This window comes from Pelodiscus sinensis, chromosome 4 (genome assembly GCF_049634645.1).
Source record: "Pelodiscus sinensis isolate JC-2024 chromosome 4, ASM4963464v1, whole genome shotgun sequence".
Taxonomy (NCBI): Eukaryota; Metazoa; Chordata; order Testudines; family Trionychidae; genus Pelodiscus; species Pelodiscus sinensis.
This window is the reverse complement of record NC_134714.1, coordinates 47,364,941-47,509,119: the sequence shown is the minus strand read 5'-3', so window position 1 is coordinate 47,509,119 and position 144,179 is coordinate 47,364,941.

Sequence of the window (144,179 nt, the reverse complement as noted above, 5' to 3'; positions counted from 1 at the left end):
TTATCCATGAGCTTTTGGGTTTTGTTGGGTTAGGGCGCAGGAGGTTTGCACAAAAGTCCCAATGGTGATCTATTAATCAATTCACCGCACTGGAAAACTGATATAAATTCATTATTATAGAAAATGTAGAAGAAAACAAATGTTTAGGTATAAAAAAAATCATTCTTCCTGTGTGATAGAAACATCTGCAAAGAGCCAGGATGTGTAGGACTTATTTGCCTAGGAAAAGATGACACAAATACAAATCCCACCTGGGAGGGGTGTACCAACCCTGCACTGGGCCAGCAAAGGTTAATCCTGGATACCTGGCTGAGAAGGCCGCACCCCCACAGTCCTGCTGGGCATGCTCCAACTGGAGGTCAGATATAAAGTCTGGGTTGACTGTTGCTGAGGAAGGAGGTGCTGATGGAGTTCATGAGGTAGAGCTGCAGTTGGACTGAACCACAGAGGTTAGTCAGTGAGGAATGACTGGAAAACCCCTCAGTCCAGAGGAAAGGGGCAAAGACGACTGCAACAGTGAGTCTGCTAGGAAGTAGCTCTGAATGGGGCTACTTATCCTCCCTGGAAACTTGGTTTGTTTTGGGCAGATTACCCACGGAGCTAGTGGTGGATCACTTCACTACTGATGGGGCCCTTGACTGGGACCCAGTGAAGAGGGTGAGCCTGGGTCCTCTGACCCCATCCCCATTAACCCAAGAGGGGGCACTACAACTGTTGCCATTGACTCTGGCCACTAAGCCACACTGACCTACAGGAAGGGAGTGGTGTTGTTACTGACTGGGGCCACTGGGCCACACTGCCTCAGAGATAAGGTGAAGATTTTGGCCCTTGGCCATTGGAGCTGATATGCATGCTGGGTGGAGCACCCTTTGAGAAGCTTCTGAGGCCTACTGCCCTATCCCAAGGGGGACAGGCATGCCCACCCTACGACACCACCTTACAACAAATCCCTCCTGGATTTGTGTCCTGCAATGCCCAAGACTTCAGTTTGTCCTTTTGGAGACTTGTGTCCAGGGCTGGCCCTAATGCAGTGGTCCCCAACCTTTTAGGGCTGCTGGGTGCCCAGGGGCAGGGGCCGCACATGTGCTGGGGGCGGGGGCCACGTATGCGTCATGCAAGAATGGCTTGGGCCAGCCCTGGTCACTAGGGCTGCAAGAATGGCTTGGGCCAGCCCTGGTCACTAGGCGGGCACACATAAATGCCCCAGTGGGCGCCATGGCGCCTGCAGGCACCGCGTTGGGGACCCCTGCCCTAAAGGCTAGGTGTGAGGCCTCAGACAACTCTATTCCTGTCCCAGGAACGGAGCCCAGGGCAATTCCCATGCTCCAGGGCCCACCCGTACCCTGTCTTTTCCCATCCCTCTGCCCCACCCCACCTCTTTCCACCCCCTCCCCAAAACCCCTTTCTTTGAGAGATGCAAGCCATGCATTACCTGGGGGACCTGAGGCTGGCAGCAGGCCCCCTGGATGGTCCCATGGGCTAAGCTTCTTATTGGGGACCATCCTATCCATAGGATGGTTGAGGCAGCTGGCGTGGGGTTCTGTTGATGGGACAGCTCTGTCTGTATCATCCTGATGAGTGAAGGACAAGTTCTATCTGGAGATCTTTCTGGGATGGGGTTGTAATGTCATGGTTAACTTTGATACATTATTTTAAAATATTTGTTTAAATAAGTCTAACTTGAGGCTAATGCAGCATAGGTAGCTGCATTTGGAGATAAGTGCAACAATTCCAGGAAAATAAGGACCCATCCTACAATCATTTATTTGCATTGTGATATCACCTAAGAATCTTAAGCATGGACCAAGACCCCCCACTGTTCGAGGCAACATAAAAACACAGAACAAAGGCTAGTCCCTTTCCCAAACTGCTTACAGTCTAAGTGAGGTAACCATAGTGAGGTAGATAAATACCTTGACCTCACATATGAGGAAAATGATGCCTGAGGCATTTGTGGATTGTTGAAGGTTGCATTGGATGACTGTAAAATCAGGACTAGGACCCATAGATTAATGTTTAATAGAACAGATGAATCACATTGGTGAAGTGCTCAAATAACAGTGAGTGCCATTGAAAGTCTATAAATAAATGACCCAAGTCAATTAGTTTCTAGTTATTTGCATCAAACACGAGCCCATCCTTTCTTCAAATGTAAATGAATGCCTTAAATGACAAAATATAGAGTTCTAAAATGCATTCAACTTTAGTAATGGTAGGTGTTTAGTATCACAGGCAGTGTATTTTCTAGAAACAAGACTTATCTCGATAGTGTTCTCTTAAATCCAAGTGAATGTTTTATAATAAACACAGCTGAGTTCATCTGTGTATTGTCTTCATTTTAAAATACTGTGTTACATAACCCTTGCTTTCTTAAAGAACTGGTGGCAGCTTTTTTATTCTGATTAACTTTTTTTTTTAATAGCATGAAAAGTGGAATTCAAGGGAAGCAGAATAGTTTAACTATCTCCGATAGGCCTTATCTAAAAAGCAGTCTTACTAGCTGGTATTAAAAATCTCTGTTTCTAAGCTTCACTCTGTTCCAGATAAGCTCATTTCATTTAATTGTTCTCTCTGAATACCTTAGGCTACATCTAGACTACATCCCTCTGTTGACAGAGGGATGTACCGTAAATTAGTATATATAACCTGTGGGTTATACACACTTTTACAACCCCTGCCCCCATGGGGTATACTTGTCTGTGGGGTATGCAAGTTTATTTCTACTCATTAGAACTGGGTCGGGTCAGCTCCGCTCCGCTGCAGGGAGGGCCTGACGAGCTTCCAGTGTGCCTGCACTGTGCTCTTCAGTCCCCTGTCCGGAAGAGGGTGGGTTGCACCTGGCTGCAGCTGCGTGGGGCCTGGGTGTGAGTGCAGCTCCCCTCCCACAGGCCGGCCAGCTTGCCTGCTCTGTACTCTCCATTCCCCCCTGGTATGTGTAATTACCATGAATTAGCCTATAGAACGCGCAAGTTATACGTGTCCACAGGTAATCTAGGTTTTTTGGGGGTTTTTTTTACGCAGCAAAGAAAAACCGTGGGTTCTACAGGAGTGCGGGTTATATATGCTAACACATGGTAAATAAGACACTTTGAAAGCACAAATGAAGCAGGATTTAAATATCCCACACTTCATTTGCATAATCACGTCATGGCGCTCTTTTGAACAAGCACCATTTCGAAAGTAAAACCACAATATAGACACAATTCTTTTGAAAACGGCAGGCTTTTTTGAAAGATCCAGTACTCACTTTTTGAGGAGCACAGGATCTTTCAAAAAAGCCTGCCGTTTTCAAAAGAACTGTATCTAGACCTTGGTTTTACTTTCCAAATGGCACTTGTTCAAAAGAGCGCCATGATGCAATTATGCAAATGAAGTGTGGGATATTTAAATCCCCCGCTTCATTTGCACTTTCAAAGTGCCTCATTTACATCCCTCTGCATCCTGACAGAGGGGTGTAGTCTAGATGTAGCCTTATACACAACATTCTTGAGCGTCTTCTCAATTGAGAGATCTGGTAGAGAAGTTAAGATAATTCAAGTAATTTTGTTTGTCATCTGCAGATTGATGCATGATAGTATCCTGGATTCCTGATGGAACAACATACTTAGGATATGCATCTGCATACATACACAATGTAGGAAGGCTAATTGTCTTGGTTTAACAATACTAATTTTGTTAATGAGATTATTACTTAGCCCCTAGTTTGCCGCCTCGGTTTAATGAGACCTATATTCTGTTTTGTTCAACTTTCTTCGGATGCAAGATTTTCCTGTAGTTCAACATCATGACAATGGAGAAATATGTGGCTGTTTAGGAAAATCTGCTTCATGAACTTGCCAGTCAAAAATAGGAACTGGGAATATGGAGGTGGTGGTTAGAGCTATTAAGATAATGGGTTTTCAGTTCTTTGGCAAGTGTAGAAAAAGAAAATAATTTGGAGTCAAAATGAAAACAAAGTTTTTGGGAAAATTTGTTGGTAAATTGAAAAGTAAAAAACAAATAATTTCAGGTTGAACATAAACATTTTGGATAGGACAAAATGTTTGTTTGATCTGGAGCATTTTCAAAACATTTTGTATTGTTTTGAAAAGGAAAGCAACTGTGAATGGAAAAAAAACAAAACCTCTTTTTAAGTGTCAAAACAGCATGCTTTTTTTTAAGTAGTAGGAGGTTTATTTTGTTTGGCTTTGGGTGTGTTTTGGACAAACAATTTTGATGAAACAAAAATAAATTTGTGAAATATTTTAGTGTCTCTGAACCTGCATTTTTACCCCATAAGTGTTTTGTATGCAAAGCTTCTCCCACTGAAGCAATGATGTCTTAAAGAGAGTGTGAATGTGGAGAATATCTTTTATCCTTGTCCGTCGGGAGCCACCTCAGTAAGGGGTTTGGGTTTTTTTTTTCTTGTCACTTGTGTGCAGCCCTCAACTGATTTTTCTGTGGGTCACTGGCCCCAGACTCAAAAAACTGTTTCCCAACCCTGGCTTAAACTTTACTTGCAGGGACCATTTCCAGGGATAGATTACAGTTCAGTTCCATTTAATGTTTTACTCCATGTATCTCTGCTGAGATTACGAGCAGAAACAGAATAACTACTGCTTGGTATAGTGGTTTTTGTGATGTAGACAATTAGAAAAATTGAGACATCAATTTTATTTGCCATGGGATATCAAAAGCATCTCAGTGATGCCAATAGCTAACCTGCTAATCCTTCGGATGAAAAAAACCAAGAGCATTTTTTCATTCCTGTTTCATAATGTTGAGTTTCCAGATATGGAGATATCCTTGACCTAAAGCAGCGTTGCAAAATTGTCATAAATGTACATGTCCAGGCACAACATAGTTTACTGTGATAATAGCAAACTAATAAGATTTTAACTTACCTATCAAAAGAATTACTCATTGTGGGCGAATAGAACTTTTCAAGGTTGTTTACTATGTATGCTTTTGGCAGACGACTCAATATTACTGTGGTGTGGGTCATAATGAACGCATTTATGGATACGTTATCCCATATTCCAATAGTACCTCTTCTGCTTTAGTTATTGTTCACATTCTATTGTTCAATAGGTTTTTGTATTCCAGTATTAAATCACTGGGCTTTTGCTATAAAGATTTGAACAATGTATGCCAGATGTATGTGCTAATGCCTTCAGTCTGCAATGGATGCCATGAACATCCCCTACCTTTGCTTCAAATCCTTCTCTCAAATTAACTAAAGCAATGAAAACCCTGTGCCCTGGAGAGAGTACTTTTTCTCTTCATTGCTTTCTTCCCCAACTCAGTTTCCATGTTGGAGTGTTTGTTCTTAATGTTTTAGCTCAAAGTTTGGAATACAAAACATGGTGGAATCATGAGATTAAATTTTGCTTGGAAATATTGTCTCCTATTCATAGCAGATAAAAAGTGGCAATACATAAATAACTTTATTTAAAATTAAATATGAAATGACCATGTATGGTAAGTCCTCAACTAACTATGATCTATTTACTAATTTTTATGTAACTTAAATTATTTTAAGCACTACATGTTTGCTGACAAGGTTTAAAGAAAGTCAGACCACTAAATTGATACACGTCACTGGCTAAGAACCTGGAACCACATTCAACTGAAATGCAAAACCAGCTTTTAATCATTTTAGCCTTTCCTGTGGGTGCAGAAACAATATTTTCTTTTATTCACTTTAAGGATTTCAGTTCAGAGATTAGTATGGGAATTCAGAAAGCAAGAAAACTTGTTTTATCTTCCAATACCTGAATGAAAATTAGCTTTGAGAGGACGAGACCTAATAGTTCTAAAATTCGGAAGGAAATTTTTTAATAAAAATGTCTTCATTTGTAGCAAGGAGAATAGTTTTGTTTAAATAAGAAATGCGTCATTCACATTTTCTAACACAGTAAAAATAGAGAATATGAATAAATATAAGTTAAACTATATAACTGCTCCAATAAATGTGTATAGATACGAAGGGTTTTCCCAGATGGAAAAAAAGATACACTAAATTTAGTATAAATTGAGTTGCAAATCAACCTGTTTTGTGTTTGCACTTTTTAGTTATTTTTTTTTCTAAAGAAGGTTGATTCTCATTGGTTGATAAGTATTAAAGCAAGATTAAACTGTTTAAACCAAGGTTTCCTATTTGTTAATTTAAATCTTTATTAAATCATTTGTTTAAATCACTTTGATATAAGTTAATCCTCCTGCTGACTCAAAAATATTTGTAAACTTCCTTTTGTCAAAGATTAGGCAGTCACATTAGCCAAAATTTAAAAAATACGCCCCTTTTAACTGCACATTATTTCTTGCCCATAGCTGGAATAAATAAGCTACAGCTACTTTTATTAAATTAATAGTTTGGCATGTCACTAAGCATTTACTTCACGCAATCTGGCATACACTGTTTTGTAAAGATAAAATATTCTTAAACATTTTTTCTAGTGGAGATAAAAGAAATGCATGAAATAACACAGTGAAGACTAACTGGATGTTCTTGTTCTAGGAAATCCAGTTCTTAACGTAAACCCTAGGGCTGTGTCATCAGCTTGTGTAAATCAGTATAGTTCCATATCTGTGGATCGATGCCTCTGCACATCAGCTGAGGATTCGTCAAAGTGGCCATTAAGCTAAGATAAATAGACTAAGTGAACACTATTTGGTGAATACCTGGAGAATTTAATCAAGATTAGAACAATGATATTTTGAAATGAGAGAGGACTTTTTGAAATGACTATGAGGGCAATTTGACAGCTTTCACTCAGAGCAAAGAAAGTTTTCTAGTTGAGAAATTATTCTGTTGCAGGCCTGAGAAATAAGATTATTAGAAGCTGTGTAGTCTCCCTTTTTCAGTAGCATAGCATTTTGAGTGTTACAGCAGTATAGCAAAAGAAACCATAAGGAAGATCAGTATAAATGTGGGTTAGTCACGTTAGAAAGAGTTTTATGAAAGAGGATTTTATAATGTGGAAGATGTATTGTAGAATTATCATAATGTGAGTGTGAATGTAAGGACTGCGATTTTGGAAGATCAATAGCTAAATTCTTTACCCTGCTTTGTAAATCTCAACCAAAATTGAAAATATTACAGTTTGAAAATTTTTAACCAGCAAAATTTCTAACCTGTAAATTTACTTGATTGGAATATTTATATTCCAGATAACTGGATGAAATCCTGGATCCACTTAAATCAAAATAAGTTTTGCAATTGACTTAACTGGGGCCAGGACTTCACCTAGTGGGTTATACCTTACTTCTAGAAGGTGGAGACTGATTTTTAATACATAGCTTAGGTCAGGATACGACTTGTGTTTATGTGGAAGGCGGAACCGGCCGGCGGGAGGTAGAGCTGGCAGTGGGGGCCAGGGTTGGGTATAGCAGGGCTGGCCGGGGGAGATTGGGAGAAGAGGGAGAGAACCAACCGGCCGGCCGGGGGTGGGGTAGGTGAAGGGAGAGGAGCGTATCAGCTGGTGGGGAGCAGGACTGACCCAGGCAGTGCAGATCCCAGGGTACTCCCGCCCCCCACATGGTCCAGGTGAAGTGCGAGTCAGTCCGGCTGTGGCTCCACCACCCACTTGACCAGCATGCAAGAGCATGGACTGGGCTGCCCCTCCTCCTCACATGCAACCAGGGTTCCCAGCGCCGATCGCGCCCTGCCTCCCAGCCCCGTGCCCCGCCAGGCTTCTGGGCGTCCAGCCGGAAAACCAGAAAATATTGGACATTGCATATGTCCGGTATTTTCTGGATTTTTTACCAGACAAAGCCCCAAAAAAGGATACTGGACTGTCCCTGGGCTGCTTCCTTCCCTCCCTTACCTAATCCAGTCTTTCCCCGGCGTCCCGGCTGCTCGCCATGTCCCCGCATGGATCTACCTGTCATCTGGTTCCCCTTGCTGTTCCTCCCCTCTCGAGACGCTGTGGGTCCTTTTTTTAACCTCTGGCGCCGGGGTGTTGTATCACCTCCCCCCGGAGACGGCGGGATCCCCTTTTAAACTTTGGAGCTGGGGTGTTCCATCACACCTCATTGCCCTCCTTTGGCTCCTCTCCCTCCCCTTTGTATTGCCTCAGAGCATGCCGCGCAAGCCTTTTTGCGGCTGCTCGGGACCCCACCCTCGGCCCACGCCTGGAGGTAGGAGGAGTGCGTGCGCTGAGCTACGCTCCGGGCTGCCCGGGGCCGCATGGCGCCGGCTCCTACCCTGCCACCCTGTGCCCCATACAGGACCGTGGCGGGCAGCTGTTCAGTGTGGGGGCAGCCATGCCCCATCACACTCCTCCCCCCTTCGGTTCTCCCCTACCCAGCCTTGAAAAGAAGTCTGCATTGCCATGGTCCCTGCCGGCCCGATGTGCTATTTCAAACGAGTAGGGTTGTAGAGCCAAGTACCATCGCATAATCCGATTGTTCGTCTCCTTCATGGATTGCATCCATCTTAAGGGAGCGTGGTCTGTTACCACCTAGAGCCGGTTTCCTAGAAGATAATATTGCAGAGAGTCAAGGGCCCATTTTACGGCCAGGGCTTCCTTCTCTATAGTGGAATATCTCAGCTCCCTAGGGAACAACTTTCAGCTAACGTATACGATTGGGTGTTCCTCCCCCCCTTGTTCCTGTGACAACACCGCCCCAAGCCCCACTTCAGAGCCCGTTTGCAAGACCAAGGGCTTTGTGAAGTCCGGTTGGGCCAGGACTGGGGCCTGTGTCAAGCAGTCCTTTAGTTTCTGGACCGCCTGATCACAGCTCATGGTCCAGATTACTCTCTTGGGTAGGGCACTTTTAGTGAGGTCTGTTAGTGGTGCCACCAGCATTGCGAAATTGGGCACAAAGCATCTGTAATACCCTGAAAGGCCCAGAAATTGCTGCACTTGTTTTTTTGTTGTAGGTGGGGGAAAGTTCTTTAATGCCCCTATCTTGTCTACCAAGGGCTTCAACCGTCCTCTCCCCACCATGTACCCCAAGTACGTGACTTCGTGTTCCCCAAACCGGCACTTGCCTGGGTTGGCCATGAGGCCAGCTTCTCGTAGGGTTCATAGGACCGCTCTTACCCTCTGCAGTTGTTCTGGCCAGGAGACGCTATAGATCATAATATCGTCTATATAGGCGGTGGTGTATTGCCCATGGACTCGGAGTACTTTGTCCATCAGGCATTGAAAGGTGGCCGCTGCCCCATGGAGTCTGAAAGGCACTCTGTAAATTGGTATAAGCCAAACGGTATTGAAAACGCCGTCTTCTCTTTGGACATGGGGGTCAGCGGGATCTGCCAATAGCCTTTGGTCAGATTGAGTGTTGGTATATATTGGGCCTTCCCGAGCCGGTCCAAAAGCTCATCTACTCGGGGCATCGGGTATGCATCGAACTGGGATACGGTGTTGACCTTGCGGAAGTTAATGCAGAATCTTGTCGTTCCATCCGTCTTTGGGACTAGTACTATGGGGCTTCTCCAATCGCTGAACGACTCCTCCACCACTCCCCATTGCAACATTTGTTGTAGCTCCTCCCGCACTATGTCCCACATCTTTCAGGGTAAGGGCTGGATTGGAGCCTGCACGGCCTTCCCAGGTTCAGTTGCGATGTGGTGGTGCACCAGGGTGGTGTGTCCTGGGTGGTCATTCAGGACTTGCAGGAATTCTTGCAGCAAGTCATACAACTCAGCATGCTGGTCTGGTGTTAGTTCTGGCCCCACCGGTAGGTCAGAGGAGGTAGCCGTGCCTTTCCCCTCGGGCCGTAAGTCTACTTTGCAGGGTATGGGGTCTACCAGCAGCCCTTCTCTTCCCTTCCACGCCTTCAGGAGATTGTCATGGTAGACCTTCATCTCTCTTTGGCCCTCCTGTATCTGTACCTCATAATCTACCTCCCCCACCTGCTATACTATCTTGAATGGGCCTTGCCATTTGGCCAGCAGTTTCGACTCCTGCGTGGGTAATAACAAAAGTACCTTGTCTGCTGGTTAAAAGGTTTGTAACTTGGCTTGCCTGTCATAGTACTCTGCCTGCTTTTCTTGGGCTAACAGCAGATTGGCTCTAGCAAACTCTCCCAGGGCTTGTAACTTTTCCTGTAGGTTCAATATGTATTGTATGGTGCCTTGGACTCTTGTTCCTTGCTCCTCCCAGTCCTCTTTAATAATATCTAGTATCCCACGGGGTTGGCACCCATACAACAATTGAAAGGGCGAGAATCCTGTGGAAGCCTGTGGCACTTCCCGAACCACAAATAATAGGGCGGGCAGCAGCCTATCCCACTCCCGGCGGTCACTCTCTACGAACTTCCTCAACATGTTTTTTAATGTCCAGTTAAACCTCTCTACTAAGCCGTCCGTCTGGGGGTGGTAGACCGAGGTTCTCAGTGCCTTAACCCCCAATAGCCTACAAAGCTCCTTCATTAGGCGTGACGTGACGTTTGTGCCTTGATCAGTTAATATCTCACTCGGGTGAATATTTCTACCAGCTCTGCGACCAATGTTGGGGAGGGTGTATTCCTCAAAGGCACCGCCTCAGGGTACCTGGTTGCGTAATCTACCAGTACCATGATGTACTGGTAGCTGGTTCTTGTCTTCTCTAAGGGCCCTGCCAAGTCCAGGGCTACCCTTTCGAAGGGGACCCTATTTACCAGGAGGGGGACCAAAGGCGCCTGAGGGATGCCCTTAGTGTTGGTTTTCTGGCATTCTGGGCAGGATTCACAGTGATCCTTTGTCTTCCAATAGACCCTGGGCCAATAAAATCATTGTAATATCCTCCTCACTGTCTTCTCATACCCTAGGTGGCCCACCCAGGGGTTGGCATGTGCTAGATCTAGCACCTGATGGTGATACCTCTGAGGTACTGGCAACTGCCACACTGAGCCCTAGTCAGTAATCCCTTCTATGACCCGATAGAACCGGTCATGACGTACCTCAAATTAGGGTCCCATCTTCCGGTCCGCTCCCTCATCCTGTTGCCCAGACGTTTGCGCCACTTCCTCCCAAGCTCGCTGTAGCACGGAATCTTCTCTTTGTTCTCGTACAAAGTCGCTGTCCGTCAGTTCGCAGGGTGTTTCTGCTGTATGCCCCTCTCCATCATTGGCCCGTGGTTGTGGGTCCATGGCCTGAGGTCGGGGGATTGGGCTCACTGCCCTCCCTTGGTGGCCCTCTTCTTGTCCTAGCATTCCTTCACTAGGCTTTTGGTGGAGCTGTTCCTGCCATTCATCCATTACCCGTTGGAATCTCTCCCAATCACGTCCAAGTAGGGACGGGGTAGAGGAGCCTAGGGGCAACTATAATGTAACACCAACTCTCATGGGGTCCGTCCTCAATCTGGACCCAGGCTGTGGGGTAGGAGTGTGTGTCACCATGTATGCATTGAATGTGTACGGGGGGTCCCCGGGCCTCGTTGCCTTCTACCAACTCCGCCCGCACCATAGTCTGACCACAGACCGAGTCTACCAGGGCTACAACCGGCCGCCCTCCTACCTTCACTGTCTTCAGGATCCTCCTGGTCCCTTGTTCACTGCTGGTCCCCTCGCTCGTGAGAGCCCAGGCGTAGGTGCAGTCCATGTATGGGCAATCCTTCATGAAGTGCCCTTCTTGCCCGCATCGGAAACACACACCCCTTGGGCCCTGCTCGTTCTTGGCTCCTAGTCCCCTCCACAAGTGAGGGGGTTCTTCTCTCTTCCGGGTTCCCTGAGGGGTGTAGACCATGCTGGGGTGAGCCTCCATTCCCTCTGGCCCCCGTACCGCCCTCGGGTTCCTTTGGGGTTTTCCCTCAATCACCCGAGTCAGGGCATTACTCCCCTGAGTATGGGGCTTCCCCTTTCTCCCTTTCCTACCCCTTCGGCAGACTCCGTGGCGTCATAATGCTCCATCAGCCCGACTGCTTCATTCAAGATCGAGGGGTGGTGCTGCCGTACCCAGCGCTGTCTGCTGCTGGGTAGGATATTCAGGAACTGTTCTAGGACCACCGTTTTGGCTACTTGGGCCCCTGTATGCTGGTCGGGGTCCAGCCATCACCATCCTGTCTCCCTTAGTTTCTGTGCTATCACCCTTGGACTGGTCCTCAGCATATACCGTTCATGGCGGAACTGCTGCCTGTAGGTTTCGGGGGTTATCCCCATCTGGTCTAGGATGGCTTCTTTGACCTTGTAGTATCGTAGGGCGTCCCAGGTCTCCAGGCTCCGGTAGGCCAGCTCGGCCTGGCCGGTGAGGTAAGGGGCTAGCAGGATGGCCCAGTGCACCTCGGGCCACTGTGCTGCGGTGGCCACCCTCTCAAAGGAATGCCTCTGGGTCATCTGTTGGACTCATCTTGGTCAACTGGGCGGGTAAGTGGGAAATGCCTCCCTCTTCCTCCGCGTCATCCCCCACTGCCCCAGTATTCCCCCGACATGGCACCCCATATTGCTGTAGCCACTTTTCTTGTTGTACCTAGTGTTGATCGGTTAGTTCCTTTATCAGCTGCCGCTGTTGTTCCTGATGCTATGACATCAACTGCTGTATTAGCATGGTTTGTTGTTGGTGATGTTGTCGTTGAGTCTCTGCCATCCACTCCACCATCTTGGCCAGCTCCATTTTGGCTAATCCGGCAAACAAAGGAAACTCGGGGAGAGGTGATGACATACAAACGATCAATAGGGCAGGAGCCACCTACCCCCTCTCCCTTTCTGTCTGGGTTTTTTTTTTCTTTCTCTTTCTCTCTCTCTCTCCCACTGGGACTCACCCCTCACTCACCCTCCATATCCCGACACCCCTTCCCCACAGGGGTTGAGGTCGAACGCCCACACTCTCCACCATCTGTAATGTCTTATGCATGGCTTAACCAATTGACGTCTTTATTTACGTCTCCCTGCTGCCGTCCCTTTGCGGTTCCCCGTGTCCTGCCCGCTCTCAAGTCCCCCTTTTCCGCTATCGTTGCATCTGCAGGTGCCTCCCAGTAGCCCCAGGTATAGGAGGGAAGGGGGGTCCAGGGCCGCCCTCACTCACGGACCCCAGCCCAGGGCCCTAAGGACGCAGACCCACTCGGGTCTGGTCTGGCTGACGGGGCTTCCCGCTGTAACACACCAGCCCGCGAGCAGCTGAGAGCCCTTCCCTGGGCTGCTTCCTTCCCTCCCTTACCTAATCTGGTCTTTCCCCAGCTTCCCGGCCACTCGCCACGTCCCTGCATAGACCTGCCGGTCAGCTGGTTCTCCGCATCGTTCCTCCCCTGTCGAGACACTGTGGGGTCTTTCTTTAACCTTTGGCGCTGGGGTGTTGCGTCACCGCCCCCCTTCCCCCCCCGGAGACGCTGGGAGCCCTTTTTAAACTTTGGCGCCGGGGTGTTATGTCATATCCTGTTGCCCTGTTCTGGCTTCTCCCCCCTCCCCTCTGTATTGCCTTGGAGCACGCCGCGCAAACCCTTTTGTGGCCTCTCAGGACCCTGCTCTTGGCCGGCGCCGGGAGGTAGAAGGAGTGCGGGTGCTGAGCTATGCTCTGGGCTGCCCGGGGCCACGTGGCGCCGGCTCCTTCCCTGCTGCCCTGCGCCCTGTACAGGACCATGGCCAGGCGGCTGTTCAGTGCGGAGCAGCCGTGCCCCGTCACAGCATCTTTTCCCCATTTTGATTGCAGTGGTCATTTGGGGGAATGGAGTTACTTTTCTAAAAAGATTTGTTTTTGAAGTAACAAGCTGGTGATACATGTCATCAATTGCCAATCCTCCAGATCAGAGGATTCACACAGATCACCACAGCCTATAGGACTTTTGAGGCAGCTGCTGCGGGGCCCCTCATAGCATGGAGTCTGGGGCGAATGCCCCAAACCATCGAATGAATGGAATGGCTCTGGTTAAGGCTCCAGTCTGCTGTAGTACAAGATGTGGCCTGACAGCCATTGCCTGACAGCCACGATTGGTATTTCACCCTAGACAAAAGATCAGTGTCTGCAAATTGATATAGGGTAGTATTGGACCCTGATTCTGCAAGCAGATTAGTACATGTGGAGTCTTGCATGTGTATGGTGTCCTGTTTCAGTGGCGCTCTGCACGAGTTTCAGGGTCCAACTGCATGCGTAAGCATTGGTAAGAAAAAAATCATTATTTAAAAAAATCCTAAAAGGAGTTAAACTGCAGAGTAAAGCCACAAAATAATATATAAACATGTTTGTCAGAACTGGAATAAGTGGGATTAATTCAAAATTATTTGAAAGTTTGAATAATTTAATCCTTTGTTAGCTTCGTTTTAAAACACTGCTATATAAAAATAGTGGGAAGGTGTTTTTATGAAGGTGTTTTTATAAATGTATCTGCTTTCACACTGACTCTGACAATAACTTCTTTATACTTCCTTTCACACACAAGCCTGTCTCACTTCCACATGTACAAGGAAGGGTTAGAAATGTAAAGCAAGTACTTTAAGAATAAAAAGAGAAATGTGCCACTGAAACAACATATTGCTAGTGGAAAAGTGTGCAGAGAAAATGCTAGCATGCAAAAGGGTGAGACCTCTTTGTCTTGGAAGTGAAACTATATTTTCAATTTAATTATATATTCTATATTTCAATTTATTATGTATTCTGTTTAGCTAAAAATAACAATGCCAGACACTTGGCCTGAAGTGCCATCTGCTCATTTTTATTTATAGTTTTTCCTTTTTTCATTTGATAGTATTTTTTTTTGTTTGCTGTGATAAGGAATAAATAACACTGATCACGGGGAGCTCCATTCATCAGACATTTTAGTTCCATGGTTGCCAGTGACAGAATTTATAGACTCTGCGCCAGTAGAGCTTACATGTTATTCAGGAGTTTCACATTTTCTGGTACCAAACCAATGGAAGTAGGACATCCTGGACTTCTGCTTTGATTGCACTTCTTTGTGCAAAGAAACCAAACTGTTCCCATGTCCAGGAATAAGTTCTGTTCCTGTCTACCATAGTTTCAGTAGGAAGACCAAGGCAGCAACATGGACATCAATGGCACTATAGAAATAGAGATGTGAAACACATGTTTTCTTCTTTTCCCGGTCACAAATTGTCTGCCAACAAATTGTAAGTCCTTGCATTTGTAAATGTTTTAAATTATTTGCACAATGCCAATCATTTTTGTCCAGGACCATCTTTTTGTGAGATTTTTGGCATTCCAAGTTTGATTTGTTTTGCTGGGATGCACAGATTGCATATTCTCAGTGATGCTCATATGCTTGCTAAGGAATAAATGCAACATTTATAGTCAAGTTTCCAGAGAATATTCTCAATTTTTGTCATCCTGAATATTTTTTCAGTGAATATTTTTTCTGCTAGAATATTTGCAGAAAGCAAATGCTAATAATGAGACCAACATGAATTTTAGTGTCCAGCAAATATTTGTGTTTTTTTTCCAGAATTTGTCCACATTTAGAATAATATTTATAAACAGGAGGTGGAGTGTCTATCCACTGAAATTGCACTGGATAGAAAGGGTTATCAGAACAAAGCTCTCTGAATTTTGACTTGAATCCCACAAGAAATCTAGATACGGAACTTATGCCCAGGAAGACAGTGGGCAAAAAGGACTGGAGGTTTTATTTTGCAAAGTACTGTCAATTACCACTGGAGTTGAAGTAGTTAAGGATATTAGTTCAGCACTCCTCAAGATCAGGTGCCAAATAAAATTCATGATTATATTTTCTTCCACCTCCTCCCAAATTTTGTTGAATTTGTATTCCACAAAAATTAAGATTCAAAGCCATGACCCAACCTTTAGTTGGCAGCAGGAATAAATGTAGGTTTGAGAGCCATGCTAGTATATGTTGTCTCAAGGAAAAAATTTCTAATGCAATGCATAATAGCCTACCCAAATGGATTCTTGAATCACTGAATCTTGCTTAGACACACTTTAATGTGTAATGCATGGAAGCTACCACAGGCTGCTGTACAACCTATGTTTCTATTAAGAGACCCATCTGTAGCAGGATTAGAAAAGCAAAGGGATTATATGTGATAAAACTGAAAAAGTAGATAACAGAAGACCCAATTGGGATAAAGAATGAGTTCAAGTAAAAGAAATTAAAGGAAAACAAGATAAAAAGAAAAGTTGCTTTTTTAAAATAAAGAGAAGAGATCTTGTCACTGAAGGTCAAACAGTCTGTTCATCTAAAAATTTCTTACTACTGAAGTTGGTTGAAAATAGTCTACTACAGTAAGGGCTGAAATAAAGAGGACATTGATCAGTTGTTATCCAAACTATCTAAAGGCAGAACAAGAAGTAGATGACTTAATACACGGCAAGGGAGATCTAGGTTAGATGTTAGATATTACAAAAGACTTTTTAAATATAATGACAGCTCAGTATTGGAATAGGTTATTAATGGAAGGTGTGGAATCGCCAGTGCTAGATTTTTTTTTTAAGGACAGGTTGGACAAACTTGTGTCAGGTATGGTCTACATGGGTAGTGAGTATGGTAGACAGGGGAAGGTTCTGCCTTCCCAAACTGCGAGTCTGGCCCTGCCCATACTCCGCCCCAAGAATGCCTACTTTAGTGTTACTGCCTCTGGAGTATTACTGCCTCTGAGCGCCTGCCTTCCCGGTGTTCCGGGGCTGGGGCAACGTGCCACCCAAGAAGGCTTGGGCCATGCACTGCTTGCCCTCCTCATGCTCCGGGGCTGAGGAGGCTCGGACCATGTGCCTTAGAACCAAACTACGTATCCCATGCTGCACTGCAGTGACTTAACAAAGGCAGGTTGCCTATCATGGATGGGATTAATGAATAACATCATTATGCTATTTCTGTATTGGTGCTAGCACTCAGAAATAGTATGATGATACTATTGTACATCCACATTAGTTGCCCATTACAGCAGCACTGAGCTCTGGCAATGTGGTGGACAGAAATAGTACACTTGCCTACTGTGAAACTGGATCAAGAATTTGGCTTTATCTGAGCCCACTGCCACCCTATGTTGCCTTCATTAGTTCTGCTTTTAGAGCATAGACACACACTGAAACATCTAGTACATCACCCCTGGAGAACAAAGATCATCTCATGTGGCCCGGTCCACTTTCTCTGGTGTTGGGAACACAATCCTTGTAGGATTTGATAGGCATATAAAGGGTTAGCTTAGCTTAGTTTAATGAAGGAAAATATTTTGCAGCTGAAGTAAAATAAAGAGGTTTTAGCAGCCAAAGGAAGACTTGAGGAAAAAACATAACTGGCAAAATAAGTATTTAAAATGCTAAGTTAAAAATGTGGCTAAGAAAAAACATGTGGCTGACTGTTTTACTGAAACTCTTTTACTATGTGTCTGTAAAGTGCAGTGCATAATTGGGTCCCAATTTCAGTCAGTGCTATTTATATTACAATAGACATAAGAGGTCTAATTCTCCTGTGATTCTAGCACTAGTGTTGTTAGTTGACTGCCCTGAGTAAATCAGGGGAGTTGGCAGTAGCTGACCATTGTGTTACCTGACAGAGGTGTGATCACATTGACACTGATTTTATTCATGAAATCTGGTGGTGTGGTTCTACCATGATTTCAATTACTTCCTTGTTATGTTTTATAGCGTTATCAGTTGCTGCTCAGAGCATTTCATGGTATTCATATATAGATCGAACCTCTCTGGTCGGGCACCCTCAGGACCTGACCCGTGCCAAACCAGGGAATTTGCAAAAACACAGGAAATCAATATTGTCTGACAGCATTACCAACACTTCCACTACTTACTGTGCTCTTACAACACACTTAGGGGTAAATTAGAGCTAAATAACATCCCAGAATACTCAAGCTCAGTGATGGCAATGCAGCCCCTAGACTTTTTTACCTATTTTGTACACTTAATCTACTGAATTACATGTATCAAGTGAAACAAATTGGCTATTAATATGCAATATGCCTCTTGGCTATTTTGTTAGAGTTGAGGCAAAAATGTATGATCCTTAAATGAGTTATTAGGATATTTCCCCTGGTTTCTGTACCTCTTTCCATTGCTGGCTCTTTTTCAAGGACTGGCTTAAATACACGGGAAACCGTCTGTGGACCCAGTCAACCCCCATGTAATATTTAGTTCATGCTGCTCTGCTTACTACTAAAACTCTTGTGACAAGTAGGCATTGCCTGTAGCAGCTATGGAAAGCAAGGAAGCCATTGGGGGAAAAGCAGCAAGTGTAATAGACAGATGCCAATGGGAGTAGTATCAGTAGAGGGAGAATTGAAGGAAGCTGATCTCTCCTTCCTCCCTAAAAGAGCACTCTTACCCACACTGGAAAGGGCATATAAAGCATCGCCACCTGCAAAGGACTTTTGCTGAGAGTATCATCTCTTGCAGAAGATGAGGAAATCCACTCACGTGTAGATGACCAAGTGGATGTCTCTAATCACAGTTAGAAGGTTTGGGGTGTGGCTAGACAGGTATGTGAAGGGAGGTGGGAGCCAGGACCTGGAGAATTAATTTAGATGCCTCTATAAATCCCCATCTTGTGTCTCATAGAGGAACATAAATGTTTGATTAGGCCTGCAGGACTTTGTCTATCCAACGATCAGCAGGGCATTCTAAACGTGGTATGTAAAGTGGAGGGTAAATGAGAAGTTGAACTGAGGATCAAGTGAACCTAACATGCAGTTGAATCTAATTTATAAACATTTTCAAGAAGCTCAGGGCTTAATGAACTAATCCTAATAAACTAAAATTGTGAATTAAAAGCAGCTTAGTTAAACTGGATTAAGTCCACGTGGACACTCAGAATTAAAGTGGCTTTAATTTAGTTAAAATAAAATAAACTCAACTGAATTCAGGCCACTTGAATTCTGAAAGGTCTGATTTACAGGCCTATATGAGTGTGACTACTTTGCTTAGGGGTGTGAAAAATCCACACTGCTGAGAGATGTAGTTGTACTGACTTGACACCCCAGTAACACAACACTGTATTGGTGGAAGAGCTTCTCTTGCCAGTGTAATTACTGCCTCTTGGGGAGGTGGATTAACTATACTGATAGGAAAGCTCTTTCCTGTCAACATAGAGCATCTTTATTAAAGCACTACAGCAGTACAGCTTGCATCTGTGCAGCTATGCTGATGGATCATTTTAAGTGTAGACATGCCCTAAGACTGTCCACAGTTATGAGTTACCTATAACCCTAGACCTGCTTAAGCTTAATGAGTCATCTGTGAGTCGGTGTGATTAGTCATCAGAGGCAGTTACCCAAAGATCTTGTGATAGGCACCACAACATTTAACCAGGGTCCAGCCAATCCACAGATGAGGACCCAACCAAGAGAGCCCAAAGCAGGGATATAGATGCCTAAGGCTCTAGTCTGCTCAATATCACTACTGGGAATGCTCTCCTTGCCAGTAGTTTCAACAGATTCCTGCTGTTATATCTGTTTTGGCACTAGCCATCCCCTATCCAGCCTACAGTTGCTTCTGTCTCAGCCTTCCACCTGGCAATTCTGACACATGCAGTGTTTTAATTGAGTAATCAGTCCACTTTAAAGTCACATTTTTAGTTAATTCAGATTAACTTTCCTGGGTGTCTCTAGATGAGTCCACAGTCTGAGACATTCATGGAGATCAGAATGTTTGCTGTGCTTATTTTCCATTTCTTTAACACGTAAGGTCCAAATCATGGCTGTTTTCTGCCAGCAGTATTCAGTGAGGGACACTGTTCTCAATGCAATTTTGACTCCATTAAAAACAGGTCATTTTCATGAAGGCCAATTTTTAGACAAAACTTTAGAGAAATAAGTATATTTTTCAGCACTATACTAAAGTAAGCTAAAGATGACTTTGATTCTTTCCTCTGCCTTAGTGTTTTCCACCTGCCTTCCCATCTCTTTGGCTGGCAATAGACAGCTAAAACATCTGATTGCATTGCTCTGCTGCTTTTTGGAAAATCAGGTAGATTGCTTTTCCTTGTGCTGAGGAAACGGAGCACAAGTTTTCACACCACTACAACTCATTCTGTGAGTTATTCCATTTCTTGAGAGCATGCCAAAGCTCCCCAGTTAATTCACTACAATTGCTACTGCTAGCATTTTGCCTCTGCACGCTTTCTCTCCAATTGTAATCAGCAGTACTGTAATCACTTCTTTCAAAGTGAAATGGATTTTGCATTTATTTATTTTATTTTTTGTTACCATTTTGTCTTAATATTGACATTCCAAATCCTGCCAAAATGCTTGTAGGTACCATGAGTGAAGATGTTTTACCAGCCCCAGAGGATGAGAAAAGAGAATGTTAAGACTCAGAAAACATGGCACTTATTTTTTTAAATCATGCATATATATTTAGATACAATTGAGCAAAAATTAAAGCAAAAATCACTCTACTGCACAACTGGTCACATAAATATAATAATAAATTAAGCCTATTACAAAGCATAAGAAGAAATGAAATGCAGTGGGGAACAAACTGTTTAATGTATTCTGAGTGTTCAAGAAAGCCTCTTGGTTTAGAGGAAGTGACTCCAACGGAGGAAATGACACCTAAGTAATATTTTATTATATAACATATAAATGTTACACCAACATTCTTTGGGGAAAAAAAACCTAACAAGTCAGTGTGGCCCATTGTTTTTCAGTTTCATGAAATATGTCAGTTGTATACAAAATAAAAAAGGGACAAGATATGTGTCTCAATAATCCACCAATCTGTCCCTGTAGCAGTAATTTAGTTTCCTGCAATTAAAAACCACTACATATGTTATACTTAATTTTTTGATAATGCAAGAGACTTTCTTTATACAAGTAGAAGTTGATCAATGAAAACTTTCCTCAAGTGGGGAAATGATTTTGCTGTTTCTTTTGTCTACTCTCCTACTTTCACAGATGTGCATTTCTTATGGTACATTAGTAGAAGCAAGTTTCACCATCATTAGTTACAGCCACCAGGGTCTAGTTGTTAACTCTGTCATTCATAGATACCCATATTATTCAGTTTTAAAGATACCTAGCTTATGTCTGCTCTTCTGCTGTTAAATCTGTTCAACAAGAATTCTAACCTTCAACAGGAGCCTGATTAAAAGTCTATTGAAGTCAAGTGAAAGTGATAATTTTTTTTTTTAATTTGGTCATTCTTAGGTACCCTTCATGTATTTGTTCCAAAGTTTTCCTTCTCACAGTGGAAACTAAAATCTGTTTCCCCTTCAGGAACATTTCATCATTAGCTGTTTCTGTCTCCAGTATCTGTCTGTGACATTTGTATCATAGTCATATGCAGAACCCCCCCCCCAGTGATTGCTCCCAGTAGTATCATGGTGTAAGACACAGGAGCCCTCCACCACCTCCCCTCCATTGCCCCCCACCCACCCTTTTTCGGTTACAGTCCCCTTACGGACTTCCCTCCCCCCGTCTCCAAGGGACTTACCTCCATCAGCACAGCACCTACAGTAGATCTCCCCACACCAAACTGCTGTCCCACTGACCGGTAGCTATCAGGAGTGGCCAGCTTCCGGAGGGCAATAGCTACCCTCTTCTCCAGCGGGATGGCAGGGCGCAGGTGGGTGACCTGTCATTGCAGGGTGGGGGCAAGCCAGTTGCAAAGCTCCAGGAAGGTGGACTTCCGCATCCTGAAGTTTTGGAGCCAAGCCTGATCATCCCACTGCTCCGTTACGAGCCGGTCCCACCAGTCCGTACTTGTTTCCATCCTCCAACATCGCCTGTCTGGGAAAAAGTTCGGAGGCAGGAACAGTGCTGCTGCATCCTGAAGGAGGGGCTCCAGTATGGGCTCAGGTTCCGGACCAGGCATTAACAGCATGATAGCCTCATGCAGTTGCAGCAGCATTTGAAGCACCGTGGAGTGGGGCCAGCGCCTGGCCAGGGGAAGCTCTCGCTCCATGGTAAACAAAGGATAGGAAAAACCTTCACAAAAAAACCCCCCACACTGCTGTACTGTGCCAGGAAGCAGGGCACTCCAAACAGGCACTGCAGAACCTTTGCTATCCCTCTAGGCTGCTGCAGCAGCTGAGCAATGGCTAGTCGGAGGGGTTGCCCTTTTAGCATGCGTCTCTGCAAAGTGCAGGCAGCAGAACAAGGAAGTACATGCTGCCCCTGTGACCTGGCAAAGCAGTTCCGGGTACTTTCGTCTGTCGACAGAGCGCCCTGAAGTCTGGACGCTCTCTGTCGACAAAGCAAATAGTTTTGTCTATGGCTTGATGTAGTCTAGACGCGCTTTGTCGACAGAAGTTTTGTCGACAGAATCTGTCGACAACTTCTGTCGACAAAACCCTGTAGTTTAGACGTACCCTATCTGTGGGTAATATCCAATGATGTAGTGAGGTAGAGTGGCTTCCCATTGATCCAGAGAGGGAGGGAACACTGTAATCCACTATATAGATACATCGTTATTGCAGCTACCGCAGACCTATGTGCATATGAGACTCAATCACTCTCTTTCGTGTCACTATAATAATAATGCTCCCAGTCCTCAGTTTGAGGCATTTATAAAGAGTTTAATGTCTTTCAGTGGTTCAAAATAATTGCAGCATTGGACTTGATGTCAGAATGTGCTTTAAATCATTAAACTGTTTCATGCTCTGGCATCCATGTTCATATATAGATCTTGCAGAAGAGGTGTCATGGGTGAGGTGTACTCTTAGTATGAACTCACTGACCTAATTCAACATTTCTAGTAGCTTTTCAGTTTTCTAATTACCATCAGGTCTTGGCATGGTCAGTATTGCCTGAATTAATTATTTGGGCAAGACTCCCTTTGACGCCAGCCTCTTTTCCAGATATTTTATTTTATTTTCATTCTTTGAACTTAACAGTTGGCCTTATTCACTTTAAGATTATTAGCTCTTGCAATCTCCAGCACTTTCCTCAGTCACTCCTGATAATCAGTGGTAGCACTGTCCCAAATGATTACATCATCATTGTATACTTTCACTCCTAAGACTCTCTAGCATGTGATTCATCGTGTGGTGAGAAGCTTCTGGAGATGAGTATGTACTGAAAAGCAATCTTAAGAAGCAAATGGTGTGTTGAAAGAGTAGATTTCAGAGCTCTCAGAATCCAAGAGGATCTACCAAAAGCTTAGTGATGCATCTAATTTACTGAAGAATATGGATCATGTCAGACAATGATTCATTTTAAGTGTTCTCTTTTTATGTTTCTGTTCAACTCCTAAGGGTCCATATATAACCACAGTCCCCCTCCTTGTTTCACTAGTTAATAAGCAGTGCATTTAATCTGTTGGATTTTTCTGTTCTCCAAATGATGCCATTTGTTATGTTTTGCAGCTCATCTAGCCTCGTTATGGCTTGTGGCACTTCATATAGCATGTACCACAGATGGTCCATCCTTTCTTAAACTGTATCTTGTACATTCCTATCTAGCTCTGTGTTTTTCTGTTTCTAAGGCATATAGCCTCTTAATGAGACCAAGCACCTCACGTATATGTAGGCCCCAGACTAGTTGCTCATTTCTGAATACCCACAACATCATCTTTCCCGTTTTATGTACAAGTCAGCATGCACTCTTCCAACAACAGAATTGTTCTTCCATTATAGTCTTTCACACATTTGTGTTCCTTACAGCTCTGTTTCAATGTCTGTTGTGATATACGGTGGACAAGGGAATGTGATAAGTGCCATGTGTGCACAATTTAGTTAGCCAGTCTTTTGAGTTTTCAGCTTAATCATTATTGTGCTTAAGAGTAGTTCTTCTTCTTTACTTGAGGAATCCATTTGTGCACCTAATACATGTACTCCCTGCTTTCTCTGCACATTTTAGCGTAATGGTTGGGCTTATTCTAAATATTCACCTGAATGCTAGGCATTTTCTATATTCATGCTGGATGGCACATGGGTGGCATAGTTCCCTGCTTTCCAATTTTTTTTGTCCCGAACTACTTTAATTTCTGTGAAGTTTTCCCTTCCTGGTTTAGTTATACTTGTAGTCATATGCTCAGTACCTTTCTCTTGGCTTTTTATTTGTTTCTGTTTTTTCTGCTGCTTAGTATATACATATTGCCCTTTTGAGTGTCAGATCCATCTCCCTTAGTAACCATTCACACATTTGTTTATTGTGTCATCCAAGGACAATCTGGTATTTAATGAGAGAGTCTTGAATGTTCCATAATTGCAGGACTGACTTTTGTGTGTTAAGTCTATGGCAAACTCCTCTATTGTTTTCCCTTAATTTTGTATTCTCTTCCTGGCCACACAGCTTTCAAAATTATTTTTTCCCCTAAGAACACAATGAAAATGTTTGACGATCATTATTTCTGCTAACCTTTCCACTCTTTCCCTACCTCCTATGTGCAATGCATTGTGTACATCTAGGGTTTCTGTGACTGAAACTTAGAGCAAAACAATCTTTTGGTCACTCTTTAGTTTATTTGCCTCCTGTGGCTTTCATATAGCACTGAAATGAATTGCTGTTTGAACTGCTTCCAGGCATATTTCAGCATTTCCCTTTAGTCTCAGGGCTGGTGGGAGAGTGTTGTTCTTACACAGGTGCTGTGGAAGCAGTTACACTGTTACCTTTCATTGGCTCTTCCAGCACACTCTGCTCCTTACTCCTGGTATCCTGTAGTATCTTCCTGATCAGGATACTAGTCTTATGATAGACCCTTTCTTAGGATCACAAACTACATATAGCTATGAGATAAACTTCCTGTGGTTCTGTATTGCTGCAGCATTTCAGTATCATGTTCTGGGTTTCTCTGTTTCTGCCTCAGCAGGAAGTATGTCCTAGGAAACCAAAGACAGAATCTAGAATATACAGGAAGCTTGGTATCTCTACACTTCATGGTAGATTTATTTTATAACACATCCTTCTATTTCACAAGTGAAGTCTAATTTGACCCTGAAAAGGTCTAGGAGAGGCCAATGACTTGAAAAGTGAAGTAAGTTTAATGTTTATTTTGTGTAAAATTTCCCCCTCTCAGACAAAAAAGTGAGTCTCATAGTTTTCCATCTTTGCTGTGCTCATGAAGACTTGGATCAATTCCAGAAGATCTTTATCAAAGTAAGAAGTGTAGTAGATCTAACTATTTACAATGCCTTTTAGGGAAGCATTCTAGCCTCAACATGAAAAGCTACAAAATATGAAGGCTATGTACAGGGTTTGCTGGAATGGCACACATTTTAAGGGGCATTTTTTTCTTTCCTGTTTCCTCACATTTATTACATTTCTTTATTGAAATATTGTAATTAGCATATCATATTTTTCCTTCAGTCCTCCTCAGTCTGAGCTACTTTAAGTGTTCCATTTAGACTGGGAAAGACAGGAAAATCTCCAATGTTTTAAAACAAACTCTCCCTGATAAGACTAAGTTAAGAGTAGAGTCAATTAAAAATAGAAATACTGCAATTTCTTGTGGTCTCTAAGTTTCTTTTAATCTCCAATCAGGATGAAGATTCTAAATATTTAGACTTTTCATGAAACAACGTTCTGAAAAAATTGATTTTTGTAAATGTCAAAATATTATTCTGACATTTTTTTATAACATTTTGACATTCCCACTTGACATGTTTCATTCCAGCTTGGTTAGAGATTAATTTGTGTTCTCTCTTCATAGACTCATAGAGCTGGAAGAGACCTCAGGAGGTCATTAGATCCAGCCCCCTGCCCAATCCCAACTAAATCAACCCAGCCAGGGCTTTGTCACTTAAAAACTTCTAGGAATGGAGATTCCACCACCTCCCTAGGTAACCCATTCCCGTGCTTCACCACCCTCCTAGTGAAATAGTTTTTCCTAATATCCAACCTAGACCTCTCCCACTGTAACTTGAGACCATTGTGCCTTGTTCTGCTATCCGTCACTACTGTGAACAGACTTTCTTTATCCTCTTTGGAACCTCCCTTCAGGAAGTATCAAATCCCCCTGACTCTTCTCTTCTACAGACTAAACAAACCCAAATCCCTCAGTCTCTCCTCATAAGTCATGTGCTCCAGCCCCCTAATCATTTTGGTCGCCCTCCGCTGGACCCTCTCCAGTATGTCCACATCCTTTCTGTAGTGGGAGGGCCCAGAACTGGACACAATATTTCAGATGTGGCCTCACCAGAGCTGAATAAAGGGGAATAATCACTTATCTGGATCTGCTGGCAATGCTCCTCCTAATGCACCCTAATATGCCATTAGCCTTCTTGGCTACAAGGGCACACTGTTGACTCATATCCAGCGTCTCATCCATTGTAATCCCCATAATCCCCAGGTCCTTTTCTGCAGAACTGCTACTTAGCCATTCAGTCCACAGACCGTAACAATGCTTGGGATTCTTCTGTCCCAAGTGCAGGACTCTACACTTGTCCTTGTTGAACTTCATCAGATTTCTTTTGGCCCAATCCTCTAATCTGTCCTGGTCACTCTGAATCCTATCCCTGCCCTCCAGCATATCTACCTCTCCCCCTAGCTTATTGACATCTGCAAACTTGCTGAGGGTACAATCCATCCCCTCATCCAGGTCATTAATAAAGACCTCCTTGTCACAAGGAGGAAGGAGAAAATTTGTTCCTCTTGGTTTCTGAGGACAGGACAAGGAGTAATGGGCTTAAAGTGCAGCAGGGGAGGTTTAGATTGGACATTAGGAAAAAATTCCTAACTGTCAGGGTGGTCAAATATTGGAATAAATTGCCAAGGGAGGTGGTGGAATCTCCCTCTCTGGAGATATTTAAGAACAGGTTAGATAGACATCTGTCAGGGATGGTGTAGACGGAGCTTGATCCTGCCTTGAGGGCGGGGGGCTGGACTCGATGACCTCTCGAGGTCCCTTCCAGTCCTATTATTCTATGATTCTATGTTGAACAAAGCCGGTCCAAGAACCTATCCTTGGAGCACTCCACTGCAAACCGACCGCCAATCTGACATCAAGCCGTTGATCACTACCTGACAGTCTAGCTAGCTTTCTATCCATCTTACAGTCCATTTAGCCAATCCATACTCCCTTAACTTGCTGGCAAGAATATTGTGGGAGACCATATCAAAAGCTTTGCTAAAGTCAAGGTATCTCACATCCACTGACTTTCCCATATCCACAGAGCCAGTTACCTCATCATAGAAACTAATCAGATTGGTCAGGCATGACTTGCCCTTTGTGAATCCACCCTTCTTCCCACCCACCCCTACTTCAGTATTGCTTCATGCTTCCATTTTCCTATTTGGGCTGGGGGCCTTTACTGTCTTTTATCTCCATGATGCAGCATGGTCATTGAACTTCCTTAATGTAACTTGGTGATTCAACCAGTGTGGAGACTGTGTTGCATCATGGGAGATATAGTCTAGTTAAGGAGCCCTGCTGATAGAGAAGAATGGGGGATGAAGCACCTGAACTACAATTCTCATAAGGGGCTTAGGGAAGCACAGATTAACTGAAGGTTACAAAAGGGTTCAGTTCAGTTTGAGAAGTCAAATTATTTTGATTGGATCCAAATATGAACATTTTCCCAACAGAAAGTTGAAAACATCATTTCAGATCCCACAGCTCTAACTGGTATGTGCTTCAGTATATAAGCTCAATAGAAAAAGCTAAGCACAGAGTTTGAAATCTAGCTTTGAATCTCAACTTTTTAAGATTGATCTAAAGACCTTTAGAACTAGATCCACCAAGGAATTTGGGTGCCTAATTGCTGCACTAGGTTCCTACATGTAAAAATTGTATCCTCAAAACTGCTCCTCAGCTGCCTAAAAGTATAGGTTCTCAAATTTCAGGTGGTGGGCTTGTGCAATGTCACTGAGTCCTGATGCCACTGAGCTACTCAAAGTCTAAGCACTGGTGCAATCCTCAAACTAGGTTTTCTCCTTCCTATCTCATCTATGGGGCTGAGCTGCAACCTAGCGGTTAGTCCACTCACCTTGGAGACCCAAATTCCAAATCCTGCTTCAATGGCTATTTTAGGGTTTCATTGAAAATAAAAATATATATATCCACAGGAGAGGTTGAAAGAGCTCACCCCAGAATATCCCATAACTCAGTGGTTGGCACATTCAGTGGGGGACCTAGGTTCAAGTCACTGCTCCATATCCAGCAGAGTGGGGAGTTGAACATAGGTCCACAGGTACCAGCAGTGCTTTAACCACTGGGCTGTTGGGAATAAGGGCACTACTACCTCCTCCATCTCTGTTTTTAATGAAAAAGGATTTATCTGATTTAGGTGCCTCACTCGAAGAAAGAGGACTCATGGCTGTGAATTCCAAGAGAGAGATGTTTCCACAGCATTTTCTACTGGGTAGTGTAGGAATCTCCCCACCTCACTGGCTGACTTCTGAGAATCCCACTCCTAGCCACCAAATTCTCTCCATACACTATATGGAGTAGCCTGGATGCCTAAATTGGGGTTAGGGATTCCATTGGTTCTCAGGGGCACCAGCAATGCTGAATGTTAGTTCCTTTTGTGGATCTAGAAGTCTTTCTGTAAGTTATGGCTCAAGCATTTTATGACTTAAAGATAGAATACTAAGCCTTTTGGATTTGCATTTCTTTTTTGATGTGCACCCTCTTCCCCTCCACCACCTCCTGGAAAAAGAGCAAGCATGTATACATGAATAGTCTGGCTAATCTCAGGTGAAATTCAAAGTTATAATCATTTGATTTAGTAAATGTGATCTTTATCTTCAACTTCTGCTTTAAACTTTAAAGCTTAATTTGTTTTGATTGAGTTTCTAATGTTAATTAGTAAGGCTGACACAATTAAAGACATCAAGAACATATAATTATGTTCCTTATAATTATGACATAATTGTTTTAGTATGTTAAATGACTTGACTAATAGATTTTTCCTGTTTCAACAGCAGCATTACAACCAGCTCTACAACCATCTCTGTTTTATGAGATAACTGGCAGTATATTCAGTATGTGCTTTTAAGCATTTTAAGTAAAGTTTGGATGGCTATTCATCTGCTAATGAAATACTCATACATTATACTTTTATTTATTACAAAGGACTTCCCTGAAGAGATTAATGCTTGGTTTGTTTAGATATAACATTCAGTCAAATTAATGACAACCCTGCAGTACCATTGTACTAGATGTATCAAATTCACTTAATAAATATTGACTCTCTGATGTTAAACAACATTTCAAGCCTGGTACACAGATATCAAAACATATTGTGGCCATTTGTTAATTATAAAATTACAAATTTCATCTAATAAACAATTAAGATGATCTAGCAGGTACGCATATACTTTATTCTTCAAAATGTACTTTATGTGTATTGTTCAATACATTACTATATTCACACTTTCTATTTAAAATAATTTTGGTGGGTATATATGAGCAGTAAAGCTTGAAACCATTGTTTACTGATAATTTATTATATTTCCTTTCCAGTAGTATTATGAGGCAATAAAATAAAATAAACTCAAACCCAAGATCCCCACTCTGTGCTCCAGTGGCACTTGGACAATTAATTAATATACGTGTATTAATTGACTAATACAGAAACTGTTAATAAATAATTAAGAGAGTAATACAATTAATGCCAATCAGCAAAGAGAGCCTGTCAAACTTACAATATCCTTTTTTAAACGAGATTACAAGTTTGGTTGATAAAGGTAACATCGTTGATAAAACGGACTTCTGTAAGGCATTTGACTTGGTACTGCGTAGCATCTTAATTACAAAACTAGAATGATATAAAATTAACATGGCACACATTAAATAGATTAAAAGCTAGATAACTGGGCCTCAAAATGTAATTATAAATAGGGAATAAACTTCAAACAGGTGGGTTTTAGAGGGATCCCATTAGTGAATCCCTCTGGTATTTATCATTTTTATTAATGAACTTGAAGAATTACTAAAATAATCACTAATAAAATCTACAGATGACAAATTGGGGGAGGAGTAATAACGAAGAGGACTAGACACTAAAACTGAGTGAACTGGATAACTTGGTAAGCTGGGTGCAAGCAAACAATGTGGCTACGTCTACACTGGCCCCTTTTCCGGAAGGGGCATGTAAATTTCACGAGTCGTCGTAGGGAAATCCGCGGGGGATTTAAATATCCCCCGCGGCATTTAAATAAAAATGTCCGCCGCTTTTTTCCGGCTTTTAAAAAAGCCGGAAAAGAGCGTCTAGACTGGCCCCGATCCTCCGGAAAAAGTGCCCTTTTCAGGAGGCTCTTATTCTTACTTCAAAGTAAGAATAAGACCCTCCGGAAAAGGGCACTTTTTCCGGAGGATCGGGGCCAGTCTAGACGCTCTTTTCCGGCTTTTTTAAAAGCCGGAAAAAAGCGGCGGACATTTTTATTTAAATGCCGCGGGGGATATTTAAATCCCCCGCGGATTTCCCTACGACGACTCGTGAAATTTACATGCCCCTTCCAGAAAAGGGGCCAGTGTAGACGTAGCCTGTATGTTTAATACAGCTAAATGTAAGAGTATACATCTAAGAGCAAAGAATATAGACCCTACTTACAGGAGGAAGGACTCTTTCCTGTGAAGTGGTGACTTGGAAACTGCTTTGGATAGTCAGCTGATAATTGGGAGCACCTGAATTGCTGTTGTGGCCAAAATGGGCTGTTGCAAGCCTTCAATACATAAACAGGGGGATCCCAAATGGCAGAGAGATTACTTTGCTGTGTATTTGGCACTGCTAGAATACTGTGTCCAGTTCTGGTGTCCATAATTCAAGAAAGTGTTTATAAATTGGAGATAGTTCAGAGAAGAGCCATGAGACTGATTAAAGGATAAGAAAAGATGCTTTATAGTGATGAACTCAAGGAGTTAACTAAATTAAATCTATTTAGTTTAACAAGTTTTTAAAAAGTTTAAGGGGTGCCTTGCTTAGTCTGTAAGTACCTACACAGGGAACAAATATTTAACAATGGACTCTTCAGTCTAGCAGAGAAAGCTATAGCAAAATCCAATGGGTAGAAGTTGATGACAAACAAATTTCAAACCAGAAATAAGGCTTATATTTTTAACAGTGAAAGCAATTATCTGCTGGAACAATTTATCAAATGATGTAGTGGATCCTCTAACACTTTCCATTTCAAAATCAAGGTTGGATATTTTTCTAAAAGTCTGTTCTAGGAATTTTTCAGGACAGTTTTATGGCCTGTGTTTTATAGGAGGTATAATAAGATGATCACAGAAGTCCCTTCTACCCTTGGAATCTAGGAATTAAATGAGGATGAAATGCATCTGGAAGATTAGAAATTAAAAATAGATTTAAATTTAGATTGATACCCTGCTCTCATCTGTGGTAATGATTTATTTCGCAAGTAGAATCATAGTACTGGAAGGGAATTGTAGGACTGGAAGAGACTTAGAGATTATTAAGTCCAGTCCCCATGGCAGGGCTAAGCATTATCTAAACTACCTCAACAGGTGTTTATTGGAGATTTTTAAGAGCAGGATAAATAATGTCGATTCCACAACCTTTCTTGGCAATTTATTTCAGTGCTCAACCACCCTGACAGGAAGTTTTTCCTACTGTCCAACGTAAACCTCCATTGCTGCAACTTAAGCCCATTGTAGTAGGGCTGTTAGAACACATGGAGGTATTTATAGAGTAACAATATACTCAGTATGAGTAATAGCAACAGAAAACTGGTCATATCTCTGGAATTATAGCTAACGTTAATTCTTGGTGACTTAAATAGTGCATGATCATATTTATTGGCATGGTATCTGAACATTTTTCTATATATCTTTGTTTAGGCAATTGTGCCAGCTCAGAAGCTATAGATTTAATAGAGATCTGGAGAAAGGACATTCTTTTTTTGCTCAAGGACGTAATGGGCACATGTAAACAGTACTGTGGGATTTATTTCCGTTCCTATTAAAAAAAAAAAGTGGGTATGGTATGTGGATGTTCCACATTTACATGTCACACATGTTATAACAAAAATATTTGTTCAAAGGCAAAAAATAAACTCTTCTGAGCAAAATATGAATGAGTTTGTGGGAAATTCCAGACATCTTTAGAAAAAGTCAATAGGCACATGAAAAGTCTTTTGCCATTCTGAAAGATGATCAAACTATAACAACGTGTCAGATAGCACCTTGTTTCTTAATATGGGCCTGATTCTGTCACTTTGACATGTGTTTTGTAGTCCCATGTAAAGCAATTGTTTTATTGTACAATTATACACAAGTCCTGTATTACAAAATGCTGGGACTTATTTCCACCTGGCAGTTAGGCTAAATCTATACTGCACTCTTCTTGCGCAAAAGTCTATGCAAATGAAGCATGGATTAGCATATTGCTGCACTTCATTTGCATAAATTATGGATTAGCATATTGCTGCACTTTTTTGCGCAAAAGGCTTTTGTGCAAAATGGCTCCTAATTATGCAAATAAAACATGGAAATATGCTAATCCACACCTCATTTGCATAGGATTTTGCACAAGAATTGTGCAGTATAGAGGTAGCCTAAGTCTTCTCTCTCTGTTAACTTTCCAAATTATTTTTTGGGTTTTTGACAATTAATTTTGGAAGAGCAAAATAAAAGCAATCTTATGACCATTTAAAAAAGCATGAATTGTTAAACAGTGAATATAGCAATAATCTTTTTTTAAAGGTTTTCTCTTTAAAATGTAACCCCTTTAAAAGCTTGCATTAAATACTGGTATGTGTGTGTATTTAAAGAAGGTACAATATATGTGAGAAATACCATATGTCCTTGGCTGCTGGGTTTCTGTGGTAAGCATTCTTATCATTGAATACTACAGTAGTCCCATGAAATCCTGTGTAAGTGGTCAGAACACAAGTAAGAGCTGCCTGTGGGTAGTCCTATCCTATTCATGAGCTCTTTTGAACAATTTTCCTACTTTTTTTTAAATACTGTTTTTGGCAAACACTTGATACTTGAAATACAAAATGCATGAGTCACCTACTGGGATGGGCACAGTATGTGGTTTATTGAATTTAGCTAAATTGTGAGTCATCCATCAATAGTCCTCATAGTGAACATACTTGTAATAATTTCACACATTACAAACGAAAGTAGGTATGATTTTCAAGATTTTTGAAGCATTTTGCCCTTGGGGATTTTACTCTTTATTGTGTTTCATTTTATACTACAGGAAATTGTTAACCTAGCATTCAGTGACAAAGACTACAAGGAAAGAGAATTATTTTGGTCAGTTAACCAATTCCATACAGTGTTGTTACAACCTTCCTAATAAGCATGCTGTCAGATAAAACTAAAATGCTGAATACACAGTTAGGTTAAAAGTAGCCCACTGTTATATAGTCAGAGGGGTAAAACTTGAACAACGAATAGTCCTGCAGCACCTTACAGACTAAGAAGAAATGTAGATGGTATCGTGAGCTTTTCTGGTCACAGGGATCTATTCCTCCAGCTGCATAAAATTTCTTCTGGGACAGATAGTTTCAAGTTTCAGAGGTAGCAGTTTTGAAGGTGAGAGCTGTAAAATTACCACAGCTCCTGAACTGTCAAAATGGTTCTGTGTTTGTAAGAATGAATAGGAGAAAAGGAGGTGAGAAACTGGGATGTATACATGACCCAGCCTAATGGTCCTTTATTAAATACAGGAAATAGATGATGTCTCAAGAGACATCTCAGTTTTTATTACAGAAAGGTTTAACTACGCTAAACAAAGGGATCAAGCTGTAAACATTTTGGAGATGATATCCCTGTCCCTTAATGATGGGAATCCAACTCTTTTCCCTGGGGATGACTGCCAAATCTGCACTGAAACTTCCTAATGTTAGGACCTTCTTGCACTGGAACCTTTCCCAGCATGCATTTCTGTTAAAGGACCCTTCACATTTGTCAGAAACAAATGCTGGAGCCCTAAAGTGGTTATTTTACTATCTCCCTTTCTTCCAGCTGATAGATATCTTAACTCCTATTAACTCCCCTGATTTTCCTTTTTTCTTACTGCTGAAAAGGTTCTATTTTCCTGACACCCATAAAATAATTTTTAGAGGCTACGACTTCTACCAAGGTCCTACTTTCAGGATACGATCATCAGCCAATATGAACTTGCTTTGATGGTCGAGTGATTGCAGCTGGTGTCCTTACTGTACAAATTTTGTGAAAACTTTTTGATGAAACTTCACAGAACTGGTATTCTCTCTCTCTCTCTCTCTCTCTCTCTCTCCAGCTCCAATTAAGAGCCCTTGAATTTCTTTTTTTGTAATATAATCAATTATCTATTTCACTTCCAGACTATGAAATATTACTTTACACAAAACAAAATATTCTGCTACTCTTTTTTTCAGTGAATAGCTGAAGTTATTTCAGTAAAAGCATACTAGGGGATTCTGATCTCTCACCAGTTACTCCTGTTGTAGCAGAGCTCAGAATTTTGCCTATCATGTGGCCTCCATGCTGCAATGCCCTTGGGAAGCAACTAGTTGTGGCACGGTCACAGGGTAAACACCAAAAAGCTAAAGTACATCCATGGAATGTAAGGGTTTTTTTTTTCCTGAAAACATTTCTATAGCTTTGGAAACTCCAGAGGCTCAATTCCAGAGAGACTATCACTAATGGAAAAGTGACAAATATATATCTTTAAAGTATTTATAGTGTTCTGTTTTGTGCGTGAAATGCAATTTATATATTCAAGACAGAAGAGGTGAACCATCCCATTGGGTCCCTGTTTAACACAATTTCAACTCTTTGAACAATTTGAAGCAGTACAAATATCAACTCTTACAGTCCCGCATTTTACAAAAGGAAGACATGCACTAGGTTAATTAACTGTAGGGCATAAAAAGGCTGGAATAACTGGAATGCATTTGTTTCAGGGGCATAGCCGTGTTAGTCTGTAACTGGAAAAACTTAAACAATGAATAGTCTTGCAGCACCTTAGAGACTAACAAGAAATGTAGATGGTATCATGAGCTTTCGTGAGCACAGCCCACTTCTTCAGATTAATGGAGTTTTAGGGGGTCCAGTGTTGAAATAATATCATGGGGGGTGGGGGGCAGGAGGAAAAAGAAGGAAAAAAGGGGAAATAAGTTCTCCATGCATTTGATCACACAGAAGAGCATGCATATAAATAGTGCTGTTGTTTTGGAATGCTTGCCTATGTGTGTTCTTCCTTTTAGGCCAGCAGATGGCACACTTGCATAATTGACACTGCTTCTTATCTTATTGCTGTTGAGAACCATGGTCAAACTCCAGAAAATAACAGCAGCTTCTTGTTAGAACAAATTGCAGTATTTTCCAGGCATTTGCAACTAAAGTTATAGTGTTTTGTGAGCTGGAATCTTTAGTAACATTTGATCTAGAAAGAAGACTATTTGCAGAGGCACCATTTCTTTTACCTAGATTAATATACTAACAGCAGTACTAAATCTCAAACTTTACATGTTCACTTTTTAAACATTTCATTGATAACATACCATTTATCAGGTTTTTTTTGAAAAGGCTAAAAATAGAACCCAATCTGTTGTACTGTAGAGCATGGGTGTTGACCAAGATGACCGTTACAGAAGTTTAACAAAAGTTTTGTTTTAAAATCATAATTTTAATTTCTTTTAGTAGCATTCCAATTTTCTCATTGCAAAATGGGTATATGTTGATATGATAGGAAAAGATGCAAATTCAAAATGGAGAGGTGAGGCTAATGATATGAATGAGCCAATGAACACTGATTTAAGAATAGAAAAGTTACTACAAAGGAGAAGGTAGAAGTTAAATTACATGCAGGGTAGTTACAAACTCTGTGCTCAGTATTGGTATAGAACAGTGTTTCCTAATTTTATTTGGCTATAGAACCCTTTTAAACTTGAAAGAATTTTGCGGAACCCCTATAAACAGTCTAATATATGGACATCATCGTCCCCACTCTCTGGCTAAGCTGGCATTATACAGGAACACTTATCATGGCAAACACATGAAAATTGTTTTCAATAAAATTCATAAATACTTAAAAGTTAATTTTTAGTTTTTTAAATCATAAAATGTTATTGTAATGGAATTTTCTCATTGAACCCTTATTTTCACTTCGCAGAACTCCGGAGTTCCGTGGAACTCCATTTGGGAAACACAGGTATAGAAAATAGATGATCTGACCTTCCCTCCCCCCAGTCATATTTTCAATAGAATGTGCCTGCAATAATAATTTTCAGTAGCTTTTCTAACATGTATATACATGTCAGGGCTGCTGATGGGGACATGAGGAGGAGGAAGAAAAGGGGCAGCTGCCCCCAGGGTTGGATTAAAACCTTTAGAAGTCCTAGGCACTGAAAAGATTATGATGTCCTCCCTCCCCCGGTAATTCAAAATAAAACCAATATTATACCGTAAAATCTCTCTTTTTGCCCCCTGCTTTGCTGGTGCCCTAAGCACGTGCTTAGTCTGCCTATTGGGTAATCCAGCCCTGGCTGCCCCCGAGGCCTGGCAATTCAAAAGGAGCCATGGGGCTCTAAACCACCACTGCTGCTCTGGAGCCCCAGGCTGTTTAAAATCAATGCTTCAGCCCCAAGTGGTACAGACAGTTTGGGCAGCGTGGAGAGAAACAGTAGCCTGCACCTTCCACCTGAGGCCCTACCCCTTCTGAGAATTCAGAGCCAAGCTCCCTCCACCTTGCCCAGGGCCTGGCAAAGTGTGTTGCCAGCTCTGACACATGCATACTACTTTTCCTCTAACATTAGACATACATAGCTTTTTTTCCTCCATTGGTTTTAATTTAAAAAAATATTTTGCTTTACAATTACACAAAGTCCCGTACACCCTAGTATGTTTTTCCTATAGGTAATCCTACTGCAAAGATTCAAGGGATTTTTATTAAGTTGCTATATTTTCAAGGTGTCCTGAAGAAACAGTAGAGGGTTGTAATATGTGCTAGATAAATGAATATTCTTATGAGTGGAAGAACATTGGCTCAGTAATGTTAAGATACTGGTAGTTAGTATGGCTAAGGAGTGAAGTTTTAAAGGAGTTTTGGGTTTTTTTTGGCTTTTTTCAGTTTAACAACGATGTAGAAAAAGTCAGACAAACCTGCTACTCCTTGTTCCATTTATATTGGCACAGGAATGAGTGTGAACTTACCGAAGAAAAGCAACATAAAATGGATGCTGCACTATTCTATCATTTTTATTTTCATATTTTTCTTGAATCTCACTAACCTCTCTCTCTCTCATCCTAATTACAACTTACAAGCCTTTATACAGCACTTTATTAGTTTTTTGTAAAGTGGTGCTGCAAGAACATAAAGTAGTATTTATTTATCGTTTGATCTCTTAAGATATGCATGTCACTATACAAATACATAGGAGAAGAACCAGTCACTGCATCAAGGAGCTACAGTCTCATTCATTCACATAGGTGCAATCAGGAACTAGTACCAGATCAACAAGATTTAGGAATCCAAAAGGTCATTTTTTGTAGTTTGAAGGAGATATGAGTCTCTTGTAATGTGATCTAAATTTTGAATTCCCTTTGTATGTTTCTTATTTTGTGATGTTTAGAAATGCAATTAAATGCTAGTACATGAAAAGCAGTCAATTTAGAATTTGTATTTGTTCTATTACCTATGTGTTTATTTACCTTCTATGCTGGTATCTTCCTAGTTTCAATGTTCTTGGTATTTTTGAACACTAAAATTAGTGCTTCTCCTGGCATTTAAACCTCCAGGATGTATTCATATCAGTGCTTGAAGGGACACTGTTGACTTGCAAAATGAGTGGGCTTTGCTCATTACTCTGCTATGAAACCAACTTCATTTTAGGTTAAGATATAGAGATAGATAAAGGTGTGATTCTGCCAGCTCATACCTTTAGGTCTCAAGTGAACAGAGCTGGGACAGTCTAGCTCACCTGTGTGTGTGTGAGTAGATATTAATAGGTATTAGAATTGTAAGAATGTGTTCACTGTTTAGACTTAATGAAATGCTTGTCAATTGCTGCATGCATTAATCTCACTTATTCTCTATTAAAGGGTTCCTAAGCAAACTCTTAAGTATTACCTTTATAAAAGTGTATAAATCACCAAATAGGAGAAAGACATTAACTCATGTGAAAAGCTGGCTTCCAGCAGGTATTAGTTCCTGCCCAACAGAGAAGGTCCATCAGTGCAAGATGAACTATTGTAGAACACTAAAGAGGATAAATTACTTTCTTGATTGCTTTCCTCCCTCACCCCTCCTCCTGCTAGCTGAGCCGGTGGTTCAGAGAAGGGGAAAAGGAAACAAAAATCCCCAACAAGGAAAATCTGCATCTTTATGCAACTTGGATTCTCTAAGGTATGGTTTTCTAGGCATAAGCAAGAGATCCCCAGTTTTTTGTTTAAGGGACATATAAACTTGCATCTTATAGAAGCTTCTATTACTTCTTGAAACCTATGACTGTAACTTGTGTATTTATCTACTTTAATCTTGTAGGTAATTCATATATCCTTTTTCTAGTTTAATATTTCTTTAGATTATTACAGGATTGGCTACAAGCATTGTCTTTCTGAGATATAGGGTGGAATTGACCTGTGGTAAGTGATTGGTCTTTCAGGACTGGTAATAACCTGAATATTTCTGTGGTAGTGGTATTTGGTGTAAAGGATCATCTATCACAAAGACAAACTTGCCTTGATGACAAGATAGATCAAAGTACCTAAAGGGACTGTCTGTGACTCAATGCTTAGGCTGTTATAGTGCCTGAGGTGTTAACACTTGATACTTAGTTGGTGAAATCTATATAAGTACAGAACTCTCGGCCAAGTTGGGGTTTTTGCTCTGCTGCTTAACAGTCTGCCATGAGGTTGATACTTGCAATTTTGAGCCATCACAGGGTAGTTTGAGAGAAGGCTGTTTGTATGTTGCAAAGAAAAGTTCTTTGGTTGTAGCCATCTAACCAGCATAACTCAAGATTGTATTCCCTACAATCACAGGTTGGCTGTGTACCAAACTAGTCTCTAGATACAAGTTGGAACAGCCTTAAGGGTGCTGTAATTCACACCTGCTATCACCAATGATTGGGGAGACTGATACATGCCTTTATCCTCAGCTCCCTTTGCTGGCTGCAAGATTGTGGAGTGGGTTAAGAGAGGTTGCACTGGTTTTATGAAAGTGAACCTCTTGTTGCCAATTAAGCCAGCTCTAGCACCACTTCCCATTATGCAAAGCAGCCTAAGTGCCATCCTCTCTCTGATTATCAATGAATTATGTATTTCTAGTTTATGAATATTATGTACCATCATGACCACAGATAGGATTGTCTACTTCTACAGGAAAATTCATGGGACACTGTAGAAGAAGTCTCTGTGAGGATCTTCTGTCATGGTTCTCTACAATCATCCTGTTGGTGGGTGCAGGATTTGATCCCTGTGGAATGGAACAAAAAAACCACAAGTTTCCAAATGTGGCACATCCCCAAGAAACAAAGGCCATCCACATAGAGACCATGTACTACTTCAAGCACTAGAGTCCCTATCCCCACATCTCATGGTAGATGGGGAATGTGTATTCCCAGCAGCCTTCCCTTTCTCCTTGCACTTCACAGATGGGTTTTTAGAGTCTAGAGGACATGGATGCAACTGGTTCTCCACCCAAACCAGGCAGGACAAGAAGAGGTGGATGCAACTGGTTCTCCACCCAAACCAGGCAGGACAAGAAGAGATGGATGCAACTGGTTCTCCACCCAAACCAGGCAGGACAAGAAGAGGTAGAGGAGTGTGTGGTTTAAGGGGTAGTTTGTCAATAGAGACTAGCTCTGTATTCCCTAATTTTAAAATTACTGTTTCTGGGAAACAAAAGTTAAACCACTCTTGACCATTGATGTTTATAAAGTTCTATATAAAAATAGAAGAGTCTCAATTTTCTGACCTTTGCTTATCTGGCGTTCCGTTTTATCTGACGTGCCACCTGCCAATGTGACGAATTGATAAATAAAAACGCAGCATGTACAACAGCCAATCACAATCAGTGCTGTGCATCCACAGCATGCACACAAGTGCAGTCGTGCTTTTGTTTGATGTTTATCTTTTCATTAGAATTAGTAATAAATTGAGTTTATACATATTTATACCCATGTTTTTTATTAGTATTCTATATTATCCGACATTTCCGCTATCTGGCCATTCTCCGGTCCCATTTAGGTCAGATAATCAAGATTCTACTGTACCCACGTTCACATATTCTGGAGCTGGTTGAGTCAACATAGTTATAACTGTGTTACAGTTCTTAATTTGACCAGAATTTTAAACACTTTGTAAAAATTGCATAAAAAGTCAAAACCTCAATCACAATGTCAATAATGAGCACTATTTTCTGAAGGCAATGGCTAGATAATTTATAAGGAGAAATAATAGCTTAATCCAGCCTTTCCAAGTTGTAACCACCACCAAAACATTAGCAAATATATTCCAAGCAGCCTTTTGAAAGTCATTTAGCAACATTCTTTAGCATCTAGAGCTTTAAGCAGGAAACTGTAGAGCCTGTAATCAAAAACTTAATTGACAACATTTAATTTTACATTGCAAAGGACATGGACAGACCTGAAAACATTTAAAGAACTCATGGCAGTAAATAGTGTATATCTTCTATATAGGAAAGGATATTGTGAAATTATTACTATGGGAAAGAAGCTTAGGAAAAGATAACAGGGGTGCAGGATGCAGACAGTGTTTGAAGATCAGACCTTGGGAAAAAGAACCACAGTTGCTTTAGGAGAAGCCCTGAGCAAAATGAAATATGCTTTACCTAAAGTTCACCAGTTTTATTCAAATCATGAGCTGTAAATGGTGCATCTTTATTGTGTTATGAAACATATATATAAGTAGCTACATCAGCAATTAGAAAAATAAAGATGTACTTTGTTACTAAACCAACCAGCCAAAATACAGAGGCCATAAAGAGGATGTGGGGGCAGGGGAAAATATCCAGGAAACTTATGGAATACAGACAGGAGTTCTGTCCTTGGGGAATATACTAGTTTTAAGGAAGACCTCTACACGCATAACTTTATTTGATACTCCCCTTCATATCCCAGTTAAGAAAAGAGTGACATGAGACACTCTTTCACCAAAACTCTCCACAACTTTCCTTGAAATGGTAGCGGTTGAAACTCCCTAAACCAGGACTCTCTGGTTCAGCAACATCCATGGTCCGAAATGGATGTTGCAGGACCAGAGAGTCCCAGTGGAGGTCCAGAAGTAGGTAGCTTGCAGGGCTGGCAGGGCAGTAGATTGCCTGCAATGAGTTGCCAGTGGGGCTGGGAGACCCGGTGTCCTGGTGGGGCCTGGACCACTGGTGAGTGGCTGCCCAGGAGAGCCAAAAGCTCCTTTGTGTGGCTGTGGGAGAGGTCCAAAGTGGCAGTGCATTGCTGCTGGGGGAGGGGAGGATGTTGAGAGCCTTGAGGTGCTCGGGGGTGGGGGGAAGGTCTTGGCACATGGCACAGTCGCTTCCTATTCTGTATGTGTAAAACTGATTGATCTTTCCTAAATGAATTACTTTGCATTTGTCCTTATTAAACGTCATCCTATTTACATCAGACCATTTCTCCAGTTTGTCCAGATCAGTTTGAATTGTGACGCTATCCTCCAAATCACTTGCAACACCTCCGCGCTTGGTATTCTCTGCAAACTTAATAAGCAAACTCTCTATGCCAATATCTAAATCACTGATGAAGATATGAACAGAACTGGTCCCAAAACAGACCCTTGTGGAACCCCACTAGTTATGCCCTTTCAGCATGACTGGAAACCATTAATAATTACTCTCTGAGAATGGTTATCCAGCCAGTTATGCACCCACGTTATAGTAGCCCCATCTAGGTTGTATTTCCTTAGTTTATTGATAAGAAGATTATGTGAGACCATATTAAATGCTTTATTGAAGTCTGGGTATACCATGTGCACTGCTTCTCCCTTATCCAGACTCATTATCCTATCAAAGAAAGCTGGTTGTTACCTACCACTTTATTATTTTCCAGATGTTTGCAGATGAATTCCTTAAATATTTGCTCCATTATCTTCCCTGGCACACAAGTTAAACTGACTATTCTGTAGTTTCCTGGGTTGTTCTTATTTCCCTTTTTATAGATGGGCACTATATTTGCCCTTTTACAGTCTTCTGGAATCTCTCACGCCTTCCATGACTTTTTCAAAGATGTCTAAAGGTTCAGATACCCCCTCTATCAGCTCCTTGAGTATTCTAGGATGCATTTCATCAGGCCCTGATGACTTGAAGCCATATAACTTGTCTTAGTGATTTTTTTAAACTTTTTTTTTATTTTAACTTCTAAACCTACCCCATTTCCATTAGCATTCACTGTTAGGCATCCTGTCACCATCAATTTGCTTGACAAAAACTGAAACACAGAAATAATTAAGCACCTCTGCCATTTCCAAGTTTCCAGTTATTGTTTTTCTCTCTTCACTGAGCAATGGTTTACCCTGTCCTTGGTCGTCTCTTTACTTCTAATGTATTTGTAGAATGTCTTCTTGTTACCCTTAATGTATCTAGCTAGTTTGAGTTTGTTTGTGCCTTTACCTTTCTAATCTTGACCCTGCATACCTGTATTAACTTAAAAAAACAACACCAAATAGTCTGGTATCACTTTAAGGACTAACAAAACATGTAGATGGTATCATAAGCTTTTGTGGGCACAGCCCATTTCTTCAGATGACCAGAGTGTTGGATGTCCAGGACCAAAATAAATATGAGAGAATGGAGGGGGGGGGGGGGGGGGTAAAAGAAAGAAAAAATGGGGGGGGGGCGGACAAGAAGAGGCAGTGGGTAAAAAATATCAAGGGGAAAGCCGAGCTGGAATGTAACAGGAAAAAACAAATAGTTTCTAAGTACCTAAAGTCTGGGTAGTCAAAAGAGGCAGATAAGAACCATTAATTAGCAAACAACAAATGGTCAGGTAGCACTTAAAGACTGACAAAACACGTAGATGTATTGTTTGCTTATATCTTTTGTAATTTGACATAGTTTCCACTTTTTATATGACTCCTTTTTTATTTTTAGATCAAGTAATATCTCCTAGTTAAGCCAAGGTGGTCTCTTTTTTTGCCATACTTTCTATCCTTCCTGTGCAGTGGAATAGTTTGTGTTTGGGCCTTTAATAATGTCCCTTTGAAAAACTGCCAACTCTCGTCAGTTGTTTTTCTTCTTAGTCTTGCTTTCCATGGATATTACCTACCAGCTCTTTGAGTTTACTGAAATCTGCCTTCCTGAAATCCATTGTCTCTGTTTTGCTGTTCTTCCTTCTACCATTCTTTAGGATCATGAACTCTGTGATTTCATGATCACTTTCACCCCCAAGCTGCCTTTGACTTTCACATTTTCAACCAGTTCCTCCTTGTTTGTTAAAATCAAATCTAGAACAGCTTCCCTCCAGTAGCATTCTCAACTTTCTGAAATAAAAAATTGTCTCCAATGCGGTCCAAGCACTTATTGGATAATCTGTGCCCTGCTGTATTAACTATCCAGACACATGTTGGGAAACTAAGTCCTCAATCACCACCAAATCCTGTGCTTTGGTTGTTTTTGTTAGTTGTTTAAAAAAAGCCTCATCAACCTCTTCTGCCTGGGTAGGTGGTCTGTAGTAGACCCCTACCATGACATGTTTTTTTACCCCTTTTAACCTAGCCCAGAGTTTGTCTCCTATATCCATCTTATCCTCAGTCCCAGTATATACACTTTTAATATATGACAACAACTCCTCCCTTTCCCCCCATCTATCCTTCCTGAGCAAATTGTACTATTCTGTACCAATATTCCAACTGTGTGTATTATTCCACCATCTGTGATGACTTGACTCCAGCTGAGTCCATCAAGAGTCCGAGGCATAGCTTACAGGAGAAATCGGCATCATGTCTGTAGACATGCTCAGCAGGGAAGCAGTGGCTGGCACAGGCACCTCGTGCATAGATGCCACATCATTCTATACCCCTCCCCATTAGAGAACATATATTCTTTATCACCTTTGCTGATATACTCGTTTTCACAAATGCTGGGTAAGGTTCTGTTTCCCCTGTCTTTGGAAAGTGACCCTAGGGAGGGCTCCAGAGGCCCCCAATTGTCTAGGAATCACAGTTAAGGTACCTCTGGAGGACAGTGGAGGAGGCTTCTGTTCCCAATATTTTTGTATCCTGAATTAAAGAGGGAGGGGACTTCATTCCATCCTAGACCTGAAAAGATGTCTAATGACAAACAGTCTAAGGCAGAGTCCTACCTGACTCTCTGTGGCTGCACCATTACACAGGAGCACAAGGAGACCTAGGGGGCATGCATGGCTCTGATGGACCCTGCTATTCCAAAGACTCTGACTTTTCATACATGCAGGACCGCCAATGTATGGGGGGGTGGGAACGGCAGTGTTGGAGGGGACAACTGCCCTGGAGCCTGGCAATTCAAAAGGGCCCAAGGTTCTGGCCACCACTGCTGCAACTGCAAGACTTTTGCATTGCTGCTTGAGTCCTGGGTGTTGCTCTCTGGTTGGTACTAATAGCTTGGCTGGAGGACTCGGCATGGTCCTGGCAGCACTGAGGGCTGGCGGCCCCATTCCTGCCCCTTCCAGAGTCATGTTGCTGGCCTCCCGCTCACCTTGCTCAGGGGCCCAGCAAGTGTGTCAGCCACCCTGCGTCCATAAACACCAGCCATTACGCACACAGTGACAGCAAAACTTTGAAGAGCCACTGTTGCTATAGGGGAAGTAACTGCTCTTTCTAAGTATTATACTTTTTTATGCACACCTTCTTTAATTTTTAATCAACATCTAAGAATTAAAAAAAGAAGGGATAAGGAAATGGAAGACATGAATCAAATGCTTTTGTGTCAGCAGAGAGACTGGTATATATTGCCACAAATGGCCCGAAACCACAGACAATACAAAGGAAGCCATAGAAAACTTTGAAAGAAGAAAATAAGCTTAAATAAGCTACAGGCTGCAAAACCACAAGAATAAGAAAACATCAGTTCTTGACACTGGATTCCAATCTGAATAAAAACAGAGTTCAAGGCTTACTACAAAGGATCAAAGAGATCAGATGACTAACTAGCAGGAATAAAAATGAGGATTAGAAGTGGCAGATGAGAACCTGAACTGGAAAGTAAACTGAAACTTTCTGCAACTGAAGAGGCTCGGTGCAAAGGATCAAACCATCATGGAAAATGAAAGCTTCTGGCACAATGAAGATGAAGTAATGCTTGCAAAATTTCAGATCATACTAAAGGAGGCTGAAAGACCTCTAAAACAATATCTAGAATGTCTTGCTTCAGCCATTTGACTCTCCTACAAATACTTTTGCAGGAATTAAATTGTATTTCACTACCCAGTGCTGAAATGTGAACATGAACTCTGATATGTTTTCTGTAAATCTAAGGATGTGAAATTTTAAATTGGGAATGTACTGGGAGCAGCCCCATTTACAGTGTGGGTACATCACCCTCTAGACTTATGCTTTGCTAAGCTAAATAGAAACTGGGCAGGAAGAGTTAAGTGGCTCTAACATAGAGCTTTATGAAAAGCACATATTTTCTCCTCCCTGTATACATGCCTTGTTTTACAGTGGCTATTATCTTGGAAGTGTATATGAATACAATTATATTATGACCAGGTACTTCAATTCCTCATTAACAGGCTGAAGTTGTTGACTCATGTGAAGTTCACCCTTCACCAGAGAAGCTCCTAACATGAATCCTATAATATCCCAATATATAAAGTGTAATGGAGAAACTCCCCTAGTTTTAGGTATCATTGCCAATTACAAATGGTTTTGTTTTGTACAGCTGGTCTAAGATGTGGGATTTCTTCACTTTTGAACCCACCTTCCCTCTATAATACATAGATATCCCTTTCTCCCAGTTACTAGTTAAAGGTTGCTATGCAGTGACTTGGGAAAATACTCTCTGATCTGTGATGATCTTTTTGGCTATATTGGCCCCTTCCTGGATCTCTTGGGGTATGTCTACACTACCACCCTAGTTCGAACTAGGGTGGTAATGTAGGCAACCGGACTTGCAAATGAAGCGGACTTGCAATTTCATGAGGAGTAACGGTAGTTCGGACTAGGAAGCCTAGTCCGAACTACCTAGTCCGTGCCGCGTGTAGCCGCGCGGCACGGAGTCCGCACTAGCGGACATTTAAAAATGGCGGCGCCTGGCTTTATGCAAATGAAGCCCGGGAAATTCAAATCCCGGGCTTCATTTGCAACTCCGGTTGCCTACATTACCACCCTAGTTCGAACTAGGGTGGTAGTGTAGACATACCCTTGAAGAGCAAAGTGGCTGCTTCCTCATTTTGAATCTTTCCAGGATCTCCTAGAGAGCAGCTTCTACTTCTGGCATAGAGGTCAGAGATGCACAGAAATTTATGCCATCACCAGAAGATACCAAAGGGGTGTGCTCAAAGCACTCGTTTGTTCTGATGATCCTCAGATGTTGGAACAGCTTTGTGGATACTACTTCAGATTAACACAATTCAGAGCTTCCCTGATGCTTCTCTAATTTTACTTGGACTCAAGTGGCCTCCAGCCTGCTGAAGAGGGTGGCCAGGAGGGGAGAGACTCTAAGTGTATGTCAACACAGCATTGTTATTTTGGAATAACTGACGTTATTCTGAAATAACAAGGTCCATGTCTATACTACAAGCAGTTTATTTTAATGTCAAAATAATGTTGATCTGGAGGACTTGTTACTCTGACTCCTGTAACCCTCATTTTATGAGCAGTAAGGGAAGTTTACTTAAGCTATGCAATTGACGTAGCTCAAGTTGTGTAGCTTATTTCAGCATTAGCCCTGCTGTGTAGACGTGCCCTCGGAAGGCATAAAGGTACCTTTTCCCCCTAGGTTATTTCTGAGGTTTGTCCCTGAATGCAGCACATCTGGACCCAAAGATTGAGCTCGATAAGTGGAGTTGCAGGACATCACAGTGTACTCCTGCAAAAAAGATTTCTAAGGATGACCTCTTAGAAAGTGGGAAGAGGAGGGATGGAAGAAGTAAGGGGAAGGGAGAAAAGAGTGGTGACTCGCAGAGATTTTTCTCAAGTTTTAAGTTTGTGTGAACACACAATTGCAGGGCTGAACCATTTGACAACCTTGGAGTCAAGCTCAGCAGATTTTAGTTTGTGCAAACATAAACCTATGAGAATTATTCACAAAGGCTTACTGCAAATAATATTCAGACTGGGTGGAATCATTATGCTCATTTCAGACTTTGAGCCTCAAGTAGGGCTGACTGAAAATTTTCCACTGAAAGACAGCCTTTCAATGGAAAGTTGCAGAAAATGTCTTTTTTGGGTCAAAACCACTCCCTTTCCCCGAGAATTGCGAGGGTATCTCATGTGAAAGGTAATTCAGATGCCTTGTTTCCCACTATGGACTACATTCCCATAATGCACTGCAATCAAGGACATTCATGATTCACCATAGTATTTCAGCAAGAGGGGATACCATGACACACCATGTAGTTTGGCATGGGAGTATGATCTTTAGAATTTACTTCTCTACAAAATGGGAATAATAATATTAACCTTCTCTATGAAGTGCTTTGAGAACTATGGATGAAAAGCTATTATTATTTTATTATTGAGAATAAAGGGCACCTAAACTTTAATTCCCTTGGGAGCACTAGGACAGCCATTCTGAAAATAACATTTTAGTTATTAAGTTTTTTGCTGCAAAGTAACATTTTTTGTGTGGAAAATATTAGTGACATTGTGCTTGTTTTCATATAACTTTTCCATGGGAGAAAGGAAAAAACAAGCCAAAATATTTTCCAGCTTGTCTGAGTTCTTTATTCGTAGCTTGTATAGGTCCTATATTTTTCCTCAAGGAAGGCAGTCATCCCCATAGGTTTATACAGCATTCAGATTTTTTTATTATTTGTGTTATTTAACTGTTAAAAGGCACAGAAACAAATCAAAATACTGCCAAGTGGTTTTGGTTTCCTTCCTTTTGAACGCCTCCAGTTTCTGCAGCTGTGTGTTGGTTACCTAGGTAACCACAGTAGGGTGAAGTCTGGATGAGCAATCACAATAGCCGTTATGGGTGGAACTGGGTATTGCAGGTCAGTAAAACTGGCTGACAGTATGTATTCAGAGTGTCATATAGTGCTAACTGATAACACAATTTAAAATTATATGTATCCATACAGAAATAATCCCCTAATTTATGGGATTTATTTATATATAGTAATATTTGTAATAACCAGATCATTAATGGCTACTGTAAGGTACTTGAATCTCCATCTTGTCCTTACTATATGTCCCTCAAAGATGTCTGAGGTTGGCTGAGTTGTTTCTGCTTTTAGACCTGAGTTATTGCCAGGTATAGGCCAGGAGTAGTGTGTCTGAGTGGTTCAGGGATTTTTTTTCTAGTCAGTTCTTTCACACTTTTTGTCTTTCTTCAAATGTCAGTATGAGGTTTTACACTTCAAATAGGTGATATCTATGACTAGCTTGTTTTCAATTTTAAAAAATATCTGTCTTATTCAACGCAATAGTCAATTCCTTTTGTATTCATCACTCAGGTTTTACTTTACATTTACTTTGATCTGAGGTTTTATAGCATTTGAAATACATCTGGAAATACTGTAGTAAGTGCTATAAAAATTAACAAGTAAAAATAAAATGTAAACAAAGTATTAATGTAGTTGAAACTTTTTTGATTTAGATTGGTTGCCTTCTTTATATATTAAGAATCATTGTCCTCAAAGCAGCTGAATTGTTCTTGAGATATAACTCAGCTGATTGTAGAAAGGTTACATGTGCAAAAGGAAAAAAAGAAGGAAGAGAATGTGGGGCCAGGTAGACTTGAAAGTTTCATAGTTTAGGGGTTAGGTGGTATGGTTCAAGAGCTACAGCACCAGACTGAGATTTGAGAGTTCTAGATTCTAGTCCTAGCTTGCCCATTGACTTTGGGCAAATCACTTCCTTTCTGTTCCGTTTTCATCCCCACTTTCAAACTGCCTTTTCTACTTAAATTGCAGAGACTCTTTCTTCCTAAATGTGTGCAATGAACTTGGTTGGGGTTTTCAAGCACTGCAGTAATACAAATAGTAATAATTCATTTGGCAGCAGAGCATACATAAAATTGCCCATATTTCAGTTAAATAGATTAGCCAAATACTGTATGGGAATTTTCTAATTTGTCAGTGATTCCTACATAGACAGTTTCTGGTGAGTTACCAGCAAGGAAAACGATCTTTGTCTTTTTTGCCTGCTTAAATCTCTACCTTTCTCTAAAATAGAGATGTAATGACATTTTACAGATGCCAAAATTCACTGATTTTATTTAATTGCTTTTGGCATAATTTAACTAGCTTGTTTATATATAAGTGAATTTAATTTTTAAATGAGCTCAGTGAAAGTCTAGTTAAATTCAGCACTTGCTATTGTTAAAATGGGTGGAATATGCATATACAAGATCTCAAGCTGAAGTTAATCCTGAAGACCAACCTGGGCATGGAAATTATATGTTGATGTTTGCTATTGCCCTGCAGTTGCTGGAAGCTTGGGAGAGGAAAGAAGTAGGCTTACAAGGTGAGAAGAAATAACATGTGCTTTGCAGATATTCGATTTTTTACTAAATGGTAAAAATATACAGAGTAGAGTCTGATGGCAGAGGCGGTTATTAAGGGGCGATGTGACAATGCACAATGGAGTTACCTCCTCTCTCTAGTAGCCTGAATTTTACATAACCATTATTAGTGCTTACATCCAGGGTTCAAATTATGGGGCCAGATTTGCTGTCTCTGCTACTGAAAACACACTCCAGAAGAAAGACTGTTGTGTAGCCTGGTAAGTGGTCAAGGCAATCTAATAGAATTAGCTTGGACAAGGGTACCCATTAGAAACTATGATTTCAATGGTCAGGGTTTAAAGCTGCCTTTTTCTGGTGGATAGCAGCAATAGTACTAATGTCTTTCCTCTAGGGCTGAAGCCCTGTTTAGATGTAGGGAGTAAAAATTGCACATCAGTGCAGTTCTCAGAAGTGAAACAAGCCCTTGATGTTATCATACAATGAGACATTGTAAGTGCACTTACAAGAAGAAAATATACACTTAATGTTCCACATTCTGGTTGATCTTTGAACTGAAGCAAGTGTAGCTGTTGCTACCACTATCTAGTGATGTAAATGTAGAACTGAAAATTATTCTTGTTAATTTGTACCAAATAATCCTTTATAGCTGCTATTATGCCACATAAAGCTATGGTGGAAGTAGATGTATGATTATTGTTCTGTTATTTGAGTTAGCTATTACAAGCTAAGATATTTGTAAAAGAGTTGTTGTGTGTTTGAATTTTGTCATGCATGGATTCCAAGGCCAGAAGGGACCATTGTGATTATCTAGACTGTTGATCATGATCAGCTGGTAGATCCTGGAGTTTTTGCCAGTCAATGTGATCGTCTTGTGGAAGTAGTCTGCAGTGCAGAACATGGAGACCTCCTTCTTTTTTCCCCCCCTCAGGGCCACACACACAGAGGCTACGTCTAGACTACGTTTTATTTTCCTGTGGAATTTGCATATCTTCTGATTGCTTTTTCAAAAGCGGGTCTTTTGAAAGTGAAAGTAGTCTGGATGCAGCTTTTTTGGAAAAAAAAAACCCTTTTCAAAAAAACACTCTTTCTTTAAAAAGGAGGTCTACGTAGTTTTTCAAAAAAGGTTTTTTTTTCCCCAAAAAATTGCCTCCAGACTACTTTTACTTTCGAAAAACCCACTTTCAAAAAAGTGATCGGAAGAAGATATGCAAATAAAATGTAGTCTGGATATGCCCTAGAGTGCCTGCATTCAGCCAGCCAGTCAGCCATTTCTAGGAGCAGTGTAAGGCCAGGTAGAGAGCTTGCCTGAACACCACTGAACTGCTGACTGGGGGCCACCTCCTGCCCACAGACTGCCCCCCTAACTCTACCAGCACTGAACTGGCACCCAAACTCCCTGCCAGGCCCTACACCCCTCCCCCTGCCCTGCACCCAACACACTGTCCCAGCCTGGACCCAGAGTGTTGGGATGGAGCAGGGAGTGAGGGGGTGTGAGCTCTGAACAAGTTTTGGTGCAGGAGGGGACTCCAGATGAGTGAGGATGGAGGAGAGCAAGCAAGGGAGGTAGAGTGAGGAGGAGTGGGTGAGGCTTTGTGAAAAGGTGGGTTTGTGAGGAAGGAGCATTGCCCTTAAATTCAAATGGTGATTTTTGCTGCAAAAAGATTGGAGACCACTGATCTAGTCTGACCTCCTGTATAACTAAGGCCACAAAAGTTTCCCAGAACTATTCCTTTTCAGATCGAGCATATCTTTTCTGAAAAAAAAAATCCAATCCTGATGATTACATTGTCACTGATGGAGAATCCACCACAGCTTTAGTATATTATTCTAATAGTTAATTATCATCACTGTTAAAAATGTATGCCTTATTTCTAGTCTGATTTTATCTAGCTTCAACTTCTAGCCACTGAATCTTGTTATGCTTTTGTCTGCCAGACTGAAGAGCTTTCTCACAAAGGTACTTACAGACTGTGATCAAATTGCCGTTTAACCATCCTTCCGGTAAGCTTGTTGAGTCTATCACTACAAGACACATTTTCTAATCCTTCAGTCATTCTTGTGGCTCTTCTTGGAACCCTCTCCAATTTATCAACACCCGTCTTGCATTAAATATATATCATAGACCCTAGTACAAAAGATGAAATGGGGCTGGATGTCCCATACTGACACCTTTCCACACTTTTCCCCTCCGAAAGTAGGCCAACAAAATGTTCAAAGTGAAATTGCTAAGGTGCAGGTTGGGGAGACACAGAAGTGCTTTGGTGAAGGTGAGAGAAATTGATTGTGAAGTGGGAAGAAGTGACACCCCCTCTTCCCTATTCTGTCACTCCATCCCTTTTCAGATGTTTAACTATCAAAATAAAATTCATATTGTTGCAATATAAATGTGGATTTTTTTATATTATCCAAAGGAGCTGGTCACTGCAACTGAGGGATTTTCACAATCCACTTTTATAATCTGATGTTATGTTGGATACATATTCAGAAGGACATTTTTCTTTTTCTCCTAATTTGTCTTTTGTATTTCCTTCCCATACTAATGGTAAAGTGTCTTTGTTCTATAGGTCAGTATATCATTGATCTCAATTTATTATCATATACATGAATGTTTTTGTGTCAGCCTTTTGTCTCTCATGTTATTTTTGTCCTGCCTGGTTATTCAGTCTGGTCTTAACCAGTTATTTCAGGTTTTTCTAAGTAATGATGTGCTTGCTAAATTTGGGAGTATTCTTGGGAGTATTCTATGCCATTGAAGGGTATGTCTACATTGCGGGCTAAAGTCAAGTTGAGATATGCAGCTTCAGCTATGTTAATTGAGTAGCTGAAGTTGAAGTACCTTGACTTTTGGCACTGTCTACATAGCAGGAAGCCGAAGGATGAACGCTCTTTCTTTGACTTCCTTTACTCCATCTGAAATGAGGGTTACAGAAGTTGGAGTAAGGAGCCCATTATTTCGAAATAATGGGATTACTTGTATAGACACTTGCTCTTTTATTTCAAAATAAGATTGCAGTGAAGACTTAGATGAAGGTTGCTTTATCTAGGTATGTGTCTGCTAGTTTTGTCTTAGCACAACATGCAGGATTTAGCCTGTAAGGGTATGTCTACACTACCCCCCAGTTCGAACTAGGGGGGTAATGTAGTCATTCGGAGTTGCAAATGAAGCCCGGGATTTGAATTTCCCGGGCTTCATTTGCATGATGCCGGCTGGCGCCATTTTTAAATGCCGGCTAGTTCGGACCCCGTGCCGCGCGGCTACACGCGGCACGGACTAGCTAGTTTGGATTAGGCTTCCTAATTAAAGTATTCTTGCGCAAGAGGGCCAGTGTAGACAGCCAAGTTAATTTCTTGCTCAAGAAAGCCTGATGGCTAAAATGGCCATCGGAGCTTTCTTGCGCAGGAGAGCGTCTACACTGCCATTGATGCTTTTGCGCAAAAGCAAATCTTTTGCACAAAGGCACATGCCAGTATAGACGCTCTCTTGCGCAAATACTGTAATGGAAAAACTTTTCCGTTAAAATTATTTGCGCAAAATCATGCCAGTCTAGACACATCCTCTGTGTTTAGTTTTGACACAGTGCCAGCATTTGACTGAACTGCTTCCTTTAATGTTTGTATTATTGCTGTTTCCCTTGTTTTACAAATCAAATTTATCTATCAGTTCAATGAGGTCAATTAGAAGTGCCTCATTCATCGTACATATTAGCTGTACAGAGCTGTACTTATAAGGTTCATGGTGATCAGCTTTCATCTACCTCAATATCAGCTGCTACCTCTTCTGATGAACATCTGCAAGGAAGAGCCACATTCTGGGGCAAATTCATAGTTTCTCAAATTGTCTTTGGTCTCCTTTTCCTAATCTTGAGTGACAAATTCAGCTGAGCATCTATAAATTGGTCCACCACCAGTTTACCCTTAGTACTATCTAGAAATGCCATTACTATAAGCCTCCACAGCTCCTCTGTCTGTTCAGATGGGGTTTCTCCTTTCCCTCTTTTTCTAGCTTTTAACCATGCCATGTCCAGCTCATATTGATGGATAGTTCTAAACTGCATGTCAGGAGCTTGTGCAAGGTCTGAATTAGGGATGTAAAATTCCATGTAATTGGTTAACTGGTTAAATGTGATGTTTAATCAGTTAACCGATTAAAGGGGAAGGGTGGGGGCTGCTCAAGCCCAGCTGGTCTGGTCTGGCGTGCCCCCCCCCCCCCGCCCCCAGCAACACAGAAGGGGCCGTTTCAGTCTAGGAGGGCAAGGCAGAGGGGATCTGCTGGCTAACCATTATTGGGTAACTGGTTAACCTGTTACCTGTTCACATTCCTAGTCTGAATTATTCAGTTTTGTTTATGGGGGCAAATTCTGCAGCACTATCATAGCTGGGATACCTAGAGCTGCTAAAAAACCCTTTCTGTCCCTCTTCTCAGCCATTCATCATTGAATTGAGACAATTAATCCTTTAAAGACGTATTTGGCATTATTTGAGTTGGGACAGTCCTACCACTTCCCACTGGGCCTCTGTGAGTTACAAATGTGGTAGAAAACTGTTGCAAATGTTTGGTCTTCCCCAAGTACCCTAGCTGCTCAAATCCTAATTTGGGTGGCTGCCTTTTATTGTGGTCTGTAATCCTTTGATTTCCTTTTGTAGATAATTTTTCAGCTCTGCAAGTCCTTGTTGCAGCTCATCATGGTTGGCAAATTCCAGATTGGCTAAAGCTTGCACAGTCTGCACTATTTCATGGAAGAACTTCTGATCTATGGCAGACAGATTGCTGGCCACCTTGACAATCTATTTTACCACTGCAGCCTGAGAGTCCTGCAGTTAGGCTTCCCAATCTTCCTGGACATTTTGTAGCTGTTGCTTGAAAAGAGATTTTGCTACTGTTTGCAAGTCCCGTTTGAGACTTTTCTGGCAAACCTCCAGATGCTGCTATATATAATTTTGTTATATTTAGCTATAAATCCTTCTAGCAACTTTTTATTTCTGCAGCACCTCCATTATGTGCTCCTCCCTACTTCAATGGGATTGCCAGGAAGATTGGTCCTTGGAAATTGGATCCCACCTAGGGCACCAGTGTTGTCTGAGCAGCAAGTCGAATTTCAGAGCGCTGAGTGTGTTCATGTTGGAAGTAGAAACTGAAGGACTCTGATATTTCTTTGATGCAGTTTTGTTTATTTACAAAGAATGCACAAAGTCCTATGTCTCTGAATGCAAAAGGATCCAAGAACAAAAGGAACAGTTTTTAAGCTTATAGTCTCCAAACATCTCGCCAACAGACCCCAAAGCTTTCTTTCTCTAGTTTTTACCAAGGTTAAATTGTACTCAAAGGCTACTAGGCTTTTTTATATTTTTTTTCCTGCCATTCTCTGTCCTTTTTTCTGTGACTACAGTGTCTGCATGGTCTCTTGATATGTCTACATTGCAATAAAATACACACGATTAGTGCACAAGATCTCACTCGGGCTCATGGGGCTTGAGCTGCAGAGGGTATAAAATTGCAGTGTAGATGTTCTGGTTCAGCCTTGCAGAATGAGCCCAGTCAATCTGGGTTCTCCACCAGGATGAGAAGAATAGCTGGAGTTGACAGGATAGCAGCTTTACCGTGTGGAAGACACCATGATAAGTATGTTGACTTCAGCTACAAATAACGTAGCTGAAGTTGCATAAGGTAGATCGATGTGAGGTAGAAGAGGGGGTTAGATTACACAAGGCCATACACATCTTGTTTTAGGTCAAGCTTATGTTTACAGTTATGCTCACTGTGAATTAACCCTATTAACCTCTATGGATTTTTATTTTAACTCAGCTATAACAAGATTTCATGCAGTCCATGACACATTTTTAAAAATGTATTTAAGCAACACATTTTAAAATGACAGGTCAATATTTATTTACTAGTAATAAGGCTTATGCACTTAGCTGGGTGTTGGGGATGGAGGGACTTGAATGAAGCAGCAACGGAAAATTTGGAGTTTTGTTGGGGGCAATTTGCAGGCTTAATTGCTGGGTTTAGTTTAATTTTTTAAGTTTTATTTCAAGGGTGTAGTAAGTGTTAGCTAGGTACTATTTAATATTTATTTTTAGAAACCCCAATATATCAATAAACAAAACAAATAATGAGAATTACAATCACTGTGTTCAAAGAAAAAGACAATAACAAATCATTTAAAATGTAAAGGACCCCTAATATTGAAACTTACTAGTGTCACTGAAATAAAATTGTTATTTTTATAATTTATGAAATTCAAACTCCAAATAGGATTGTATCAACTTGCATCAAAATGGTCATATTTATTAATATTTAAATTAGACTATGAGCACATTATGTTGTAGTTGACAAGACTGCATGGAAAAGAATGAAGGAAAAATTACATGAAGATGAAACTCTTCAGTGGATTTTACTATGATGTAATTGATATTCAGTATATTAAGTGGAAGTTATTAACTGGCGTAATATAAATTCACTAGCTAAAAGCCTGTTTATTTCCCATTATGATTGCTTGCTCCCTTTCAAAAGTACCTTACCCAGTAAGTAGACTCATTGAAATCAGTAAGAACATCTGTTGAGTAAGGTTGTACTCAGTGTAAGGCTATCACAATCTGAACCTAAACTCGTAATATTTATTCTTCCGATGAAAAAAAGCCAAAGATAGAATCACAGACTGTTTTCAGAGCTGTTTAAAGAGCAAGACCACTAATATTTATTCCAGAAAATAATTTCTGAGAATTGTATGCATATTTGTGTTTTACTTTTAGAAAAAGAATTAATAGTTTGTAGAAAAAGAGCATCTTAGTCTAATAATTACATATGCCTTAATTGAAGTAGCAGGAAACATACACTTATTTCTTAATAAATTAAGATGCCAAAATGTATTATAACTAGTGCTTGAAGTGACTGAGATTATCCATTCTCAGAATGAACAGACTACTCAGTATGATTGAAAATTCAATAATAACATTCTAAAAAAATAAGTATTTGCTCAATGAACACTGTATAAATGACATATAGTCTATACACAGTAAAGCTCATGGGTGAAATTGTGGCCCCCTTGAAGACCATGGAAAAACTGTTACTGACTCAAAAAGGCCAGCATGATTTTATGCTATATGATTTTACGAAATGAAGATTAGATTTCAGTACATACCCACAGAGCAGAGAACTACAGTACAGGACGCTCTTCTCTATGAAATTGTAGGCTTTTGTTCTATACTTCGACTTTCATCTGTTTTAACTGCCTCACCACCTCTTATGAATGCCAACTGCTTGGGTAATATGCATTGACCAAGTCTGTGTCTGTGAGATCTTAAGTGGAATCACAATTTGCATATCTAAGAATCCTGAGGACAGAATATAGTTTTCTCTGGGCTGGACCCAGAGAGAGATTTTAAATGGGATAATTTTACATGTCCCTGTTATAATTTTTAATTTAAAAAAACTTAAAGAAGTGTTATGTTATTTAAAATGAGGACTGTCAATGTTTGGGACAGTGTGTAATTTACCTGTTGTAACACTCCCCTTCTCTTTCTCTCAAAAAGGTTTTGAAAAACATCTTCAGTTAAAAGGGAATGGTCACTATAAAAATGGTAACTCACTAGAACAGAGACTCAGAAATATTCACGGTTGTTATTTATGCTTGATTTCTACCACTAATAAGAGAAACCTCTCAGCACTTAAAAACACATGAAAGTAACACAACATCAGTTGGAGTTGCTATTTTATATCACTTTTGTGACTGTTAAAATTGTCATTCAGATTAAATTAAAATAGAATATAAAGTATCACATGCTGAAAAAAATTTACGCAATTATATACACACAAACACTCAGATGAGACTGAATATTTTTTCAAATGGCCTGTGATAGATTCTAAATATATCAACCCTAAATCTTTCTCAAATCTGCAAGGATGCAGGGCCTTCCTGTAGATGACAAAACTATAAACTAATTTACATTTAGCTGTTGAATATGATTTTGTATTTACATCCAATCAGACTAGTTCAATTCATACATTGAAAAAGCAGTGATACTAAACGTGAAAATATTTAATTTTGTTTGTAAAATCTTCAACGTAAACTATAATAAACTCAAACTGGAAGATAAGTTGGTGCTATGGCAAGAAACACTGGTACATCGTAACGTAATGAACTCTAGCTCTGGCTTATGCGGGAGCTAAAATTCAAATTTTGTGATTTTAAAAAAATTGAATTTGAATATTAAAGCAATTTCTGTAACTGTTACTGCTGAGCTTTAGACCAACACCATTATCCACAATCAATGGTTTTTCACTGTATGTAGTTCAATAAATGATGTGAAAATAAAATTCACGTTCCTTAATATGTCTATTTCAGTTAAATTTCACATGATTACTCTAGGAATAGCAATATTTTTAGTAGAATTTTAACTTATATTTTTTTTATTGTTCAGGAATCAATTACTGTAGTTCTAACAGTTAAAATAATTCAGAATGTCCTACTGGAATAATAATTATTATTTATTTGTAGATCTAGTTAAATAAAATGAAACTGAGGAGAATTCCACATGATGTAAAAAGATAATCTTTAAAACCAGCTTTTAAACTCCTAATGTGAATAATTTATACAAAATTATGAAGTATGGATGAATAATGTTAATAGACTGCAAGTCCCAATGACGAAATCCTTTGTTTTCTCTGTCTTTCTATAAAAACAGCTTCTTCCAGTACACTGATTCAGTGTTGAGGGAGCATTCATTTCCTAATATTCCTCACGTTCAGGGGATAAAATCTATTTGTCTTGTCAAGTAACTGGGCTTAGTGGTCAATATACAAAATCTCTCAAGTCCTGCTGCTTTTCCCCCTCTGTTTTGTCTCCCTTTCCTCACAAATTGCTCATAAAGACCAGTGTGATATGGCAAAGATATCTTTTTATTGTCTAAAATTTATACTTTGAGAGAGTTTAAACATTCAAAAATGAATTTTTACTTTGATAATTAAAAATAATGGTTGGAATTTTACATTGTGAATATATTAGATTTATACTGACAAAACATGCATGAAGTGCAATTACTGCTAGTGTTGCTATATTAGTATGAATGTTAATAGCATGTTTGTTTTTGAAATGGTTATGCATTCTGATAAATGTCTGCTTTAATCTAGTCATCTGTGTGTCACTTGTCTAAGTACTCTAATTTAAGATGCCATATCCCTTCTTGTAGCAATAAAGGGGTAAAGCAACATTAATATTAAATAATTAGAAAAACAAAAGAGGAATGATTAAACATATTTACATAATTGAAATAACACTGAGTCGCTGTGGGAAATCGGGACAATGTTGTCTCCTTTCAAAGTAATTCATAATTCAGATTTTTAATTATGGCATATTCATTCATTTAAAGATGATTCTGGATGAGAGGGCCACTAATGAAATACAATCATTAGCATCTAAACAAAGTAATTTAGAAAGTCTCCTTTAGGGGAAAAATTCCTAGAACATCATCAATCACACAAGATATGCAAAAACAAGCAATTAAACCACACACAAGAACTACAACAACCTTATATATTAGTAATGTACACATGAAAACATAACTGATTACAATGATTAGAGTAGGATAGTGTGGTTAATTTGTATGTTATGTAGCTATTCCATGAGAGAATGTACCAGGACAGACGTATCTTCCAGTAAATGAACTTCATGGTATTGATATATGCTTTCAATAAAATACCATATTTTTGATCAATGCCAAGGGGTCAATATAAAAAGCCTGTGATGAAAAACTTGAGTCATGTTCAAGCAGCATAGCGCCCATATCTTAGATCACCCCCCCCCCCAGTACCATTGTGTTTGATTTGGACACACTGTCAAAATGTGGGATTAGCAAATTATTTCATGAGAGAAGCAGGTGCTGCATTAGTTTCTCATTAGTTACTCAAATCCTGCTTTGGGCTTAGAGCAACAAAGTGCTTACAGACCTAATGGGTCAGTGATTTACAGGGGCTCCTTCCACGTACACAATTACAGTTCATTACACATCAGCAGTGCTGAATGGACAGTGTAATTCTGCATGACTTTTAATGCCTGTGTACAGTGTCTTGATAAATGGACACACAAAAGGAATGGTTTTAAACACTTCCCCTTCAGGCTGAATTGTAAGCTTGCTGAACACCTACACCACTTCTTCCTGCTGATTTTTTTAAAAAGAAGGGTTGAAATAGTAGTAGAAAAAAATAAAATAAAAACAAATCACCTTGTTCTGTATGGCTGGAACCTTAGGTGTAGTCTATGCTGGATTTGATAACTACCAGGCTCAGAAGCCAAAATATGTTCTATTGAGTACTCAAAGGATAAAAATACTGGTTAATTTTCAACAGTGCTCCTTCATTTGACTTTACAATTTATAGCAGTGAACATTAATGCAAGAATAGCTTGGTCGAGGAGGAGTTTAAAATTAGAGCACCTCTTCTCATTAGCCCCAGCAGCCTGACCTAGGGTGAACTGAGAAGTAATTTGCTGCCAGATCCTCATTTTGCTTCTGTTATCACTCCTTATAAATGGAGCGCGGCAATTTATTGTAGCACCTCGAGGAGTCAAGAACATAATGTGTAAAACACATACAAAAAAAATCTTTCTTCACTTTCATTAACACCCAGCACATAGAGACTGTTCATTTTTCACTCTAATGAAGGGGTGGGGTGGGGGAAGGGGGATCTTGAATCTAAAGCTTTCCATCATGTGAAGAAGTCCTCCTCAGGCCATTAGACAGAAGCTGAGTTGGACTGAAGAAAGGTCATTGACAAGAAACACAGAATAGCAATATGAGGAAAAATAGAAAATGGATAAAGGAAGAGACTTTAGAAACCTCAGAGGAAGGAAAGTACATTTTCTGCATCAGTGATCAACCCTTCTTGTCTCTATGTGCATTTTCTATTGTCGATGAAGAAAAGAATATCTGTTTTTTTATTTTAGCTGGGAATTGCCATAGTGTTTGGTCAATTCTCATTTCTTCACCTTTGATCTGACCTTACAAGATGTATTAAAAGGCTTACTTTTAAGGGATCATTGTCTGTTGTCGAGCTCTCCATTTTTCTTTTTTAAGCAAAAAAATGCACAGTACTACATTTTAATGTAATTATATAACTGACAATTTCCACTTAGGGAAATCTTTTGTTTCTCTCTGATTAACAGGTTGTTTTTGTAGCTCTCTACCACTGCATCTGAGGAAGTACCTACATACAAATCAATTCAGTAAATTAAAATTATTCATAGAATAATAGAAAAACTCCCCAAAAGAGTTAGGTTTATAGTTTAATTTAAACACGTGCCAAATGAAAAAATAAAACCAGTTTTTATTTTTCAAAGCAAAATCGTACATAGCACATACTTATGTATGCCAGGAGCCTATACTAACAGGGTATGTTAATCTCAGAAAATCATTTATAGTTTTATTTTTACTTCAGTGTGTTATGATGGGAATTACACATTCTACTCAGAAAAATGGAACCTTGAAGTACTCTAATTTGCAATAACCCTATGTGTGATCACCACTAAGGAATCTGTCCTTTTCTCCCTAGGGCCTTATAATTTCTATTAATAATGACGATGGTTGTGTATGTGAGGAAAAAAGGGAAAAAATCTTTGTAATAATGAGCAAGAATAAGATACCTACCTGAATTTTTCTTGAATGTATATTGTGGCTGCTTTCCAGATACCATTGCTGAGTTTTCCCTCTGTGTAAACTAAGAGCTGATGAGTGAAGCAATTTCCATATCTACTACATATTTAAGAAAGTTTGTGTGTCTGTCTGTCCATCCATCTGTGAGTCTGTTCAAAAACTCCTCCTAAACAGTAAGAGCTGGGACCACCCAGTTTTGGTATGCAGCTTCCTCGGATCATAATTTAAAGCAAGATCAGGGTTTGGTTGTTCCAGAACAATGGGATGTGCATGGATGAAATTTTTTCTTATCAAACGGAAAGGGAGGGGTGTGCTAGCAGGGACAGTTATATTCACAAATAACCCCTGGGGGCAGCAAGCATGGGGGGACAGTTATACTGCTGAATGACCACAAGTGGGTAGCAAGGCCCCTGCTATGCTAGCCTGTCCTGGGGAGCAGCCGCTGGCCAGTCACACAGCCTCTGCAGCTCCCACCTCCTGCTCTGAGCCCCCCCTCCAACTCCTGCCTTGATTCCTACACTCCAGCCCCTTGCCCTGAGCCCCATCTTATCCCCAACCCAAAGCCCCATCTCACCATCCAACCCTGTCTCCTGCCCCCACACACCTCCAGCCCCCTGCCCTGAGCCCCTCCTTACCTCTAAACATGACTGCTGCACCCCATACCCTCAGCCTCCTTCCCTGAGCCCCCCAGGCCCCAAAGACCCTGCCTTGACTCCTGTACCCCCACACCTTCATCCTCCTGCCCTGAAGGATCTGAACAATACCAGGTAAGTCTCCTAGTTTTTCTCTAAATGCCTTCCAGCTTAGGTGAGCAATATCGTGAAACAAATGTTCTATTCCTTTCGAGTTTCTTTACTGGGCAATTTACATACAGTGGAAATCAGAATTCAAGGTATACAACAGATATAATATTGAAAAATAAACACTTGATATCAATACAACCTATGTTTAATTTTGTGAAATATAGTCTGATGAATAAGTCTCTTTCTGGAAGCCAAAATGCAGATGCTTATGTTAAACATCAGCAAAGCCAAGAATCATACAAAATGAATGGCTGCAGTGTGGAATTGAAGGTAAAGAGTGGGCTTATGTCTCCAGAAGTGTTTTCTTTTACTCTTCTTTAACAGGCACCATTATTATTTTTGTGCACTTTAAAAAACAAAGGAGACTTTAAAAATAATTTGACCATAAGTACCATAAGGGAGTCCGCTTTATGTAAAACATAGTGATTTAGCAAATGCCAATCTGAGTAAAGATTGTGATAACTTGTGTTATTTAAAACTCTCTGATTGTATTGCATATAAATTTCAGTTTTGATCATTTATATTAATTGGGCTACTTGTTTGAGCAAAATTATGCATGTGCTTTACTGTTTCTGAGGATGGGGACCATTTAGGATATAACATACATTTGTGACATCTTTTTCATTTTTGTCTGTATTGTCTAAAATAATGTGGGAATTATGTTTTCTCACTGAAATCCTAGTACCATCCTTTAAATTAATTCAGATACTATCTCTGGAACTTGAATAAACACAGACAACTTCCAGGCCATAAATCAATAGCCTACCTGGATTATATAAGAAAATGCCTCTTATTATCAGCACATCCACCCAAAAGCAGATGGAATAATTACAGCTCATATGTGGAATTAATATGATCAGCATTGATGAGCAGCTCAAATGATGACATTGTAGGATTATGCCACACTTTATACTAAACCAAACCAAAAGTGAGCAAAAACATTCACAGAATTGGCATCAGGCCAAGACCACAAAGCACTAATCTACTAGTAATATGGATTAAATATGATACAGTAAATCACAAGGTGCCGTGTTGTATTTGTAGCTGGGATGTTTTATGAATCATAGGGCAATCGGTTCTATTAACTATGAGACATACATGCATACATACAGTGCAGTAGGTCCTCTCCCACAGAATGCCTTCACCCTTTGTCTGAGAAAGTCAGGGATTTCCTTCAAGACTTCCCTCCTGTTCATGCAGTAGGTGATTGGGTATAGGAGAGTGAAGTGGTGCCAAGGCATGATACTGGTCTTTTAAGAGGGAAGGAGCCAGTGCACATATGACTTGCGTGCTGCTTCCCAGCTGCGATCAAAAAAGGGCACCAGGCCTATGTTAAGGGAGAGCTCTTCTTTCCCCTCTTCCCCTTTCAAGGAAGTCAGGAAAAGCAGGTGAGAGCTGTGTGAGGAGGCAAAAAAAAAAACCAACCAAAAAAACAGGCTCAGGGAGAAATATGAGCAACAGCAAAGAAGTGTTGGAAGGCAGAGGCAATAGGAAAAGCTAAAGGTAATAGGAAATGCCTGCCATGTTAAAGGCAAGCCTGAACAGAGGATAGGGTTGCCAACCCTCCAGGATTGTCCTAGAGTCTCCAGGAATCAAAAATTAATCTTCAATTAATGATAACGTCATGTGATGGAAATCTCCAGGATTTCATTCAATCAGTGCTGGCAACCATAAGAGGCTCTTAGAAGATGTGGAAGAACTAGCCTTGTGAGGAGAATCTGAACCCAAAACATCTATCATTGTGGATCTTAACAAGCATGGAGATCTGGAGGAGTGCAACCTTGTAGGAAACCTCTTTGTAGCAGCCTGAGTAGAAGGCAGCAAGAAGATGAATCAAGGATCAAGGGTTTGCTCCTGGAGGAAGTTTCCTCTGAGATGGGGTAGGCCTCACCTGGAGGATGCTTGGTTAAATGAATTAATGTAGGGAGCCCTATCATGGGAGATGTGACATGGCTATAGGAAAAAACTTGCTGGAGAGAAGTGGGTCTTGGAACTCTCAAGTGGAAGAGTAGAGTCCTGGAAGAGTGGAGAAAGGAACTGTGACCAAATAATGATTCCAAGAGCCAGAGAGACATTTGAATGTGATTGAAGCGCTACTGTGTTTTAACTTTGTTTTATTTGGGAGATTTGAGAGAAATCTCAATGGTTCCTTTCACAAACAAATATTATGTGACAAACAATGGCCCCAAACCTCTTTAACTTAATCATACAAGTACTCTCACCAAAGCCAATGGAATTCTTAATCTGAGTAAATTGAGCAGGATTTGTACAAATGAGGGATGGGTGATAAGGGGAGGGGGAGGAGAGGAAGAGAATGACATCAAAATCCTCTCTTTGAACCTTCACCCCAAGAAATGAACCAAACCAAACTTTTATTGAGGTTCTTAAAAGAGTTCGGCTTAATTTTTGTGATGCTTCTTATTCTCCCCATAAAGAATAGGAAATACAGCATGAGCTAATATGAGTCTTATCAACCACTTTTGTAAACTCAAAAGGATTGCAAAAAGTTTAGACAGTAATTGACTAGGTTGAATTGTGAACAGGAATATCTGCTCTTGATGATTAAGTGTTTGCTTATATTATATCTTAGAAATCAAGTTGGTTGAAAAAGGAGTAGCAAAAGGAGGGAATTTAATGAACCTGGAAACTTTGAATTGTTTTGTTTCTGAAAGGAAGGATTTTTCATTCACTTAACATTTTTCAAAATAGTTTATTATTACAATATTGGTTTTAAAAATTTCTTTTAAAAATTGTTAATTTTTTTCTTTCCCCTTTTTATTCCTTTCTTCTTCCTCGCTCTTATTCCATTCTGCCAACAAAAAAGGAAGTTGAGTGAAGAGGAAAAGAAAGGGGTAAGGCAAAACACCAAACTGAAAAAATCAGAATCCCCAAATGACTAAATTTTTCACTTTCCATAAGGATGGCCATCCTGGATCAGACCAATGGTCCATCTAGCCCAATATTCTAAAGTGAAGAAATACCACCACATTGACCACAAGGCTTGTTACCCTGTCAAAGAAAGCTATTAGTTGATTTTGACATGATTTGTTCTTGACCAATCCATGCTGTCCATTACTTATCACATCATTTTCTAGAAGTTTGCAATTTGAGGATTGCTTGATTATTTGCTCCATTATCTTTTTGGGTACTAAGTTAGGGTGACTGATCTGTAATTCCCCAAGTTGTCTTTATTTCCCTATTATAGATGGTCACTATATTTGCGCTCTTATGTTTTCCAATGTGAATTACTTTGCATTTATCTACACTGAATTTCATTTGCCGTTTTGTTGCCCAGTCACTCAGTTTTGTGAGATCCATTTTTTAACTCTTCACCTCAGCTTTGGATTTAACTATCATAAGTAATTTTGCATCAGCTGCAAACTTTGCCATCTTCCTGCTTATCCCAGTCCCCAAATCATCTATGAATGTGTCAAAGAGCACTTGTCCCAGGAAGGGGACATCACAATTCACTTTCTTCACTATGAAAGCTGATCATTAATTTCTACCCTTTGTTTCCTGTTTTTAGCCCATTATTGATCCATAAAAGGACCTTCCCTTTTACACCAAGACTGCCTATTTTGTTTAAGAGCCTTTTGTGTGGGACCTTGTGAAAGGCTTTCTGAAAGTCCAGATACTACACTATCTTCACTGGCTCACCCTTGTCCTCATGCATTTGATGCTCTCAGAGATTTCTGATAGATTGTTGAGGCTTGGTTTCTCTTTTTACAAAAGCTGCGTTGACTTTTATTCATCCTATTATATGAATCTTTATTTCTGAAAATTCTGTTCTTTGTATAATTTCAATCATTTAGCCTTGGACTGAAGTTAGGCTTAATGGCCTGTAATCACAAGGATCATGTCAGGGGCCCTTTTTTTTTTTTTTTTTTTTTTTTTTATTTAAAGCAGCATTATATTAGCTATCCCACAGTTATCTGGTTCAGAGACAGTTAATAGTTCTGCAATTTCATATCTGAGTTCCTTCAGGACTCTTTGGTGAGTGCCATCTGGGTTCTACCTTACTACTTTTTAATTTATCAGTTGCTCCAAAATCACCTCTACTTTCCACTTTTGTCAAAAAGAGAGAAAATTAAAAATAACCAATAGTTTTTACAAAAATATTGTTTCTTTTTAAGGCCCATTTTGAACACACATTTTTACTTGAAAAATGGTAACTACTTTTTCTTATCTGAAGAGGAGGCCAGGCTATTGTTGTATTTGACTCAGAACTCTTTTTTTGTTATTTAAAAACAGTTTTTGTAATTATCAGATAATTTTCTTTGTGCTGAGATCTTTTATCTTTAAAATCTATTATTTTGACTACATATATTCTGCCCCCATGTATATTTTGCTTTTGTTTTAATCTATATTCCTTTTTGCTCCATGGACTCTATTCAGACCTCTCTCGCTTTGTGGATACCTTTCTCTTTCTCCCTCTCTTTCTTGGTTTTGTTCTGTTAATTAATCTTATGAACTAAAAACAATAAAGTATTTCTCACTTTGTAGTGAGGGAACTTTCAAGCTGACTGTTACCCTGTATAGAACTTGCATGTCTATAAGGAAGTGAGTACTTGATGAGGTAGCCAATCAAACCATAGCAGACTATGGAACTAGTCCAACCACTGCCAGCAGTAATTCAGACTATTTTAGACACTAACATTCTGACAGCTTGTTCTTATGATAAAGATGTTAAATTAATGCCATTTTCTTTTCTTGTTAATCTATTCTTATGGGTCATACTGAAATAAGACTATGATGATACAAAATTATAATAATAAATACTGTAGTAATTTCACAATTCTTCATAGGTGCTATTCACAGTACTTTCACATGCTAATGTATTATCTTTTGCTTCGTGACAATGATTTTTTTAGATGCCATCCAGTCTTTTAGTTTGGAATATCTTATACTTGATCCCTCTAATTCTTTTATTTTGCAAGAACATACCTTCCCATTTTAGTATCTCAGTATGTTTCTACTTTTACAGCTTTCTCTTTGCCTTGTAAGAAACTTCTTTTTTTTTTTTTTTTTTTTTTTTTTTTGCATCCTCTGCATTCCAGAAAGTAAATGATGTTTTCAAATGGGTTCTCAGGACAATAGAAACTAGAGATGATCAAACAGTGTAACAAAACAACTCTGATTGAAAAAATATTTTCGTAAATAAAAGTGGAAAATTCAGTTTGCTATCATTTTGTGGAGTAAGAAATTATTCATGAAAATCTGAAAGTTTCTGAACATGAGTTCACAAATTCTGAAAGTTTCACAAATTGTAGGACAAATAATTTTGCCTGAAGACTCATAGTTAAAATTATTTATTTGTTATTCCCTATTTGCTATTTTCTGTTTAAAAAAATGTCATCCAACCAAGGAACAGAAATATTCCAAGTGATATAGGCAATCCGATCTCATAACATTACATACAAATTGCGAATAGCAAACTGATCAACTCGGAAAACCCATACTCTGGAAAGTATTTGTGCAAATAATTTGAGGAATACGTATGAATTACAAAATCCTTAGATGACAAATAGGATCAATTCACAATTACCGTAATTACTCGAGTAAAAAAGGGGGATAGACTAACAAATGAAATTTGTAAAAACTAGTTTAACCATCTCTAATAGAAAAGTTCTAATGAAAAGTGAATATGCTTTGAAAAATCAGGATTGTACCACCCAAGCATCACTTTTTTGGTCTGCATCAGGTTATCCCTAAGTGAGTTATGTTATTACTTATTGCTAAATTAGGTTCAGAGTTGAAGGTTTTCTGCTGACAGAAGCCACTTGAGTTCCCCCTTCAATCCAGTAGCAATATTCCCTTGCAAGCATGGATACCTGTATTCTAACTCCAGCAGCAACTCTCTCTAGATGTATTTTATTGGGTTCACATTTCTTGTAATGTGTTAGATATAGTGAGGGGACCACATCCTCTGGATTCAATTTAATAGCCTCAATTACAGGTGGAAGCCATACAGTATGTAAATCAGTACACATGAGATGTGACATAATTACGAGGTCATTGTGGACAATGTTTTGCTGAAGTGCTACTTAACGTGAGTAATTTCAGTGCTGAAAGTGTATTTTTTCATATTTGAGAGCTAATGTATTGAATTGTTCTTTCAGAAACATAGTTCCAATTGCACTGTAATGTTAGCAGAAAAGTATTAACATCCATATTTCCACAACCCAAGTGCTCAGCATTAAATCAGCAGATAAACACACATACAGCCAGGCATAATTTGGTAGGGATTCTCAAAGGTAATGTTAAGTGTCAGAATGTTATGAAAATTAGGCTATGGAGTTAGTGTACATGCAAGGACACTGAAGGGTTGCCTGGTCTGAGGCTGAGCAAATGGGAAATAGTACATGTGCACTTGACTGGGATATTCAGAAAGGTTTGTGGAAGTACTCTGTAGCCTATGAGTGTAAGAGAAGTTGGGGGGCAGGAGATCACCGATTAGGGTGACCAAGTTTCCCTAAACTGAAAATGGGACACTGGGTAAGCAGCAATGCCAGACATCTCAGGCCAGGCCCACCTGTGGCATAGCCTACTCAGTAGGGCTTGGGGAGCAGTAATGGTGAGTGGCAATTAGCCCAAGCTGGCCCGCACAACAGAAGTTCTGCTACAGAGTTGTCAGCCTGGGCCTGCCACACTGGGGCTGACAGAATAAGCCCTGTCAGGCAGGACTGATGGCCTTAGCTCTGCTTTGTGTGGGAGGCTGACAGCCTGAGCTGGATCTGACAGGCTACGCCCCACTGAATGGGGCTGGCTTGAGCTATCTGGCATTGCCACTTGCCTGAGCAGAAATCGGATATTGTGACTTTTTTTGGCAAACTGGTCATTTGCCCTGTTTGCTTTGGCCAAATGTTCCCCCACGCTCCTTCTAGGGCAACAGCAAATAGGACAAATATCCAGTTTTACAAAAAAAAGTGATGACAGTTGGGACAGAACTTAAAAAGGAGACTGTCCCAGCTAAATTGAGATGTACTGACTCATTGTTTTCAATGTAATTGTCCTTATAGACACTGAAGAAATAAAGTCCTCCTGCAGACAACACCTGTTTTGTTGCAACTCTTGGCATGGGGCCACGTATAAATGTTAATAAATTGCATTTGCTGCTTCAACAGAATGGCAATGGAGAGTTTTTGCTTTAAGGTCAATGAAGCCAGGCTTTTGCCCGGTATCAGACAGTCTTCAGAAGTCTTACCCCAAACAGTGTTTTACAAAGCTTACAAGAGGGCTGCAGAAAGAAGGAAGACCTAGTGATTAAGGGAAACTATCCTAGGACTTGGGAGATGTGTGTACAATTTGCTGCTCTGTCACATACTTCCAGTGTGGCTTTGGGCCAATTATTTAGCCTCTCTCTGCCTCAGTTCTTCATCTGTAAATTGGGGGATGATAGAGAAGTACAACCTTACAAGGGAGTAAATACATTGAAGACTGTGAGGTGTTCAGGAAACATATAAGGACCTAAAGTAGAGGTCTCCAGATCTCCCCTTCAACATCAATCACTATTGTACAATGGTGAAATACCAGTTTATTCCTATATAAATTGGACATACTAATATGTCAACTATAATTAATCAGTACTTACTTAATTCTTCCTTAGTAGAGCATGTTTCATTAAACTGACTCTTACACAATAATTCCCAGTGAGTGCCCTGATCAGTCTTCTTATTTAATTTCACATTGAGTTTCACGTTCTGTTTCTAGTTTCTTCCGTTTGTCCTTTCATCTTTTTTCTATGCTGATTTTCATTTCACTTACCCTGTGACCAACCAGAAAGGCAAAATATATGGCATTTTGAGAAGCTGTATCAAACCTTTCTCTGTTAGATGGCTGTCAAGTTTATGAGTGTGTATTCCAGATAGCACCATTTCTCTCTTTCAACTTTATTAAATGTTGTCACTTCTGGCACATAAGTATCTTTCAGTCCTGTTAAGAAGCTGTGGGCCCAACTATCTTCTGGCATAACTGCACAGGCATCAGTGGAGTTATGTCACCAGATAATTTAGGCTTTTAAAACTGAAATTTCATATTTAATAGAACAATAAAAAACAAACTGCAGAGAATGAGGTACTGGGTGTTTGTGTGCTACTGCCCGCTTTAGGCTGAGCAGGTAGAAATATGCCCTTTGGTTTGCTCGGTATAGATCCACATTAATGAAATGCTAAGGGTTATTCTCTTTAGGTATCTGCATGCATGCAGTTGTCTGACTGTGTCATTTGTATGTATGCAGCCTTAGATCACATCATGTTTCTCTCCCTCGACAGCATTACTGCTTCCACTTCTCTACAAGGTTGGGAAGTACAGTGTATTTAACTGCACTGTGTGCAGCTCCCAGTAGTTTGAGTGTTTACTACTTTCAAAAGACAGAAGATGAGACTTAAGTCAAAGTTCATCTGATTATTTAGTTGAATTTGGTACTCTATAAATCAAGCACACCAGTCAGATGTAAGTGAGTACAGCAGTGCACAGATCCTCACAAAGATTGCTGAGCCTTCCTTTGTAAAACACTTTTCCAACTAACATGGCATATATTCGTACTTATGTGGAATGTAGTTATATTTTGAAAGAATCATTAAAACCTCTAGAAAACAAAATCAAGGACATAAAAGTTAGCTGAATATTCTAATATGGGAACTGAGCTTTTGTCTTGCACAACCAACTTCATGTCCTTTATTAATCACCCCAAAGAGTGCTAGATACTTGATAGGAAAACACAGAAATAGATGGATCCTGCCCCAAAGTATTTATATACTACATTTTTTATTTGAGTGGTGCACTGTGGTGTCCTCCTTACATTCGCCCTGAAAGGGTTAAGGCAAGCCAGAGGGTTCAATTCCCAGATTGCCACCTAATTGGCTAGTGATTAAGACTGCAAGAAAAGCCTTAATTAGAAGAAGCTCAGCTGTGCTGTAACAGGTGGGGTCTATATAAGCCAGGAGGCTGGCAGCAGAAGGGACAGCTGGGAAAGTCTGCAGTTACTTCCTAGAAAAAGGAAGGAGTGGTGGGAGACTGCCAAAACATGTAGCCTCCAGTTGCTCCCTGGAAAGAGGAAGTGGTGAAACTGGCAGACTCAGAGAAGGAAGGAAGAGCCATATGGTTAGGAGAGGGCTCATGGACATGCATCAAGTTAGAGGGTGGAACAGACCTTGTCTGTTGACTATAGAGTCCTGGAGCTAGAACCAAGAGTTGATAATGGGCTTGGGTTCCCCAACCAATCATTAGGGCAGTGACACCAGCAGGGTGGTGCCTAGGAAGCATACCTGAGCCCATTTAGGATGAAAGGTAAGGGAGCCTGGGGTTCCCTGAGCCCTTTCATAGTCCAGCCCTGGCTCTGGAAGGTAGGGTGGGTTGGAGAGAGCTGTTAGGGGCACAGGGCTGGGTTGGTAGAGGGATGCAGTGAGGGAAGATAGGGGTGCAGTCCTATTTCCAGCACTAGGAGATTGGGCTATACATGATGGCTACGTCTACACTGGCCCCTTTTCCGAAAGGGGCATGCTAATTTTACAGGTCGTAATAGGGAAATCCGCGGGGGATTTAAATATCCCCCGCGGCATTTAAATAAAAATGTCCGCCGCTTTTTTCCGGCTTTTAGAAAAGCCGGAAAAGAGCATCTACACTGGCCCCGATCCTCCGGAAAAAAGCCCTTTTCCGGAGGATCTCTTATTCCTACGGAAAGAGCGTCTACACTGGCCCCGATCCTCCGGAAAAAAGCCCTTTTCCGGAGGATCTCTTATTCCTACTTGAAAGGAATAAGAGATCCTCCGGAAAAGGGCTTTTTTCCGGAGGATCGGGGCCAGTGTAGACGCTCTTTTCCGGCTTTTCTAAAAGCCAGAAAAAAGCGGCGGACATTTTTATTTAAATGCCGCGGGGGATATTTAAATCCCCCGCGGATTTCCCTATTACGACCTGTAAAATTAGCATGCCCCTTTCGGAAAAGGGGCCAGTGTAGACGTAGCCATTGTGACAGCATCAGACTTGAAAAGTAATGGAGGGGAGATAGATAAGCCTCAGACTGAGGAGATCTTTGTTCCAAGAATAACAGGGAGGGGCTGGTCTAGAACTAGCAGGTGCAATTGGGGCAGTAGAACACCTGGGGATAATTGACCAGGTCTGCAGAGTCAGGCCAGCATGGGCAGATTATGGCACCTGGGGTTAACTAAGGAAAACCAGTTGAGACTGGCTATAAAAGGATCTTGCTGACAGTTGGTGGTGAGCATGTGTCGCTGAGAGGACAAAGCACTGCTAGGACCAGGAAACATCAAGTGGATGCTAGGAGGACAAACTGGAGAGAAGAAAGGTGCTGGGGGAGATGTGGGAAAGTAGCCCAGGGGTCTTGGAGCTGTCTTATAGCAAGTGTTGTGGGCTCACACAGGCAGCTACTATTACAGGGCCTTGGGCTGGAACCCGGAGTAGAGGGTGGGTCCAGGTTCCCCCCAACACCCTGTCACGTTATTGGATTGGGAAGGGAGCAGTCGGGTCACTGCTGCACGCATGGGGGGGAGGGGGTGTTTGCTCCGAAAGTGGTACAAAGGGGGCGAAGTGAGGGGTAAAACAAAAGCTTACTTTCTTCTGATTCTGTATCTGCTCTTCATATAGCTGTATAATGTCTGTGTGTGGAGTTAGGAATCTGTACTCTGTATGGAGACTGGAAGTCTCTCTGAATGTGCTTGAGTAATGGGCTAGGAATGTTTGTCTGTGGACATGCTAATGAGCGAAGCTCCAGGGAACAATGGGCCTCTGAAGACCAAAGACACACCTGGCCACTGGCCATGTGACTCCCTCCAGCTTGGAAGATGCCAGGAGGGGGTATAAGTAGGCCATGTGGCTGACTCCATGTGGGACTCAGATCCGCTTTTGACCCCAGATGCGGCCTCGCAGGGAATCATGAGCCCGGAAGAACTGTGGACCCATCCTGCTATAGGATGTGCAACAGGGACTTTTAAGCCAGCAGCTATAACATCTCTGCTAGAGCCTGCATTGAGAACTGGGAGATTCGATGCATGTAATGTATGATTATTTAACAACCTTACACTCATGCTTTTATTTTTTGTAGTAATAAACCTTTAGATTGTAGATTCTGAAGGATTGGCTCAGCGTGATTTGTGGGTAAGATCCAGAGTGTACATTGACCTGGGAACTGTGGCTGGTTTCTTGGAACCGGACAGAACTTGTTCAGGGAAGGTGAGATTGGGTTCTAAAACCCCTCACCTGTGTATGAGGCCCAGCGCCATCTGGGGCACAGATATTGCTGGGGTGTCAGAGGAGTTTTGCTCGTGAGGCTTCAGGCAGGCAGCTGAAGCGCTCTGTGGGACTGATTTGTGGCCTGTTTGGAAAGGTCTCCAGTCTGGGGGCTGTGAGGAGCCCTGAATTTGAGCAATTCTCCCTGAGCGGACGCCCTTAGCTGTGCCCAGAGCTGGCCCGGTCCGTCACACACCCACCTCCCCATTTCCACTCAGGGAAAAGACTGTGGAGATTGTTCTCCCCTTATATCACATGCTGGCCATTGATGAAAAGAGCTCGGTAAACAGCAATCTAATGCCCTATGGCTATGTCTACACTGGTGAGTTCTTGTACAAGAACACATCCACACTGCCATGTGCTTTTGCGCAAGAGCTTCCATGGCAGTGTGGACACTCTCTTGCGCAAGAAAGCTCTAAGGGCCGTTTTAGCCATAGGGCTTTCTTGTGCAAAAAACCTCTGCCACGCATCCACACTGCCCTCTTGTGCAAGAGCTCTTGCGCAAGAAGGCTTATACTTCTTAGAAAAGAGCGTAGCTCTTGCTCAAGAAGCCCTCTCTTCCCACGTAAGAGCAGGTGGGCAGTGTGGACGCTCTGTGGAAGAAGGGCTGTTCTTGCACAAGAACCCACCAGTGTAGACATAGCCTAAGGGTATGTCTACACTACAGCATTATTTAAGAATAGTTATTTTGAAATAGCTTATTTTGAAATAATGCATCTACACACAATGCATTTAGAAATAGCTTTTTGCTATTTCGAAATAGCACGTCCACACTGAGTGGACACTGAATAGCATTTAAGGCTGACCGGAACCAGGTCCGGCAGGGCATCAGGTAAGGAGTTACTTTGTGTGGCTGCTGCCTGAGGCTATCTGAGGCCTGTGTTTAATGGGAACACCCCTGCTACACAACCAGTTCTCAGCTTTCCCTGCCTACCTCGATGAGGGACAGCAAAGCATTTTGTCTCTGCGTGCTCTGGTTGCCCTCACTTGGGACATCATACCACTCTGCAACATGGAGCCAGAGCTGCCCTGGGAACTCTTGTGCTTCTCGTGGTTGCATTGCTGTGAGCCTGGCTGCACTTTCTGCAGGCTGCCATCCGGGAGGTCCACTGGGGGACTGTCAGTATCCAGGAGGCCCTGCGGGAGAGCTCCCACCCTGAGGAGCACTAAGAGCCTCCCTGGTCTGCCCCGCTGGGGGGCTTGTGCCTCATTCCTCCCTCACGTCCTTCCATTTACCCCTCCCTAGCCCCCCTTCCTGATGTCAAATAAAATACATGTAGTTTCATGAACACACACTCTCTTTAATAAAACCGGAGGGGGGGGGGGCGGAATGGAACTCTGAGACTGGGGAAAGGAGGTGGGAGAGGAGAGAAGAGAGGGTGGGAGAAGGAAGGGGGGAAAACTGGGAGGAGGGAGCTGGAAGGGGGAAGGGAAGTTCAGTGTTGGGGGTCTCGCCAGACCAACTTGATTTTCATGCAAACCTGCTCCTGGGTTCGCATGTGTCCGTTGGTGGCCAGGATGGCAGCTATCCTGACATAGATGGCCACATTCCTCTATCTAGTGCAGAGATCATGGATGTTGGGGGCATCCCCCCGAATTTGAATAAGATCCATGATCTCCACCCTGGACCAGGAAGGCACCCACCTTCTCTGGGCCCTGCCAGCTCCTGGGAGCTGGCAGACTGCTCCTGGGGAGCAGTGGAGGGCTGGCTGCCAGTGGTTTGCTCGCTCATGTTTTGGGGCCACTGGGTCAGGGGCAGTGACTGCTGGCTCTGGGCTGGCAGGCTTGGAGCTGGCACAGGCACTGTGGCCAGAGTCAATCCCTTCAAGGGCTCCAGGGAGGGAGAGGAGTGTTGTTTGTTGAGGCTGGAGTGGCCACCAGGACACCCTGGGAAGGCTGGAGGACCCCTATTTTGATATAAGTATCTACGCAGCACTTATTTCAAAATAGCTATTTCGAATTTGGCATTATTTCTCATGGAATGAGATTTACCAAATTTGAAATAAGCACTCTGCTATTTCGAATGTATTTTGAAATAGCGGTTTGGCTGTGTAGACGCTAGGAAAGTTATTTCGAAATAACTTTGCTGTGTAGACATACCCTAAGGGCTCGTCTACACTGGCCCCTTTTCCGGAAGGGGCATGTAAATTTCACCAGTCGTCGTAGGGAAATCCGCGGGGGATTTAAATATCCCCCGCGGCATTTAAATAAAAATGTCCGCCGCTTTTTTCCGGCTTTTAAAAAAGCTGGAAAAGAGCGTCTACATGGGCCCCGATCCTCCGGAAAAAGTGCCTACTTCAAAGTGCCTACTTCAAAGTGCCTACTTCAAAGTAGGAATAAGACCCTCCGGAAAAGGGCACTTTTTCCGGAGGATCGGGGCCAGTGTCGACGCTCTTTTCCGGCTTTTTTAAAAGCCGGAAAAAAGCGGCGGACATTTTTATTTAAATGCCGCGGGGGATATTTAAATCCCCCGCGGATTTCCCTACGACGACTGGTGAAATTTACATGCCCCTTCCGGAAAAGGGGCCAGTGTAGACGTAGCCTAAGTGTGGTGCCTAGAATTGGGGGCTGCTGAAGCTAATCCACTTGGAAGTGCAGAGCCCAGTGAGTTAAAGTAGGTACTTTGTGACAGTACCTCAAACTTCAGGCTCCCAGTGACATGGCAACTGCAGTTCGAGCCCAGCCACACAAAGAGAAGAGGGCTTGTTAGCAGTGCGAGAGAAGCACACCATGTGACCCCTCAACAGCTGCCTGCTGAGCACTTGTAATTTATGCTAGTTCCTCCCCTGCCCTTGCCAGTGGGAGCTGCACCTGTGGACAAAGGGCGTGGCACCATACAGACCCCCTGGCTACCGCTATGGCTAGGAGCTGGGCATGCTGGCTGCTACTTTAAATGGGACCCATACAGCAGGTTTCAGGGAGCCTGCCTGCCCCAGTACATGGCATTCCCAACCAATCAATGACCCTGGCAGCAGTGCTGACCAGAGCCACCAGGTTCTCTTTTTGTCTAGTCCAAAACCGGACACCTGGTCACCTTAGTTTTAAAGAATAGTCATTTTCCACCAAACCAATTTTTCTGTTCTAGATGCAAAACAGTGAGAGCAAGATTATTTCTTTGTCCGGTAGTATTGAAATGGCTATGGACTGGGGTTCAGAGGTCACTCTTTCAGGAAGTTGAAGACTTAGGCCAGGTCTACACTGGGTGGGGGGAAGGTTGGCTTAAGGTATGCAACTCCAGCTATGTCAATAATGTATCTGGAGTTGACATACCTTAACCCTATCTTGGTGCCGTCTCCACAGCAGGAAGTTAATGGGAGAAATGCTCCTATCAACTTCCCTTGCTCCTCACGACAGGAAGGAGCATTGGCGCCGATGGGTGTGCGCTCTGCATTTGATTTAGTGGTTCTTTACTAGACCTGCTAAACCAAACTCCAGAAGGTTGATTGCCAGAGTGTCAATCCTCTGGTATGTGGGGATGTGGCATCTGATTCCTACAAATCTTTATTCCATTTCCCAGCCCCTTCCTTCTCGTGGCCACTTAGGCTTTGGCTACTCTTGTGGACTGAGGGAAGGACAGAGAAGGGGAGGAGAAGAAAAATGCACACAATAAATTACTTTTTTTCACAATAATTTGTTTCCCTCCATCTGATTTTTGTGCAGGAAGCAAGCACATGAATCATTGTGATTATGAATAGCAGATTATATTAACAAAAATGTCAAAGCAGGTGACAGATCAAGTTATTTCTCACTATTTTATGCATTCAATCTTTAGTTATGCAAAATAAGATTATTGAGATTTTTGGAACAGGTGCTAAGAGCTGTTGCATGATTACTTATTAAGACTTTTCAGAGGGAAAAAGAGACAACTCCTGGGTTAATGATCTTCAGGTGGATCAATTTCATAATCCCCAGACTACCCAGTCTGGGGGCTAAGAATGTCTCTCAAAATACATAAGCAACCTTTGCACACTTTAATATAAAAATGACAATATTTTTTCAGGATAATGTTTAGTCAGAAAAATTATCTATGTTAAGTCACTGGAGAACCAATTTAAAAGCTGATGGAAGACTTCAACGAGCAACAACAAAAATCACACCTCATAAAGCTGCAGCCTAAAGTTCCTCATGCACACTGGATAATTGTGTGCACAGTAGATATTAGAACTGGGTTACTCAAGTTAAATGGGTAAATAACTTTGCTTTGTTCTTGCTTCTTAGCCACCAGCATTGGAAAGATCAATTGAAAGTTATTTAAGGACATGTTACTTAAAGACAATTACTAAAATACTCAGTATCCGTACAAGATTAAAACATTCACTATATAGATGAAATAATTGCAATCAGGAGAGGGGAGTTAGCACAACTGGAAGATTTAAATGAATAGCTAAAGTCTATGTATAACACAATCAGATTTTCAACATTGTTTAGTCCTGCCTGTATTCATTTTCTGGATGTTTGATTAATATACATCATGGCTAATTCAGCAGTGAGATGTTCAGAAAAGTGTAGCTGGTAGTATAGCAACTTGCACCTATCCTCATTAATAAAAAGCCTAGTATATAGTTGTTTCAGAAGGAGATAGGCTATCTTGGTGATACTACATTTCATCCAACAAATGCTTGTTAGACAGAAAGTGGAAAACATTGCATTCTTTTAACAGTGCCCATGCTGTAGAAGCAAATTGAAATAATAAGAATTTGTCATTGACATGTTTCCATATAATCAGTCCATTAGTAACAAAGCCTGAAAGGATTATTGTATGGATTATATTGATATTGTTAAAATAAGGAGGTGTTTACGTTACCTATCCATATAAGCTATTTCTAAAGCACTTACCACAGTATCTAAGCACCATGGCTATGTCTACACTACCAGGTTTTTGCGCAAAAACTTGGGGAGTGTCCACACCTCAAATGAGCTCTTATGCAATTAAATGAGCAAATAAATTGCAGAACAGAGGGCTTTTTCCACCCTAGGTAAACCTCCTTTTCTGAGGCATAACTGCTTTTTAGCGCTACAGCCATTGCTCAAAAAGGCAAGTGAGGACACTCCAGAGGAGTTTTTTGTGCAAGAAACCCTTATGGAAAAAAGCACAGGTGCTCTGATGGCCATTCTGTAAATGGCCATCAGAGCTTTCTTGCGCAAGAGCGTCCAGCAATGTGGATGCTCTCTTGTGCAAAAGCACATCGCTTTTGTGATGTGCTTTAAGGTGTGGACATACTCTTGTGCAAGAAGTTTTTGTGTAAAACCTCTAGTGCAAAACGCTTCTTGCACAAAAAGCCTATAGTACAGGAAGTCCCCGGGTTACGTACAAGATAGGGACTGTCGGTTTGTTCTTAAGTTGAATTTGTATGTAAGTCGGAACTGGTACATATTGTAGGGGAAACTCTAGCCAAACATTTCTCCAGAGCTCAGTTTTATTCTCCCACACCTCACTTCCCTCAGTCCTTTATTCTCAAGCTGAGGTGTCTGCTGAGAAAAGCCGCTCCGTGTCTCCCTGGTCTGCTGGGGGAAAGCAGCTAGTGCGGGGTTGCCTCATCCCATTTGTAAGTAGGGATCCGATGTAAGTCAGATCCATGTAACCCGGGGACTGCCAGTATAGACATAGAAACTAGCTTTCTATTATATTCTTGGGCTATCACCTTTTTTCTTCTGCAATATGATCAGGAATATAGTTTTAATACAGTGATCCAGTACTAGCTAAAATACATACTGATGGACAAGAAGAGCCTTAATATAAATTATAGTAATGCTATTTTAGTAGCTGATATCTCTGAGCACAGCCTCCTTAACTAGGAAAAGGTGAAGTACAGGGACCTTATTATGTGGATTTAATTTACCTGAGAAACATTTACATTCTACAGTAATGACACTTCAGAAAACTCTTAATAGTGCCAGCACCATGCCACCAGAGGATAAGTCTCTCTTCCCCAGTATATATAATTTCTTCTCTCTCCTCAGTACAATGAAGCCAACAGCCTTGCCAGGCCCCTAGGCAAGGCAAAGGGTGGCTCTGCCCCTAGAAGAGGCAGGATCTTGGTGGAAGGGGCAGGACTATGTTTAGTTTCCCACAGGCAACCTCAGCGTTGCCCGAAGCGCAGTGCCAGCAGCTCGGAGAAGGATATAAAGGGTCCAGAGCTCCACTTGCTGCTACTGCTTTAGTAGCAGTGGTGACAGCCAGTTGCCCTGCTTGCCCTCATTAGTGGGCCTGCATCAGTACAGGCACTCTCCAAGGCTGTATCTAGACTGCAGGGTTTTTTCGAAAAAAGTAGACTTTTTTCGAAAAAACGTCACCTGCGTCTAGACTACAGCCGCGTTCTTTTGAAATTAAATCGAAAGAACGCGGCTTTTCTTTCGACGGCGGTACTCCTCATTTCACGAGAAAGAACGCCTTTTTTCGAAAGTGCTCTTTTGAAAAAAGGTGTTCTTGAATGCAAACAGGGATTTTTCAAAAGAGAGGATCCAGACTGCCTGGGTGCTCTCTTTCGAAAAAGCGGCTCACTTTTTTGAAAGAAGAGATTGCAGTCTAGATGATCTTTTTCGAAAGAAGCTTTTTCGAAAGTACCTTTCGAAAAAGCCTCTTTCGAAAGAGGCTTGAAGTCTAGACGTAGCCCAAGTTACAAACATCCAACTTATGGCCATCTGCAGATACAAATAAAGGCTCACCTGCAACCTCAAGGGAACAGGCAAGAGGCACAGGTGATGGTAAGTAGCCTAAGTGCTTACTGGAGGACCCTGGAGGACCAGTAGGTGGTTGTGTAGCCAGCGATTGCTGCTTTCCTCCAGCCACCATCTGCAAATTCACCCCTTCCTCCTCTGGAACCCTCTGGTCCATACTTGCACCACTCATTGCCTCCTGGTGAGCAGAAGTTGGGGGTAGCCTGCAAGGGCTACCGGGGGGCAGCTAGGAAATAAGGCTGTCTGCAGCAGGTGGCACAGAACCCGTAGCAAGAAGGAGGAGGAGATGGTGGCTGGAGGGTGTCCAGAAGTCCCCTTCAGAATCTCCACCTTCCTCCTCTAATCAAACCTGCCTTTCCTGAAGCACCAGCATTTAAGGTTAAATAAAAAAACTATTTCGATTAGTTTTCATTGCAAATAAACAGTATTTCAGCTATATTATGTGATAAATAGTCTTTTGTGGGCTAACTTGGGAGCCTACCTACCATTTATAGCATTGTTTCTATAGGAAAATGTGTTTAGTGTTCCAAACAAGTGACTTACAAATGAACTTTTGGAACATAACCCATTCCTAAATTGGGGATTTAGATTCCCCAGAAGAGGCAAAACTGAGGGCAGCCAGCCCTCAACGCCACCCACACTGCAGCGCCCCCGGCCCACCCCGGCCTCATAGTTGCCTGGAGCACACCGCCTGGCACTCCAGCAGCAATTTAAAAGACCAGGGCTCCAGCTGTTGTTGCGGTTACTGTAGTAGCGGCAGCAGCAGCCCAGAACTGCAGGCCTCTTTGTATCACCAGACCTCAGGGAAACTTTGCTCCCAACCCTAACCTTTTGCTCCTTCCTGCCCTGCCTCCTCAGCGGGACTGCCCATAACAGAATTACAGTAATCTTGTGGGTGAGCAATGATGTGAAAATAAACAGACTGCTTATTTAACAGGCTATTGGTGTGCTGCAGTTCAACAAGTAGTAAGAAATACAACTAACTGAAATGAGAAATATTTTGTTGGAAAAGAACAGGCAACCCAGGAGCAGATTGGGTAAATGGAACTGCTCTATTGCCTATGAATGGTTACCTTGGACATTCAACACAATGTCTGAGTGGCAACAAATTGGCATTAGTCATACTCTTTTATTTATTTTAGTATGTTAATTCACACGTCTATCACTACTTTTCCTAAAGCCTTATTTAGTAATGTTAACTCCCATAAAATTAATATTAATAAGCAAATAATGAATACAATTATACCCACCCCTAACTACTATTTACATAATTTCTATTAAATCAACGCTTTCCTATGCTACAAACTTTCCAAATCAGCAGGTTACAGCGATTACAAGAAAGCGATTACTTATACAGTGCCAGTGAGGGTAGGTAAAAGACACAAAAAATGAAGAGCAACTGCATGCTTATCTATTTTTCTAGGCTGCAAAAATGAAGGGAAAGAGCATGTTTATATATCAGGAAGGATAATACTGGTTTTGGCAGGACTCTTAATCTATCTTTCCAAACTACAGAAACAAAAAGGAAAAAAAGCATGTTTAAAGGGTAATGCAGTGGCTGACCCCTTACCAACATCCCAGACCGCTATTCATTTCACATATCCCAACGTATTTATTGCACATATTTAAACTTTACCTGGTGTGAGGCAAGCAAAGTAATGCACATTGGAAAAAATAACCCCAACTATACATAATATATGATGGGGACTAATTTAGCTACAACTAATCAGGAAAGAGATCTTGGAGTTATAGTGGATAGTTCTCTGAAAACATCCACGCAGTGTGCAGCAGTAGTCAGAAAAGCAAATAGGATGCTAGGAATTATTAAAAAAGGGATAGAAAATAAGGCAAAGAATGTCTTACTGCCCCTATATAAAACTATAGTACGCCCACATCTTGAATACTGAGTACAGATGTGGTCTCCTCACCTCAAAAAAGATATTTTGGTATTAGAAAAGGTTCAGAAAAGAGCAACTAAAATGATAGGGATTTGGAACAGGTCCCATATGAGGAGAGGCTAAAGAGACTGGGACTTTTCAGTTTAGAAAAGAGGAGACTGAGGGTAGATATGATAGAGGTATATAAAATCATGAGTGGTGTGAAGAGAGTGAATAAAGAAAAGTTATTTACTTGTTTCCAATATATAAGAACTAGAGGACACCAAATGAAATTAATGGGTAGCAGGTTTAAAACTAATAAAAGAAAGTTGTTCTCACAGCGTACAGTCAACTTATGGAACTCCTTGCCAGAGAAGGCTAGGACTATAACAGAGTTTAAAAAAGAGCTAGATGAATTCATGGGGGTTAGGTCCATTAAAGGCTATTACCTAAGGGGTAAGGAATGGTGACCCTAACATCTGTTTGTCAAAGGCTGGAGAAGGATGGCAGGAGACAAATTGCTTGATCATTGTCTTTGCTCCACCCCCTCTGGGGCACCTGGCACTGGCCATTGTTGGCAGACAGGATACCGGGCTAGATAGACCTTTAGTTCTTATGTTCTTATGTTAACATTGTAGAGAACTTGGTGGCACTTATAATCTGTGTCTCTAGCTGCTGGTGTGTTTGGCTATTATATTTGTTTACTGGAAAAGCTCACCTTGTGACTGTGTGTTCAATCTGGCCATAACAGAAGCTCTCCTTAGTGAGAACTTTAACCTATTATCCTTAAAGAAGAGCTTCCAGCTATAACAGTTATTTATTTGTTTTGCTATATATTCACTATAATGGTCTCAACAATACCAGCTGTGAAAATGATGGTAAGAAGTAATATATTTAAACTGAAATTATGATTGAAATGTATCCGAAACAAATGACAATGTAAATTTGACAAGCTGATAAGGTAAAATAAGATGATGAAGTAAAAATGGACAATCTAAATTCCATTGCTGAAAATACTAGAGGTGGACAAATGAGGATAAAATACATTATTCCACTCTGCTGGATGAAGTGACTTTCAAGGACTGATTAGCTCCATGTCTGAGAGGGTTAGCCCCCTGCCTGTTATAACAAGTGCCTATGACAAGAAGAGCTGGTCTGAAAACTAGCTAAGCTAAAACGTGAAGTTATTTCAGTACTTTTTTCTCTGAACAAGTTGATTAATCCCATTACCATTTTGAAAATTTATTTTACATTGAGTAAATCATTTGCTAATAAAGAGCAGTTAGGAGGGGTAATACTTTTGACTTTTTCTATATGGTGTTATCAACTCTGCTACATCTTTTGCAGTTTCTTCCCATTTCAACAAGTTCTGCATATGCTGATGATGCATATTTTTTCACATGGGTGAAGCATTCATTTCTTCAGAACATATATTTTTTGTTTTAATATCTTAATTTATGTTTTGTCACAGACAATCATGAATCTCACATACCACAAGGAATATGTAGAGTTTCTGTATAATAAGATTCTCACTCTGTCACACTGAAGCTAGAGTTAGTGTGAAATAACAGCAACAAGATGTTTGAGGGCTCTTCTTGTTCAGAATGTCACAATGTTGAATTATCACTGGTGTTTGGGGTCTGTTGCCAACCAATCTGTAAGTTCTCAGCCATTTTTTAGCTTTGTTGTACACATTACTTTATGAATTATATCTGTGTGACAGCACAGACTTTCAACTATTACCAATATTAAATGGCTCCCAACTCTGTTCTTTTTCACTGTCTTCACCATTCAGCCAAAGAGAGGATAAACAAATTATTGTTCCCTAAAGGCTACAAGATCAATGTGGCACTAAACACAATAAATACATTAACAAGGAAAAGATACAGACTATCATCTCCCCTTTGAGACATCACATGATTGTTCTAAGCACTTAGGAGAGTGTAGTCTGCCTGTTAGGAAGAAAAAGGGCTCCAATTAAGCAAGTAAAGTACTCATTTAAGTACTCTAAAATGTTAAGATTTGAAAAATACAGTGCTTAATATTCTGGAGAACTGCAATAAAGCATATTATGACATTAGCTATAAGCACCAAGTTTTGGTACAGTTGTTTCTCTGTTACTTTAAAAACAAACAAAACACAAATCTATAATTGTTGACCAAGATGATTTCATACATTTAAATGCAATCATTAAGAGTTTGCTAAAGGTGAAGTTTAACATAATTTAGGAGAGAAAAAGAAACAAAACCAATACATCATACTTGTCTATTTTACCTTTTATAATAATTAAATAAGATTTTGTATTGGTATGATGACTTCAAAGCATAAGTATATCCTGGGATTGTTATCATGGGATAGAGTCAGTCAGCACTGCACTGGGTATTCTTGGGAAGGATTTATCTCATTCTAGGCACGGCTGGCAGTGCCATCTAAAATGTCTAACAATTCCTATTTTAAGATCCTGTTTTCAGTTGCTTATAATTTTGTCCATTTGGGCTGAAATTTTCCATGCTGAGCATCTGCCTCAGGCTGAACTTCTCTGGAAAAGTTCACACAAAACAAGTCAGCAGTTTCCGAGATTGAGGATGCAGAAAAATGGTTTGCCTTTAGGGGATGGTTTTGGTTTTGCTGTTGTTGTTTTTATTTAAATCTGGCAACTCTTTCATTTGAACAATATTAGCAGCCTCATGTTTTGGAGCAGCGATTCAGTTTTGCAAAAGACCAGTCGGTGTGTGAGGAATTTGCCTTGTGCTGTCCCTGTGAAAATCCACCTGAATTTGACCACTGAAAAATTGCAATTCATTTCACACACACTTAGTAGAGAATTCTTTTATTTTTTAAAAACAGCTAAAAATCTCCAAAGATTCCATCCTTACTGAGCACGCTAAAGAACTTCCTTAGCTCCTGCTGCTACTACTAGTAGAGCCCTATGGGCTGAGCTAATGGAAAGCAACATCATTCCAAACACACACAGTCCGTTTGCCACACACTGTGACAGTGGTCCTCAGGTGGAGAAGAATTGAAATTGCAGCAGCTAGGGGGCAGAACAAAAATGGTTCGACCACCAGTTAAGAGAGACTGAGAACTTTAGGCTTTAGTGCTGCAGTGTCCAACATGCTAGCCACTAGCCTCATGTGGCTATTTGGCCAGTTGAGTGTGGTTAGTTCACTATAGTGGCTACTGCTTCAGAACTGGTTGGACACCACGGCTTTAGTATAACCCTCTGCCAATTGGAAAATGGCAGTAATAAGAACTGGGGTCAAATAGCTGAGGGAGGAGCTTAAATATAATAAATATAACTGGCACCAGGCCCCTTCCAGAATTTCTGGGACCAGGACTTTCCCTGGGCACCTTTAACAGGCAATATTTGCCCACTTGTAAGCCCTGTGTGCCCCCCACATTAGTTCTGACTTCCAGTCACTGTCTGTTTTTTCCTACTTCTGTTTTTTCTCTTCTTGCAGGTCCTGCCACTATTCATCCTCTTCTTATAGGCCTATGGAGCAGAACCAGGGATTCTTCAATTCTCCTTTTCTGTTTGGATGTTGCAGGGAAGCAGAAGTGAGGAAGTTGGAGCAAAGGAGCCATCCCTCACAGAAGGAGTGAAGCCACCCAGAGCTGCTAGCTTTTCTGCTTTCCTCCTTGGAGAATGGTGTCAGTTCCTAAGTGGAGAGAAAGGGCTCAGACTGTTTCCTGCACCAGTCTTGCTTGACTGTAGTGGAGAAAGCAGTCAGTCAAGGGGCTTGTTCCCCAGATAGGCTACAATTTGTGGGAGGACTTGAGGGGCTTTGTGCCTGTGTGAGCCCGGTTCCAGCCTGGCCATACTCACATGACTTGTTATGAAATTCGGAGTTATCAATATATGTGTGGTGGCTCCAAAACTGTCACTGGAGAAATGTAGGGTGGTCGTTTCCCTCTTTACTAAGAGATGAGAACAGAATTCCTTAGCCCAGGCATGTCCAAAGTCCGGCCCGTGGGCCAATTGCGGCCCGTGTTCCGGTTTAATACGGCCCCACAGGTAATTTGGCAATATCTATCTTTTATGGCCCCCAATGAATCCATATGTATTGAGATGAATACATTGTAAAATCTCAGTTAATGTCAGTTGGTCTAAATCAGTTATAAATATATTTGGACACAACATGTATACTTGGTGTTATGTTCCTGTTCATATTTTTTTAACTTAAAAGTTGACAGACAACCTTTATTACCAATAATATGTAATGTACTTTGCAATGTTCCTGACATATATTTCAGCTTCCTGGATTTTTTTTTTCATCTGGCCTTCAGATATGAAAGGCAGAGTGATTTAACACCTGTTTAGATTTGTCATCCATGTGACGAAATGAAAAGTATGCCGTTTGCAATAAACTTTGCATAAAATAGTTAATTTGCATTTAATTTTAATGGTTCAAAGAATGTCAGGCAAAATGGTCGGCCCTCACGCATGTTCACTTCATCAAATCTGGCCCTCTTTGAAAAAAGTTTGGACACCCCTGCCTTAGCCTGTAGAGCTTCAGGCCACACGGCATGCAAAATTGTTCCCATTTTATGTGTCACAATTATCACTCTTCTTCAGTTTAGCTGCCTCCCCCAGGAAACTCAAAATTTCTGTCCGACACTTTAATTTTCAATGTATTTGAGAACCGCTACAATTTGTTATTTACTGACATTAATGATTAAGCCAAGTGATATTTTTCTTTTCCACTGTGGAGTGAAATATACATTCCCATAATAAACTATTGCACCTACAGATTTTGTAGGGTTATTGCCTGTTAAAAACTTGCCCAGTTCTGTTGTCATTGTAGAACCAAATTTCCCAATGTCTTAGGGGGAGCTAAATGCATGATACAATTTATTGACCACCAACAACGTGTGTGTCACTATACAATCAAAGAAACACAACAATATGAATTTAAATTTGGGTATACATGGTTTGTGTGTTTTAAAGAAAGTCTCGATGAAAACCTATATAGTTGGGCTCGCATAAAACCGAATTTTATCTTTAATTGAATTTCTTTTAATAGTAGAACATACACACTTTGACTAATGCAGAGATTTAAATATTTAGCAATTTGGGGTTTATTTGTATTGGATTATTTTTACCTGTAGTAGTCCTTCTTTCATAGCAATCATATCAATAGCCCTTTGTACAGTATATGTTTAATTAGTATTTTTTAAAATTTTTGGACAATGCAAGCTAAGTGAATCCTAAAATTACTCATTTGTGAAAAGTTTATGCCCCTTAAATTGTTAATATTCGTTTGCATTGCAAAGTATACTAAACCTAAAGCAAACACATTTAGATATATGTTTGATGTATCTGAGTAGTGAAGAGACAGGATGTACATTTGAATAATTTGTGAGATACTATATGGGGGATTATATGTGTTTTTGAGTCAGAAATTTCTTAAATATTTTGAGCTCATATTTCCATTTTAGCTCTAGCCTTCTGTGAACATACTGAGCTGACTACACATCAGGCATTACAAATTTGTTCTGGGTGCCCTATCATGCGGCTTCTTAAACTAGAGGAAAGGAGCAGTATTACAGTAATAGCAATGGATAGAAAGGAGGAAAATAAAAGCTGAAAGTTCTAATCAAATCTCTAATCAGAAAGATGACAAATGGTGAAGATTATTAAATTTTCTTTCCTCCCTTGATGAATTTAATAAAGAACTAATCAAAGATCATTAGAAGGCTTTTGTGCTTGGTTTGCATTGTAACTGGATTGCAATCTGAATCTGTATTTTAGTGGTTAGCTAAGGTAGAATTAGACATGAAAAAATGGATTTTTTAAAAATTTCACTTTTATAGCATGTATATAAAAATGTATAAGCAGTGTATTGTGTTCATATATCTCCCAGAGTAAAACTAGAGCATATTCATTCTGATTATAATTTTTAAATTGATGTCTATGACTAGCTCAAATTTTCTAATGCTCTATGATTAGTTCTTTTCTTAATTTTACAGGAAAATTAGAGATATTTAATTCCCAAAGAATAAAATTATATAAATAATCAAACTACCAGAGCCTCTAGCAATCCAAAGAGAATCATGGTAGTTGTAAAGTGTATCTTTTGAAGGGTTCCCCCCCTAGGGTTAGCTTAACATGAAGGATGCCTTTTTTAATTGCCTTTGCAGGCACCTTTATGTGATCTATTGGTGCCAAATCTACTGACATATGCTTGACTCCAGACCCTGGCCTTGATGCATGTCTTAAGATGCACCATGATGATGAAGGTTTGATTCCTCTCCTTTAGATACAGAATAATTAAATACATAACTAATGCTTGACTTAGAAGAGAATAGTCACCTGAATGTCCCTTAATATGTGGAACAGGAGTAGAATTTCATTTTAAAGGAACTACTCGGAGAATCTGGTTTCTATGGTTTATAAATGGAGGTGGAAGGTAGCTTTTCTTCCATTTTAAAACTTTCCCCAACTGTCCTTTTATCTCTTCTTGTGAAGTAACATATGTAGGCCTGACAGTTTCCCAGGAATTGTAAACATGTATTGAGAGATTATACAGTATAGCACTTTCTAACATTAGTAACAGGCCACCAGTTTGTCAGGCAGTGAAGAGATCACCTTTGCTTTAGAATTTCAGGGATTCCCCTTGAACATAGTATCTGTGACAATCGCCTGACTTTCTAAGCATTCGAACATTTATTTTATCAATATTAACCCACTAGGGAGTCAGACACATTCCAGCTATGTATCAATGTCTGGTTGAGACATCAGGACCTTATCATGAGCTGGAACCTGGCCTGCCAGCATCATTGTCTCTTAATTTCCATATAAGGTAACTGAATGAGGAAGAGCTGCTGGATATGTACTGGGAGAAAAAGGGGACCAAAGCAGAATACCTGGTTTGATGACACTATAATTTCTGAGAGAACAACACTGTTATTTAAGTAAAATCCTAGAGCCAGTGGATGATGAATAGATTTTATTGTGAAATAGCATTTTGACAATATATGTTAGAAGGTATGATGGATAGGAGTAGAGCTGGCCTTTTCTCACCCAGCATTTGGTGAGTAAAGGGTTAAACTCAAGTAGCCATGGGGTATTGGCAGGGAACCAAGTGAACCAATGGGAGAAGGTGTTAAGATTTGAGTTAGGAGATATACTTGCCTACTGTTTTAATTTGTGTGAGATTTAAGCCAGGAGTTGGGGAAACAAGATGAACTGAACCAGGCAGAACTATCACGCCTACAAAGAATAGTGGGCATGGAAATGGACTGGACCTTGAAACATGGATCGTGAGTAGATGGGGAAATGTCTATTTAGATGTGATCCTGTTATTTTCTTTGTTTTGTTATTTGGTTGTACTTTTCTATGGTAAGTCCATGTGCCGTCCCCCCATACACTGTACTTTAAGTTGTATCCAAGGGATGGAAATTTCTCTGTGTTTTTAAATTGTTCTTTTCTCATTTTCTTTAAAACACCTAGCAACCAAGCATTCTTCTCAAGTATGTATTTTTGTTTTGATAATAAAATCACCTTTTTAAGGTGGTGATTTAATTCTTGTGTCCTGGAAGGTGATAGGAGGTCTGTGTATGCATGCCTAAGTCTGAGAGGTCAGCTATGAGAGATTGAAGTTTTTCTCTTTTTTCCAAGCTGTCTTGTGGAAAAAGAGTTTGGGGGCACAACTCTGGAAGAAGTCCAAGTGCTTCTTCTTGGGTTGAAAAAGAAAGAGTTTTTTCACTTGGTGGTAGAAGTTACCTCTCAAGGCCAGAGAATCTATGATATTGGGAAGCTTTTAAGCAGAAGCCTACAGAGGTAAGGTATTTTAAGGTCTCTTTCTAAACCCCCATATTCTGCACTTGGAGTGCCAGAGTGGGGAACAGCCTTGACAGAAGGTAGTAGAAAAGAGGTCAAAAACTCCTCACACAATAGCATCTAACTTGGTAGTGTGGCTTGTTACATGGCAACAGGCCTTCAAGGGAGCCAGGGTCTATTGTGCATGTGACTATTTTATGATGGTTTATGTGGGGTTATTGAACTCCTCAGGTGGCTGCTTAATGGTTAATTAATACATGAGAATCTGGCCATATTAAAAATGTAACCCAAACCCCATTACAAAAGGCATTCTCAAAGAGCCAGGAGACTGAGCAGAGGACCTTCCAGTATAGCTCACCAGAGCAGGTAGTCTAGGAGGTGCCCTTTGATATAGGAGATAAGTAGAACTGCAGAACGCAGGCCTCCAGAAAGACTTGGTCCTAGCAAAGGTATTTCCCAAACAGTGTCAGGAAGCTCAACCTGCCAGGTTGCTACCTGAAGAGCAAAAGTGGTTCTGGGGAGAAGAAGATCCTGGAGAGAAGATCTGTCTCAGAGAAAGTGCTCTCAGGGGTGGGATAGGAACACCCAGAAGAATGAGCTAGAGACTCGCTGTGAAGATGGAAGTGTTGTGTGACCAAATATACAGAGATATAGCAGTATTGAGGGATGCCCTGCAGAGGCCAAAACACCAGACAAAGAATTCAGCCTGACTGCTCTGTGGCCAAGTGTTTTATGGTGCTCTTCTCTGTCACCCGACACCTCTAAAGAGGTTAATACCTCTTTAATACCTGCAGGTGTCTTGGAGTTGTTTGTACTGCAAGTGAGCAGATATCAAGGCAGGGCTCACCCATGGCACCATGTCTGGCTGCAAGAGACTGTGCTGGAACTACGACATGGCTTTTAGACACTATCACAATATAAATGTTAATACTGGGAACACTTTGGCATATTTTTCTTGTTGTATGATGTCAGAAAAGTTGCATGTAAAAATATCTTATTAACAAAAACTGGAAGACTCACATTGACTTCAGTGATAAGCAATACTTATATTTGGCTATTTGAGAAGTCATTAGTGGAATATTTGCAGATGCATCTGCAATCTGTCTCAAATGGCAAGTATATACATTGAAATGAATCAACAATGACAGCAATTGCCAGGTTTACCTACAAATCAGCTTAAAAGAAGAAAATCCATCTCGCAATGAATGCAGAAGGTGATATGCAGAAATAGCAATGTTACTACCTAACATCTATTACAGATGTAGATGTAATGTGATATTTGAGGAGCTATAGCTAAGAGTCTAGGTGGGAGTTTTATTTAATAGAAGGTATAGTTAAAAATAACTGCACATTTATCTCTGGAAGTCTCCTGATGATCATATTAGAAACAGCTTTATCTAGGACTAGTAAGATACATGTTGGGGAACAGGATCACAATATCCAGGTGTAAAAACTAGTTTTGGCTTGGTTCCATATTACTTAGAAATTGACAGTGTTAAATGCTTGGCTTTTGTAAATTAGAAGGGAAATAAATTACCATATTTGAAAAAAAACTAGTCAACAGTATCAAAGCTTATAGCCTCTGCTGTAGCATCAAGTCAACAGATGCAAGAACATGTCAGGACTTTTATGAAATTTTAGTAGAAACACTTTCTAGTGTCCATTCTGCATAAACTCTAATTGACTATTGAACAATCTGTCCTCATTACCATAATACTCAGGCTTAGAAAAAATGTAAAGTAGCAGATTTTCAATTATGACAAACCCATATTATTCCTCTTACAAAATGCAGAATGAACTATAAAACCCATTTGTGAATGAAAATCTTTGTTGCTTCTCACTAACAATACTTGTTGGAAGAAAATCAAAGAAATAATCATTCATATAGGATCAAATATTATCTGGCAGACTGTAATAATGAAAGTTCCCAGAAAATGAGTTTTGGAGTGGAATCCAGAAATAATGTAATTTCTATTACCCAGGCATCAACAGTTGGCCAGATACAGTTTTACTACAGGGGTTGAGGATAATCAAAGAACATGTGGTCAATTTTAATAGCATTAGGTGTTTTGTGTGAGTATTAGTTTTTATAAATTACATATCACCATAGTATTAACTATTTATATGGCTACAGTGGCACAAAATTGTTGGAAGACCAAAAGATCCAGCTTCCTTTACATTCTTCCTAAATATATCCACACACCCTTTGATTATCCTCAGCCATACATATATAAATGGAACCTCCGGATGGAACAATCGTTCTCCTGGCTTCAAGTGACTAGAGATAAGCATTTCCCAAGCCCTTCCTCACGTTTCAGAGATACTGGCTGCTGGAATGGTCTTTTGTGGCCATTGGCAATTAGGCACAAATGAGAGTAGCCTTGTTCTAATTTTCATAAATTATAAAGCTAGAAAGTACTATCGTGATAATGTCCTATATAGCACAGGCTTCTTACAGGACTTCCCTGAATGAATACCTCTTTGAATTAGACCACTTAGTAAAACAGCCAATCTATTTTAAAATTTATTATCTACCACAACCCTCAGTTGATTGTTACATTGGTTAATTGCCCCTACCGTTAAACATCAGTACCTTATTTTGAGTCTGAATTTGTTAAGCTTTAACTTCTAGGCACAGGCTTTTGTTACATCTCTGTGTACTGGAGTGTGGACTATCAATTATCTATTCCTTATGCAAGTGCTTATAGAGGGTAATCAAATCATCCCTTAACATTCTCTTTATAAACTAAATAGATTGAGCTCCTAGCGTCTTTCACTAGAAGTCATGTTTTCCAATCCATTAATCCTTTGTGTTTCTCTTTTTAACACAGTCTGCCATTTATGCCAGGGGCTTGTCCAGACACCTGGACCATGAGAACTTGCAGGTGAGTTAAGTTACTTTACCTCCTGATTGAGTCTTGTGTTACTACAGTTGATTAAGGCCAGAGAATCAGGGTCATAAACTGCTATACATATGTCTTTTATTCATTGATTTATTATGGCACATTCAAACACATGCAAAGACAAGATTACTGTCCAAAAATGTTAAACATTATTAATGGCAGAGGATCAGTTTCTTTCTGAATTATTGTAGTTATTAATACAATATACTTTAAAATCCACAGTCAACATTTATTTATATATTTATCTGTTTTTTCTAGTCATCCATTACCATGGAATTCAGGTTAAATTGATACTTGTCAACAATCTTTACAATGAAGTTTGAATTCATTTTCATTGTTTAAATTTTAACAGCAATAAAAAAAGTAAAGTTAATAATATGAATGGAGGTCCTAATTGCTAATTGCTGGTTTAATGGAGGAAAAGAGATGTTAAGAGAATAAAGGTATGTAATATGCAAAGACTTTACTTTTGAGCAGGTATGTAACTATTTATTCTGAAAAAAGCGCATAATGTTTTTTAAACTGCAAAGTGATCTTTTAAGCACTTTATTTTTAAAGCACACACACATGTATTTATTATAATAATCACACATTCAGGTAGCTACATTTACACGTGTGGTCTGTTTCTCGTCTCTCTCTGACAGCCTCAAAGGAGGACATCTATTGTTCACAATTTTAGCAGTGAGGCCAAGGACTGCATGTACTTTGAGACTGATACAATGTCTTACAGTTTTTTTTAATGTAGATTTTTAAAAAATTTTAAATCTGTGTTGCTTTTCCCTCAAAAGGAACAAATAATACACAAACTACACTGAAAGAAACTGAATGCCTTCCCAGAGAAGCAAAACCCTCAGTGTAATAATAGCAAGTCTACACTTAAAATGTCAGGCTTCTGCCACAAAACCTAAAAGGTTCAGCTACACTATCAGCTTTAGGATTTATAATAATTTATGTTTGAATTTTCTCATATGTAGCAGGTTTGGAATATTACTTCAGTATCTTGAGCGTGTGTACAATTTCCTAGTCAAATAACTAGATAAACTATTTAAAACATATATGAAGTAACATTTTAAAACTTTAAATTAGCAATTAGCCCTTATGGATAGTTTTGGGTAAAAAATGAAGTGGGGGACAAAGTGGTAAAATGAATGTTTTTGGCGCAGATCATCACATTTAGATTAATAAGGGGGTGAAGGGATGGGAGAGGAGTGGGAAACCAGAAAGGGAAAAATGTCCCCAGACTTACTCTAAAATAGAAAGGAAATTAAATTCTCATGATAACATCTCATTTCCATGAATTTGCAATGTATGCATGACTAGTGCGTATGATTTCAGCCAAAGAATGGGAAAGAGGCAATGGTTATTTAAATGTTGTGAAAGCATGCATCTTTACAAGTCTTGGTGACTCAGCATACAATAGACTACCCATAACCATAGCAATTGGCTTAGATAGGATTGAGCTCTATCTATAATAAGGGGGAAGGACAGCTAATATAATCAGCCTAGGCATGTAGGCAAATGGTAAGGCATAAAAGATAACTGGATAATGGGAACAGAGTAAAAAATTCCAAATAAATCAGAGGCATACAAGAAGAAACATTCATCTGAGTTGGATGTCACATCTGTCGACAAACATTGCTATGAGACTCTCACCTCTACTTTACTTCCTTATAGATAGGTAAGAGAGGGAGTGTGGTGTACAGAAGTTCCTAAAAGCCCTGTGTTCAGGTGGTGAAGGATTCCCTTGGCACAGACACTGCAGAACATAGACCTTCTCCCAAGTGCTGGCATGGGTGTGCTGTTGGGGGAGAGGCTGTGAATAAAGGCATGGTTGGGTTAGGATGCACTATATTGTGTTGAGATTAGTAGTGCCATATCCCAAAATTAGCAGGCCCAGGCTTTGAGCACCGCTAGGTAAGGCAATTAGACACCTGCAGCTGGCCTGTGTCAGTTGATTCGGGCTTGGGGCAAAGCAGCTATTTTATTGCGTTGTAGATATTCTGGCTCAGTCTGCAGCCTGGGCTCCAGCCCAAACCTGAATGTCTACATTGCAATTAAACAGACACTTAGCCTGAGTCCTGTGAGCCTGAATCAGCTGGCCTGGGTGAGCTATGAGTTTTTAATTGCAGTGCGGACATAACCTAAGAGGCATTACACAGAATCTCCTCCCATTGCTCTGCACTGTGGTTAATAATGCTGCACACATGGTATCAGTTCTGTGAGATCTGGCATTGTGTTTTCATTAATGCATGTGCTGAGGGCAATGCTACATAGTCAGTCAGCAACATGGTAAAATAGGCAGAGATTATATTCATAATAGACATCAAACTCATTGAGACAGAAAATCTACCAAGGATAGTTTCATGGGCACGAGCTACTGCTGCCCTGGCACCCTGTGTAGTCATTTAAACCAGTGTAAAATAGGTGTAAATACTACTTTCTATATTTAAAAAAATTACAGCTTTTTTTTAGGTTGAGAAATCCCTTTCTCTGGGTATGTCTACACTACAGAGTTTTTTGGGGAAAAACGGCTGTTTTTCCAAAAAAATTTCAATAATGTCCACACCGCATCGCGTCCTTCTGAAAGAAAATCGAAAGAACAGATGGGGTTTTCCAACACTGGTAATTTCATTCTACAAGGAAGAAGCCTTTTTCTGAAAAAGCAGGTTTGGAAAAGGTGTGTTTGGACGGGAAAGAGGGCATTCTTTTGAAAGAAGAGGAAAGAGGAAAAGCACAGGTGCCCTGGTGGCCGCTCTGTCCATAGTAATCACAGCTGAAATGCGAAATAGAGTCCATTCAGTGTGGATGCTATCTTTCGACAAAGCAGATCATTTTTTTGATGCACTTTGGCAGTGTGGACGCTCTCTTTCGGAATAGGTTTTCACAGAAGATTTCTTCCGGAAAATCATCTTCTGAAAGAAGCCTGCAGACTAGACATAGCCTCTCTCCCGCCTATGTAACTGCATGTACTTTACAGTAGCAAAAAAGCTTATGCTGTTCACTCTGTTTTATATTCTAAACAATTTTGACTTTACTATGTAAGAAAAGAGTCAAGCGAGGGTTATAATGTTGGTTTCTAAGAGCCATGAGTGTTGTCTTTGTACATCTGACTCATCTCTTATTGCATAATAAAAGCATAGAAGCCAAATGCTTTATGAGTTGAAATGACTTGTCTGTTTTACCCTTGAACTGACATTTATATAATATTTGAATATAACACTGCAAGCATAATCCATAGTTTTTAATGACTGAACATGCTAACCACTATAGTTGGTGTTTTCCAGTTCAGGAGCTCTGATCAGAGTGTTTATAAAAAGTGGCTGTTGATCATTTTAACTGATTTTTCTTGCATCCTGTTCCATTTAGGCAATTATACTGAACACACCACTGATTTATCTAGACACTGTCATAACTTTTATATAAACCATAAACTAAAATTTGGATTTTGATTGCCTAAGTCATTAATTGAATCCCCATCACTTAAATCATTACTCAGTACAACTATTTATACTTTTCATGTACAGCTTTACAGAAAATATCTTGTATGGCTTCCCCTACCATAGTCTCTTGAGTGCAGTCCAATGAGAGGTAGGAAGGTATTAGCATCACTTTTTCAGATGAAGAACTGAAGCACAAAGAGGGTAAGTGACTTGTCTAAGGTCCCCCAGAGAGTTTGTAGCAAAGCAGAGAGTCAAAGCCAGGAGTGTCAAGATGCAGACTATTACAATAAACACTGGACCATCCTTCTTCTCTATAATACTATAGGGGAAAAGAAGGGAAAATTCTGACCTCAGTTGTATTGGGGACAATTTACTGTCTTCATTGGGGTTTCAGAGAGCAAGGCCTGGCCCAAAAATGTGTTTAAAAAGAAGTCTTGAACCATTAATCTTCCTAGTTGCCCTTTAATTCCCAGGAAATCTAAACATTTGTCTCTGGATCACTTATACAACGTGACTGTGATTTTGGATTCATACTAATCTCTTATAAATTGAATTTGTAAGTTAGAATTTAAGTGCAATGAATTGTAGCTTGTATTTTGGAGTTAGGACTTGAGTAATGGTGTATTATAGGCCATCAATCGGCAAAATTGATTGACTTTGATTGCATAGGCTTTATTTCCATTAATAAGATGTATCATTTTAATTGACTGCAAAATTTTCTTTACATTTAAGATTCTCACTTAAATTGTGCTGACAAAATTGTGTTCTATTCCATTTTCCTCAAAAACCTGTGTTCTGTAAAGTATTACATTATATTCCTTTATGAACTGATTTGCTTTTTAATGTGAAATAGCTTGTAAGTTACCAAGTTTGTGGAAGAAATAGAAAATAGTAACTGTACTGAGATCCTACAGTACATTTTGTAGCATCAGCTACAATTTTGACATGTTATCAAAGTAATTAACTATTTACTGTTCAGATTGTGGTGAAAGTATGTTAAGACTTCAATTGTACTCTTATCGCTTTTTAAGGGGTATATTTATATACAAATTGCCTGGCATCCCTCTATCAACGCTTTGATCTACTGCACTATCAGTGTTGGCTCAGGTACAAGAGACTGTAGAGTACACAAAGCTGTCTGCTGTAGACTCCAGTGGAAAAAAGAAGGCTGTTTATACACAGCCACTCATTAGCTAAGTCAGTCAATATTTGCATGATGCAAGCATAATGGCTTCTTTATGTTAGACTGATTAAATTAAATAATCAGCAAGAAACTTTCCTTTCAAGGGACAATTTTTTTTTAAATTGTATTTCTTTGGCCACATATATTACAAACTTACGACTCTTTCTTGTATTTTTCCCCTTCAACATCCAAACTCCCAGAAAAGGGAATTTACTCAGCTATGGTGGGCTTTTAGACTATCCTGTTTTTATGACTGGTGAGTAAAGGAATCCATGATGAAATTATGGTCTAGTTGCCACACAGCAACATACCTTTTGAAAACTTCACCGTACGTTGGAGTTGAGTTTGGTATTGCAACATTTATTTAGAAATACTGTACTGTTGCTGTATGATCTCCACTTATCCAGAGCAATAGTACTTGATGTTTCAGGTCCAAGTGGGGAGGTGAGGCAATAGAATTCACAGTGTCAAGCTTGTCTAAAGCCTGCCACCCATAGAAATATGCATAGATATAAATGTAGCCCTTTTAAAAATGAAGTACAAGATGTACCTCTTTGATCAGGTATTTCCAAATGATTAAAGCTGAGATCTGCAGTATGAGTTTGAGTCCTAATTCCCTAAGATTTTTTTATGGTCCCTATGCCAAGCTCCTAGGTGATTAGTCATACTCAAATTTGAAGGCACCAGAGGAGGAAGGTGTCTTAATATCTCAATGTAAGCTTTGGAAAAACACCAGATCCTATGGTTATGGGTGCATTGCAAATACTCACAATGGGCCAGTAAAAGCTATTACCTCACCCACAATGTCTTTATTACTCTGGGGGTATGTCTACACTGCAAAGTTAATTCAGAATAACAGCCCTTATTTTGAATTAACTTTAATAGTGCCTATACATGCAAACTGCTATTTAGAATTTAATTCAAAATAGCGGAGCATTTAATTCGAGTTTGGTAAACCTCATTCTACGAGGAGTAACGCCAAATTTGAAATAGCTAATTCAAAATAAATGCTGTGTAGATACTTAATTCAAATTAGCTGGCCTCCAGCCCTTCCCAGTTTCCCCTGGTGGCCACTCTGAGCACAACCAGGAAAACTCCTCTCCTCTCCCCCAGCCCTGGGGCCCTTAAAGGGATAGAGTCTGGCCACTGGGCACGTGCCAGAGCCAGGCCTGCCAGCAGCCGCAGCCCCTCACCCAGTGGCCGCACAATGGCAGCCAGCCATCCCCTGCCTAGTTCCCCAGCAGCCAGGGGCCAGCCAGGGGCTGTAGATGGTGTGCACCATCATGGACCTCCTTGAGGTTTGAGAGGAGGTCCCCAATGTCCATGATCTCTGCACTAAGTGGAGGAACGCGGCTGTCTACGACTGCATAGCGGCCACAATGGCCAGAAAGGGCCACAGACGCACGCAGGAGCAGGTGTGCCTCAAAGTGAAGGAACTGCAGCAGGCATACACCAGGGCTACCAGGGGCGGCGCTGCAGCGGGGGTTGACACCTGCCCCTACTTCCCCACCCTTGACCGCATCCTGGAGGGGGTGGGATGGCCCATGCCACCACGGGGGACAGCAAGCCAGGACTGGAGGGCCCTGACCTAGGCGCAGCAGAGGGGACATGGACGAGGGTGCCACGACGGCAGGACCCCCAAGCTGTCCCAGCACCGGAGTCAGCAGGGTCATCCAGGGAGGCCACACCAGGTAAGTGCTATCACTGTCCCCTACCCAGGAGGTATGGGGGGGTAGGGGAAGGAGACCAGGGACCATGCACATGGCCGTTGCCTACCACGCATCACGTAGCAACCTGTGCACATGAAAGCATGTGCCATGCCACCTGCGTGACACCCAAGGGCTGTGGCCTGATAGGCACATGCGTGTGTGAAGAGACCTGACACACTCCTGACCCCGGGGCGGGACACAGTAGGATGCCCTCCCTTCACACACACCCTCTACACAGAAGTAAGGGACATCTCCCCCCACCTCAGCCACACTATACACAGAACAGGGGCATGAGTGTGGTCTCAGGGCACCTCCCACTCCCAGGGATAGCGGGACATTCCAAACATGGCCTCTGGGCAAGCACAACAGCTCTGATGGTGCAGGGCACGGTCATCCTCACCTCGCAGAGGGGGGCTGGGCTTCACCCACTGTGTCCCCAGGGAGAACTGACCACTCTCTTCCTTCTCCACAGCCGCACCACCTGCACGTGCAGGAAGCACCACCGCACCTGGGACATGCTCCCACACCCAAGGGCTCTGCAGGACCATGTAGCCAGACATGAACCCCATCTTGGTTTCCACCCCCTCCCCCCCAGAGAGCAAGAGAAAGGCAGTCAGCCTTTGATGCCCTGGGAACACAGGTGTGCTGCCTGTCCCTGACTCTACTATAAACAGAAACCAGACAGTAAATGGGCTAGCTGACGACCCGGGGCTTCCCGTCGCCCTGATGGCTAGTACCAGTAATTGACACGCCTGCACTGTCCCAGGAGAGGAATCTTCACCCATCACATACCAGAGGTGCCTATTGTCTGCATTTTCCCAGGTGTAAATTATGCTTTGCACCCTTCGTGGGAAACTTGGTGTTCAAAGCCATTTTTCCTAATTGGCCACTTGAGACCAGGAAGAAGCCTACATGACCCAAGGGGTATAAAGAGGGGTTTAGTAGCCCACCCCATTTGTGCTCCAATCATCTACACCTGCTGGCAGGTATTGATTGTCTCCCGAGGTCTGTGGGACGCCCAACCTCGCCCTACTTCTTCCCGAGGGATTGAGAGAAAGACGCTGGCCACGCCAAGTCTGGAACGCAGGGGTGAGAATATATACCTGCTAGATGTCTATTTTGCATGCATTTAATAAGAGCTCAGAGAACCAAAAGGGTTTCATGGTACGTGTAAGTGACTTATTAGTCTAATTTCTGTCCTGTCCTTTGTAGTGGCTGTGTTATCTGTAACACAGCAGTAGCATTTAACAACTAAGTTTACCCTGTAACAATAAAATAGTAACTGTTTAAGCTTTAACCTGACTCCTTCAGTTGCTGTAACAGAACCAAGCACAATTTAAAAGAACTTCAGCTGGTCATAAGGGACTCACTGCCCTGACCTTCGGCTGACAGACCACTGCAACACTGCAGAGGTACCAAGAGCAGCACCTGGCAGCCCTGCGAGACCAGACCCGCATCATGGAGCAGCAGGCGCAGGAAGAATGGGAGTTCCGGTGGGAGCTGCTTGCCCAGGGTTGTGCCATCTGTGCCCATCTGCAGACCCTGGTGCAGAGCATGCTGCCTCGAGCTGCTCCTGCACCTGCTGCCTCCCCAAATCCCATTCCTCCTCTCACTCCTTTTCCCCCTCCTGCCTCTCCCTGCTCATCCTCCTCACCCTCCTCCTCAATCTCCACCCCCCCACCTCAACCTCCACACACTCCTCCCCTTCCCTCCGGGGATGCTGAGGCCCCTGCACCTGCCGTGCTGGGAGACGTGGCCCGGCGAGACCCCCACCCCAAGCCCTGAGCTTCCCCTTCCCCCTCTTCCCCTTGCTTCCCCCTTCCAGCTCCCTCCTCCCAGTTTTTCCCCTCCCCTCTCCCACCCTCTCTCCTGCTCTCTCCCGCCTCCTTTCCCCAGTCTCCCCAGAGGTATATCCCCTCCCCCCGCCAGTTGTGTTAAATAAACAGTTTTTATTTTTGAAAATACTTGTATTTTATTTGACATCAGGAAGGGGGGCAAGAGAGGGGTAAGTGGAAGGACATGAGAGAGGAATGAGGCACAAGCCCCCAGTGGGGCAGACCAGGGAGGCTCTTAGTGTTCTTCAGGGCGGAAGTTCTCCCACAGGGCCCCCTGGATACTGACAGCCCCCCGATGGACCTCCTGGATGGCAGCCTGCAGAAAGTGCAGCCAAGCTGATGGCAGCGCATCCACAAGACGCACCAGAGTGCCCAGGGGCAGCTCTGTCTCCATGTTGCAGAGTGGTAGGGTGTCCCGAGTGAGGGCAACCAGAGCACTCCAAGACACAAATGCTTTGCTGTCCCTCATCAAGGTAGACAAGCAAGCAGACACACCTGAGAACTGGCTGTCTGGGATGGGGAGTAAGGTCCCTTTAAGCACGGACCTCAGATAACCTGAGGCAGCAGCCCCACACAGGAGGTCCTGAACTGGTGCCCTGCCAGCACTGGCCAGCCTTAACTCCGATTCAGAGTCTACTCAGTGTGGATGTGCTATTTTGAAATAGCAAAATGTTTTTTCGAAATGCATTGTCTGTGTAGATGCATTAATTCGAATTAGCTTAATTCGAATTAACTATTTCGAATTAAGTTAACTCGAATTAACATTGTAGTGTAGACATACCCTGGGTCCAACATGGCTATAACAACACTGCAAACAATGATACAAATAGTAAATAACTGATATTGGGGGAATCTATAAATTAATATTTTACTTGAATGCAATCAACTTTATATAAATGATATCCCACTCCTAAATCGTATGTGCTACACTAATGTTGAATTGACTATTAATCAAACAAAAATCTCTGCCATTTGATGGATCTAGAGTTAGTTAATTTCTGCTATCATATACATACAGGAAACTCCAATTTCTGTACATGTGTGCCTTGTAACACACTCTGATCAGAGTTTGATCCTTAGTCAAAATCTAAACGTAAGTTCTGTTTTTTTTTTAAAGTAGATCTTATTTGATGTATTAATTTATGTAAGAATTCTTATGAGTAAGTGTATTATTTTGGCATTTGACTGTACATCTAAATAAGTATTTATAGCTATTTATTATTAATATTAAGAAATTATCTATATCTTGGCTGGGCAGATTTTTGCTTGAGTATTCCAAAATATCACCCTACAGAGATCCTTGTGGTATAAAACCAAAATGACTGGATTTAGGCAGAGACGAAAGTAAGCGGGTGCACCCAGGTGCTCAGCTCCAGCAAGAGCTGGCTGAGCTACAGCAAAAGCCAGCAGGGAGCTATTTAAAGAGCTGGCAGGGACATGGGTTGCAATAGGACAGTACCTGTAAGAAATGTTGTTACTTTCACTGATGAATGTAGTAGGTAAGTAAGTCTTAATAAGTATTGCAATGTTTTGAAAAGCACATAAAAGAAAACTAATCTCTTTTGCAAACTTCATCACTGCTTTCTGACCATTTTAGAGGACTTGTATGAGATTCTTCATAAACAGTCCTGTTTTCCTTGGTGAAAATTCATCAAAGTACTAGGAGGAGGCCACGGTATGTGCTCAGAAAGATGGATAGATCTGAGTATGCTATGTAAGATACAAAGAGCCATTTTTTATAGAGAGAATAGAAATGGCCTATGTCTATCAGTGCTGGCATTTTTTGTAGAGAAATTTTATATATAAAGATGCTAGAAGCAGGCCTCATCCTCCCTGACTGAATTGACCTCGTTATCTCTAGCCTTACTCTTGATTGGTACTCTTTTCTTATGTCTGTATATTTATAGCTGCCTCTGGAATTTCCACTACATGCATCTGACGAAGTGGGTCTTTGGCCATGAAAGCTTATGCTCCAATAAATCTGTTAGGATACATCTACACTAGCCCCCTAGTTTGAACTAGGGAGGTTAATGAGGGCAACCGAAGTTGCAAATGAAGTGCGGATTTAAATATCCCGCACTTCATTACCATGTTCCCGGGCGGTTGCCATTTTGGAAACTGACTAGCCCGGGATAACTGCCCGCGTCTACACGCAGCAGTGAAACAGGAGTTCAAAGTAAACCCTAACTCGAATTAGCCGTTACTCTTTGTGAAATGAGGATTAACAGCTAATTTGAGTTAAAGGGATTACTTCGAACTCCCGTTTCACTGCCACGTGTAGAAGCGGGCGGTTATTCCGGGCTAGTCAGTTTCCAAAATGGCGACTGCCCGGGAACATGGTAATGAAGTGAGGGATATTTAAATCCCGCACTTCATTCTCAATTTCGGTCGCCATCATTAGCCTCCCTAGTTCAAACTAAGGGGCTAGTGTAGACATGCCCTAAGTCTATAAGGTGCCACAGGACTCCTCGTCGCTTTTATATAAAGCAAATTCTGGCAATTTGTGGTTATGAAAGGAGAAAACAGTTTTCTCCTTTGCTGCTGCTTGGGAGTTTGTCTGAGTCAGACGGCATTTTTGGTATTACTGATTTATTAAATCCCAGTGAACATGTGACTTAGTTATTTTGTATCTTTTGAGATCTGATAGTCCTCCACTGAATAAGCAAAGATGTGTACAAGCTGGGAATACATCAATGCTTTTTATTCTGCTCCATGCACAGTTTTTTGTTCTATTTTATTTTGATTTATCTCTTTGTGCCTAACTCAAGCTCTAGATTTGCTACATAATAAAAACAGGGTGGAATTGCAAAAAGCACTTAAAAGATAAAGAGGCTTGGGTTCCATTGAAGTCATTGGGACTGATGTGTGTGTCCTAAGTAAGCCACACAGGGTATGTCTTCATTGAATTTAGTTGGCCTGGACTATCTGACTCTGGCTTGGGGGACTCAGGCTAGGGGCTGTTTATTTGTTATGTAAATGTCCAGGCTCAGGCTAGAGCCTGGACTGACGGACCCTGCAAGGTGGGAGGGTTCCAGAGCTCTGGCTACAGTCCAAACTCAGATGTCTACACTGCAATTAAACAGCTCCTTAACTTGAGCCCCACAAACCTGAGTCAGCTGGACCAAGCCTGCTGTGGGTGTCTAATTCCACCATAGACATATAAAAGAGTTAGTGCCTCTGAAAATCCAACCCTTAAACTTTACCACAGTGTAATCTGTAACTGTTTTTTAGAGTTCCTAAAAAGCCTACCTGACCATTGACATAATTTCCAATTACAGTGAAGCCTCTTGTTTACTATTATCAACTGTAAATGAGCTCCCTGAAGTCTAGCTAAGAATTCTATCACCTTATCCTCAAAAGCTTCCCCTAACCCCTATTAGTTGATGATTTTATGGTCCCAACAGAAGTTTAATGACTGTTGTTAAACTTGCTTCTGGAAGAACCTGGTTTGTAACAGCAGTTAATCCAGACACATGGATGTGGATAGTACGCCCCTTGAAAATATGATTAAACATGATTGGTTCATAGATTCCAAGCCCAGAAGGGACTGTTGTGATCATCTAGTCTGACCTATAGTATAACACAGGCCACAGAACTTTCCCAGAAGAATTCCGTATATAATTTTTAGAAAAACATTTAATCTTGATTTTAAAATGGTCAGTGGTGGAGAATCAACCACCATCTTTGGTTAATTAGTCTCACTTTTAAAGTATTACATCATATTTCCAGTATGATTTTGTCTAGCTTTAACTTCTAATCATTAGATCCTGTTGTTCCTTTCTGTGCTGGAGTGAAGAGTAGGGTTGCCTTTCACAAAAAATCCCAAACATGGCGGGGAAAAAAGTGGTTGAGGAAATAAAAAAGGGGAGGGGGACCAAACTTGTTGAACAAAAAAAAGTCACTGCGCCTTTAAATCCCCATACTCTCTGCTCCACCTGCCCCCACCAGACAAAGCAGGGGGGAAATGGCCCCACCAGCCTTCTGTCAGAGAAAGCAGAAAATACCGGACATTTTACATGTCCAGTATTTTCGGGTTTTTTTTTACTGGACGGGAGCCACAAATATTGGACTGTCTGGGCAAAAACCAGACACCTGGCAACCCTAGTGATGAGGCCACTAAATGTTGGTTCCCCACTTAGGTACTTTTATACTGTAAAGAAGTCACCCCTTTCTTTTTGTTAAGCTACATAAATTGAGCTTGTTTAGTCTATCACTATAAGGAATGTTTTCTAATCCTTTAACATTCTGGTCGCTCTTCTCTGAATCCTCTCCAGTTTATCAACATCCTTCTGGAATTGTGGGCACAAGAACAGGACAGAGTATTCCAGCTGCAGTTACACTAGTACCAAATGTGGAGGTAAAATAATCTCTCTACTCCTACTCAAGATTTTCCTATTTGTGCACTGCAGGATTTCATTAGCTCTTTTGGCTACTGCATCCTACTGGGAGCTCATGTTCAGCTGATTATACACCATGACTCCCCCAAAATCTTTTACAGAGTCATTGCTTTCCAGAATAGAGTCCTCATTCTATAAGCAGAGCCTACATTCTTTGTTCCTAGATGTATACACTTACATATTAAAATGTATATGATTTTCTTGAGTCCAGTTCACCAAGTGATCCAGACCCATCCAAATCAGTGACCTGGCCTCTACTTTATTTACCACTTGTGTCTTCTGCTAACTTTATAAGTGATGGTTTTATAGAATCACAGGGCTAGAAGGAACTGCAACGAACATCTAATCTAACCCTTTGTCAAGAGGCAGTATTTGTTGTAGCTACAAATGCAAGACAGATGGCCTCCTTTTGAAATCTCCAGTAGCGAAGCTTCCACTACCTCCTGAGACTGGCTACTCCATTGTCCTCCTGTTTTGACAGGGAGTTTTTCCTGGGATGTAGCTATATCTGCTATGCTGTAGTTTGAAGACTACTATCATATCCCGCCTCAATCTGCTCCTTTTGTCTAAACTAACCATACCCAGTTCCTTCAGCCTTTGCTCACATGGCTTGCATTCCATTCCTTTGACAATCTTTGTCACTCACCTCTAGATCTTTTTCAGTTTCTCTATATCCTTTTTATACATTGGTGACCAAATCTGGACACAGTATTCCAGCTGAGGCCTAACCAGAGCCAACTGGAGTTGTACTATAACCTCCTGTGACTTGCTGATGCATGTTGAGGTTATGATCCACCACAAATCCCAGATCCTTCTCAGCAGTGCTGCTGCCATGCAAGTTTTCTCGCACATTTTCTTCCAGGTCATTGATCAAAAATATTAAATAGCATAGTGCCAAGAACTGATCCCTGTAGAACTACACTGAAAACAAAAATGCACAATTGATGATTCCCCATTTATAACTGTATTTTGAGACCTATCAGCCAGTTTTGAATCCAATTAGCATATGCCATGTTAACTGTATATTTCAGTTTTTAGTTCAGTTCAGTTCATAGTTTTAATCAAAACACTGGTTGTTTACATAGATGGGCAGAGATGCTTTCCCAGATGGTTGAAACAAAAATACCAAACATGCCCCCCCCCCAAAAAAAACAGGAAAAAATTCTGTTAGAGGGGAAAAAAGCAGGGGGTTGGGGTGAGACCAAAGTTGTTGAGAAAAAAAAAACAGCATTAAAACAGCATGTCCCCTTTAAGAGTGAGTGCAGGGATAGGGACAGGGGAGTGGCTGAGCACTAAGACCCAGGGGGAATGCTTCCCCTTGATGGGCAGCCATTTTGTGCCGGCAGCCTTGCGGAACCAGGTAAGCATGGGGGCTGGAGTTGGAGGGCTATTGGGAGCTAGGAGGCTTGGGGAGGGGAGTCCGGGTGCCGAGTGATTGTAGGGTTGCCAGGTGCCCAGTATTTTTGCCTCCTGACTGGGGAAAATATCAGAAAATACCTGACATTTTAGGTGTCTGGTATTCTCTGAATTTTTTTACCGGACAAGAGGCAAAAATACTGGACTGTCCGGGTGAATACCGGACACCTGGCAATTCTACTAGCCTCTGTTTTCCAGAAGCTAGAAATGAGTGACAAGGTATGGTTCCCTTGGTGATTCCTTCTTCTTTTCACTCTTCCTGAAGCACCTGGCATTGGCCAGTGATAGAAGACAGGATGCTGGGCTAGGTGGACCTTGGCCTGACTCTGTATAGCCATTCTTATGTTCTTATGTAAAAGACTAGAGAATATAAACTTAGCGGTACTTTGAATTACTTCATCTCACTAGACAACATAGTTTTAACTAGAACAAATCAGAGCAGTGTAAATATTATAAATTAATATTTCAGTGTGTGCAATCTCCGAAGAATGATTCAGGCACATTAGGAAAGTGTGTATAGAGCTGATCAGAAAACAATGAACACTGCAAAAAAAAAAAAATCCCCTTCCCCTCCCCCCAAATAAATTTAATTTAACAGCTCTACTCCTGAATTGCAATCTGGCAGAGTGATTGCAGGAAGTCTGAGCTTGTGTGATGGTAGAAAATAGAGACATACCTCTACCACTTGAGAGATCTGAATTCTGGAGCTGACTCACACTTCCAGCCAGCAGGCTCCTGGGGGCTGCAGATCCTGTGGAGCCAATGCACTTGATTTTAAAGTGGGAGCGAGCTGCAAGATCCTCTTTTAACACAGCATCCCTTCTTGAAGTGGTATTACTGTTGGCTCTAAAGGTAGCATGTCCTCACACTAAAGGTTACACTAAAAACTACCGTGTTTTATTTATAAAATAGCTCCCAGTGAATATATCTCAGTTTGAAGGAAAACTTTATGGCTTTTTGATGGGCTAAACCCCTATACTCATGCAATTATGCTATTTGCTGACCACTAGAGAATGATTGCTTTTTATTATCATAAAATAGATACTTTGTAATAGCTATGTTTTAGTCTTCTATATATTTGAAGATATAGATTTAAGTCTTTCAGCAGAGTCAGGAATATGTGTTCATTATAATATAATCTTTACTCAAATTCTACTATATTCAAACTTGTGATCTATGATAAGACTTAATATCAATATAGGATACTGATAATGCTATTTTGTTTGCTATTTCCTCTTATATCAATTTCTATTAGATTTAACTGGAAATCCTTTATAGTTTAGTAGGCCTGAAGTACATATCTGAATAAATTGCATTAAATGATCATGAGTGCTGATTTATTTGCCAGGTTTTGGATATTCCATACAAGCCATATATAATATCTACGTTAGGTATCTGAAAACACAGGAATGTACTTTTAAGTGGTGTCAACAGTGTATCAGAGAATCTTCCCATGCTAACAACTAATCTCATAAAATGTTAATGTAATCCCTTCACAAATATGTAAATGTAATGCCACTCTGGACCTGGCAAATAATAAACAATAGTTATCTTATCCAGGGTTTTTCCTCTATGTAATTCTCAGCAATAATTTAGTTCTTGTCTTCTTTTCTGAAGGATTTAAATGGAATGACCTTAATTCTGGTTTTGTTTGCTCTCTCTCTTAAGCAGCTGCAACGGAGACCAAGACAAACAGTAGATTAACAGTGGTACTTTTTATAAGGCTGATTAGTCCCTAAAATATGCTCACTGGAAACAAAAAAAGCATGAAATGAGGTTTGAGACAGAGGCTTTTATTCCTTTCTTTGAAATTGCTACATTGGTTTCAATAGACTATAGATACTGACTTTCCAAAGAAATATTTCCTTTGAGAGAAATGACTTTTGCCAGCAAAGTGTGTACGGTATTGTTAAAAAAGCCAAATAAATAATTACAAGACCAGTTTTGCCTCACTAATTTTTGTTTAAGATAACAGATTAACTCAGAGCTCATTTGTGACATATCAGCCACAGTTTGTAAGCAGATCATCACCTGAGAGTATCAAAAGAAATACAGACACATAATAATTGTCAGATTCAACTAGTATTCTTGTAATTTATGAAAAGTTGAAGGAAATGATAGTAAAACTTTTAATATCCCACAAATGTGTGGCAATGAAACTGAACTGCAGACACTCTTCGGGAGAAACAAGGCAATTGTTTTAACAGTGCACAACAGTATTTTGCAACACTTTCAGACTGGATGTGGAAAATATCTTACATAATCAAACCTCTGGGGAGCATTTTAGGGGCACTAAATTTATATACCTGACGTGGTGTTTGACTAGTTACATCACTGAAGTCTAACATGATTCTTTGGTCCAAATCTCTGGACCATGTCTCACCCAAAGGATATTTCTCCTTCAGCTGCACATTGCCAACAGGCTTTCCTAAAGCACATAGGCATTCCTTAGCCATCTCTTATGCAAATCCTGATCCAGCCTGACCTTCCTTATCAATTGCCTGTTGCTCTTAGCTGAAAAGATTATAGCAGATTAGCTAACAATGTTCCATTCTCTATATTGTTCCATGTGACAAACAATTCTATAATAGAAATAAAATTGCAAATTTTGAACAAGTTTTAATAGCGTGCTTACTAATGTGCTGTGTTTTCAAGTTGTGTGGTGATGATATTTTCTGTATGCCTTATTCAAACTACTTATTCATCACTAGTCAACTAATCTCTCTTTCCTACTACTAAGAGGGAAAGTTGTGATTATTGAATATGGCATCATTTCAAGTAAAATTCCATTTATTCCCAAAGATCAATATGATATAAACATTATTCCTGTTCATATGTCGTGCAAACATGTACACACATTCAGTTTTTCCCTAATGTCTTTGAACCATACGTTTGCTTTTATTTCTATCATTATAGTCATTCATGCTGCTGAAGGTCACCAAGGAGAAAAATGTGGACAGCCTGAAGGTTTTAGATTCAGGTTCACAGCAAATGCTTCAGTTGTAGGACATGATAATGAAATTTCAGCAATGTGGATCTATGCACTGTACTTCTGAGCTGAAGCAAAAGAAGGTAAATAGAAGCGGCAGTTTTTCACAGCTCCTACTACTCTTTTTTCTGCCTTTCTCCAATTGAAGGCATGCTATAACAGGGAGCGCTTGGCCTTTCTGACCCAATAAATAGATGGTAGAACTCTGCATGTAACTATTAAAATGCTGCTAAATCCTTGTGGTAGGATATGAGGGAGGAAAAAGTGGCTAAGGGAGAGAGAGAGGACAGAGGAGTCCTAGGGATAGTCAAGCTCAGACAGGAAAGCTTTGGCTGAAGGTTGTTGCATTACCAGTAATACTAAACTTCAAAGAGGTCAGTTTGGACACTGAGGGTATGTCTACACTACATGGCTCCGTCGACGGAGCCATGTAGATTTGTTTATTGGGCAAAGGGAAATGAAGCGGCGATTTAAATAATCACCGCTTCATTTAAATTTACATGGCTGGACACTCCCCTGCCAACATCAAAGCCCTTTGTCAGCAGCCCCGGTAAACCTCATCCCATGAGGAATAACGGGGCTGCTGACAAAGGGCTTTGATGTCGGCAGGGGAGTGTCCAGACTAGCGCGCTGAGCCGACAAACAGCTGATCAGCTGTTTGTCGGCTCAGCGCGGCAGCCATGTAAATTTAAATGAAGCGGCGATTATTTAAATCGCCGCTTCATTTTCCTTTGACTACAACCCTCATCTACATGGCACCGTCGATGGAGCCATGTAGTCGAGACACAGTCTAACACAGGGTCTGTGTACTCTGTTTAGTAACAGGGTAGGGCCCGCTTCTGTTGGTGAAAGACTAGCTTTCAAGTTTCCACACAGCTTTTCTTCAGCCTCATTTGGTAAAGTCAACCAACAGGAGAGCCAAGGAGTTTGCTCTCAATTGCAAAGTCAGCTGGTGGAAGTGGTATATTCATGCATTTTAGAGCATGCACTCACTGACTTGGCTATCTTATGACTAGAACACATTACTCATTGATGCCATACACCAACTTTTGTCATCCATGTATGGGACTACTGGCAGATCAGAAAACTGGTCCACGTTAATATTGCTTTTGATGTATTGATATATGCCAATTTACACAGAAATGTACTCAATCCTGAGTTGAGTCCTAAAGTTCTTGCTAATATTTAACACTAAAAAATTTACGTGGCATTGCTCTGGTCCTTAACTCAAGTACGTTTTGTTTTTCTTCATTGAAATTATTGTTCTGGAGTGGGGCTGGGGATGAGGGGTTCTGTATGCCGGCTGCTCCAGGGAGAGAGGGTAATTCCAGCCGTCTTTCTCCACAGCCACTTGGGGCCAGGTGAGAAGCATATGTCCATGGTGGCTGCAGTTGCAGTGGGCAGAGTCGGGGGACGTGTGCATGTCCCCCAGCTTGGGGACAGACAGACATACAGACAAAGAGACACACAAACAGACAAACTCTGTGAGATATATAGTAAATAGCTTTCTCTTTCCCCATCCTTATCCCCTGTTAGCCCAATGGGGTTATAGATGTCCTGGTCCCCATCTCTGGCCCTTTGCTGTCCCTCTCCCCATAGTCATTCTGCAGTACAACTCCTTCTTACCAGACCCCTTCCTTTCCATTTTATGAGAAACAATCAAATTTCATGCACATCCCATTAGTATGGCACAAGCAAACCCTGATCTTGCTTTAAGTTATGATAAAAGGAAGCTACACACCAAATTTGGTCGTCCTAGCTCTTAATGTTTAAGAGAAATTCTTGAACAAAAAGACACTCAGATGGATAGACAGACACGCATACCTTTCTAAAATATAAAGTAAGCTGTAAAAAACCAATTCTAAATCTAATCTCATGAAAGCCTCCTTTTAATCCCAGCTTCACTGCTTTAGTTGTTCAGAATGAACTGGTGTGGAAAGTTGATTAATGTGTGATGTCTGCTAGAGGCAAGTGTACTCTCTGGGTGCTGCAGAAATGGTTTCACTGGAGGCCTTGCCTAGGCCTCTAGGCAGTTAAGAGGCTCACAACATGATTGAAACTTCATCTTTATACTCCATGCAGAAAATACCACCTCTTTCTTCTAAATAATGCATTTTATGATTCTGTAGTCCAATAAACATGTGTTATATTAACTAGAAAGGAGATTGGCAGGGCCACACAGAGGTTTAGGGGAGGGGCAGAGCAAAATCTGAAACTGAGGCCCACCACCCATCCAAAAAATTACTATGGAGACAAAAGAGCTTGTGCATGGTGGGGTGGAGGTTGGGAGAGGAGGGGACAAAAGGACCTAGGCTAGTATGCTAAAAATAGCAGTAAGGATTCCCCCAGCCATAATATTCTCTCATAGCTGGCCTACACTGACATGCTTCTGTGTCCTCACTGCTAATTTTAGCAACCTAACTAGATTAAAACTAGCATAGGTACATTCTATACAAGCCACAAATCACATTCCAGTTGCAGTGTACGTGTAGCCTTGGAAGTTACTGTTTAGTTTCGCTATCCCTCATGTTTATTATTGTTGGAAATGCTACAAACTCTATTTTCTATCTATTTGCTAATATAACTGATATGAAGGAAAGGATGGAAGGAAAGCAGCGCTGAATGTTTAAAAAAGCACCAGACAAGCTTTTTCAGAGATAGGGAATTAAAATGAGCTAATAGTAATCTGAACATAGCTGTTAAAATAGACTGAAAAAGGTGGGCAAGCTCTCCCAACACCAGCAAAGGAGCTGGAGGAACACTGCTTTCCTAAACCAGAGAAAGAAGAGGGAGCTGTTTTCTGATATTCCCTTTACTCCTTTCCCCTTACGTAAATACTTATGTGAATCCAAGTGCAGTTCCACTAAACCAAGAACAAGAAACATGAATGAATATTCAGCACTGCAATGAATTCTAGTAGCATTTCTGATGAGAGAAATGAAGTACAAATTAGGATGTGCTGGTACTCTTCCTTAAAGTGTCTGTTTTGATTGCTATTTCGGTATATCTTTGCTATATATTATACTATTTAACAGTGTAAAAGAGAAACAGAATACATGTTTACTGTGTTGTACGCAGTAAGTACCCTTTTCAAATGCTAGTAATCATCCTTTACAAATGCTAAGGCATTAAACTTGCAACAGAGTACTTCAGAATACAGAGATTGGAATATTTTAATGCCTGCTGCTATCCCTTATGGAAAGTCCACAGAAATTAATGGAGTGGAACCAGCTAGGTTGTATAATAATTCTATAGGGTTTTATAGAGTTGCTCTAGCTGTGTTGGAGCCAGGCTATTAGAGAGAGAGAGTGAGTAAGGTGATATCTTTTCTTGGATCCTCTTCTGTTGCTGAAAGATTCAAGCTCTTGAGCTTACTCAGAGCTTTTCTTCAGGTCAAGAACTCTGTGTAAGCTTGAAAGCTGGTCTCTGGAAATAGAGCCCATTATTTCCTTTTTAAAAGTTCCAGTGCTGGACTCTCTTCATTTACGTGGAAGGGCAAAATAGTCTTCCATTGCTCAAAATATGTTGTTAAAGTATAAGATTAATGAAATATATTTAATATGTTAGTGTATGTAGCTAATTGGATATTTATCCTGAAATTCTTAAGAATTATTATAAAGAATTCACAGTATTTTTCATAAAGATTCAACTCAGTTGCGGAGCTTGTATCTATTATTTTTGGCTGCTTATATTTTGGGTTCCCAACCAGGAACATCTAATGTTCAGAGGTGCTGAACATTCAGAACTCAAACAGTGTTAGCATTCTGATATTACTGCTATTTTCATTAAGTAGCACGGAGGCACAGTATACACATGAGATAGATCATCCTAGCTCTGAAAACACACAACTCAAACAAAAAGGTGGAAGAAGGGATGTATAATCCACACTTTACGGCTGTGGAGCTGGTGTAAGCAGACTTCAATGGGCAAGGGATCAGGCTATATGCAAGCTTCTCAAAGGTATGGGAAGAAGTCTCACAGCACTGAGAACTGAGCCTAGATCTCCTAAATCCCAGTCCAGTGATTTAACTATATGATTGTCCTTCCTTCATATTTGAATAGTATTTAACAAGTCAAAAGTATCGGCTATGTACAGGTGGTGCAAATGGGAGAAGCTTCATTTAAAAACAATGCCTATTTGCCTCCACTAAAGATCTGGCTCTACAAAGTAAGCTGAAGTATTTGAAATGGTCAAATTTTACCTGCTTTAAGACTCTAAAATTTTATTGCTAAATAAATGCTCTTCTACCTGTAGTTTAGTGGAACTTTGGTGACACCCAGTGACATGGCCTGCTTAAAGGTATCTCTTCCTGAGGTAACGATGAGAATAATATTCATAACCTGATGGCTTCTTTAGGTGTATTAGTCTATGAATTTGAGCACAGATTAATTCAGTGCATTTGCAGACAAGTGCAACTCGTTGTATCACTGCAGTTTTGGATTTACATTAGGGTTTACATTTTAAAAGTGTAAATTAAAATGTTGTTAATCATGATTTAAAAGAAAGTGTCTTGACTGTCAAGCCATTTCAATATGATAAACCTATTAAGACAACTTTTTTTCAAGATTTTCCCGTTTGCCCCTAAAATAAGCATCGGAGATTTAACTTCAAAGTAAAAACTCTCAACACCTGAGATTTTTAAGATTTCAGAACTAATAGTGATGGCTGGAATAACAATTCCTTTCTGGTAAAATATGAACTCCAATAGTGACATAACAAACTAATTATTACAGCTAATTAAAAATCTCAAACATTTCTACATGAGATTTTAAAGAATTTAATGTTAAAGCTCACTCCTTCCTTATGTGATGATTTAGGTTAAATGGAATCAGGGGTTAAATAACAGTTTTTTAACTATGCAATTTCTATTTTGCTATCTTCAATCTAAATTGCAAAATGGGCAGTATTGTATAGTAACATTCAAATTGTTGCAATTATTCTAATAATAAATATAATATTCTGTAGCATTTTTCTTAGATTACTCAGTCATTAGTGCTATTTTACCTCTTTATAATAATGTGCACTTTCAAAAAGAACTTGGTTATTTCTTTGGTCAGGGCCTATTTGCTCCTTTTTTATGTGAGATTTTCAATACTCTGAAATGATGTAGAGCAAAAAAGGTCCATCCACTTCACTTGTGATGCCTCCTGCATTACCTAAACCACAACAGAACAATGACAGACAACAGAGCCTTTCTCCTCTCTAACAATTCAGTCACCATGACAACTAGCAGAAGAACGTTTGGCCAGAAAAAGCTTTGAGCTTGGCGGACTAGACTAATCAAAAAAATGGAATAACATGACAACAATTACGCTGATGAGTGAGAGGGAAGCTACAGATGCATTCAGACACCTATGGCACTGCAGACTAAATGCATTCAGCATTTTTTGTTTAGTGTCTTCTGTTTTTTGAGAGCAGGTAAATAGACAAGATGGAATTGTGTAACAGAATGTCAGTGCTCTAGTTAAATAGAAAATTCCTTTCCTTTTGCTGCGCTACTTCAAGCACTCTGAAGAGGGTTTAGGAAAGATGAGGTTTTGAAGTGAAATATGTAATAGATACAATATGAGTGTCACAAGGCAACTTTATTTAGCTTTAAAAAAATAAACATACATTTTCAAATACACAGACACGAATAAAATATGGCCAGCCTTTTAATGTAATCTCAGAAAACTGGATATGCATTGATTAAAAGTTATTTGTTTTCCAGCTAGTCTCTGGTGCATATTGAATCTATTATAAAATTCTTCACTTTTTTTTGCACAAATCATTTTGTGCTCAAGCGTGACTCAAACTCCAATTGCACAGGTGCAACACATCAAGAATGCCAGAGCACAAGAGTTGTATTGTGCTTATTATAGATTGCTTCTTCAAAGTATCCAACAATTTAGCCAGCATACTAAAAATTTCCTTTGATAATCTCCAAATTGTCAAAAGTACTGTTTTTTCTTAAAATAAGAAAACTTTCATTGCCATAATGAAAAATACATATGCTTTTTATGATTGAGAATCATATTCACATATTTATATGGTGGGGAGGAGAAGAGCTGAATAAACCAAAACACAACTTTTTAGAAAATGAAATTTTCAATATTTTAAAATGCTTAGGCAGTTTTGAAGAGCCAGCAGCTGTGTTAACTATTTCAAATATTAGTGGACACAAATGACTAGTAATTTCTTTGTGAAAGACCAATAGTAGATCTGACTGTGACCCAGTGTCCCTTTTAGCCAGAGGTTTCTAGCACATAGCCAAGTTACAATCTTATTATTACCACACTGAGCTGGGGATACATAATCTTCAAGATAGTTTGGTCTCATCAACAGGCAATGACACTGGGAATTACCTATCTCTGACTCACTGTGGGAATTTGACAAACGCTCTCCTTAGAATCTCCTCTCTCCCTATGGGGTTGGCCTTGTGATGATTTTTTGTCTCTGTCCTGTAGTGATATGTGTACACTTTCTCTGGGTGTTGTCTGCAGGCTTATGTCTCCTGGTCCTTTAGATGACTTGTCGCTGTTGCATAGTCTCCTTGTATGTCCTGAGCAACAATGGACCCTCACGATTCCTTTAGTCCATTCCTTGTGTTTCTCTAATAGCTCAATCCTCACAGGAATTCCTGTCTCCAGGCAAAGTATAATCTTTTATAATCTAGTCCTGCTTCCTCCAGTTGTCGACTATTTCCATTCTTCTGGCTTCAACAGCTCTCCCCTCATTGGCAGCAACATTTTGTTTCTGTATCCTGACAGTGCCTGTGCTGGACAGTTTGGGCACCCTCTGAGGTATTTCTGTGTGCCAAAAATGCATATGTGGGCTCTGAACCTGGAGAAACAACCTTGTATATCAATTATAAGAACAGCTAAGAGACTAATTCTACCTTACCATTATGAGGTGGATATGCTGAGGAAAAGATGTGGTGAATAAACTCCTATTTTCATGTAATCTTGAATTTTTCCAAGGCAAAATTGGGGTATGTTATTGGTGAAAACAGTGTTTGGAATGCCATGTCTCAAAGTAGGGATTCAGTTTTACAGTCACTGCCTTGCTTCTTGCACCAGGCAGAGCATCAAACTCCCAGCAATTCAATAGCAGCATACTGTCCTCAAATATTATTTTTCCAAAGTCTGCTCCCACCTTTTCCTGTGGTCAGGCAGGCAGATCATGTGATCACATGACCAACAGGTGTCACACACTTCTATCAAGGAGCAGAATTGTGTATTCATTCCCAGCCAGAAAATATACTCTCAAGCCTGTCTAAGGTGAATATTGTATATATTGTTTTGTGCATGGCATCCTTATGTAAACAAGGTGAGAGATCAGCTTGCTGTCCTCAAAATATGAGTAGAGTAGGACCAGGATAGTAAGACCACCCTACTGTACTAACCACTTGGTCCCCTAACCCACCAAGGTCTCTCTTATAGTACTACATTAAAGTGCACTAGGGAATGTTACAAAGATTACAGAAGTGTATACTGCCACGAGTAATATCTATAGTATAAATTATTCAGAGCAATACCTATAGTATATCCAGAGCTCTATCCTCATCACCTCACATTTTTGGACATCTACATAAAGCTCAAATTAAACTCTCTTAAATTAAATAAACCTCAACTCAGAAGCCTTATTTGTGTGCTAATGCCTATTCCTCACATTACAGATCATAATGATTCTAGCTTTTGAAAGCATAGGCAGTGGCATCTTTTCAATGCCCAGCCTAGTGACTTTGGCTCTATCAAATATGCAGCATGGCAGATGGATTTTTTGCTGCCTATTGAGACTGTGCTGACCTCCTCAGGTGCTATGATACTGTAGCTATTCAGACATTTAAGCTCTTTGCAGACAGGATTATGTAGTGATGGGTCAACTTCCAGTCATAGTTGTCATTAAAGACACCTGTAACTTCTGAAAACATCTTCATATGCATTTAAAATTGTCTCTGTCCATTGCTCTTTTGCTTCTTGCACTGTAGCTTTAAAATTCTGATACTGCCTTTTGATCAGATCCTTGACTTGTATGGCTGTGTGGGGGAATCATCACAAACATCAGTTGATACCTTCTTTATTTTTTAGGTTAGTTCACTATGAGATCATGTTTTCCCTAATCACATATTAGACTGCAACTATTCTTTGCAAATGGATGTGTTTGAGTCCAATTCATGCCAAGGAGTCACATTGCAGGAGCCTTGTCATCCGGCTGACATTGCACAGGGCATTTCCCTGTGTCCATTGTTTCTGGCATGGAGGTTGGTGTCCTTCCTTGTTGCTTTCTTGTACCGAAAGCCTGAACCTGATATATGCTCAAGAAGAGTCATGTCATCACTGATGTCTGTCCGAAATGCCATCCCCCGTTACACAAGCCTGACTGAAAATTTCAGACACTTTCTTCTGCTCTTGCGCACACTTTAAAAATTACAAGAGATCCCATGGCACCTTAGAAACTAACAAAATATATATAGTATCATAACCTTTCGTGTGGTCTTCTCGGTGTATAGCTCTAACTCCTCTTTCCACCAGGCCAGCCCTGGGCTAGGTTTCTGTCTGAAGTTCCATGGTTCATGTCAGCAGCTGCTGCACTTCGGAGAAACTCACAGCTCTGATGCTGCCACCATAGATTGATTATTCACAACCTTCATTCAGCTTTAGTCAACCCTTAGCACTTCTCTGGTTTCCCTAGTGTCCCTTGAGAAAATATGGGCTTCTAACTCCTCCCCACACAAACACACTGCCCCAAAGGGTGAGTCTAGACTACATGGCTCCATCAACGGAGCCATGTAAATTAGTTTATTCGGCATAGTGAAAGAAGTGGGGATTTAAATAATCCCCGCTTCATTAAAATAAACATGGCCGCCGCGCTGTGAGAAAGAAAGAAAGAAAACATTGAAATGAAACTATCATAAGTGGTCTGACTAGCATAACTTGAGGTCTGATTACTGAAAGAATTGCTTCAGCGCACCTGTCCTGACTTAGGAAACTGGATAGGGCCTGAAAGAGGACAATTGATTAGCCTATGAAGGGCAGCAAGAGACTGCAGTGAAACTGGAAAGTTCAGGAAATGGTAGAAGAGACCATGGAGAAGACTCCTCCAGGGAAAACCCAGTGACTAGGCGAGATGCTCCAGCTAGCAAGAGTGGGAGTAGCCTGTGTAGGCAGGAAGAAGACTCTGACACCAGGGACATTTGGAAGTCAGAGCTCATAGGGCCAGTTCTCTATCCAGTTAAAGCCTGAGAGGTGGTGAACATAGATTCAAATGCTGCCCAGCTGATTAGCACAGTGCCCGTAGCTGGCAGCATGTGTGTCTATTGGTAATACAGATTTGTATATGCGTCGGTGGGCATAACAAAATTTATTCTGCTCATGAATGGAAAAAGTTGGAAGAAACAGTACTGGGGAGCTCCTACTAAATTGGGAGAGACACACACACTGATTTGAGAATAGTGCACGGAAAGCCAAAGTGTGTAAAAACTAAATAAATTGGATTTTAGAAGGGAAGTATCTTAATTGCTTTTTAGACTGTGGTATGGAGTTACTAAGCAGCTAAGAGCAGAAACGGAAGTGGGGAGCCATAGAGTGACTCTGTCCAGAAGATACTGTTTGGGTGGTAGCTGACCTTGCTACAAGTAAGTAAAGGGTGAGGATTTCAACTCATTGAGCTCCTAATTCCCCTTTGTTCCTCTTAACATGATCTCTCCAAATGTGTTACTGTTCCAGAATACTTAAGATACAGAAATAATCTTACTTTTATTGAGGCAACATGTTGTGAAATAATTTCAAGTATTTGTCACTTATAATGTACTGTTTTATCTGTATACTTCCGCCTACTGATGAAAACCATTTATTTCCTTCATTCAGAGATGGTGTTAGCAGAGTGTTGCAATGCAAATACTTTTGATGAAATTCCAGCCCCACTGAAGTCAATTGGAACTGTTGCCATTAACTTCTGGTAAACACAAACAGCAAGCAGTTTCTACTTATCTTTCAATGAGGATAAAAGTATAAGCAAATATTGTGATTTTGTACAACTTGGCTTTGGGGGCCATTTTAACAGCTGGAATTTGCTTAGATGCAAAGATACCTCTGACTATAATCCTTTCCCCCAAACATTTCTTATATTCCAAGGTTTAGAGCAGTGCAAATCATCTGGAGGGCACCAGAACATTCATAATGTCTACAAAATTAAAAATAAGAATGAAAATATTCTTGTTTTTGCTGCTAGACTCTTCATTGCAAGTCATTAGTGTCCTCCAATACTCTGAGGTACTTATATTGCAAATATATTTTGAAACTCTTCTAATCTCCTGCTGGTCCTATTGTGTTTGGTGTAGATGCTGAATCTGTCTAGCACTTTTCCTGGCTGTTGTACTCTCAGATTCAGTCTGTGGTGTGAATGAAAGCTTGTAGTGACTGACATAAGTAAAACCAACTAGGAGTCCGGTGACACTGTAGATACTAACCGATTTACTAGGGCATAAGCTTTTGTGAGTAAACCCCTCTTCATCAGATAAATCAGAGTAGGAATTAAGGCAGAGGTATGTGTGTGTATATATATATATATAAAGTACCATAAAAGAAAGAAGTTACTTGTCAAGTAGGACCTGTGGAAATGAGGCTAATCATGTCAGACAGTGTGTGGCTCATTAGCAGCAGATGATTGGGAGATGGGAATATCAAGAGAGGAGAAATTGCCTTTACAATGCGTTAACCAGTTTAGATCCTTATTCAATCCTAAATTGATTATATTGATTTTGAAAATGAAATGCAATTCATCTATCTCCCTTTGTAATTGGGTTTCCAAGATGTTTTGTAGTACAAAGGTTACTTTTAAATCCATTATTGAATGTCCAGGGAGGTTAAGGTGTTCCCCGACAGGTTTATGCATGTTACCTTTCCTGATCTCTGATTTGTGTCCATTTATCCTTTGGTGCAGAGACCAGTTTGTCTAATATACATGGCAGAGGGACATTTCTGGCACTTGATGGCATATATCACATTAACAGATGGGCAGGTGGATGAGCCCATGATGTTGTGGCTTATGTGGTTAGGTCCTGTCATGCTGTCGCTTGTATAGATATGTGGACAGAGTTAGCAATGGGGTTTGTTGCAGGAATAGATTCCTCAACAAGTGTTTCTGTGGTGTGGTACGTGCCTGCTGGTTAGAGGTATGAAAGGAAACTGTGGCTCAGTGGAATACTCTGAACCAAAGTTTGAAAGAATGTATAACTTTAATAGGGATGTAATAGTGCAGCTGTTTAACTGATAAGCAAAAGCTTATCGGTCAATGCTATAGACTACATGCATTTCCCCTTTCCCCTCCCCAGAAAATGTTTTCGCAGGTTGACCAGCAGCCAGCTCAGTCCTGGCTCATGATGAGTCCAGGACCTATAGCTGCTGTGGCTCTGCATTAAAAGTGTATTAGGAGCTAGGCGGGCAGGCAGCCCAGCTCATGCTGGGTCCAGGAGCTCACACTCCCCCTGGATAGGGGCTGCTACCACCCTGCGCTGCTGCCTGTGTATCAGAGGCAGCAGCATGGGGCGACAGGCAGCTGGTCCGCAAGGGGACCTGGCTTTTAAACTGGCTTGCTTTGTAAATCAGCTCCTGCCTGGCACCCCCATGCTGCTGCCTCTGATGCAGAGTGGCAGGAGGCTCCTCAGGAGTGGGGCCAGAGTGCACTGGCTGCTGACCCCACTCCTGGGTACTATAGAATAGTCAAGTAACCGATAAGAATTCATGAGGTTAATCGACTATTCAATTAACTGATATTTAACATCCCTAAGCTCTATAGGGAAAACTTAATAACTTTCAGATTTTACATTCATAGATTATAAAACTAGAAGGAATGGATCATTGCGATCCTCTACTCTGACCTCCTGAACAACAAAAATCATATGACTCTCCTGAATTAATTTCCATTTGAAAAATAAAAGATCTCTTAGAAAAACATCCAATCTTGATTACAAAAATTCCAATGATGGAGAATCCACCACAACCCTTTGGGAAATTGTTCCAGTGATTAACTACCTTTTTAAGCAAACATTTGTGCCTTATTTCTAGATTGTCTGTCTGTTTTCCTTCAACTTCCAGCCATTGGCTCTGATTATACCTTTGTCTGCTAGATTAAAGAATACTCTCATCAACTTTTTGTTTCCCATGCAGGAATTAATAGGTTTCTCTTTGAAAATAGTTTAAGATTGAGCTTTTTTTGTTTTGTTTTGTTGTTGTTGTTGTTAAGGCATATTTTTCCAAGCCTCCGGTCATTCCTGTGGCTCTTTTCTGAACTACAATTTATCTACATGTTTCCTGAATTACAGACACAGAATCAGACACAGTATTCCAGTAGTTGTCACACCAATGCCAAAGACAGACACAATATAACCTCCCTATTCTTATGAAAGCTGAATGGGTTAGTCTAGTGGAGTTCAAGGTTTTGCAAACCTCTCATGTGTTTGAGAGTTTACAGGGTTCAAAAATGTTCTTTGGCTTTGTCATTCATTTTCCTCTAGTAAATAAAATCCTGGTTTCTTTCCAAAGGTGATTTTAAAAAAATCTAAAGGAAAAGTCTGTGCTTTTGTTAGAAATGGAAGAATGCCCAAAATATAGGTAGAACAAGGGAATAATATATGTACAGTATATTTATTAACTAGCTTTTCAGTTCATCCACTTTCACATTCTCCCTTTAGCGAATAATCATCTGGCAATCTAATCTGAATATATGGGCCTCTTTTATATTTGTTGGCCTATACTTAAAGTTGCTAAAGTATTCTTGGATGATGACTTAAAGCATTACACTTCAACATAGGATTATGATGAATGTTTGGGTTATTATTATTATTGATCTGTCTGTACACAGTGCAACCTGACTCTAAATTCAGTTCTATAATTTAAAAATATTAAAAACAATGTAATGTATGAGAGGAAAAAGCTGTGTTTCTTTCTACACACCCTTTGAGCATCCAAATTCTAAATGGATTAATTCATGTGTTATAATACATCTTGACTTTTCAGAGATTTGTTATATTGATATGGGTGGTTTCCCAGTACTATATATTGGTGATAACAGACCTTTAAAGTGGTTTGTGATTAACCCACTGTCCTTCTTAGTGAGCTCTTGATTTGTTCAAAACATGACAAAGCATCAATGGTGAAAAAGCGAATGCTACCTGAACATTTAGAATGAGCAGTGGGGCGAAAGAACAGCACTTGTAGGAGATGGGAATGTAACCTCAAGCTGGCAAAGCTGTACGGAGTGTCCTACTTATTACTGGGATCAGCAGGGCAAGGTGAGGGGGGTCTGGCTCTGTGCCCCCAGAAGGATTGTCATCTTGGGCAAAAGGGCAGGGTTGAGAGCTGTCAGCCCTTAGTGCCACCCAGACTGCAGCACGATTTCTGAATCCCCTCCCAGTCCTCAGAGATGTGCAGGATGGTGATCCCATGACAATTCAAAGGGGTCCAGGACTCTGACCACTGCTATGGTAGAGGTGGCAGCAGCCTGGAGCTCCCGGTCACTTTGAATCTCCAGGACCTGGGGCAGTTGTCCCCCTTTCCTCCCACCGTCAGTGGGCCTGACCATGATATACTAGAGACTTGTGCAGAGAAAAGAGAGCATGGCTAGGAATCTCCTGTGCCTTCGCAATCCTTGGCTACCATCTTAAGACTGCTCTGACTTTTATGCTAGGCGATGGATTACGTATATAACCACAGCCAGTCCATGTCTGGGGAACTGCAATTACACCTTAAAGTTATCTTTTTACAATCCCTCTCCCACCTCCCAGATTACATTGTGGACTCCACGGCTGCAGCTGGGGATAGGACACTGAATGTTTCGTCTCAGAAAAACAGAGACTGAGCTTTCTCAGTAATGTAGGCATTCCATTACCACTGTCATGCTTGGGCTGTGTTTATTTGACTCCATTATTTTGTTTTAGAAATAGTAAAATAATACTTCATTGCTTATACTGCTAACAAGGTGCAGCCATCCCAGGATATTGCTTGTATTTATCACTTCTTTGCAAGAGGCTAAAATAAATTGTGGACTTCAGGTGCTGAAATGAACACAAACTTTCTTAAGGCTCTGACGATGAGTGGCTAGGATTAGGGTTATTGTTCAGGCCCTATTCCATTGAAATATGGCTATCATTCTTTGTGCAGTAACATTCCCCAGATTAAGCCAGGAGTATGCAAATTACTAGTGTATTTAATTGGTATATCATTTTGATGAAACAGAACTTGCAATTTCTCTGATACTACCTTCTATCTTGATCCCTCTGAATAACATCACCATCTTGCTTGTCACCTGGGTGTCCTCTTCAACTCAGACCTCTCTAGGTCCTCATATCCAGACAATATCTAAATATTACAGATTCTTTCTGCATAACAATAAGGTGGCTGGCCTTTCCTCCCCAACTAAAACTGTCATCTGGGCTGTCATAATCTCATATCTCAATTATAGCAGCATTCTCTTGTCTGGCCTTGACAAATGCTATTGTGCCCTGTTCATATCTATTCAAAGTGCAGCTGCAAAGATGATTTTCATAGCCTGTCACTCTCAGTCCTCTCTCTGCATCCTCCACTAGCTCGTCCTCTTCTCTGATGTCAAACATATGCTGCTTGTATTCCCTTTCAAAGCCCTTTATGCTATCCTCACCCTGCCTATCATCTCTCATTGACTATTTCCCCACCTCTAACTGGCCAGTGATGCCAGCCTCCATTAACACTTTTTATTTTAATTTTATTTTATTTTATTTTAATTTTATTTTAAAGCACCTCATACATTTTCCCATAGGGGCCCTCCTGCTTAGGAAAGCTCCCCATAAATATCTGCTCAGTTACTTGTTTACCTTATTTCAAATATTTTCTTAAAACTCTCCTTTGCCATCAGACAACTTGACAATTGTTAGGCTATTGGTGTGCCAATACCACTGTCTAACCTGATGACCAACATTATCTCACTTGTTGCTTGTTCTCCCCTGTCTGTATCTGTTTGTCTATTGTCCTGTACCTAACTTGTAAGCCCTCTGGGCATCTGGACAATTTGTTTGGTTTATAAACACCTAGCACAATGATGTCCTGCCTCGTCCATGACCAGGGCGCTAGATGGGATGGTACAAACTAATAACCCTCAGCTCCTTTTTTCTTTTCTTTTTTTAATCCTTTACTTTTTTTTTTCCAGCCCATTTCTGCTTCTACACACCAATGAAGTCTTCTTGGCCAAATCTTAGAACAAATGCTCCAGACCTCTTGGTTGCCTTTGAGCTGTCACCATAAGCTTGTCCTCCCTCTGCTTTTGTGATTTTATTCTGTCCTTGGTTTTCTCCTACCTCTCCAATAACTCCTTCAGTGTTTCATTTGGAGAAAACTTCTCATTCCCACTTTATCTTTCAGGGAAGATTCCACAGAGCTTTCTCCATGACGTTAGCACCATCCTTTTATCTTAACACCCTGTCTCTGCTTGATCTCATTTGGAAACAAGTATGGGAAATAGGGGTGATGCAGCACCCCCCCCATTTGTGTGTGGGTTCCAGGGTCCTGGTTCTGACTTCCTGGCTCTACTCCTGGCCCTGCACCTACAGGACCCATGCTGAAGGCTCTGTTCCGAGTTCCACCTGCAGAGCTTGGCTGCTTCCAGCCCTGTGCCTAGGGCTCAACTCCTGCTGCTGCTGACCCTATGCTCAAGGCTCTGTTCACACCTTGCACCTAAGAATCCACACATGGGGTCTCAGCCATTGCTGGACCCACACTCAGGGTCCCAACATTGGTCCCCTCAACCCTGTCTGCATTTCCCACTCACCCTCCCAGAACCACAGCCTCACTCCTGGCCCCAGCTCTGGTGGGGCATAGACAGGACTAAGGGGGGTGGGGGGGTGAGCGCTCCACTGTAAAAAGTGTCCCAGCATCACTGAAAGCAGAGCTTCAATTACTAGTGGTGATCAGTGATCATGGAGAGTTCTCTTTCCACTCCAGACCTTGTCTCCTTACATCAAACTAAACCCTCAGCCTTTCTTTCTCCTATCTCCTCATGGAGCATCCAGCTGAGGTTTGGCATGACCAAAACTTAGTTCATGATCCTTAACCACTTTCCACTCCCCACTTCTCACAGTGCAATTGTTTCTGTAAACTGTGTCATTTTTTTATCCACCCTTTCTAAACCTATATGTTTTGGCACTGTCTAAAACCTGTTGCTGCTTCATGTAGAACATTTCTAAGATCCTGCCTTTTCCTCTTCATCCATATAGCTAATGTTCTCATTGAGGGCCCTTTACCATGCTTCTTGACTACTACAAGATCCTTCTTTTTGGCCTTGTCAAATACTATCTTACTGTCCTTTATCATTGGAAATTCTATCGCCAAGAAAAAAATCTCTGGTTACTCGCTCTAACCATGTCATCCCTTCATTTGCCTCTTTCCTCTGGCTCCCTCCTTTCTACCACATAAAACAGACTAATTGTCTTCTACCATGCCCTTGTTGTTTAGCCACAACCTACCACTGTTTATGATTTTGAGCCATTGACATTTGCCCATGATGCCAGCCTTTTTCTCACTCATTAGTCTATTAGTAAAATATTCCCCATAAGCTTCATAATTTCTCCCATGCTGTCCCTCTATGAAAACTAAAGCAAATATAATAATTCTGTTACCAATCTCCTTAGGTGTGATCTTGTTTAATAATAAAGGAGACATCACTCAAGCTTTGGTACCTGAGACTGGTTGACCAGTTGTTAGCACAGTACACAACAAGTCTATGGAACCAAAGCTTGCTGTCAATAAGAAAGATGACAGGCTGATCTCAGTGCTATCTATATAGTTCAGTTGTTTGTATGTAGCTTTCTGATCATACATAGTGTGTTTTTTTCTGATTCACTTAATAGATTTCAAAGATGCCAAATCACAGCTGTATACTTGTAACTTATACCATTAGGCTACATCTACATTGGCATGATCTTGCGCAAATACTCTTTAACGCAAGAGTTCTTGCATTCAAGTATTTGCGCAAGAGAGTGTCTACACTGGCATGTGCCTTTGTGCAAGAGATGTGCTTTTGTGCAAGAGCATCTGTGCCAGTGTAGACACTCTCTTACACAAGAAAGCTCCCATGGCTATTTTAGCCATTGGGCTTTCTTGCGCAAGGAATTCATGTTGCATGTCTACACTGGCCTCTTACGCAAGAACAGTTGTGCAAGAGGGCTTATTCTTGAGCAGGAACATCATAGTTCTTGCGCAAGAAGCACTGATTTCACACATTAGAACATCAGTGTTCTTGCGCAAGAACTCCCCGCCAGTGTAGACAGGCAGCATGTTTTTGCGCAAAAGCAGGTGCTTTTGCACAAATCATGCCAATGTAGACACAGCCACAGTGTATTGTGTATACACTTCCATTTGTTTTGCAGTTAAAACATTCTTATATTTAATTGACATAGAATGCTAGGTTAAAAGTTGTAGCAAGCTGAGACTTTCCCCAGCCTACAAGAGTTTAAAGCATTCTTAAGGCATCGCGAAAGTTTATTTTGCCAGTAGGCCTTATGTTTGGTACAAATTTGGCCTACTGGCCAACATTCCTTCAAATTGCCTCTTAAGGTACGTATAGACAACAGGCTTTTGTCGACAGAGCGTCTAGACTACATACAGTTCTGTCGACAAAGCAAGCCGTACGAAGGACAGTGTAGATGCAATAACACATTCTGTCGACTGAACTCTGTCGACAAAAGGCATTATTCCTCATAGAATGAGGTTTACCGGCATCAACCAAACTGCCTAGTTCTGTCGATGTTATGTCGACAGAACTCGGCGGTAGTGTAGATGCAGGTATAGTTTTGTTGACAAAAAACTACTTTTGTCGAAAAAACCCAGTAGTCTAGACACACCCTTACTGCTTGCCATTCTCAAGCAGTTTGGTGTGCCTACACAGTATGCTGCAGAGGTGAAAGTAAGCGATTGTGCCCATGTGTGCAGCTCTGCCAAGAGCTGGCTGAGATGTAGCAAAAACCAGCATGGAGCTATTTAAAGAGCTGGCAGGGTCCTGGGCTTGCAATAGGACAGTAACTGTAAGAACTTTTAAGTTACTTTCACCACTGTGGCTGCTTATCATGCTAATCATAATGATCTATGTTATCTTGTGATTCCCCCATCCATTTTTTATGCCATTTGCCTTTCCTCATCTTATACTTGGTCTGTAAACTCTTTCGGGGAAAAGCCAATATTTCGTGTGTGTACAGTGCCTAGCACAATGAGGTAGAAATGTAGCCGTGTTAGTCTGGTGTAGCTGAAACAAAATACAGGTCTATGTAGCACTTTAAAGACTAACAAGTCTTTAAAGACTAACAACTAATAAACCATCTTGTTAGTCTTTAAAGTGCTACATAGACCTGTATTTTGTTTTAGCACAATGAGGGTATTCCTGCTGTCTAGCTATCCCTGACTGCAGACTGGAAGTGCAACTGCAAATAAAATACTTGGATTTTTTTAAGGAAGAAAAACACCTATTTTATCCATTTAAATAGCTAGCAACAATTAACTAATATTTTGGTAAAAATAAGTGTTTTAGGGATGGATTGATTTCTGCTCCAATTGGAATGCATATTCTACTCAATAGTTCAAAGTCAGGCTTCTCAAGTGTCAGGACTATGTAGCACTTTAAAGACTAGCAAGATGATTTATTAGGTGATGAGCTTTCGTGGGCCAGACCCATTTCCTCAGATCAAATAGTGGAAAAAAATTGTCACAACCATATATACCAAAGGATACAATTTTTAAAAATGAACACATATGAAAAGGACAAATCAAATTGAACACAAATCAAAATGTGTTCATTTTTTTAAATTGTATCCTTTGGTATATATGGTTGTGACAATTTTCTTCCACTATTTGATCTGAAGAAGTGGGTCTGGCCCACGAAAGCTCATCACCTAATAAACTATCTTGTTAGTCTTTAAAGTGCTACATAGCCCTGTTTTTTGTTTCAGCTACACCAGACTAACACAGCTACATTTCTATCACGCTTCTCAAGAGTGTAATTTTTAGCACAATGTAAAACTATAGATATTTCCCTTAGCAGAAAGTCTTAAATGAAGTATACAATAAAGTAGCAATTTCAAACTCTGAATTGTTTCCCAATTACTGACAAAAGACATATAATCACTTATGCATTTCTAAGTTGAAAAACAGCTTTAAAAAGATGACTCAAGAAATATCTAAAATAGAACTATTAAAGGTGACTTCAGTTCCACATGTGGAATAAAAATGTTCAAGCAATTTTCAAAATGCAAAGCGATTTTATACAATGGAGATCTCTCTAAAGTACCATTTTCTAGCCTGCAGTGAGGGATTTGTAGTTATTCAGATCCTGCAGGTAATTGAGGAAATTTGCATTAGAATACTCTGACGAACTGCAAGAATGTTGTTGCTATGATCTGGCTAGTATGTGTGTGAGAAATACTGTATTGGACAGACTTGGATTTGCTCATTTGTGCCATAGAACCTACACTGCTAAAAGCAAATGGAGAGTCTACCTTAATTCCAGGGTAGTGATCCCCAAAATGTGTCCCCACAAACGAGGGACCACAGCATCAGCAGATAGAGTTGCTGCAATTCCTCCTGTGAAAAGGACCCATTTTTCTCCACATAAAATGATCCCACATATTTTGCTCTACAAAATGGTATCCTCCATGCTGTCTTGGTCCTGAAAAGAAAGACTTGATTAAAATGGAGCTGTGCCAGCACAAAGTTTGGGAACCCTTGCTCTAGGGGTAAGAGCCATCACTGTTATGAAGTTCAGAATGTTTATGGTGTGCAACATAGAGATAACAGAAGGTTTCCTGGGAACCATATGTATGTGTTACCCTGAATTTTCTCATTGTCATTTTGAATATTATCCAACATGATATGATAGCCAAACTTCCAAAGCAATACCTGCATACCTCTTTAGATTCTGTTTCCTCCTGGGTATATTTGATTTACATATTATTAGTAGAATAATAAAGCATGATATAGATTCAGTTAGAAAAAGCCACTAAAGTCAATGCCACCTCTAGACAAATTTTTATTGCTTGGACTTCTTTTGTCCTGGAATTCCTGTTCTTTATTTCTCTGTCTGAAGAAACTCTCTTCAGTGAATTGGCTACCTAATATGTGTTGTTCTATTACTGTGCTTTTAAGTTTTGGGTACATTTCAATTCCACTGTTGGTACCGACAACACATAATGGCCAGTGCTAATCATACATTATATCTTTCCAGGTTTTTTGTCTAAAATTCCTCAACACGTGGCTAACAGTGTAACTTATGACTAGAAATCTGTATGTTGTGGGTGAGTACAAAATGGAATGAGCATTTTAAGACTTCTTTTTCCTTCATTTTCTATAATTATGTAGTGCTGAGAAACATTTACCTCTACCTTAAAATTCTAATCTTGCTCAAAATCAGTAGTAACCAAATTATTACGAAAGAGAGCTGAAAAATGGAAAAACCAGTATGTGAACACTGAAATGTCAAAGTTTTATTTTGTAGAAGTTTTGAAAGAGACACTCTCTAGTTTTTCCACATTTTGATACTTTTATACTAAAATAACCATTGGTATTTTAATGGATGCTTATAGAGAACACTAATTGTGGAAAAATGTTTAAATTTACCAAAAACAATTGAAAACAGCAATTTAGTCTAAGTACAACAATTTCAAAAACTAACTTGATAAAAATATAGACATTTTCACTACAAACTTTAATTTTGATAATCTTAATACGTTTTGTGTAAAAGTTTCACTTTTTGTAAAACAGACCATATCATGTAAAACGGCCATACTGGGTCAGACCAATGTTCAGGGCAAGGGGACTACTTCTAACTTTCATCACTACTTACTTCATGGCCTATGTGAAAATGTTGCATTTCACTTAGGTTCCCCCAATGCTATTTTTCATCATTGTGCCTAAGAAGCCACAGTTATGGACCACTGCCTAGGTGCTGTACAAACACAGAACAAAACATCACATCAGCTAGCAGCTTAACACAGTAAGAGTAAAATACTAGAATGCTAAGACTTCTCAATAAGAACAGCATTTTAATAAACACTGGGGTATAATTTTCAACAGAACCTTTTAAATTATGGACGTGAACTTTGCATCCAAAGGTTTGTACACACAATTTTTTATGGATTTTTATATGCAAGCAGTCAGGACTCTAACCATCTGAAATACATGCTCAAACAAAAACTCACCTAGTCTATTCTGATTGGACATATCTGTCTCAAAGTCATGGATGTGTTTGTGTTACTTGAGTTTTCGTGGTTATGTTTTAATTAGAGCTGTGTGAATAACCAAAACATTGAAAAAAATTGTTTTGTTAGTTTGAGATGTTTATCTGAAAAATAAATTGAAGTGATGATGGAAATGAAGTGATTTCTAATTGAACATTTTTGTTTTGGAAATGATAATGAAACATTTGATTTTTTTAGGTTATTTTCATTTAAGCAACAAAGTAAATTTGACATAAATTTTGCTAAATGTTTAATCTGACTGAATATTTTGAGAGGAGAGGGTTGAGCAGGAATTTTTGTCTACAACTTCACTCAGATCTAGGGTACGTCTAGACTACATGCCTCTGTCGCCAGAGGCATGTAGATTAGGCTACCAGACATAGGAAAATGAAGCGGCGATTTAAATAATCGCCGCTTCATTTAAATTTACATGGCAACCGCGCTGAGCCGACAAACAGCTGATCAGCTGTTTGTCGGCTCAGCGCGGTAGTTTGGACGCGCGGGGGTCGACATCAAAGGTATTTGTCGACCACCCAGGTATGCCTCCTGGGATGAGGTTTACCTGGGTGGTCGACAAATGCCTTTGATGTCGACCCCCGCGCATCCAGACTACCGCGCTGATCAGCTGTTTGTCGGCTCAGCGCGGCAGCCATGTAAATTTAAATGAAGCGGCGATTATTTAAATCGCCGCTTCATTTTCCTATGCCTGGTAGCCTAATCTACATGCCTCTGGCAACAGAGGCATGTAGTCTAGATGTACCCTTACTCTTAATACAATTACATCTCTCTCTCTTTCTCTGATTCCATTCAAGTCAATGATAAAATTCCTCCTGACTTGAATGGATAAGGATTTTACTCATGGGCTGTGTCTAGATTGGCATGATTTTCCGGAAATGCTTTGGCATGATTTTCCGGAAATGCTTTTAATGGAAAAGTTTTCCGTTAAAAGCATTTTCAGAACAGAGCGTCTAGATTGGCATGGACGCTTTTTCGCAAAAACACATTTTTGCGATCGGGGCTTTTTTGTGGAAAACAAATCTGAGCTGTCTACACTGGCCCTTTTGCGCAAAAGCTTTGTGCAAAAGGGACTTTTGCCTGAACGGGAGCAGAATAGTATTTCCGCAAGAAGCACTGATTTCTTACAGTAGGAAGTCAGTGCTTTTGCGGAAATTCAAGCGTCCAGTGTAGACAGCTGGCAAGTTTTTCTGGAAAAGCGGCTGATTTTCCGGAAAAACTGGCCAGTCTAGACAGAGCCATGATCTTTTCAGTAGATAGAATACTTTTCTAGTTGCTTCCAAAATACTACTCCAGATCAGCAAGTTTGAGGGTCTTTCGGAGGAGATGCAAAATCTCATTGTCTGTGGTCATTAAGATCTAATCCGTATACTTTTATAATTGTTACATGCATCTATCTAGATGGTTACATTTTATAAAAACATCACATTTAAAATCATCAATTAAAATTCAGTACTGTAAACATCTGAAAACTGCATCAGCCCTCTCTGGAATAGCATGTAAGAGATGGCATATGCTTCTAGTCACTAGCAGCAAAAGCATTAGTTTTATATGAAAATCACTTTCTTGGTGTAGACACAATTTTATTGATTCTATTCTGAAAATTAGTTTATAGTTATTGCAGTTTCATGAAAAGTCTTTTAATTAGCACTATAAATGTGAAGAATTATACATCAGCCTTTGAATGATATCTAGGTTATTAAGTCTACTATACACTATGCAATAATTAGGATCATTAGGAAAAATTAAAATATGATACAGAAATAATAAACTAAGTTGACAACTCTACATTCTTGTTTGTAACCACTATCTTCAGAAAATATTACTATAAACCTAACTCACACACGGGAAAAAATGGAAAATAAACTTTATGGTACTCCAACTGTCCACCAACTATTGTCTATGGGAAACTAGTCTTCAGATTAAATATGCCTCTGAGGAAGAATCTCAATAATCCTGCAACAATTCACCAAGGAGGCAGCATATTAAATTCCGAGATGTATAACATTGTTTTCATCATATTGTTGTAATAAAATATTACAGCTGACCAGATGGTGGAGCAATTACATTTCCTTAGTTTTAAATGGCTATTTAGCTAGCAGCCTGTTAATGACTTTTCTCCCAATTTTAATTAATACTCAAAGGAAAGAATAAAATGTATGAAAACATGCCTGAAGTGAGGAAAGTCCTCAAACACTTTAATAATCTAGAAAAGGGGGGGGAGGGAGTAGAATGACATGAAAGTTGACAGACAAAATGCTGGAAATGAAGTGAGGTTACCATTGCCATCTCTTTGGCATAGCTCCTATCACTACAGAGGTAAATGTTAAATAGCATGAATTTTGGAGACTGGAGTGGCATCTAATACTTTAGACTGTATGCTTTGTCTGCCTTTATCATGAGGCAAACATTATCTTAACTTATTTGACTTCAGGGTCAAAAAATATTCTCTATGGGAAACTTGGGAGGTGGGGCGGAAGGAGGGGAGGGGGGGGGGCAGAGCCTGGTTGCTGCAGCTAGTCAAACCACCCTGGCTGCTGGGATGAATATTTGCTGCATTCAGGATCACAAACACATGGGTTCTATATTTTAAGTGCTGAAAGAGAGACACACACTGATTGAAGTTGAACATCACTTCACATGCAAAGCACTTTCAGGATCAAGTCAGATACACTTAGGTATTTTTCTTCACCCAGCCTCAGTGCATACGCTGGTTTGCATAATATTCAACTGGAACCCCTTACTCTCAGGGTATGTATACACTACAAAGTTAATTTGAACTAACGGACGTTAGTTCGAATTAACTTTGATAGGCACTACACTAGCGCTCCGCTAGTTCGAACTTAATTCAAACTAGTGGAGCGCTTAGTTCAAACTAGGTAAACCTCATTGTACGAGGACTAAGCCTAGTTCGAACTTACTAGTTCGAATTAAGGGGTGGGTAGCCCCTTAATTTGAACTAGTGAGAGGCTAGCCCTCCCCAGCTTTCCCTGGTGGCCACTCTGGCCAACACCAGGGAAACTCTATTGCGCCCCTCCCGGCCCTGGACCCCTTAAAGGGGCATGGACTGGCTACGATGCCCATGCCAGGTGCAAGCCTGCTAGCACCCAGCCAGCAGACCCTGCACCTGGCACGGCTCGAGCCAGCCACCCGATGCCCCCCAGCCCTCCGCCTCTTCCCAGGACCAGGCTGGCGGCTCCCGGGAGCTTGCCCAGGACAGCAAGAGGCGGCACCCGCCTGGTCCAGTGCAGACATCGTGGACCTCGTCCACGACCTCCGCACTAGGCACAGGAAAGCGGCCGGCTAGGGCAGGAGAGCTGCCAGCCTGGCCACCCAGGAGCAGGTTTGCATGAAAATCAAGGTGGTCCACTGAGACCCCCGACCCTGAGCCCTGAGCTTAGAATGGCCGTACTGGGTCAGACCAAAGGTCCATCTAGCCGAGTAGCCTGTCTGCCAACTGCAGCCAACCCTAGGGACCCTGGAGGGAATGGACCAAAGACAGGGACCAAGCCATTTGTCTCATTCCATCCCTCTCCAGCCTTCCACAAACTTCGGGCAGGGACACCACTCCTACCCCCTGGCTAATACCACTCCCTGGACCCAACCTCCATGAATTGATCTCACTTCTCTTTAAACTCTGTTCTAGTTGTAGCCTTCACAGCCTCCTGCAGCGAGGAGTTCCACAGGTTGACTATTTGCTTTGTGAAGAAGAACTTTCTGTTATTAGTTTGAAGCCTGCTACCCATTCATTTCCTTTGGTGTCCTCCAGTCCTTCTATTATGGGAACTAATGAAGAACTTTTCTGTATGCACCCTCTCCACCCCACTCATGCTTTTATAGACCTCTATCATATCCCCCCTCCATCTCCTCTTTTCTAAGCTGAAAAGTCCCAGTCTCTTTAGCCTCTCTTCATATGGGACCTGTTCCAAACCCCTCATCATTATAGTTACCCTCCCCTCTCCCACCCTCTCTCTTCCCCTCTCCCACCTCCTTTTCCCAGTCTCCCCCAGTTTTGTTCAATAAAGAGAGATTCTATTTTTGAACACAATTGTCCTTTATTTTATACATCAGGAAGGAGGGCTAGGGAGGGGTAAGTGGAAGGAGGTGAGGGAGGAATGGGGTACGAGCCCCCGATGGGGAGGACTGGGCTGGCTCTGTGGGCTTCTGGGGGTGGAACCTCTCCTGCAGCCCCCACAATTGCCCCCTCTTTCCAGATGTCAGCCTGCGGCAAGTGCAGCCGGTCTGATGGCTGAGTGCTGTGATGTGCCCAGTGTGGGTACTCCGGGCAATCCAAGCCAGGACTGCTTTGCAAGTGGGGCACCCCTGAGAACCGTCTGTCCGGGGTGGGGGGTCGGGTCCCTTTAAGCACAGCCCTCAGCTAGCCTGAGACAGCAGCTCCACGCTCTAAGTCCTCATCTGATGCCCTGCCGGCACTGCTTCCAGCCATCCTTAACCCTGGTTCAGGGTCCACTCTGTGTGGATATGCTAGTTCGAATTAGCAAAACACTAATTCGAACTAGTTTTTTAGTCTGGATGTGTTAGTTCGAATTAGCTTAGTTCGAATTAGTGCTGTAGTGTAGACATACCCTCATTTAGAGACATTACTTACCTGTGTAAACCATGTGGGGTTGTCTGTATGTGCAAGCGCAGTCAGGGAACAATGAATTTATGCTTTTATATACAGTGAAGCTTTGTCCTGACGCATTGTTATAACCACTAAGAGGCTGTATGCTTTAATCCCCACTATGTACAGTAATTTCCCTCAAGGTAGAGTCACACCTCAGCTTGCTGCCAACTAAATGCCCATGTAGACAAGCTCCCTGATTGATTTACATAAGTGTTTGACTACACAGAGAGCTCCTGAGGACATGAAACTTCCTAGACCCTAGTGTAGTGTTGACACCACCAAGTTGCAGCATGGGCTCGCTGGCTAAACTTACGATGGGGAAGTTCTGTGGCCCTGCTCCCACCTCTTCTTGGTACTAGCCAAGAGAAGTCCTAATGCTATCTGAATATTAGTACTGCAAGGGAACCAAACCCTGCTGGGGACAAGGTGTTACAAGATTGCTGATACCTTCTCCCCTTTGTTCATCCATGCTTAGCTTAGGACAAGCACAGCCTAGCTTTATAAATATTTAAAATAGCTTGGAAAAACACACTTTTAAAAATGGGGGACGAAAGGTGATATTGTTACTTCCTGTAGACCAGTTCCAGGTGTAAGCGGAGCTCACAGGTTAATGTGGCACTGGTTGCCAGGAGCATGTTGTGCGTCAGAGCGGAGTGGCTAGCAGGTATTTAAGAATAGCTTGCTGTAATAGGACCTAGGAAGCAAAGGAGGCCATTTAAAAGGAATTACTATTCTGAATGTTCCTCTTCGTTTGACTGTTGGGATGCTCAACACAGTGCTGAAGCTGATATGTTTCTGTCTACTTGACTTGCTGATATTTAAGACTTGTGCTGACTTAATGCAAACTATTTCAGGAAGTTGGAGAAAAATGACTGACACACACATGTTTTATATACACTCAATCTGAACTTCTGCTGTTTAAAAAGGATCTACTAATTTTGGAGTTCAAATATTTCTTTAGAAAGGTTTCTAATATTTCTCCTATTAGGATGCTCTTTATATGGTCTTAAATATATAGGACCATCCAGGGACTTAAGTGTCCCCTAAAATGCTCAGCCCTTTTAACTAAAATGTTCTCTTCTATGGATTGAACTTTAGAAATGTCATCTCTTTCAAATGGGAAGATTGCAAAGCTTTATATCCGTCATTGTTCAGGATTCACAGGCTTTACTGTACAAGTAGCTTATTTGAAAAACATTCTTGTGCCTTGCCAGAGATGAGATCTCAGAAGGAGACTTGTCAATACAGTGAACAAGTGCATTGCTCTTTTAAAGCAAGGACGTGATATCCAGTCATTGCATAGGAAGTTGAAAATAGAGACAGAAAAGCCGTCAGCTAGCACTGCCTGTCTCTTTCTTGCAGTGGCAGTTTCAGAACGAACACTTGGAGTGTGAGGTGGTCTTGCTGTTCCTTGCTCCCTAACAAAAAGCTGTTTAGGCAGTTCCCTGATGATCCCTCACCCTTTCATTCTTCTTGCACTTCCCTTCCCCCCTTCATTTCCTAATTCCTACAGGCCTTTCTTCTAAAATCACGTCTGCTCTGCAAATGAAGTTATGAGTATAGCATGGGTAGTTATACCCAGCTAACTAGCACAGACAACAATAATGATGTAGATGTAGCAGCCTGGGCTTCTGCACAGGCTAGCAACCAGAGTACACTCTTGTCACAGCCAGCGTGTATAGTTAGCTAGAGCTACCCAGTGCTGAAGCCCATGCCACCACATACATACTGTTGTTACCTGTACCAGGTCTATGTCAGCTCCAGTTGCACCTTCACTTGTGCCGTCAATGTAGCTGAAGTGGCTGTATGCAGCGTACTCCTCTCTGGAAAGGGGAAAAGTGAGTGGCTATCTCTGAAATGAAAGCCAGTGCTTCCATGTAGACGGTCAGGCAGAAGCATCGTGCAGGCAATAGCAGTTGCCTTTCCTTTCCTCTCTCCCCAGAATTCCATCACCTCTATGCTTCTGAGTTTCCTTGGGACTAGAAGCAAGAGGCACATGATTGTCCCTGAATCCAACAGCCAATAGGTTTTTTTGGATTCCCCAATTAGGTATATTAACAATTAACTTTGATATTGGAAGGACTGCTACTCAGAATCAAAAAGGGGGGTCAAAATTAGAATGGTTTTTAAATACAGACAAGTTGAGAACATTGGATCTGATTTTAGGGATCTGAAGTCCGTGTGTATTATTTCTATAATCAATCTCTCTGCAAGTGCGGGTTATTATTAAGTTTGCACAATTCAGCTCTCAAAAGTCCGGAAATGCCTAAGTTGAGTTTGCGCACACAACGTTAACTCTGACCTTTTCTGGCTTCCAGGTTGATAGTTTTGCTATGTGATCACATACTATTTCTCAGATAACACAAGGTAATTCTACATAATAGTGTTCTATAGCTTTTCAATATAAATGTGCCCCATCTTGCAATAGTGTGTACTACTATGGACATACCAGAAACAGGCCATAGATTCATGTACAATGAATGAGGCAGGGATTCTTCTTGATAGTAATGAAGAGTAATATCCATTTGTATTTCATAAACAATATTAAGCATGCTCATTGATATAGTCCTTAAGGGCCAACCAAGAATGGGACCCATTGTGCAAGGCACTGTAGAAATGGAGAGCAAGGGTCTTTGCTCAGAAGAGCTTACAGTGTAAATAGACAAGACACCCACAGGGTGGGAGAAGGGGTCTAACACAAGCTGAATGAAAAATGCAATGGCAGCAATCATCATGTTAGTTTATAATTTTGGCGCGGTTACTTAGGACTAGGAGGAGGCTAAATGGAAAGGGAAGAGAAAGGGAGGGAGGAAAAAGAGGTAAGGGGGCTTCTGGGACCCCACACTTCCATCCCTATGCACCAGCCCAGAGTCTCCTACCTACACCCAAAATGCCTCATCCTCAGCTTCATCCCAGAACCCTCATTTGTAGCCCCACCTGGATCCTCAGCTAGAGCTCTCATGCCTCCTGCAGTCCAATGCTCTGCTCCAGTTGGGTGAAAGTGAGAGAGGGTGGAAGAGCGTGAAGGAGGGTGGGGGGATGAAGCAAGCACAGGCAGCATCTCTGAGAGGGGGTGTTGGGTTCTGGGTTTTGTATGATTTAGAAAGCTGGCAACTATACATTGGGTGTGGGGGAGGGAAGAGAGACCTATTTAAAACCTGTGTTGTATACAGAGGAGTCAGAATTAAATTTGGACATGTGAACTTAATTTCACCATTTCCACACTTTTAATTACTGAACATTGTATCTCAACACTTCAACACTTTTGTTTATGGGTCTGTCCTGACTTTTTAAAAGAAATAATTATACATAAAAGGCTAGATGCTACAAAAACTTACTGTCCCCTACACAGAGGCAGTTCTAGTCTATTGTAGGCCTGGCTTAAGGAGGAATACTTTAGGACCCTCTCTTAATTCAATCACCCCCTAAAAATACTAATTGCATTTTTTCCACAACCCCAAAAATATACCAACACATACTAGCTACTATATTTGTGGGAAAAAATCCCCAAAATACCATTTCTCCTCTTTAATGTGTACAATACAAAATCAGAGCCTCTGCTGGTTGGGGCTCTAAGTAATTGCTTAGTCTTCTTATGCCTAGTGTCTCCACAGCCACTATGTAGAGTCCCTAAAAAAAGAATCCCTTTCATGCAAAAATTAAATCATGCATAGCTTTTATTTTAGAAGTGTTGCATGTTGAATAGGGTGAGGAATCTTGTGGTACCCGGCCTTATTGACGGTACACCTTACAATGTAATGTATGCATTGAAAAAGGGAGAGCTTCACAGAAAAAAATTCTGTGTGGTACATTAATATACCGTATTTTCCGGTGTATAAGACGACTTTTTATACTAAAAAACATCCCCCAAAAATCGGGGGTCGTCTTATACGCTGGGTATAAACATACTGTAGCTTCGGCTACATACAGAACGTCCCTATTATTACCTTTTAGCCCGCTGGATGTGCCCTAATACAGTACTGTAGCTTCGGCTACATACAGAACGTCCCTGTGCTGATACTGTATGTACCGCGCTGAGCCAATCACGGCAAGCAGTGTCATCTATTAATGCATACAAAGCCTGCTCGGATTGGCTGAGTCAGAGAGGCGGGCTATTACAACCTTTGCCAATCCGAGCAGGCTTTGTATGAACATGATGAGGATTTTGAAGGATTTTAAGTACCGGTAAGTCAAAACCACTTTAATTAAAATTATTTAAATCAAATCTGATGTTATTAAATGGTGTTGCCTCGGAAGGGGGGGTAGTCTTATATGGCGAGTATAGGTCAAAACCTATGTTTTAACTGGAAAATTAGGGTGTCGTCTTATACGCCCAGTCGCCTTATACGCCGGAAAATACGGTATGCATATTGCAGTAGGCTCTGGAGCCCTTCCTCTTTCAATGCACAATTTACAGAGTATCCATTGAGCCATGCCTTGGGCTGACATGCATACTTTGTGAATAATGCATAGCCCAATGCTCAGCAAATGAGGTAGGACTCCTGCTCAATACAACATGTCTTCATGAGAAGAGTTGCCAAAAATGCTTTAAAATAAGTATGGATCTTTACAAGCACAGAGACAAAGTACAATTTTAAAGGCCCCTAATTCAGTCAAATCACAATGAGTTTTCATCACAGCATTCAAAGGAATTTCTGCTCACTGAGTATTTTCCTGCTCCGATTCCACCTTTTGAACACCAGCTGCTTTGGTGCTAGGGCTTTTAGAGTATTCTTGTGATTTTATTTTTTTTAAACATGGGAAAGGATTTGTTTTAATGCTGCTTAAAAGGAAAAACAAACGCATCTTGCTCATACTGCACTATAACACTCTAAGTGGAGACTAGACCTAAAAAACTTAGCTCCCAAAACGGAAATTGTAGAAAGCTATCAGGGGCTTAAGATGGAAGTCAAGTGGGATGGAAGCAACCTTATATGCAGGACCTTGTTCTATACAAGCACGCTGATGGGGAGGGTCAAAGAGTACGGTTGCCCCCCTGGGACCAGCAATTCAGCGATGACAGCCACAGCCCCAGTCCCTTAAAATCACCGCTGGTGTGCCACGCACCACGCTTCAGATGGTGCTGAGGTTGGGAGGAAAGGTGGCCCTGGCCCCACCTCTTCTGGGAACATGGAGCTGAGGAGCTCCCCACCTTGCCTAGGGGCCTGGTGAGTCTATTGGTTCACCTTACTGCTCAGATATCCCAAATGACTTACAGTGAATTAGGTCTGGTTGTGGCAAGAGATACTGCAGCAGCCATTTTTGTCCCACAATAGTTTATATAGATATTATATTTTGTCAGTGTGTACTAGAAAACTGGCATAATTGGGATATAACACTTAAGGGTAAATTTTCAGCCTGGAGATCTAGTTGAAACGGCACGTGGTAGATCTGGAAGGTGCACAGATATGGTGATGAGTGTCATAGAAAAACCTGAAACTGAATAATGACTAAATGCCATAATATTGGGTTTAAAATGTGCTCCTGAAATTGGGTGCCATACTTGTAACCTCTCTGTCCTCATGCAAATCACAGAAGAAAAATGTCTGAGGCTGTAATGTATTGATTTTGCATGAAGATAGCTATAAGTTTCGGCAAAGAAGTGAGATGACACGGATAGGTCTACAACTATGCTTGGAAGGATAAGGTTTTTAGAAGTAAATTTTGATGTCACTATATGCACACAAATTGATGAAAAAATATTTTCATTGATAACAATAGAAATTTCAAGATGGCCCAAGTAAGAAAAATGCCGCTTGAGAACTCTAGAGTTTAAAGATATCTTTTTTGTATATTTTGGCAATATATTAACAATTTGTTTTCTAATTGTTATAAAGCTTTTAACTTTGAATCTCAACTTCTGCTGTCCTTAAGTAAGTGTGACACCTCACCCCATAATTTCCCACAATTGTGAAAATGTAAGTAGGTAAAAATTGGGAAAAGAACTTTAGAATAAACTTCCATATTACCTGTTCAAATCTGTAGAAAGAGAAATTTCCCAAGCCTACTTTAGACTGGATATTCTTAATTATGTTTCTAGGTTTCTATACTGTACCCATTATTGTGACAGGTGAGAACCTCTCTCAGTAATCTGGTTTTATTTCCTCTATTCAAATGTGTGTATGTGAGCTTTATGTGCATGTCTCAGTCCCATTCCTATTGGTTAACTGTAAAAATCTGTGTTTTTTCCCCCTTAAGTTCAAAGCCAGGTGCTGAGTTATACAACTCATCGATTTGCTTTGGCTGGTCTTTCTGTTCTCTGTAGAATGACTCATTTCCTGTATTTGAATAAGAGTCAAAATTTGATTATAAAATATTCTTTTTAATTGTAATTAGGATAGCTCTCAAAGCAGATATTTATAGACAGTAATACTGAATAGTCAAACTGCCTGCTAACATCTGAGTGGATGGTTCTATGAGCTAGAGTCTGATCTCCATTACAGCAGTATAAAGCCAGAGTAACTTCACAGCAGTCAATAGACTTTCTCCAGATTTATACCAGTATGCTTGAGATCAGAGTCTTTTATTTCCTGCTACAGTTGATGACATCACTAATAGAGATGAATCACTTCAGGCAAAATTTAAAAGGGCTCATTCCCTAAACTGAGCCTAAACCTCTTTGGATCAATGCTTTTAAAAAACTACATTCCCCAACTGTTGCCTTTTTTAAATCACCTAGGTTCTGTTTATCCCTTGATTTGGTCTCTAGTTTAATTTTGGTTGCATATCTGGGATGCTCCAAGATTACAGAAGAATTCAAAATAGGGGTACAAATAAAATATAGTAAATGTATATTTTGGGTTTTTTATTAGTTAAGTTAATATGATTTTCAACGACCACAGGAAGATAGGTCTACTGAATAAGAGGTTTTATTCTGAAAAGTGACCACTGTCAGATGGTATCAAGGCCTTTCAAAGTGCTTTGTAAAGCAGTGTGAAGGATTTGATTCCTATTATGTCACTGAGATTTGAGTCTGACTCCCGGTGTGCATCTTTGAAATGTATACCTTAATGTCATTAATTCAAATAGAAAATGTTAAACTGAATTAAATTCACAGAAGAAAGACATTATTAAAAGCTGCAGCACATTTAGAATTTCATTACCCTATTTTATTATTTCTTTCTTTTCTTTTTTTTTACTTGTGCTTCTTTCAGACCTCTTTAAACATCATAAAGAAGCAAGAAAAGACACACAAAACCATTCTGTGCTTGGAGACTGATCCAGTGCAGTATTAATAGCAAATGGTAAAATCCTTATTAGTTCTTGGAACAGCTAGTTCCAGATCCGACAGTGGCTGAGGCAATTCATGGTTTAGTCCTAATGAGCCCAGGATCTAATCCAAGAGGTGAATATAGCTGAACTGCTTGGTAACAGTGACCATAATTATATTAAATTTAACATCCCTCTAGTAGGCAGAAAAATGCCCAAAAAACCCCACCACAGTAGCATTTAGCTTCAAATGAGAGACTCGGCTGAAAATGAGAAATGGAAACAACCAAGAGTGAAATGCCTGCAAGCTGCATGGAAACCACTTAAAACCACAACAGAGTAGGGGTGTCTACTAAAAGGGACATGGGGGGCATCTGTCATGTGAGCAGCCCCTCCATGGAATCATCCCTAGATCAGGGGTGGGCCAGGACAACCCCCTCCTCTGACGTAGGGTTGCCAGATGGTATAACCAAAAATACTGAATACCCCTTCCCCCAAAAAAAACCACCAGGGGAAAAAATTCTGTTGAGAAAAAAAAGGGGGGAGACCAAAGTTGTTGAGCAAAATAAATAAATAAATAAATAAATAAAAACCCAGTATAGCCCCTTTAAGAAATGCTTTTGAGGCTTTTTAGTCCTAACAGGCTGTCGGCGGCCATCTGCCATCTTGTCTTCCTGCTCTGGGAAGGCAGAACCACGTAAGCTAGATTATCAGATGACTTAAAAAAAAAATACCAGACACACTTGATCTCAGATCGGGGGGGGGGGGGGGGGGCAGGTGGACCGGCCAGGAGGGGAGTGGGTTTGGCTGGGAGGAGGTCAGGGGGAGCGGGGCTGGCTGGGGAAGATGGAGGGAAGAGAACCAGCTGGTGGGAAGCAGGGCTGTCCGGGAGGGGGTCGTGGGGAGCGGGGCTGGCCAGAGGAGGAGCAGGGGGAGAGAATCGGCTGGTGGGGAGCAGGGATGGCCCGGGCACACGCAGATCCCGGGGTGCTGCCCATCCTGCGCATGGTCCCGGTGGGGTACACAGGCAAATCCGGCTCCAGAGATTTCCATCCCATCCCCATCCCGTCCCCTTCCTCTGTACTGCGTAGTTGCATACTGCCTGGCTGGTAGACACGCTCACGCAGTGCGAGTGTGTCTACCAGCCAGGCAGTATGTAACTACATACTGATACGCATGATAATAAAACATATTTAATTAGAAAATACTGGACCTTTATGTGTCCAGTATTTTCTCAATTTGTTTCCTAGACCGATAGCTCAAATACCGGACTGTCCAGTTCAAAACCGGACACTGGCAACCCTACAGTAAACACCCTGGATTTTTGCCTTCTGGTTGGGAAAAAAAATCAGAAAATACCAGACATTTTAGGCCTGGGAGACTAGTCTGGGTCCGGCACCAACAGCGGATGTTGGACCCCACCCCTGTGCTCACTGGCAGAGTGAATGGTTGGTGAAAGTAAATAGGAAAGTATTGTTTAGTCCTTCACATAACAGAAGGGTCCCACAATTAAATTAATAAGCAGGTTAAAAACTAACATAAGGAAGTACTTTCTCATACAGTGCAGAGTCAACCTCTGTAACGCATTGCCTAGGGATGTTGTGAAGGCAAAATGTGTACTTGGGTTTAAAAAGGAATTAGATAAACTCATGGGGTTGTGTCTAGACTGGCCAGTTTTTCTGTAAAATCAGCCGCTTTTCTGGAAAAACTTGCCAGCTGTCTACACTGGCCGCTTGAATTTCCGCAAAAGCACTGACTTCCTACTGTAAGAAATCAGTGCTTCTTGCGGAAATACTATTCTGCTCCCGTTCAGGCAAAAGTCCCTTTTGCGCAAAGCTTTCGCGCAAAAGGGCCAGTGTAGACAGCTCAGATTTGTTTTCCGCAAAAAAGCCTTGATCGCGAAAATGGCGATCGGGGCTTTTTTGTGGAAAAGCGCATCTAGATT